Below are 121,896 nucleotides of genomic sequence, written 5' to 3' on the forward strand. Positions count from 1 at the left end.
TTTCCCTTGACTGGATAAAGTCACACCAAGATATTTTATATTATTTGGGACTATTGTGAAGGGTGTCATTTCCCTAATTTCTTTCTCAGCATGTTTACCCTTTGAGTAGAAGAAGGCTACTGATTTGTTTGAGTTAATTTTGTACCATGATACTTTGCTAAAGTTGTTGATGAGGTTAAGTAGTTCTCTGGTGGAACTTCTGGGGTGACTTAAGTACACTATCATAGTATCTGCACAGAGTGATATTTTGATTTCTTCCCTTACAGATTGTATCCCTTTGACCTCCTTTCACTGTCTAATTGCTCTGGCTAGGAATTCAAGTACTATATTGAATAAGGAGGGAGAGAGTGGGCAGCCTTGTCAAGTTCCTGATTTTAGTGGGATCGCTTCCATTTTCTCTCCATTTAGTTTGATGCTGGCTCCTTGTTTGCTGTATATTGCTTTTACTATGTTTAGATATGGGCCTTGAATTGCTGATCATTCCAGGACTTTTATCATGTAGGGATGTTGAATTTTGTCAAATGCTTTCTCAGCATCTATTAAAATGATCATGTGGTGCTTATCTTTGAGTTTGTTTATATAGTGGATTACATTGATGGATTTTTGTATGTTAAACCATTACTGCATCTCTGGGATTAAGCCTACTTGACCATGATGGATGATCATTTTGATGTGTTCTTGGATTCGGTTTGCAAGAATTTTATTGAGTATCTTTATGTCAATATTCATAAAGGAAATTTGTCTGAAGTTCTCTTTCTTTGTTGGGTCTTTCTGTGGTTTCGTTATAAGAGTAATTGTGGTTTCATAGAAGGAATTTGATAGTGTTTTCTCTGTTTCTATTTTGTGGAATTGTTTGGGCAGTATTGGTATGGGGTCTTCTATGAAGGTTTGGTAGAATTCTGCACTGAACCCATCTGGACCTGGTTTCTTTTTGGTGGAGACTTTTAATAACTACTTCTATTTCTTTAGGAGTTATGGGGTTGTTTAGATTTTTTTCCTGATTTGACTTTGGTACTCAGTATGTGTCTAGAAAATTGTCCATTTCCTCCAGATTTTCCAGTTTTGTTGAATATAGGCTTTTGTATTAGGATTTGATGGTTTTTTTTAATTTCTTCAGATTCTGTTGTGATGTCTCCCTTTCCCTTTCTGATTTTGCTAATTTGGAATCACTCTCTGTGACCTCTCTTTACTCTGGCTAAGGGTTTATCTATCCTGTTGATTTTCTCAAACAAGCAACTGCTGGTTTTGTTGATTCTTTGTATAGTCCTTTTCGTTTCTATTTGGTTGATTTCAGTCTTGAGTTTGATTTTTTTCCTGCCTTCTACTGCTCTTGGGTTTATTTATTTCTTTTTGTTCCAGAGCTTTTAGATGTGCTGTCAAGCTGCTGACATATGCTCTCTCCTGTTTCTTTTGGCAGGCACTCAGAGCTATGCGTTTTCCTCTTAGTACCGCTTTCATTGTGTCCCAGGAGTGTGGGAATGTTGTATCTTCATTTTCATTAAATTCTAAGAAGTCTTTAATTTCTTTCTTTATTTCTTCCTTTTCCAAGTTGTCATTCAGTAGAGCATTGTTCAACTTCCATGTATACGTTGGCTTTCTGTCATTATTGTTGTTATTGAAGACCAGTCTTGTGTGGTGATCTGAAAGGGTGCTTGGGATTATTTCTATCTTCTTGTATCTCTTGAGGCCTGTTTTGTGACCCATTATATGCTCAGTTTTGGAGAAGGTACCATGAGGTGCTGAGAAGAAGGTATATCCTTTTGATTTAGCATGGAATGTTCTACAAATATCTGTTAAATCCATGTGGTTCATAACTTCTGTTAGTTTCTCTATGTCTGTTTAATTTCTGTTTCCCTGATCTGTCCATTGATGAGAGTGCGGTGTTGAAATTTACTACTAGTATTGTGTGAGGTGCAATACGTGCTTTGAGCTTTAGTAAGGTTTCTTTTATGAATGTTGGTGCCCTTGCATTTGGATCATAGATATTTAGGACTGAGAATTCATCTTGGTGGATTTTTCCTCTGATGAGTGGGAAGAGTCCTTCCTTCCCTCTTTTAATGATTTTTGGTTGGAAGTCAATTTTATTTGTTATTAGAATGTCAACTCCAGCTTGTTTATTTGGGCCATTGCTTGGAAAGTTGTTTTTCAACCATTTACTCTGAGGTAGTGTCTGTCTTTGTCACTGAGGTGTGTTTCCTGCATGCAGCAAAATGCTGGGTCCTCTTTATGTATCCAGTCTCTTAGTCTATGTCTTTTTATTGGCTAATTGAGTTTGTTGATGTTGAGAGATATTAAAGAACAGTGATTGTCACTTCCTGTTATTTTTGTTGTTAGAAATGGAATTATGTTTGTGTGTGTGTCTTTTGGTTTCATTGCAAGGAAATTATATTCTTGCTTTCTGTACAGTGTAGTTTCTCTTCTTCTGTATTTATTTTAGGGATTTTTCTGTTTTCTCTTTAAGTGCTTCTACTTTTTTTAACCTATATTTCTGTATTTCTTTTCTGGAGTTATTTATGGAGTTCTTTAACATCATCATGAAACGTGATTTTAATTCCAAGTCTTTCTTTTCTGTTGTGTTTGCATATCCAGTATTTGCTTTGGTAGAAGAACTGTGCTCTGATGATGCCAAGTAGTATTGGTTTCTGGTGCTTAGGCTCCTGTGCTTGCCTCTCACTATCTGATTTTCTCTGGTGTTAGCTCATCTTGCTATCTCTGACAGTGGCTTGACCCTCCTGTATTCCTGTATGTCAGCACTCTTGGACACTGGCTTTCTTTCAGCTAGATCTTGGTACAGATAGTTGTGTCACAAGGTCAGTTCTGGGCCCAGGTAGAAACCAGAAGGATCTTATCCCAGACTTCTCCTCGGTTCCTGTGTCCAGGGTTCTCCTGGCAACTTCCTCTGCTCTTAGGTGTGTCAGCACTCCTGGTTACTGACTTTCAGCTCTGGGCACAGGCAGATATTGGAAGGGTCCTGTCCCAGATTGCTCCTTAGTTCCTGTGTCCAGAGTTTTCCAGGTGTATTTCTCTTGGGCCAGCAATGTGAGCTGAAGTGGTGGTCTCCCCCTTAGCTCTCAGGTTTGTCTGAACTTCTGAGAATCCAGCTCTCTCCTCCATCAGATTTGGGTACAGAGAGCTGTGGGACCGGATCAGCTCTGGGCACAGGCAGAAACTGGAAGGATCGTTTCCCAGACTTGGTTCAGGCTTCTTAACCAAAAATCAACTGTTTATAGATATACGGGTTTATTTGATTTGATTAGGTTGATCAATACGTTTGTTACTGTGCCAATATCATGCCAAGAAAACTGTCAACAAAACAACACCTCACAGCTTGGTAAAAGATCCTCACCATCCCTACATCTGGCAGAGGGTTAGTAGACAAAATATATAATGAAATCAAGAAATTAGAAACTAAGTACCCAAACAACCCAGAAAAAAATTGTTGTACAGGATACAGTGTTAAACAGAATTCTCAGTGGAGGAATCATGACTGGTCAAGAAATACTCAAATCAATAGTTTACAGTTCTTAGTCATTAGGGAAATACAAATCAAAGAATCCTGATATACCATATTATATCCAGTCAAATGTCTGAGATCAAAATGTCAAGTGATAGAAAATGCTGGTGAGGATGTAGTGCAAGAGCACTCCTCTAGTGCTGGTTGGAAGTCAAACTTGTACATACCCTCTGGAAAACAATTTGGGGTTTTCTCACAAAATTGGAAATGATCTACCTAAAGACTCAGCTATACCACTATTGGGCATGTCCCAAAAAGTGTGTCATTATACCACAGGGTCACTTCCTCAATTATATTCATAGCAGCCTTATTTTTAATAGCCAGAAATTAGAAAGAAGCAATATTTGTTCATCAAGTGAAGAACACAGAATAAAAATGTAGTATATTTAAACAATGGAATATATTTCAGCCACTAAAAACAAAGATATCTTTAATTTTGCAGTAAAATGTATGAAACTTGAGAATATCATCCTGAATGAGGTAATCCAGATCCAAAAGGACATGCATGGTATGTATTCACTTACAGGTGGATATTAGCCATAAAGTACAGGATACCCACACTACATTCCATTAACTCAAAGAATCTAAACAAAAGGGAAGGCCCAAGGGAGGATGCCTGAATATCCTTTTGAAGGGGAAATAAAATAGTCATATGAAACAGATGGTGGGAGGAAACGAGGTGTAAGAGGGAAGGGCTGGATATGGAGGGGTTTATAATCAGGTATGGGAGAGAAAGTACAGAGGAGCAGAGGGCAAGGAGAACGAATGAAATCTCCAGATGGTGGGGATAGTGGAGTAATGGGCATCTTACAACTTGCCAGAGACCTTGCAGGGGTAAGGCTCCAAGAAATCAATTGTGGTGAACTTCACTGTGACTCATAGCAGTGGGGAAATATATCCTGCCAAAGCCAACTACTGTGACTGCAAAGAAACCCCATTGGACTGATAGGGACACCAATACACCCTTAAAACAAGAACACAAAATTTACTGTGTCTATAAGAAGTATAATGGTGGGGAATGTATCAGAAATTGGGGGAATAGACAACCAATAACCAGCCAAAATTGAGACCCATCACATGGGCAATCACCAATTCCTGACACTATTTTTTATCTTTATTAATGTGAGTATTTCTTATTTACATTTCGTTTGTTATTCCCCTTCCCTGTTTCTGGGCCAACATCCCCCTAACACCTCCACTTCCCCTTCTATATTAGTGTTCCCCTGCCCACCGTTTCCCCATTACGGCCCTCCCCCCAACAATCAAATTCACTGTGGGTTCAGTCTTGGCAGGACCAAGGGCTTCCCCTTCCACTGGTGCTCTTTACTAGGATATTCATTGCTACCTATGAGGTCAGAGTCCAGGGTCAGTCCATGTATAGTCTTTGGGTAGTGGCTTAGTCCCTGGAAGCTCTGGTTGCTTGGCATTGTTGTTCATATGGGGATGCAAAGCCCTTAAAGCTCTTCCAGTCCTTTCTCTCATACCATCAACTGCCCATTCTCAGTTCAGTGGTTGGCTGCTGGCATTCGCCTCTGTATTTGCTGTATTCTGGCTGTGTCTCTTAGGAGAGATCTACATCTGGTTCCTGTCAGCCTGCACTTCTTTGCTTCATCCACCTTGTCTAATTGGGTGGCTGTATAAGTATGGGCCACATGTGGGGCAGGCTCTGAATGAGTCTTCCTTCTGCCTCTGTTTTAAATTTTGCCGCCCTATTCCCTGCCAAGGGTGCTCTTGTTCCTCTTTTAAAGAAGGAGTGAAAAATTCACATTTGGGCCATCCCTCTTGAGTTTTATGTGTTCTGTGCATCTAGGGCAATTTAAGCATTTAGGCTAATAGCCATTTATAAATGAGTGCATGCCATGACTGTTTTTCTGTGATTGGGTTACCTCACTCAGGATGATATTCTCCAGTTCCATCCATTTGCCTATGAATTTTATAAAGTCATTGTTTTTGATAGCTGAGTAATATTCCATTGTGTAGATGGACCACATTTTCTGTATCCATTCCTCTGTTGAAGAGCACCTGGGTTCTTTCCAGCTTCTGTCTATTATAAATAAGGCTGCTATAAAAATAGTGGAGCATGTGTCTTTGTTATATGTTGAGTCATCTTTTGGGTATAAGCCCAAGAGAAGTATAGCTGGGTCCTCAGGTTGTGTAATGTCCAATTATCTGAGGAACCTCCAGACTGATTTCCAGAATGGTTGGACCAGGCTGCAATCCCACCAAGAATGGAGGAGTTTTCCTCTTTCTCGACATCCTTGCCAGCATTTGCTGTCACCTGAGTTTTTGATCTTAGCCATTCTCACTGGTGTGAGGTGAAATCTCAGGGTTGTTTTGATTTGCATTTCCCTTATGACTAAAGATGTTGAACAATTCTTTAGGTGTTTCTCAGCCATTCGGCATTCCTCAGCTGTGAATTCTTTGTTTAGTTCTGAACTCCATTTTTTAATAGGGTTATTTGTCTCCCTGGGGTCTAACTTCTTGACTTCTTTGTATATTTTGGATAAAAGGCCTCTATCTGTTATAGGATTGGTAAAGATTTGTCCCAACCTCTTGGTTGTCGTTTTGTCCTAACCACAGTGTACTTTACCTTACAGAAGCTTTGCAGTTTTATGAGATCGCATTTGTCGATTCTTGATATTAGAGCATAAACCATTGGTGTTTTGTTCAGGAAAGTTTCTCCAGTGCCCATGTGTTCCAGATGCTTCCCCACATTTTCTTCTATTAGTTTGGGTGTACCTGGTTTGATGTGGAGGTCCTTGATCCACTTGGACTTAAGCTTTGTACAGGGTGAAAAGCATGGATCAATCTGCATTCTTCTACATGTTGACCTCCAGTAGAACCAGGACCATTTGCTGAAAATGCTATCTTTTTTCCATTGGATGGTTTTGGCTCCTTTGTCAAAAGTCAAGTGCCCATAGGTGTGTGGGTTCATTTCTGGGTCTTCAATTCTGTTCCATTGGTCTATCTGTCTGTCTCTGTAGCAATACCATGCAGTTTTTATAACTATTGCTCTGTAATACTGCTTGAGTTCAGGGATAGTGATTCCCCCTGAACTCCTTTTATTGTTGAGGATAGTTTTAGCTATCCTGGGTTTTTTGTTATTCCAGATGAATTTGCAAATTGTTCTAACTCTTTGAAGAATTGGATTGGTATTTTGATGGGGATTGCATTGAACCTGTAGATCGCTTTTGGTAAAATGGCGATTTTTACTATATTAATCCTGCCAATCCATGAGCATGGGAGATCTTTCCATCTTCTGAGATCTTCTTCAATTTCTTTCTTCAGAGTCTTGAAGTTCTTATTGTACAGATCTTTTACTTGCTTGGTTAAAGTCACACCGAGGTATTTTGTATAATTTGGGACTATTATGAAGGGTGTCATTTCCCTAATTTCTTTCTCAGCTTGTTTCTCTTTTGTGTAGAGGAAGGCAACTGATTTATTTGAGTTAATTTTATACCCAGCCACTTTGCTGAAGTTGTTTATCAGCTTTAGTAGTACTCTGGTGGAACTTTTGGGATCACTTAAATATACTATCACATCATCTGCAAATAGTGATATTTTGACTTCTTCTTTTCCAATCTGTTTCACCTTGATCTCCTTTTGTTGTCTGATTGCTCTGGCTAGAACTTCGAGAACTATATTGAATAAGTAGGGAGAGAGTGGGCAGCCTTGTCTAGTCCCTGATTTTAGTGGGATTGCTTCAAGTTTCTCTCCATTGAGTTTAATGTTAGCTACGGGTTTGCTGTATATGACTTTTACTATGTGTAGGTATGAGCCTGGCATTCCTATTCATTCCAGGACTTTTATCATGAAGGGGTGTTGAATTTTGTCAAATGCTTTCTCAGCATCTAATGAAATGATCATGTGGGGGTTGGGGATTTAGCTCAGTGGTAGAGCGCTTGCCTAGGAAGCGCAAGGCCCTGGGTTCGGTCCCCAGCTCCGAAAAAAAGAACCAAAAAAAAAAAAAAAAAAAGAAAGAAATGATCATGTGGCATTATTCTTTCAGTTTGTTTATATAATGGAACATGTTGATGGTTTTCCGTATATTAAACCATCCCTGCATGTTTGGGATGAAGGCTACTTGATCATGGTGGATGATTGTTTTGATGTGCTCTTGGATTCGGTTTCCCAGAATTTTATTGAGTATTTTTGGGTCAATGTTCATAAGGGAAACTTGTCTGAAGTTCTCTTTCTTTGTTGGGTCTTTGTGTGGTTTAGGTATAAGAGTAATTGTGGCTTCATAGATGGAATTCTGTAGTGCTCCATCTGTTTCAATTTTGTGGAATAGTTTGGATAGTTTTGGTATGAGGTCTTCTATGAAGGTCTGATAGAATTCTGCACTAAAGCCATCTGGACCTGGGCTCTTTTTGGTTGAGAAACATTTAATGACTGCTTCTATTTCCTTAGGAGTTATGGGGTTGTTTAACTGGTTTATCTGTTCCTGATTTAACTTCGGTACCTGGTATCTGTCTAGGAAACTGTCCATTTTCTCCAAATTTTCAAGTTTTGTTAAATATAGACTTTTGTAGTAGTATCTGATGAGTTTTTTAATTTCCTCTGAATCTGTAGTTATGTCTCCCTTTTCATTTCTGATTTTAATTTGGACATATTCTCTGTGTCCTCTCATTAGTCTGGCTAAGGGTTTATCTATCTTGTTGATTTTCTCAAAGAACCAACTTTTGGTTCTGTTGATTCTTTCTATGGTCCTTTTTGTTTCTACTTGGCAGATTTCAGCTCTGAGTTTGATTATTTCCTGGCTTCTACTCCTCCTGGGTGTATTTGCTTCTTTTTGTTCTAGAGCTTTTGGGTGTGCTGTCAAGCTGCTGACATATGCTCTCTCCTGTTTCTTTCTGCAGGCACTCAGAGCTATGAGTTTTCCTCTTAGCACAGCTTTCATTGTGTCCCATAAGTTTGGGTATGTTGTACCTTCATTTTCATTAAATTCTAAGAAGTCTTTAATTTCTTTCTTTAGTTCTTCCTTGACCTGGTTATCATTGAGTAGAGCATTGTTCAACTTCCACATATATGTGGGCGTTCTTCCTTTATTGTTATTGAAGACCAGCTTTAGCCCGTGGTGGTCTGATAGGACAGATGGGATTTTTTCTATCTTTCTATATCTGTTGAGGGCTGTTTTATGACCAATTATATGGTCAGTTTTTGAGAAAGTACCATGAGGTGACGAGAAGAATGTATATCCTTTTGCTTCAGGATAGAATGTTCTATAAATATCTGTTAAGTCCATTTGGTTCATGACTTCTCTTAGTCTGTCTATGTCTCTGTTTAATTTCTGTTTGCATGACCTGTCGATTGATGATAGTGGGGTGTTGAAATCTCCTACTATTATTGTGTGAGGTGCAATGTGTGTTTTGAGCTTTAGTAAGGTTTCTTTTACGTATGTAGATGCCCTTGTATTTGGAACATAGATATTTAAGATTGAGAGTTCATCTTGGTGGATTTTTCCTTTGATGAATATGAAGTGTCCTTCCTTATCATTTTTGATGACTTCAATTGAAAATCGATTTTATTCCATATTAGAATGGCTACTCTAGCTTTTTCTTCAGACCATTTGCTTGGAAAGTTGTTTTCCAGCCTTTCACTCTGAGGTAGTGTCTGTCTTTGTCTCTGAGGTGTGTTTCCTGAAGACAGCAGAATTCAGGGTCCTCATTGCATATCCAGTTTGTTAATCTGTATCTTTTTATTGGGGAGTTGAGACCATTGATGTTGAGAGATATTAATGACTAGTGATTATTGCTTCCTGTTATATTCATATTTGCATGTGAGGTTATGTTTGTGTTCTTTTCTTCTCTTTGTTTTGTTGCCAAGACGATTAGTTTCTTGCTTTTCCTAGGGTGTAGCTTGCCTCCTTATGTTGGGCTTTACCATTTATTATCCTTTATAGCACTGGATTTGTAGAATAATATTGTGTAAATTTTGTTTTGTCATGGAATATCTTTCTTTGTCCATCTATGTTAATTGAGAGTTTTGCATGATACAGTAACCTGGGCTGGCATTTGTGTTCTCTTGGGGTCTGTATGACATCTGTCCAGGATCTTCTTGCTTTCCTAGTTCCTGGGAAGAAGTCTGGTGTGGTTGTGATAGGTCTGCCTTTATATGTTACTTGATCTTTTTCCCTTACTGCTTTTAATTTTCTTTCTTTATTTTGTGCATTTGGTGTTTTGACTATTATGTGACAGGAGGAGTTTCTTTTCTGGTCCAATTTATTTGGAGTTCTATAGGCTTCTTGTATGTTTATGGACATATCTTTCTTTAGGTTAGGGAAGTTTTCTTCTATGATTTTGTTGAAGATATTTACTGGTCCTTTGAGCTGGGAGTCTTCACTCTCTTCTATACCTATTATCCTTAGGTTTGATCTTCTCATTGAGTCCTGGATTTCCTGTCTGTTTTGGACCAGTAGCTTTTTTCCGTTTTACATAATCTTTGACAGTTGTGTCGATGATTTCTATGGAGTCTTCTGCTCCTGAGATTCTCTCCTGTATCTCTTGTATTCTGCTGGTGATGCTTTTGTCTATGGCTCCTTGTCCCTTCCTTTGGTTTTCTATATCCAGGGTTGTTTCCCTGTGTTCTTTCTTCATTGCTTCTATTTCCATTTTTAATTCTTTCAACTGTTTGATTGTATTTTACTGGAATTCTTTCAGGGATTTTTGTGATTCCTCTCTATAGGCTTCTACTTGTTTATTTATGTTTTCCTGTGTTTCTCTAAGGGAGTTCTCTTTATGTCTTTCTTGAAGTCCTCCAGCATCATTATCAAATATGATTTTAAATCTAGATCTTCTTTTTCTGGTGTGTTTGCACAGTGTTTGCTTTGGTGGGAGAATTGGGCTCTGATGATGCCATGTAGTCTTGGTTTCTGTTGCTTGGATTCCTGCACTTGCCTCTCGCCATCAGATTGTCTCTGGTGTTACTTTGTTCTGCTATTTCTGACAGTGGCTAGACCTTCCTATAGGCCTGTGCATCAGGAGTGCTGTAGACCTGTTTTCCTGTTTTCTTTCAGCCAGTTATGGGAGCAGAGTGTTCTGCTTTCGGGCATGTAGTCTTTCCTGTCTACTGGTCTTCAGCTGTTCCTGTGGGCCTGTGTCCTGAGTCGACAAGGGAGGTCACTTGGAGCAGAAAAGTTGGTTTTACCTGTGGTCCCACGGCTCGCGGTCCTACTGGGGGAGTTCTTTTGAGCATTCTGTGAGGGCAGCAACCAGGAGGTCCTATGCCACCTTTTCTGGGAGTCCCTGTGCAGCAGCATCCCAGATGGTGCTAGGTGTTTTCCTCTGGAGTTAAAAATGTGGGCAGAGTGTAGTCTCTTCTGGCTTCCCAGGTGTGTCTACCCCTGTGAAATTTTAGCTCTTCCTCCCACGGGATTTGGGTGCAGAGAACTATTGATCAGGTCCCTTCAGGTCCGGGCGGTGTCTGAAGCACAGGGGACCTGCAGCTCCAGTGCCCCTATCTTCTGGGTCCCAGAGGCCATATACAGTTTCCTCTTGGGCCAGGGATGTGGGCAGGTGTGGGCAGTATAGGTGGTCTCTCCCTCTCTTCAGTCTCAGGAGTGCCCACCTGCCTGGGCGGTGAGCTCTCTCTCCCAAGGGGTTTGGGAGCAGTGAGCTGCGGGCTGGGATCAGCGAGATTGCGGCTTCAGCTAAAAGCTGGAAGTGTCTAGTCCCAGAGGAATTTTGCCTCTGTGTGTCCTTAGACCACCAGAAAGGTCGCTTGGAGCAGAAAAGTTGGTCTTACCTGTGGTCGCACGGCTCAAGTTTGCTTGTGGGTGGTTGGTTTTGAGCTCTCAGTGATGGAGGCAACCAGGAGGGCCTGAGCCGCCTTTTCCGGGAGACCCCGTCCACTGGGGTCCCAGGTGGTGTTAGGTGTTTTCCTCTAGAGTCAGAAATGTGAGCAGAGTGTAGTCTCTTCTGGCTTCCCAGGCTTGTCTGCCCCTCTGAAGGTTTAGCTCTCCCTCCCTCAGGATTTGGGTGCAGAGAACTATTGATCTTGTCCCTTCAGGTCCAGGCGGTGTCTGGAGCACAGGGAACCTGCAGCTCCAGTCTTAAAACAACTCTTATCCATTTCTGACACTATTAATGACACTTCGTTGTACTTACAGACAGGAATCTAACATAACTGTACTTTGAAAGGCTCCATCTAGCATCTGACAAAAACTGATGCAGACACTCACAACCAAACATTGGATGGAACTCCAGGAATGTTATGGAAGAGTTGGGAATAGAAATGAGGGCCTTGAAGGAGATAGAAAGTTCACAAAAAGACCAACAGTGTCAACTAACCTCTACCTTTGGGGACTGTCAGAGACTGAAACACTAATCAAAGAGCATACATGAGCTAGACTTAGGCCTCCTGCATGTATGCAGCAAAAGAACAGTTCAACATTCATGTGTGCTTCCCAACAACTGGAGCAGAGGCCATCTTTAATCCTGCTGCCTGTTTGTGGAATATGCTTCCTGAACAAGGACTGCCTTGTCTGACCTCAGTGGAGGATGCACATATCTCTACAGAGACTTGATGACCTAGGGTCAGGGGGCTGCTGTCTTATCAATGGAGGGGGGCACATAAGGGGAGAGACTGTGTGAGGGGGCTGGGGAAGGGGGATAGTAGTTGGGATGTAAAGTAAATTTAAACAGTACTTATTCACTACAGTGTTGGACTCACAAGTCATCCTGAAACAAAAGGCACTAATATCATTCTACTTCAAGGGAGAGAGTAAAGAGATTATGACCTGCTTGAAGTTGAACAGTATTGATACCCTCTCATCTTTAATGGATGCTAGTGACATTCCTCTAAGAAACTTGAGTGCCTGGAACATTGAGATAGAATCTGCAGTGTCAGATGAGGATCTTTGTTCAGAAGAGAAATGTTGAAAAAGAAGAATGGTGAGTTTTAGATGCAGATTGTTAAGGGAGAGGGGTTGACTCTTCTAGCAATGAGGAAGTCAGAAACTAATATAACAAGCAATCAATGAATGACCCTAAGCTTCCTTCAATGAGTCAACTAGTGCTTTGAACATTTCCCTCAACCTCATTCTTCTGGGGCCTTCTGTCTTGAAATTGTCCTATTCACTTTCTAGCTAATCCAGGAAAAGTATGGTTCTCTGTATGTCTTATTTCTCCACTCTTATTTCTGACATTAACTTCAAAAACTTTTGTCCTAAGGTGTTCCCATTGCTGTCCCCTGGCAGCTGTGCTGCCTGGAAAGTAGACTCTTCAACATCTTGAGCTACATACAGGTTTCTCAGTGTCCACCAGGCTTCCAGTTTTTGTGAGCTGTCACCTATTCTGAGGTTGAATATGGTGAGTCAGATCTCATTAGGTGATTTTTTCCTGTAAACAACTACTAATCTCCATTTCTTTATGTAATGTCATAAAACTCCATGCTAAGACTCTTTGGGGGCCCTGACAGTACCCCACCCACCATGGTGGAGGAAGTCTCTATGAAGTGATCCTTCATGACACTATGTTCAGGGACTGGACAGTGTTAGACACTTTTCTTGAACATGGATTCTTCTGCATTTTGAGAAATATTTTGCATCTCTCTTTCAGCTCCAGATTTTGCTAACCTGTGCAATTTAGACCAAATACATGAACCATCTAGAAATTATGATGGCAGAAAAGGACCCTTCTGTGATAATATTTAAAGACCCTAACTTCTTGCATCCCAAGTTATTATAAAACAATCCGAAAGTTAACCAGTCTTTGCAGCTTGAAGTCACAAGTACTCCTGAACCCATATCTATTGTGAGAATTAAGGCTCATATTAGAAAATCTGGATGATGCTAAGGCTCATAACAAAGATGATAACAACATTTAAGCTGGAATGTGCATTTGATGATGAACAAGCATTAAATCAAAATCAACCTTCATAAAATCCAGAAGAATTTTGAACAAAAAATAGTAGGAAGTACAAAGCACTAAGTGTCCTAAGATTGGTTGTATAAAAATGGCATGTGTTGGTTTAAAAAGGTCAATACATATATAGAGGATTGTTTAGCAGAGTGATATCAAATCCAGAGCCAAGATTTTTTTCCCATCTCCTTCCATGTGTCCTCTTTGCTCATCCAGGAGAACTGAAGGATCAGCTTCTCAGCATGTCTCCTGTGTTATGAATCCTCCTAGCAGCATCAACATGATCTTCCCTTTGTGGAACCTTTCATTACTCCTGCCATATTGAAGTCTCAGTAGCTGTGATTACAGACATGTGACCTACCTGTACAAGATAGGTCCCATCATTATTCCTTCATAGTTTAAAGTTCCTAAGGCAACTGTTCTACCATAAGAATTGTAGCTATTTAAGAGACACAGGACAAAGCTTTTATACAGTGATGTAACCATTGAAAGATTGCCAATATTATTTTGCATGATGAGTTATCTCAACCCTTGGCAATCAGTGGCTGGTTGGTGGATCTTTATGAGTTCAAGCCAGCCAGACCTATATAGTGAGTTCCAGGAGATCAAAAGGTACAGATTCTCTCCATCAAAGCACAAAAATCCCCAAACATTTACCACATACTTCTAAGCAGAACAAATATTGGTTCATTGGCTGAATTTGTGTGAGGTCTTGTTTTTCCTTCTATCACTGGTGTCTCATCTTGGGTGAGTAGGCATTCATATCTACTGAAGATTTGTACATCCAACATTCCCTAAATATTTCAAGAGTCAGGATTCCAACTGGCCATTAGTGTAGTCTGGTTGAAGGAATATAGGAGAACCAAGAAGTTCTGAGAAAAAAAGACCAACCAGGTGAAAGTGCAGGTTCAGAATGATACCAAGTTTCTTTTATGTTCAGTCTATAATGATTGAGCCTATTCAAACTGATGTAGACACATACAGTGGAAACTGTCTGCATGAAGAGACCACAGTTATATTTGGTATTGTAATGACAACAGAAGTCAGCTGAGGGAGTAGGATGTTAAGTTTGAGATTGTTCAGGAGATTCGACATATTCTGTCTCAGAAACTAAAACCAAAACTAAGGAACTAAAAGGAGACAGAAGCCACATATTCTGGAGCCAAACCCAGAATAGAATAAGGGAAACAGGGGCTATGTTCCCACCAGTTCAGTTCCTCTTCCCTATGGCTGATAGTACCCCATCCAGATGACACAAAGAAGAACGGAGAATGTTTAGACCATATGTTTGTGTCTGTCCATTTTTGCAAGAAGGCAAATTATCTGCATACTTGTGGCAACTGGAAGATGACATAAGCCCCACTCTCACAGTCCTGCTGTATCTTGGTGAGATATGAAGATTGGGAAGGAGAATTATTTCCTGAGAGGAAAGCCACTTTACAACCATGCCTTAGCCTATCAGGGTTTCTCAGAAGCCATTTGTACATGGAGAACCTACTCAGACTTTAGTGCAAACACTCATGGATTACTCTCTTGCAGGATTGATTTTGGACCCCAGGAACTCTGTGCTGGTAGGTGAGCATCTTTCCAAGTGTCACACATTGTATATACTCTGTGAGAATCAGGTTATCCCTGTTTCTCAGGATGAAAAACAAATCTTGAGCCAGTAAGCTAGTATTTGAGGGTGTTGTTCTCATACCTACCTGCTGATTTCTTTTGCAGAGGCCTTATTTAAATCCACACTCAGGGTGGTGCCAACAAGTTTGGTAACCATAGGGAACCAGGTGACCATCTTCTGTGGACGGTTTTACATGTCACAAAATAACTACATACAAAGGAAGTCCAGGGGTTGGGGATTTAGCTCAGTGGTAGAGCACTTGCCTAGCAAGCACAAGGCCCTGGGTTCAGTCCCCAGCTCCGAAAAAAAGAAAAAAGAAAAAAGAAAAAAACAAAAACAAAAAGGAAGTCCAGATTACCTGATACCAACAACCATTGTAGAAAATGAGAGTAAAACCAGGTACTCTATCTCCTTGGTTCAATGTCACAATGCAGGTCAATATTGGTGTTCCTATATATGCCACTTCACCACATCAGAAGGAAAAAGTGACATCATGGTGCTGGTAATGGCAGGTGAGTAAACCTTTCCAATACTCTAGATCTTCTTGAGCAAAGAAATATGAACATGTGGACTCCCTTTCTCAAATCTGATTTGAATAGCATAATGCTTCTCATATGAGTGCACTAAAATGGGTTGTCTTCTCTCTTTGGAGTTTACCCAAAGTGTCACACCATCAACTTTACCCAGCTCTGTTGTGACCTCAGGGGTAAATGTGAGCCTTCAGTGTGTATTACAATAGGTATGTGAAAGGTTCGTTCTAATAGAGGAATACAAAAAGTTCTCCAAACTGACCCCTCCCAGAATAAGTACACATGAGATATTCCAGGTCATGTTCACAATGGGTCCTGTGACTCACAACCAAAGGTGACTGTTCACATGCTATGGATATTACTCAAGAATCACCCAGGTGTGGTCAGAGATAAGTAGCAACCTAGAATTCCTGGTCTCAGGTAAAGAAGCCCTAGCATTTCCTTTGAATGATATTACAACTGACACAAGATCCCAGGGAAGGACATGATGTGTGGTGGGTGATTGAGCGCCAAGGCTACTGAACCCAATGTCACAGGATGTGTGATACAGCTGGACATGCAGTGCAGAAATCATTTTAACAATGTAACCTAAGATTCCAAGATAACATGGAGGCCTTTTATGTCCTTCTGCTATTGTAGATCAGCTTGAATGTCATTTCCAACTGTGATCCTCTTTGAACAACAATCCTAACAGACACACCTCTTGTTTCTCTACATCTTTGCAGAGACTCTTCACATACCCACATTCTGGGCTCATCCAGGTTCCATAAGGACCTCAGGGAACCTGGTGAGTGTAAACATAAAACCCAAACATATGTGATACATAGAGAGGGAAGCCAAGAATCCTGGGATAGAGAGACCTAAAAGGACCACAGAAAATAAGGGAAAATCCATCATCCCATCTGTTTCACAATGGAATGCACAGCTATATTAATATTACATTTTCACCTTTGTAGAGTGCTGATACCCTGTGATACCATGGAGCTAGCAGTTACCCATAGAGTGTTCTCTGGAGACTTAGATCCAGATGTTACTCTCATGGAAATACTGATCTTACCATATCTTTTCTAACAGGTTAACTATGGGAGGATTATTGACTATTTGTAAGGATTTAATATTCCCTATGTGTCTTTTCTAGGTGTATATGAAAAACTCACCTTTTGGCCCTGAAAAACACTGAAAACACTGTTGTAAAATTAGGAGTATCTGTGACTGTCTCATGTATCTCAAATCAGAGATAAGCTGGTTCATTTTAAGGAATAATGATCAGAAAATCTACAGATTCATTGGCTCACACTACCTATACACTGGGGCGTATCCCAAGTGGGTCCAACAACTTCTGTCCAACGGTGGATATTCACATCTTAGGGCTATCACACAAGTAATCCTCAGGGGTGGTTAGAAACCAGTGATCTCTTGGAATTCTTGGTCTTAGGAGAGGAAGCCTGAGAATCTCTGTGGAGTAATATTGCACCTGACACAAGTTACCAGTGGAGACTGTTGTGTGTTGTGTTTGAGGACTTAAGAATCCTGAGCCAATTGACTCAGCATGCAGATATGGGAGTCCACATTCAGTAAATGCAGTTGTGGGCAGAATTGTGACAGTGGAAGCATAAAGGGTCAGGAGAATGATAGGTCACTTACTTCTTTTGAAGGGACCTCCTGGAAACACATCCTGTGGACTGAGCTAGGTTCTGTGATTCCCCTCATGGAATTCCAGAACAATTTTGTGTGAGGATACTATGAAAACCCAAATATATATCTTGTATCAAAATGGAATCCCTGGAACTGGAACTGTAGCACCTCATTCACTTTTCTCTTCTCTAGGACATCGTCATATCACACCTAATCTCTCAGTACATTGAGGTTTCATTGTGTCCTCAGGAGACTATGTGACCATTCTCTGTCAATCATCAGTCCCAATGGACACTTTCTTTCTGTTCAAGGAAGTAGATGACTATCCCTACAAGAATTAAAGATTAAAGCCCCCAAGATCTACATTGGGAGGCAGAATTCTCCCTGAATGCTGTGACCCAGCCCCTTGGAAGTATTTTCCTTTGCTTACATTTTAAATATTACTCCCCTTCACTGTTTTCCCTCCAGAACACCCTATACCATTCTCCATCCCCCTGACCACATGAATGTGCACCCCCAGCTACACATACACTCCTTCTTCCCTCCCTGCCCTGGCATTCAGCTACAGTGGGGCATCCACCCTTCACAGGACCAAAGGCCTCTACTCCCACTGATACTCAACAAGACCATCCTCTGCTATATATGTGGCTGGAGCCATGGGTCACTCTATGTGTACTCTTGGATTGGTGGTTTAGTCCCTGGAAGCTCTGGTTGATATTGTTGTTCTTCATCTGGGGTTGCAAAGCCCCTCAGCTACCTCAGTCCTTTCTCTCATTTTGCATTTTTCTAAATGCTGACCTCCAGATTAGGGAACCTAATAACATGATAGCCATTTATACTATATTAATCCTGCCAATTCATGAGTATGGCCATCTTGCCAAATGAAATCTACAGATTCAATACAATCCCCATATAAATTCCAACTCAATTATTCATAGATTTAGAAAAAGCAACTTGCATATTCATTTGGAATGACAAAAAACAAAAACCAACCAAACAAAGAAAAAAATAGAATAAGCAAAACCTTGTCTCAGTGAGAAATGAACTTCTGGAGGAATCACTGTCTCTGACCTCAAGGTGTATTACAGAGCAATAGTGATAAAAACTTTACAGTATTGGTACAGATACAGGCAAGTAGATCAAAAGAATAGAACTGAAGATCCAGAAATGAAAACGCATCTATGGTCACTTGATTTTTGACAAAGGAGTTAGTTAAAAACCATCTAGTGGGAAAAAGCCACCATTTTCAACAAATGGTGCTGGTTCAACTGGAGGTTAGCATTTTGAAAAATGCAAAAAGATCCATTCTTTTTTATTATTATTATTAACTTGAGTATTTGTTATTTACATTTCGAGTGTTACTCCCTTTCCCGGTTTCTGGGCCAACATCCCCCTAACCCCTCCCCCTCCACTTCTTTATGGGTGTTCCCCTCCCCACCCTCCCCCCATTGCCGCCCCACCCAAAAATCATATTCACTGGGGGTTCAGTCTTAGCAGGACCAAGGGCTTCCCCTTCCACTGGTGATCTTACTAGGCTATTCATTGCTACCTATGAGGTTGGAGTGGGGGATAAGTCCATGTATAGTCTTTAGGTAGTAGCTTAGTCCCTGGAAGCTCTGGTTGCTTGGCATTGTTGTTCATGTGGGGTCTCGAGCCCCTTCAAGCTCTTCCAGTTCTTTCTCTGATTCCTTCAATGGGGGACCTGTTCTCAGTTCAGTGATTTGCTGCTGGCATTCGCCTCTGTATTTGCTGTATTCTGGCTGTGTCTCTCAGGAGAAATCTACATCCGGCTCCTGTTGGCCTGCACTTCTTTGCTTCATTCATTTTGTCTAATTGGGTGGCTGTATATGTATGGGCCACATGTGGGGCAGGCTCTGAATGGGTGTTCCTTCTGTCTCTGTTTTAATCTTTGCCTCTCTATCCCTGCCAAAGGTATTCTTGTTTCCCTTTTAAAGAAGGAGTGAAGCATTCACATTTTGATCATCCATCTTCAGTTTCCTGTGTTCTATGCATCCAGGGTAATACAAGCATTTGGGCTAATAGCCACTTATCAATGAGTGCATACCATGTGTGTTTTTCTGTGATTCGGTTACCTCACTCAGGATGATATTTTCCAGTTCCAACCATTTGCCTATGAATTTCATAAAGGCATTGTTTTTGATAGCTGAGTAATATTCCGTTGTGTAGATGTACCACATTTTCTGTATCCATTCCTCTGTTTAAGGGCATCTGGGTTCTTTCCAGCTTCTGGATATTATAAATAAGGCTGCTATGAACATAGTGGATCATGTGTCTTTTTATATGTTGGGGCATCTTTTGGGTATATGCCCAAGAGAGGTATAGCTGATCCTCAGGTAGTTCAATGTCCAATTTTGCGAGGAACCTCCAGACTGATTTCCAGAATGGTTTTACCACTCTGCAATCCCACCAACAATGGAGGAGTGTTCCTCTTTCCCCACATCTTTGCCAGCATTTGTTGTCCCCTGAGATTTTGATCTTAGCCATTCTCACTGTTCTGAGGTGAAATGTCAGGGTTGTTTTGATTTGAATTTCCCTTATGACTAAAGATATTGAACATTTCTTTAGGTGTTTCTTGGCCATTTGGCATTCCTCAGCTGTGAATTCTTTGTTTAGCTCTGAACCCCATTTTTAATAGGGTTATTTGTCTCCCTGTGGGCTAATGTCTTGAGTTCTTTGTATATTTTGGATATAAGCCCTCTATCTGTTGTAGGATTGGTAATGAGCTTTTCCCAATCTGTTGGTTGCCGTTTTGTCCTAACCACAGTGCCCTTTGCCTTGCAGAAGCTTTGCAGTTTTATGAAATCCCATTTGTTGATTCTTGATCTTAGAGCATAAGCCATTGGTGTTTTGTTCAGGAAATTTTTTCCAGTGCCCATGTGTTCGAGATGCTGCCCTAGTTTTTCTTCTATTAGTTTGAGTGTGTCTGGTTTGATGTGGAGGTCCTTGATCCACTTGGACTTAAGTTTTGTACAGGGTAATAAGCATGGATCGATTTGCATTCTTCTACATGTTGACCTCCAGTTGAACCAGCACCATTGGCTGAAAATGCTATCTTTTTCCCATTGGATGGTTTTGGCTCCTTTGTCAAAAATCAAGTGCCCATAGGTGTGTGGGTTCATTTCTGGGTCTTCAATTCTGTTCCATTGGTCTATCTGTCTGTCTCTGTAGCAATACCATGCAGTTTTTATCACTATTGCTCTGTAATACTGCTTGAGTTCAGGGATAGTGATTCCCCCTGAAGTCCTTTTATTGTTGAGGATAGTTTTAGCTATCCTGAGTTTTTTGTTATTCCAGATGAATTTCCAAATTGTTCTAACTCTTTGAAGAATTGGATTGGTATTTTGATGGGGATTGCATTGAGTCTGTAGATCGCTTTTGGTAAAATGGCCATTTTTACTATATTAATCCTGCCAATCCATGAGCATGGGAGATCTTTCCATCTTCTGAGATCTTCTTCAATTTCTTTCTTCAGAGTCTTGAAGTTCTTATTGTACAGATCTTTTACTTGCTTGGTTAAAGGCACACCGAGGTACTTTACATTATTTGGGTCTATTATGAAGGGTGTCATTTCCCTAATTTCTTTCTCAGCTTGTTTCTCTTTTTTGTAGAGGAAGGCTACTGATTTATTTGAGTTAATTTTATACCCAGCCACTTTGCTGAAGTTATTTATCAGCTTTAGTAGTTCTCTGGTGGAACTTTTGGGATCACTTAAATATACTATCATATCATCTGCAAATAGTGATATTTTGACTTCTTCTTTTCCAATCTGTATCCCTTTGATCTCCTTTTGTTGTCTGATTGCTCTGGCTAGAACTTCAAGAACTATATTGAATAAGTAGGAAGAGAGTGGGCAGCCTTGTCTCGTCCCTGATTTTGGTGGGATTGCTTCAAGTTTCTCTCCATTTAGTTTAATGTTAGCAACTGGTTTGCTGTATATGGCTTTTACTATGTTTAGGTATGGACCTTGAATTCCTATTCTTTCCAGGACTTTTATCATGAAGGGGTGTTGAATTTTGTCAAATGCTTTCTCAGCATCTAATGAAATGATCATGTGGTTTTGTTCTTTCAGTTTGTTTATATAATGGATCATGTTGATGGTTTTCTGTATATTAAACTATCCCTGCATGCCTGGGATGAAGCCTACTTGATCATGGTGGATGATTGTTTCAATGTGGTCTTGGGTTCGGTTTGCCAGAATTTTATTGAGTATTTTTGCGTCGATATTCATAAGGGAAACTGGTCTGAAGTTTTCTTTCTTTGTTGGGTCTTTGTGTGGTTTAGGTATAAGAGTAATTGTGGCTACATAGAAGTAATTCTGTAGTGCTCCATCTGTTTCAATTTTGTGGAATAGTTTGGATAGTTTTGGTATGAGGTCTTCTATGAAGGTCTGATAGAATTCTGCACTAAAGCCATCTGGACCTGGGCTCTTTTTGGTTGAGAGACCTTTAATGACTGCTTCTATTTCCTTGGGAGTTCTGGGGTTGTTTAACTGGTTTATCTGTTCCTGATTTAACTTCGGTACCTGGTATCTGTCTAGGAAATTGTCCATTTCCTGCAGATTTTCAAGTTTTGTTGAATATAGGCTTTTATAGTAAGATCTGATGATTTTTTTGAATTTCCTCTGAATCTGTAGTTATGTCTCCCTTTTTATTTCTGATTTTGTTAATTTGGACACATTCTCTGTGTCCTCTCATTAGTCTGGCTAAGGGTTTATCTATCTTGTTGATTTTCTCAAAGAACCAACTTTTGGTTCTGTTGAATCTTTCTATGATCCTTTTTGTTTCTACTTGGTTGATTTCAGCTCTGAGTTTGATTATTTCCTGCTTTCTACTCCTCCTGGGTGTATTTGCTTCTTTTTGTTCTAGAGCTTTTAGGTGTGCTGTCAAGCTGCTGACATGTCCCACGCTATCATCTCGCCAGCAAGAACACGCGCGGACACCAGGATCCTTCTGCAGCAAAGCGTTTATTACATCTTGAAGAGGAGAGAGCAAGCCCCAGAATGGCGCTGCTTATATATACCCTAATGTGGCATGTTCATGCCTGATTGGCTGCTTACCCATGATCTCATAAGGCACGCCCCAGAGTGGGCAAAGACCTGGCACGAAGGCACTCTTGCACATGCGCACACAGATAACTTCCTGAAAGGGAGTCGACTGGCGTGGCGAAGGCCAGCGCCACCTTGTAATGGCGGAGGCTATTCTGGCCTTCCACGTGGGGCACAGTGGAAACCAGCGCCATCTAGTGGTGGTGAATGTTATTGCGGCCCTCTACATCTCCCCCTTATTATTTTATTAATTAATAACAATAAATTATTGTCTAGGCTGTTCTAGGTCCCTGCAGTTACGTCCATCTGCTGTGGCTCCTGTCTTAGGTCGTTCCTCTATGTCACAGCCTTATCGAAGGGTAACCTTATCGCCACCGGGCCCCGTGTACTGTGCATGAGGAAAGTTGGATACCACAGTGCTGTGTGACAGTTAACGACCTAGGGAGAACTCTACAAAGAGGCCAGCCAGAAAATGAGTTAGTGGAGAAATCATGATCACCCTATCGCGTGCAATGAGGAAACCTCAGCGATGTGGAAGGGCTGATCAAAGAATCATTGAGTCTCTCTCATCCCAGTGCAATGGATCCACAGATCCATGGGGTGCAAGAGCAGAGAACTCAGATACCGACTAATTTTTGAGGATAGATAACCAAATTTTAGGGAAGGCCCCTTGTACAATGGCCACAAGTGCTTGAGTCATAACGGCCTTGTCACGTTTCTGTTGAGATCTGAGTTTGCAAACCAACCATAGCATGAACACTAATCCACAGCATAGGGCTGTACCAAACAGAGCCACTCCTGATAAGTAGTGGGCACCTCATTTGGTCCTCCTCAGCTGTTACCAACAAGGGCCGTAGTCAAGTCGCTCCTAATAATAAAATTTAGAATTCCCAGTTGTTAGCAACTACTCCAGAAAGTTCACCCACTGTGCTTGCCTAACAATAGATTGGGGGAGGGTAACTCCAGACACTGCAGACACAATGGTAGCAGCAGTAATGGCTGCTACAATAGCAGCGAAAATGTCAAGGTCTTTTCTAGGACAGTTTAGGATCAGCCATTCTTCTCTGGAACAACCAGCAGGCAATGGAACCATTTCTGAGATCTGTACAACCAGGACAGAGTTCCCCAGTCCACAGCAGCTTTACGCAGGTGGCTTTCTTGTGAAGCTACAGTCTGTAAAATGACAACACCAGTTACCAGTTAAGGCACCAAGAGTCACCAGGGAAATGAAGGGGGCAGCAACGGCTGGAGTCCAGTCTTCTCCAGCAAGCAGCAGTGTACAGGGAGTCAGAGAGAAGGCCACAGTGGGACAGGACACACGCAGCGGTAACACTGACTGCAGCAACGGCAAAATCTCTGTGATGACAAAAGGTGAAGGGGAATCTTCTATCTTCCTCTCAGGGCAGAGGAATGACTCCAGGGACCAGAACCAGGAAAGCTGAATCTTTATGCAACCAGGATCAGCAAGTCTCAGCAACCACTCAGGCAGCTGGCACACTCTTGTAGCATCCTGTAGAAAAAACATAAACATTCCCTCTTCCCCATATAAAATATCTGGACAGGATCATGTCAATATGTGGATCTCTCTATTTCACCTAGGCAGAAGTATGCCTAGTTGTAGGGTGCCATAAATTTGTCATCCAAAATTTTAAAATTGAAATAAAAGGAGCATTATTTAGCATACAGGGATAACTCCCCCTTTTTATTTATTAAGATATAGTAAAGATATTATTTATTAAGGTAAGTCCTCGAGGATTAGATTGAGGACACTGAGCACTTGTATTTATAAATTGACTTGTATACCAAATTATTGTCTCCAGCATTATTGTTTTGGATATATAAAGAATGAGATTTTTTGACTAATTGTTCCTATGTAAGGCCTATAATCTGTCTGGTATCATTGTCCTCCCTTGTTAAGGAGCCAAGGCAATCCAGTTTGAGTTCTTAAATGTCCTATAAAGGAACAGTACTTAGTGTTCTTAACCACTAAGCCATTTCTCTAGCACTTCACAAACTTTATTTACCTAAACATAAGCATTAATTAGAAATGTCAAATCCTGTAAACAAGGTCCAGATTTAGCCTCATTTAGAAATACCTGAGTTGGCAGAGTGAGGCTGGGCGTTTAAAGTAAGCAAATGGAGTCTTCCTCCTTTCGTGAGGGTGTGTTATCAACTCCATTGCCATTTTCAAAGAGCTGGGTCTATGGTTTTGTTTAGTTGTCTGAGCCAGAGCACTGAAAGGACAGTGAGTTGTCAGACATTCACACTGAAATCACTCACTGATTTCATGTAGAAAACCTGCCTCTAATAAAGCATTAAGTAATTGAAATCAATTGTAAACCACAAGCCACACATTGGCTATCAGTATATGAATTGAAGGCTTGATTTAAAAACAGTGGCTAAACTACGGAATTTAATAATCTGTGTTGAAGTAATAAAAACTCAAGAGAATAAACAAGTGATGTTATCATACATGTAGCCTTTTCATTAGATGAACCACCTATAAATACACTAAGCGCATTTCCTATGGGTTGTATGCACAAATATACAGGAAGTACAAAAGCATGTAAAGAGTAAAATTATCAATTTTGTCTGAAAAATTTGTATATGTAATAGGCCAAATATCAGTATTTTGTAATAACCAATTAACTGTTGTTTGGAATAAGATATGTTTTACCAGGTTTCTTTTTAAAATACTTCCCTGACTCTAGCCTACAATTTTGTATTAACACAACTGAAGCTTTACCTCCAGTGTGGGTCACAAAGGCTCAAGTCCTCTGGTAAGGTGAGGTACTTAGCCAATTAACATATCCTTAGAAGCTTAAAATTAGTTTCAAATATTCTTTTCTGGAGTAGTGTAACAGCCACTCCCCAAATATTAAAGCTCATTTTGAGAGCAAAGATTTGTAGTAAAAATTTCCATATACATTGAAAGATTTAAGTTCTAACTTCTTATACTGAAGAAGCAACAAAATTACCTAATATGAGGCTGTTAGCAATCCTCTAAATCTATCCTGAAATGGCAGTTGGAGTAAGTAAACTGGCTGTAATGTTCTCACAAGTTCCAAAACCTCATCAATCCTTCGTAAATCTTGTAACAATCTCTACCTGTATGATTTTTCCTTAATTAAAAATAAGTTTGAGTTAGTCAATGTAACACTGGCAATCCTTAATCACAATCTTTAAGTTCTCTTTGTAACACCAGAACACAGCCACAAGGTCACCTGAGTTCTGAGTACGTGACTAGGCAGCTGTCCTTAGGGCAGTGGAAATTAGCATAAAAATACCAATAGCTTTAGGGTAAACCACAACTTTGGAAAGCAAAACTCGCTAGGCAACTGTTCTTGGGGCTGTGGAATTAGCATTAAAATACAGATACAAAGTTTGACTGCCAATTCTTATATATGAACGCAAGATGGTGCGGTCTCCAATACCTCAACAAAGAGACAATGTCCTAAATTCTTTTAGAAGCCTGGTTTCTAGGATAATAATTCCATAAAAATATTATTTCAATTTAGACCTGTTTCCCTAGGTTGGCTCATGCTACATGTTGTCTAGAAATGACTCCATCCAAATTACCAGCTTTATGTCAACTTTCTGTTACCAATATTATACCTTTTTAACCATATCCAATAACTAAAAAAGCCAACAATCTATGACCAAGGCAAGTAGAGCATATTTACACATTTAAAACAATCAGAAACAAATTGAAGTGGCTACACATATCTTTAATATTTAGACCAAACACCATTTTTACCTTTTTAGCTATGAATTTAAGAGAAGCACCTTGTCACCTGTTGAGTCACATAATAAGTCAGGGATTTCTCTAAGAGAAACAGCTGTCAGCTCTTGTATCAAAGAAGCTGAGAAGCTGCTGGCGCCTTTAAGATCAGCTCGTGCAGACGCTTAGCTTCTGGGCAGCTTCTCCAGCTGACCTATGTTACTAGCTACAGGTGCAGGGCTCTAAAGGCCTGATTGCAACTGTTTTTTATTCATTTGTTCCTTTTTGAAATGAGTTAAAACCAAATCAAGGTGTGAACGAACAGCAGATAAAGCTTTTATCATTTTTTCTTTTGAACATGAAACATAAAACATTTAAACAACGAGAAGCAAGAACCACAGACATAAACTGACAGACATGGGGACATCCTGGTGCACCAGGGACAGACAATAGACAAAGAGGGAAAAAACCAGATGGTGTTCACGGTGACTATCCACTCGAGTGGAGTCGATATGGACGATGGATTGTCTCAATTCCTGGACTAGCCCATCAACGTGTTGAAACCCAATTCCTGTAAGATACTGAGATATATTAACTGAGCAGCACGACTGACAATCGCCAATGGTATGGAAGTGAAACACAGTCCTGAATATTTTTACTCACAACCCAATTACATTAACTTCATCAAGCTGTGCATAGGCATTGAGATGTCCTTTTGTTTGATTCTCCTGAATAAATTTTCAGGCGGTCTGCCTCTATCAAGCCTAATCAGTATGACTCTGCAAATCTTATAGAGACTGATCACACCTTTTACCAGCACAAAGACAAAATTTTTCTCCCAAAGTACTGTGTTCCTTTTATCTCCTTTTCTTTTCGTTTTTTCTTTAGAGACCTTTTCTCCCTCCGACATACTTTCTTGTTGTTCTGTAAGGACCCTCTGACCTGTACTAACGGCTGTAACAGCTTCCCACACAAAGAAAAAAATAAACAAAATTACCAGCCTTGTCCACGAAGGATCCATAACTTTCGGTTTCTTCACAGTGGCTTTCCACCTAGGCCCATATCTTTCTTCTTCATAGCGAGCTGCCTCATCTTCTAAATCCTCTTCCTCAGAGGGGCTAAGCTCATCTGTTTCTGAACTATCGAGCCCCAAAGCCTCTAACTCCTTTACCGGATAAAGGTTTTTCCTTTTCGGGGCTTTCTCCTCCTCTCCCTGTTTCTCTCCCGGGGCGTCCTTTCCCCTATCTCTCGCTTCCTCGGATCTAATGTCCTTGGAAGGGTCTTTTTTCTTAGGTACACCTTTCCTTCTTAAAGCTTTCACCTTGCTCTGTTTCTGACATGCTGTATCAAGACCAAACATGCCTCTCAGAGCTTACCTCTCGACCTGCAGTTCTGGACCCTCTCCGCGAGTGGAGGCTCTCCTCGGTGCCAGCGATGGTGAGGTGTTTTTGCCAGGTTTCAGCACCAAATGTCCCGCGCTATCGTCTCATCAGCAAGAACACGCGCGGACACCAGGATCCTTCTGCAGCAAAGCGTTTATTACATCTTGAAGAGGAGAGAGCGAGCCCCAGAATGGCGCTGCTTATATACACCCTAATGTGGCATGTCCACGCCTGATTGGCTGCTTACCCACGATCTCATACGGCACGCCCCACAGCGGGCAAAGACCTGGCACGAAGGCACTCTTGCACATGCGCACACAGATAACTTCCTGAAAGGGAGTCGACTGGCTCAGCAAAGGCTAGCGCCATCTTGTAATGGCAGAGGCTATCCTGGCCTTCCACGTGGGGCGCAGTGGAAGCCAGCACCATCTAGTGGTGGCGAATGTTATTGCGGCCCTCTACACTGACATATGCTCTCTCCTGTTTCTTTCTGCAGGCAGTCAGAGGTATGAGTTTTCCTCTTAGCACAGCTTTCATTGTGTCCCATAAGTTTGGGTATGTTGTACCTTCATTTTCATTAAATTCTAAAAACTCTTTAATTTCTTTATTTCTTCCTTGACCAGGTTATCGTTGAGTAGAGCATTGTTCAATTTCCACGGATATGTGGGCATTCTTCCCTTATTATTATTGAAGACCAGCTTTAGCCCGTGGTGGTCTGAGAGCACGCATGGGATTATTTCTATCTTTCTGTATCTGTTGAGGCGCGTTTTTTGACGTATATTATTGTCAATTTTGAAGAAAGTACCATGAGGAGCTGAGAAGAAGGTATATCCTTTTGCTTTAGGATAGAATGTTCTATAAATATCTGTTAAGTCCATTTGGTTCATGACTTCTCTTAGTCTGTCTACATCTCTGTTTAATTTTGGTTTCCATGGTCTGTCCACTGATGAGAGTGTGGTGTTGAAATCTCCTACTATTATTGTGTGAGGTGCAATGTGTGTTTTGAGCTTTAGTAAGGTTTCTTTTACATATGTAGGTGCCCTTGTATTTTGGGCATAGGTATTTAGGATAGAGAGTTCATCTTGGTGGATTTTTGCTTTGATGAATATGAAGCGTCCTTCCTTATCTTTTTTGATAACTTTTAGTTGAAAATTGATTTTATTTGATATTAGAATGGCTACTCCAGCTTACTTCTTCTGACCATTTGCTTGGAAAGTTGTTTTCCAGCCTTTCACTCTGAGGTAGTGTCTGTCTTTGTCTCTGAGGTGTGTTTCCTGTAGGCAGCCGAATGCAGGGTCCTCATTGTGTATCCAGTTTGTTAATCTATGTCTTTTTATTGGGGATTTGAGACCATTGATTTTGAGAGATATTAAGGAATAGTCATAATTGCTTCCTGTTATATTCATATTGGATGTGAGGTTATGTTTGTGTGCTTTTCTTCTCTTTGTTTTGTTGCCAAGATGATTAGTTTCTTGCTTTTTCTAGGGAGTAGCTTGCCTCCTTATGTTGGGCTTTACCATTTATTATCCTTTTTAGTGCTGGATTTGTAGAAAGATATTGTGAAAATTTGGTTTTGTCGTGGAATATCTTTGTTTGTCCATCTATGTTAATTGAGAGTTTTGCAGGATACAGTAACCTGGGCTGGCATTTGTGTTCTCTTAGGGTTTGTATGACATCTGTCCAGCATCTTCTGGCTTTCATAGTCTCTGGCAAAAAGTCTGGTGTGATTCTGATAGGTCTGCCTTTATATGTCACTTGACCTTTTTCCCTTACTGCTTTTAATATTCTTTCTTTATTTTGTGCGTTTGGTGTTTTGACTATTATGTGACAGGAGGTGTTTCTTTTCTGGTCCAATCTATTTGGAGTTCTGTAGGCTTCTTGCATGCTTATGGGCATCTCTTTCTTTAGGTTAGGGAAGTTTTCTTCTATGATTTTGTTGAAGATATTTACTAGTCCTTTGAGCTGGGAGTCTTCACTCTCTTCTGTACCGATTATCCTTAGGTTTGATCTTCTCATTGAGTCCTGGATTTCCTGTATGTTTTGGACCAGTAGCTTTTTCCGCTTTACATTATCTTTGACATTTGAGTCGATGATTTCTATGGAATCTTCTACTCCTGAGCTTCTCTATTCTATCCCTTGTATTCTTTTGGTGATGCTAGTATCTACGGCTCCTTGTCTCTTCCTTTGGTTTTCTATATCCAGGGTTGTTTCCACGTGTTCTTTCTTGATTGCTTCTATTTCCATTTTTAATTCCTTCAACTGTTTTATTGTGCTTTCCTAGAATTCTTTCACGGATTTTTGTGATTCCTGTCTGTAGACTTCTACTTGTTTATTTATGTTTTCCTGCATTTCTCTAAGGGAGTTCTTCATTTCTTTCTTGAAGTCCTCCAACATCATGATCAAATATGATTTTGAAACTAGATCTTGCTTTTCTGGTGTGTTTGGGTATTCCATGTTTGCTTTGGTAGGAGAATTGGGCTCTGATGATGCCATGTAGTCTTGGTTTCTATTGCTTGGGTTCCTGCGCTTGCCTCTCGCCATCAGATTATCTCTAGTGTTACTTTGTTCTGCTATTTCTGACAGTGGCTAGACTGTCCTATATACCTGTTTGTCAGGAGTGCTGTAGACATGTTTTCCTGTTTTCTTTCAGTGAGTTATGGGAACAGGGTGTTCTGCTTTCGGGCGTGTAGTTTTTCCTGTCTACAAGTCTTCAGCTGTTCCTGTGGGCCTGTGCCCTGAGTTCACCAGACACGTTGCTTGGAGCAGAAAAGTTGGTCTTACCTGTGGTCTCAAGGCTCAAGTTTCCTTTTGGGGTGTTGCTTATGAGCTCTCCTCGGGGGCAGTAACCAGGAGGACTGGCACAGCCCTCTCTGGGAGCCCCCGTGCACCAGAGTCCCAGATGGCGTTTGGTATTTTCCTTTGGAGTCAGAGATGTGGGCAGAGTGTAGTCTCTTCTGGTTTCCCAGGTGTGTCTGCATCTCTGAAGGTTTATCTCTCCCTCCCACGGGTTTTGGGTGCAGAGAAGTGTTTATCTGGTCGGTCCCTTCAGGTTCCGGTGGTGTCCATTAGGTTTATTTTTAATCAAAATACTTGTTGGACTGATGTATCTCTTTTAAGTTCAAAGCATTTAAGTCTACACTGTGAGATCCAGGACATCCAGAAGTACGTGGTGAGACCATGTCTCAAGAGACTCTCAGGACTCAAAAGGTCCTGAGATGATTGACCCTTCAGTGGGGAGAAGGAACTTATTAACTCGACCTCCAGCAGAAAGATGGGGCATCAAGTTAGGGATAGGTTGCTATCCCACAGTTAAAGCTCTGATCCATAATTGTTCCTGTCTGAAAGAAATGCTGGGATGGAAATGGAGAAGAGCCTAAGGAAAAGAAGGTCCAGAGATAGGCCCAAAGTGGGTTCCAGCTCCAGGGGAGGCCCCAAGACCTGATACTATTACTGAAGCTATGGGACATTCACAAAATGGACCTACTCTGACTGCTCTCCAAAAGAACCAACATGCACCTGAAAGAGTGAGATGTAGATGTGTACATCCAACCAATGAACAGAAGCTACTGATGCCTCTGGTTGAATTAGGGAAAAGCTGGAGGAAGCTAAAGAGGAGGGCAAATCTATAGGAAGACCATTAGTCTCAAATAACCTGGACCCTTGAGATCTCTTAGACTCTGGATCACCAACCAGGCAGCATACACCAGCTGAGACGAGGCCTCCAAAACATATTCAGCAGAAGACTCCCAGGTCTGGGATCAGTCAGAGAAGATGTTCCTAACCTTTAAGAGACTGGAGGACTCAGGAAGTTTAGAGGTCTGGAGGGGTGGCTGGGGTAGGGACATCCTTGGGGAGAATAGGGGGAGTACTAAGAGGGCAGGAGGAATGGGATGTGGAATCCTTGGGGTTGGACCAGGAGGGGAATAAAATCTGGAGTATAAAAATACATAGATCAATCAATCAATCAATCAATCAATCAAGAGCTAAAAGAAAATTTTGACCATACATTTTAAGGAATCTTAATGTAACTCATTGTTTCATCAGCTGGAATAGTGTAGGGACTTGTTTTTGTTTCTGCCACTGATATTTCATCTGAGTGAATAGCTCTTGTTCGTGTATAACCAGGAAAAGTTCATACAATACCACAAAGCATCTCAAGAGCTGGGTAGTCAACTGGCCATTGATTTGCTCAGGTTGAAGGAGTGAATGAGAACCAAGAAGAGGCTCTGAATAGAAAAACAAATAGCCCTTTCTGAGCTTCCGTAAGTGAAGGTGCTTACTAAGGAATGCACAATAAGTATTTGGAGTTAAGTACTGGTCCCTGGTGATTGAGACCATTCAGGCAGATATGAAAGAGTACAATGGAGATGATGTGCATGAAGAGATCGCAGTCATATTTGGGTTATAGTGTCAGCACAGAGGCAGCTAAGGGTGTAGAATGAGATTTAGAACTGTATGATATTCAAGCAGTTTGGTCTCAGAAACCAAACCCAAAAGTAATGAATCACAAAGTGACAGAAGCCATATATTCTGGAGCATATCCTACTACAGATCAGAGGAAACAAGAGTCAGATGCCCAGATCAGTTCTTCTTCCCCAGTCACTGTAGGGCATATACAATATGTCTGTTCATTTGGCACATTTGTGGCAACTGAAAGATGACATGATGCCCATTCTTACAGCACTGCTGGATCTTTGTGAGATGTAAAGATTGGAAGAAAGAATTCTAATCTGAGAGGAAATCTAAATCACAACCATTTTGTGCCTCATCAAGATGTCTCATCAGCTGAGAAGTCATCTGAAAATGGAGGGCCTGCTCAGGTTTCAGTCCGAGTACTCATAGGTATCTCTCTTTCAGGATTGATCCTGGGCCCTGAGAAGCCAGTACTGTCAGATAAGTGTCATCTTATCTGTCCCAGATTGGACATACTGGATGGGGACTATAGGTCACTCCTGAAAAAAAAAAGGAAATGGGGAACAGTAGGTGTGGGCTCATGCTAGCAATGCCTGAAATATACTGGGTCTGGTCACCTGGATCTGAAGAAGATATACTTGAACACAGATGCTGACACTTGAAGGGTCCTTTCTCTAAACTCACAATCAAGGTGGTGCCAAGCAATGTGGTAACCATTGGGAAATAGGTGACCATTTTCTGTGAAGGGTCCTTACATGCCAAAGAATACAGTCTCCACAAAGAAGGAAATCCAGATTACCTGACAACAACAACCCTTCTAGAAACTGAGAACACAGTCAAGTCCTCTGTCTCACCAATTCAATAGAATAATGCAGGTCATAACTGATGTTCCTATAAAAGTCTGACTAATATATCACGACAAAGTGACATCATGGAGCTGGTGATGACCTGTGAGAAGATCTAACCTATACCATGGGATCTTTCTTGAGAAAAGGATTGTGTTTACTGGGGACTCCCTTTCTCAAATCTGAGAAGAGGGTAACAATGTAGTTCACTTAACAGCCTTCTTCGTCTCTCTTCTGCCCTTCCCAGCTATGTTGTGACTTCAGGGAGAAATGTGAGCCTTCAGTGTGCATCACAAGTGATAAATGATAGGTTAATTCTATTGAAGGAAGATGAGATGTTCTTCATTGTGATGCCCTCGTGAAAAAAATTCCCTGTACTGTGGGGAGACCTTTTCACATTAGGTCCTGTGACATCCAACCAGAGGTGGAGATTCACATGCTATGGTTATTACTTGAGTAGCTTTCAGATGTGGTCAAAGCCAAGTAACCATTTAGAGCTATTGGTCTCAGGTAAGGAAGCCATTGGTTTCTCTTGAATAATATTACATCTCACAAAGGATCCCAGAGAAGGATGTGATGTGTGGTGGGTGATTGAGAACCAGGGCTATTGAACCCAATGTGTGATACAGCTGGATGTAAGGTACAGAAATCAGAGTTGAAATTAACAGTGGAACCCAAGATTTTCAGGAAATGTGGAGGTGTTATATGTTCCTCTGCTATTGTAGATCAGCTTATGTATCATTAAAAAGTATGACCTTGTTTGAGCAACTTTCCTATCAGAAATACCTCATGTTCTGCTTCCTTACAGGGACTCTTCACAAACCCACACTCTGGGCTCATCCAGGTTCCATGGTAACATCAGGGAGTCCTGTGACCATCTGGTATGAGGGGGACCACAAATTCCAAACATACATTCTATATAGACAGGGAAGCCTAGAATCCTGGGACAGACAGACCAAAAGGACTACAACAATGAAGCAGAGTTCACCATCTCATCTGTGACACATCTGAATTCAGGGTGATATTCCTGTTACTCTTACACTTCTGTTGCATGTTCAGAACCCAGTGACACCCTGGAGCTGGTAGTTACAGGTGATCATTCTCTCAGGAGTCTAAGATTCAGATGTTAGAAAACGCTGTTCTAGCAGTACCTCTTAACACAGGCCTGCTATGGAGGAAAATGTTGGTTGTTTGTGGTGATTTAATATTTCATATGTATCTTTCCTAGGAGTGTATTAAAAACCCAACTTTTGGAGCCTACAAAACCTTGTCGTAAACTTAGGTATGCTTATGACCATCTTATGTATCTCAAGTCAGAGATTTAACTGTTTCATTTTTAGAAATGATGATCAGATAATCTTCGGATCTCAATATATACATACATACATACATGTATGTATGTATGTATGTATGTATGTATGTATGTATGTATGTATGTATGTATACACTCTGGGGTGTCTCTGGCCAGTTTTCAAGAGGGCCCAATAACCTCCAGGAAAGGTGGAGGTGGAGGTTCAGATACTATGGCTCAAATTATTCTCAAGTGTGATCAGAAGCCAGTGACCTCCTCGAGCTTCTGTAGCATGGAGATTAAGGTTGATGAATATTTACAATGTGGGTAAAGCAAGTTCCATACTATATAATCTCAATTACCTAAGTGTATGTACACTTGCAGGATCTAGAACAACACACTAAGCTGAGCTGCAGGTGACGGGGTGACTTTGTTCTTGCCCTTTTGTGTTTTGTGTCCTGTAATGCATATATTAAAAAATAAACAAAAGCTTCTTTTAAAAACTTTAAAAATGTCAGGGAGCTGAAAGGGGGTTGGTTGGTGGTGGGGAACACCCTTATAGAAGAAGTGGAAGGGTTTATGATGAGGGCTTATGGCTGGGAAACTGGGAAAGGGAATAGCATTTGAAATGAAAATAAAAAATATCCAATTAAAAAAAGAAATAAAAAGTAAAAGCAATAGTTGAATGAGGAAGTCTTGCATAAGTTTATGCCTTATGACAAGCAAATTAGGCATAACTTATGGTTATTTCATCATTCAATTTTCAGCTTTATTAAGATACAATTGACAAAAGGTATATATTGAGATTAAAAGGTTTTGCAATTTTGTATATACATATGTATATGTATGTACATATACATATTGTATATGTAGATGTGAGAAAAATTGATGAAAAAAGAAACCATAAATGTGTAAGAGAGTGAAGAGTCTTTGAGCATATTTAGAGAGAGGGAAGGAAGAGAGAATGTAATTACACAACAATCTGAAAATATATCAAAACAAAAGAAAAACCACAGAACAAAAACTTCCTTCAGTCCTATTTTCTTTCTTCATTTTATGCATTGGTTACTAACAAAACATTTGCCCTATTTAAAACATGCAGGCATATTTCTTATCTCAGACTACATAATCAGGTGAGTCCCTGAAGATCTCAGAATACACTAGACACCAGATATTTTTGCACAATGACAGTGTGCCTGTGACAGATCTCATTTTCTGACATGGCTGAGTCCTTCCTCTCCCACGGAATGTAGATTCTAGATCTCTCTGGACTGGTTGACAACAGAGAAGGGTCTCAATTCAGCATATTCTTCCCGGAAAGAGGGAAGTTTGCCTGCCCTGTCTTGGTGTCATGATGTGCAGCTGGGCATAAATCACAGCATGAGAATCCTGAGATGTATCAGCCTGAAGTAGAAAAAAGTAGAAGGTTTGTGTTGGCCACTGGAAACCTGGGGATCTGGAGAAGTCAAAACACACCTGCTGATCTATGACTTGGTCTCTGTTTTTCTGTCTGTGTTTAGAGTGCTGTAATTCCTTTGGAAACAGGGAAGAAGAGGTAGTCTGTGCCCTTCTGAGTCTAGCAGGTTTCACCTGGGCATACAAGTGTATGGAGGGGTCATCCTGATGTTGGCTCTGCAGCACAGAAACAAAGAAACAAAAGGAGTGGATCTTAGTTTCCCCGAAGGTTCTTTAACCACCCTTAAACAGGATGGGAGAGTGATACTTCAGACATTTATATCAAAATAAACAATTGCTGATTGGGTCTTTGGTGACTTCCTTGGTACTTATAGCACCTATTTGTTTTTTTCCTGTGTTTCTGACATATAATTCAGAAACTTGCCTCCAGCTTTTGGAAAAAGAACAGTTTTGCTCTTAGGACACTTAAAACTACCATGTCCTGTACCTAGATATACCAGTTCATAACAGACCTGTAGGAGCTTCTTAGGCTTTTCCTCAAATTTCCTTTAAATTCATACTGACCATCTATGTCTCACCCAACCTCAACCCACCTCCTCTAATTCATTTCCCTCACACTTTGCGCTGCTCATTCTCTGTGTTGGTCTATACATCATCTCAACCCCCAATCTTATCTCAGTGGATAGAGAATTATGTTTGCTTTGGGTGCAGTCAATAGCAAAATCCATGAACTGGGGATGAACATAGTGGTTGCTATGGAAACAGTAACTTATGATGATTGCCCAGTGCCCATGTTTTAAAAAAGTCTAAGCAATAAAACACACGCCTGGAACCCAAGTGCTGGTGAGGTAGATACAGATACCCAGGAGTCAATGGCACCAATCCCCCTAAGTAATTAACTCCAGGGTCACTGACAGACCCTGTTTCAGAAGATAAGGTGGAAAAATAGAAGAAAACATTAAATGTTGACTTCTGTCCATGGCCTTGTGCTTACATACATGAGCACACACATACTCAGGAATGTGGTTCTCATGTACTAAAGTTTCCTGTTCATTTACTTGGTAGCTTTCTTCCAAGAGATTAAAACCAAGGCCGAATACATCCAATTTAATCAAATCACTTTACCATTGAGCTACAACTTCGGACCCTCATATTGTCTTCTGAGTCTCAGGAAGCATGCTAGTAACCAGACAGATACTGAGGAGTCAGAAAATAGGAGGCCGTGTGGTCACAAGTAAACAAAGCAAGAATGAGATTACATAGAAAACAGGTGCTTCCAGAAACAAGAAGCCAGCTTTGGATGACGCTGAGGTTCAGAAGAATGGAGAACAGAGGTTCTTTCTGTGGTATCCTAGGTCATAAGTTCTTAGTATTATGGTCAAAAATAATCTCACCAGTATGCCTAGCTCCACATTGTCTGCAGACCTTGTGACCTTCACAGTAGCATCTGTAAAAACAAAGCATACATAGTTTCCCCATACATATTCACAGGACCTGATTCATGCAATTTTTCTGATTGGAAAAGAGAAGAGGCCATGATGGTAATGGTATATAGTGAGAATTCAGAGTCCCTGATACTCTACCAGATGCTGAGACCTCAGTTATCTCCCTCCCAGGCCATCTTTTCTCACACAAGATTTCTTCCTGGATGGCAGGAGCTGGTCTGGAACTGAAGAGAAGAAGGTGTCGCGTAGCAGTGTTGGGTCAGGCATGTGGTGTCTAGGTTGTTGGACATGAGTTTTACCTCTTCTGCAGGTGTCCAACAATGCTCTTTGGCTCTACAGCTCCTTCTGGATGTTGCAAGTCAATCTTTGTCTGTACTGAAAAAAAAGAAAGAGCCTCAGCCTGGAGGTGGAGTCTCCTTACTCAACAACACCTCAGAAAGAAGGGACATTTAAAATTAATTACATATGTGTTCAAATATTCTAAGAGATAGAAAGGCTGATATAATACCTGACATTTCACATGTTTCTGAATTACATCTTCTGATCTGAGATTCTGTAGAAATATTCTAAATTTCTCTACTCCAGGCTGCAATTTCCCTTGGGCTCATTTCCTGAGCCCCTACATGGAGATCCCATAGTGGGACCCAGTGCCCACTGAGACCCAGGCATCCCACGTCCTACTCACCTCCTTTCCTGTGCTTGTTCTGATGCCAGAGTCTGAGGAAAAAGAAGAGGGTGAGGACAAAGAACAGTAGGAAGAAGACTACGGAGACCCATATCAAAGACTTCTGGTACTTTGCCAGTCCTAGAACACAAATGATATCGTGAGTGACAGATTGTAAAACAGAACCTACTATGTGAGTCTAAAGAGGACATCACAGAGCCTGCAAGGTTCTATACTAGGTCCTCTGCTATACTATGGTTGTTTGATTGGTGGTTATGGAAAGGAGACTCCTGACTTGTGAATGCGGTTGTCTCTGAATCCTTTGACAGCTCTTAGAACTCTATTCTTCCTACTGGGTTGCATCAGTTAACCTTGTTGTGAGAGTTTGTTGTATGTCTTATTGTGTCATGTTGTTATGTGTTGAACTGATAGCCCTATGTGGCCTGCTTTTTTCTGATGGATGCATGTTGGAGAGTATATCTGGGGGAGATAGAAGGTTGGGGCATCTGGGAGGAGTGCAGTAAGGGAAAGCTGCATCAAAATGTATTGTATAAGAGAAGAATGGCTATCTCTCAATCTGATAGCATGCAACATGGAACTATATCCCAACAGTTCCAGTCAATTTACCTGCCCTAGGTCACCTAGAAGAAAGGCATGTTGCTAAGGATTGATCTCAAGGTACCTGGCCTACCATCTTGTTCCCCACACTGGAGCTAAATATTACAAACTTGAAGAAAAGATCCTCGATGCTCTTCCCTAGCCTTGTACCACACCCCTACTCAATGTCACCATCCCAGCACCAAATAGGATAGGACTATTGAAGAAGTGGGTTCTAGAGCCTTTCTCTGTAAGTAGATGACACATAATATGAGCAATAACAAGAACTTGCTGTCTGAGAGAGCTCTCAAATTTCAACTTGTGGAAACTGAAAAACACATGGTAGAGTGGTTTTTTTCCATGTCAACCCCTCCAAAAGAAAATTCACCAATCCCATAAATAGCATGATCCATATCCCCTCCCTGAAACAGAGTTCTTGCTTAGTCCTCTGTGGTCAGACACAATGTAAATTTCAGTACCTGAAATTGAATGAAACAATCAGGGGGAATTGACACCCTCTCTCATTTATGTGCTCCTCTCAATATCAGTGTTCATCAGAATCCTTGTATTGTAGTCTAGCCTATGAGATTCTGGGTTTCTGGGGATGATGCTAAATTCTGTGCTTCATACCCAGCACATTGATCATCATCCAAGCTGATATAGGAATGAAGACTCATGGGGAGATAGTGTTTCCCATTATTCTGGATGGAAAGTCTTCCTGGATAGGAAAATCTAAGACCTTTGTTGGAATGGGAATCTTTTGGAGTACCAAAAGATTGTGGCAAATAGATTGTGAGAATGATGTATGGAAGGCTACTCGAATATTTTCATCTCTTTTCTGTCTTACAGCTATACTGCAGCCTCTCCAGAACCTTTCACTTCCTACATAGAATTTTCTCAATTCCAATGGAGATGGTAGAGTGTTCATTAATTTTAAAACATTAAATTATTTCTTAATCTCTTCTTATGACCATCCCTGTGTTAAACTTCTTCCTATGCCAGGCAAAAGCTTTCTTGATCATGAATAGTGGGTTACTTTCTGAACTTACACAAGCCAGAATCACCTCACCTGAAACTTTGATCTCCACAGGAACACTGGGGTGTGACAACAGGTAAGGAGATGAGCTTTGAGAACCAAAGCACGTAAAGATACCCCCAATGTTTGGGGTCACAGCACTCAGGGAGAATTCTGCCTTACATTGTGGACCTTGGAACTTTAATCTTTGGTGCATGTAGGGATAGGCATCACCTTTCTTGAACAGAAAGAAAGTGTCCATTGGTATTGATGATTGACAGAGAAGGGTCACATTCTCTCCTGAGGACACAATGGTGCCTGGATTCACTGAGAGGCTTGGTGTAATAGGAGGATGTCCTGGCGAAGAAAAACATGAGTGAGGAACTTCAGTCACAGTTCTGAGGTTCTATTTCAGTATCTAGTCTATATATTCACAAACAGTCCTTCACCCACTCCTTTGTCTATAGATAGATTTATGAGATCTCTGAGACAATTAACCTCACCCTGATATTTTCATCATTATCTTGATGATCAATCCAAGGTCTCCTCCCAGTTGAGCCAGTGCCAAATTGATTCCCTACTAAATTCATGGCTTTTCCTCACCTGTGACCAGAATGTCTTGAGGAACACTGGGGGCTGACCACTCAGAAGAAAATCTGGATGCACCATAGCATCTATATTGGCCAGCAATAGAGAAATCCACAGAATATAAAAAGAAGTTGGCATAATACTCTCCAGTCTGTGACTGGCTGACAGAGAGCTGTGGGAGGTCACTTCTACCCTCTTTGGATAGAGAAAATCTGTCATAACTGAGCTCAGAGGAACACCGGAGTGTCAGGTTCTCTCCAGGGGCCAGAACAGGGCCTTGTTGGTTCAGCAGAGAGGGCTTCCTTGAAACCCCTAGAAAAATGAGATAGCAAGTCATCCAGCTAGATCTTGCAATGCATTTCACCTCTCATTCTGCTGTTACTATGACATGGTCTCTAATACTTTGGGCCATAGTAGTCAAGACCTTTCTACAGCCATTCATTTCCCAGAAACCTCCTGGTTATGGCAAAGCTAATAACAAAGTATTTGGGGGTATCAAAATACAGTTAAATAAAAGACAAGATTTCCTCACCTGAAACATGTATCTCCAGAGGATTACTGGCCTCTGACCACAGATGTGGAGTACTTTCATTGAATCCATAACATCTAAATGGCCCTTTCTTTCTAGATGCCACAGAGATCTCAGAGAACAGAGCCTGGGACATCTCGGTGGGTATGAACTGTGCCCTCTGGAATCTGGAGAACTTCAAATCTTGCCCAGTCACAATGTACCAATCATATATTGTTGATGAGGCACAATAGAGGGTCACATTTCCACCTGAGGTCACCATAGGACTGGGAAAGGCTGAAAGAGTAGGTTTGCCATGGTGAACACCTAGAAAAGGAAGAGGCAGGATATTATATGAGACAAAGGTCTTATTGCCTCCTGCACATCGACTGTGGATGAGCAAATTTGAAACAGTATTTCCTGGAGAAAAAGGAAAGGATTATGAACCTTGGTGAATTGTCATCTGTCAATGCTTGCTCCAGGTTGTGACTTAGCTCTGTCTACCCAGCAAAGTTGTAAGAGTAACAATTATATTGCCCTGCATCTAGGCTTGTCAAAGAAGGGATGGTGGATTTTTTTTCTTATTATTTTCTATTTAGGACCCTCTGTCCCAGGTTCGGGGCTTCCCTGTTTAGGTATCACATACTTATAGGTTCCTAGGGTCCCCACACACCAAATGGTTGCAGGACTCCCTGAGGGGATCACAGAGGCTGAATGAGCCAAGAGGGAGGGTTTTTGAAGGGACCTGCAAAGTAGAGGAAGCGATATATATCTTAGGACTGCTGCACAGAAGTCACAGTTACAAATCACATTTAAACTGATATAAAGTAGCAGAAAGACACATAGTATCCCATATTTCCCTGAACTCTTTATATCTACTGTTATTATCCACCTAGACTTTCATACATAGGTCCAACTGTATCACACATTCTGTGATATTAGGTTCAGGAGCCTTGATTCACTAGCTCAACACATATCATCTTTGCCAGGGATCCTGTATCTGTGGTGATATCATTCATGAAAGGCGAGGGTTTTCTAACCTGAGATGAAGAGCTCTAGCTGGTTACTTGGCACTGACCACAACTGGGAGCTATTGAAGTAATAGCCATAGAATGTGAACCTCTATCTCTGGTTGGGGCTAACAGGACCCAATGTGAACTGCACCCAGGATGACTTTGGATATGTATTCTGTATATATGCAACCCTGGAGAGCTTCTCTTCTTTTTTAATTAGCAAGAACCTGTTATATGCTTGTTGTGAGTCACACTGAATAGTCACATGCCTTCCTGAGGTCACCATAGGGCTGGGAATGGCTGACAGGGTAACTTTGCTGTGGTAAACTCCTAGAAGGAAATAGTAAGCCTGTTTGGAGGAATATATAGTAAACATTGTCTGGGTCTTCTGGAAATTGAGGAAGAGGAAATTCCCAAGGATTTGGAAGTGACTTCTCACCTGTCATCACCAGCTCCAGTGTGTCACTGTGCTGTGACCACCCACCAAAATTGTAACAGTAACAGCGATATTGCCCTGCATTATGCTTTTCCATGAATGCAATGAAGAACATGGCCTTGTTACCAGGCTCCTTTGGAGTTTGTCTGAGCCAGGATGATGGGCTTCCTTCTTTATACAGGAAATATATTTGAGTTTCCATGGTCCCTTCACACCAAATGGTCACAGAATTTCCTGATTCAATCACTGAACCTGGCTCAGCCCACAAGGTGGGTTTCTGGAGGTTCCCTGCAAGAAAGTAGGTGAGCAAGAGGTGGGGCTTTGCACAGTTTTACAGTAAAGATCAATCATACTGTGCTGACTCTTGTCTTTATCCATGAATGGCCAAAGGCCTGGAAATGTAATGGGAGGACCCACCACTCACATGACCATCCAGGTTCCATTATCCCATTTACTGAATGATAACAGTCACAGTCTGCATGCTGTGTATTGGCTCAGGAGCCTTGGATCCTCAGACAAATGGCATACCAGGGTATCTACTGGGAACCTGTGTCAGGTTCAGTATTATTCTACAGATACTCTCCAGCTCCCTCACCTGAGACCAGGAAATCCAATGGATCGCTGGCTTCTGACCACACCTGAGGATTATCTGTATAATAGCCATAGCATCTGAATCTCCACCTTTGTCTAGAGGTTATTGGACCCACTTGAAATCGGGCTAGAGATTCTCCAGAATATGAGTATTGTAAGTCAAAGAATCGGTAGATTTTCTGATCATCATCCATTAAAAGGAAACAGTTAAAACTCTGATTTGAGGTACATGAGATGGTCACAGTCACTCCTAAGTTTACAATAGGGTTTTTCAGGGCCAAAAAGATGGGTTTTTTGTAGACTCCTAGGAAAGATACATATGAAATATTAAATCGGCATTAATAATCAACATTGTCTTCCATAGCTGGCCTGTTGGAGGAGGTAGTGTTAGGTATGTATTTCCTTGGTAATAATATCTGGATCTTAGACTCCTGAGAACACTCTCACCTGTAACCACCAGCTCCAGGGTGTCACTGTGTTCTGACCACCCAGCAGAGGTGTAAGAGTAACAGAAATAATGCCCTGCATTCAAATATGTCACAGATGGGATGGTGAATTCTGCTTTATTGTTATAGTCCTTTTGGGTCTGTCTGTTCCAGGACTCTAGGCTTCCCTGTCTATATAGCACATATGTTTGTGTTTCTTGGTCCCCCTCACACCAGATGGTCACAGGGCTCCCTGATGTTACCATGGAACCTGGATGAGCCCAGAGTATGGGTTTGTGAAGGGTCCCTGTAAGGAAGCAGAACATGAGATTTCTATTAGCAAAGTTGCTCAAAGAAGGTCATACTTTTTAATGATACATAAGCTGATCTACAATAGCAGAGGGACATATAATGTTTTCACACTTCACAAAACTCTTGAGCTCCACTGTTAACATCACCCTTGATTTCTGCACTTTACATACAGCTATACCACATATTGGGTACAATAGCCCTAGTTCTCAATCACCCACCACACATCACATCCTTCTCTAGGATCCTTTGTCAGTTATAATATCATTAAAGAGAAAGCAATGGTTTCCTTACCCGAGACCAATAGCTCTAAATGGTTACTTGGCTTTGACCATATCAGAGAGCTACTCAAGTAATATCCATAGCATGTGAACCTCCATCTCTGGTTTGAGGTCACAGGACCTAATGTGAAAATGGCTCCCCATAGTACAGGGTATATTTTCCATGAGGGCATTGCAGTGGAGAACTTCTCATCTTCCTTCATTAGAATGAACCTATCATATACTACTTGTGATGCACACTGAAGAGTCACATTTCTCCCTGAAGTCACAACATAGCTGGGAAGGGCAGACAGTGTGACTTCACCAAGGATAACTCCTAAGATGGATGAGAAAGCCTGTTAAGTTAACTCCCATGGGAAGCATTGGTACCCTCTTCTCGGATTTGAGAAAGGGAGTTCCCAGTGAACATAGTCCACTTCTCAAGAAAGATCCCACAGTATAGGTAAGATCTTCTCACCTGTCACCACCAGCTCCATGATGTCACTTTGTCGTAATTTGTTAGTCAGGCTTCTATACGAACACCAGTATTGTCCTGCATTATTCCATTGAATTGGTGAGATTGAGAACTTGGCCTTGTTCTCAGTTTCCAGAAAGGTTGTTGGTGTCAGGTAATCGGGACTTCCTTCTTTGTGGAGACGGTATTCTTTGGCATGTGAGGACCCTTCACAGAAGATGGTCACCTGTTTCCCAGTAGTTACCACATTGCTTGGCACCATCTTTATTGTAGGTTTAGTGAAGGCACCTGCAAGTATCAGTATCTGTGTTCAAGGATATCTCCTTCAGATACCAGTGTTCAGACCCAGCATGTTTCAGACATCCCCAGCATCAGCCCACACCTACTGTTCTGCATCTCCTTTTTTCAGAAGTGACCTGTAGTCCCCATCAAGTATGTCCAAACTGGGAAAGCTAAGAAGACACTCACCTGACAGGACTGGGTTCTCGGAGCCCAGGATCAATCCTGAAAGAGAGATACCTGTGAGTATTTTCATTGAACCCTGAGCAGACCCTCCACTTTCAGATGTCTTCTGAGCTGAAGAGACATCCTGATAAATAAAGGCATGGTTGTAAGGTAGATTTCCTCTCAGACAAGACTTCTTCCTCCCAATCTTTACATCTCACCAAGATAAGCAAGGGCTGTGAGAGTAGAAACCATGGCATCTTCCAGTTGCTGCAGGTTTTCAGAGCTTGTCTTCTTGCCAAATGTACAGACACAAAGTGTATGGTCTACACAGGCTGGTTTCTTCTTTGTGTCATGAGGATGTCATATTATGAGGCTCTGAGGAAGAGGAACTGATCTGGGGCATCTGACTCTCTTTTTTATCCAGATCTGTAGTAGGTTGGGCTCCAGAATATGTGGCTTCTGTCTTTTTGTGGTTCTTTAGTTTTGGTTTCTGAGACAGAAACCCTTGAATCTCATACAGTTTAAAAAAACTCATCCTATTCCCTCAGCTACCTCTATACTGGCACTACAACCCAAATCTGACTGTGTTCTCTTCATGCACAGCACCTCCATTGTACCCATATGTATCTGCCTGGATGGTCCCAATCAAAAGAGACTAGGACCTAACACAAAATATGTCTGGTTGTTTCCTGAGTCTGCATATTCACATATAAAAGCTCAGAGTCGGATGATCTTTTTCTCTCAGAGCATCTTCTTGGTTATCATTCATTCTTTCAGCCATACCAAACTAACGGTCAGTTGACTACTCAGCCTTTGAGATACTTTGGGGATATTATATGAAATATTCCTGTGGATACATAAACAATGCATATTCACACAAGACGAGACAGCAGTGTCAGAAAACTTCATTTCTGTCAAGACTGGATACAAATTCATCTGATGAACCAATGTGTTAAGATTCATTAGAAGTGTGTGATCAAATTTTCAAGGCTTTCTGATTTTTTGAGACAGAGTCTCACTATATAGCTCAGGATGGCCTGATTCTCACTATGTAGACCAAAATGCCTTGAACTCAAAGAGATACACCAACCAGACATTGACTACTAAGTGTTGAGATAACAATATGCTCCACTGTGCAAAGAAACATTGCCAACTTTCAGTGTTTATATCACTGCAAAAAATTAAAAAGCTTTACTCTTAATATTTTAATTGTCTAATGTTCCACATGGAGAGCAGTAGCCCAGGAGTCTCTACACCATGAAGGAATTCTGATGGGACCAATCTCTGTGTAATCATAGTGGCTGAGATGTCAAAGGGCAAAAGTCATGTCATGTCCAGAGCTCAGTGTTGGACAGCAAGGGAAGATGCAGGTCAGTGCTGCTGGGAGGATGCATAATGGAAGAGACACTCTGAGAAGCTGATTTTTCAGTTACTGTGGTTTGTGCAGAGGAAACTTGCAGAGATATCTGGAAGAAAATATGATATTTTCATGAGTCTTGTTGATTTGACTCCACTCTGTTGAAAAACTGCTATAGATATATTGCCATTTTCTTAGCAACATATATCATTCCTGTAGAAACAACCCAATCAACACGCTTATGTCTTTGGTATTCCTATTTATCTGTTCAGAATTCTTCCTAGTTTTGAGTTAATTCATGTACATACCCAAATGCCCATTCCAGCTTAAATGTTGCTAGTGTCTTAACTATGAGCCTTAGCATCATCCTATCTACTATCAGTCTCACTTTTAACCATGGTTATGGGGTCAGAATCCTTGTGACTATGAGGTGCACATGATTCACTAACTTTCTGACTTTTTACAACATAGTTGTAAACATAGTTGGGGTATAAGAGATTTTTAGTCATGTAAATGTTGCAATCAAATGGTTACTGTATGCTCTCCTGATATACAGATGGTTCATATTTCAAATCTAATTTGTAAAGGTCAGCAAATGTATGGGTTAAAAACAGAACTGAAAATTAGTTTCCAAATAGAGAAGATTCTGTATTCAAGAAAAAAGGCTAACACTGCACAGTCCCTGAACAGAGTGTCATGAAGGATCACTTTAAGGAGACTACGTCCACCATGTTGGGTGAGGTATGTTCAGAACCACTCACTTAGTAAGTGCTAAGAAAGTATGTGCCCTGTGTTCTTGTTGCAGATGGGTACTCTGATGCCTCCTCTTACTGTCCGGTGTCCACAGTGACAGTAAAATTGACTAGTTTCTACTTTCATCCATTGGCATCTGTCTCATGTGTACAGTTTAAGTTTGCAAGCCACATTGTATCCATCCCATGAAAGAATAGCAATCAATAACCCATGCATTTAATCGAAGGCATTATCCCCTTCTCAAAGTGAACTGATTGACAACAGAAGTGTTTATCTCAAGCTGCATTCTCCCTTTCCTTATGTATCAGTTCAGTTTCTGTTTCTATAACTTAGTATTTGACCCTGTTTCATTGTAAGGAAATCTGGTTAGATTAACTGTTAATTTTCAAATATAAAAATCTAACCTCCAGCAACCACGCATGAGCATCCTCAGGGTAAGGATGCTGTTTGCTGTGGCACTGTATGCTAGAGAAAGGAAATAGTTAACCTGATGAGAGTTGCTCCCTCCCCTGCTGGCCTGGATTGTGCTTTCCTTGCTTTTTATTTTGTTCCCCTAACTTCCTCATTGCTAGACAAGGCATCCCCTCCTCCTCAACATTCTATATTTAAACCTCATCATTTCTCCTTCCTCAATCTTTCTCTTCCTTTTTCTTTTTTTTATTGGAGAGTTTTTTATTTACATTTCAAAAGTAATTCCCTTTCTCGATTTCCCATCCATAAACCCCTTAACCCATTCCATCTCCCCCTTCTTTTATGAGGGTATTCCCCCTGCTCAACCAGCCACCCCTTACTGCCTCCCCACCCTGACATTCTCCTACACTGGGGTGATCCATCCTTGGCAGGACCAAGGGAATCTCCTCTTATTGGTGGTCAACAAGGCCATCCTCTGCTACATATGCAGCTGGAGCCATGGGTCTATCCATGTGTACTCTTTGGGTAGTGGTTTAGTCCCTGAGAGCTCTGGTTGGTTGGCATTGTTGTTCTTAGGGGGTTGGAAGCCCCTCCAACTCCTTCAATCATTTCTCTAACTCTTTATCTTATGACCACAGCTCTTTACCTGCCACTGCAGATTCTGTCTCAATGTTCCAAGTATTCATGCTCACTGCAGGAATGTTGCTATCTTCCATTTAAGACAGAAGAGTAATACTTTAGCACTGTACAACCTCATCAAGGCATATCTCCTGGCTCAGAACACTGCTCTGAGTTGTCATAACTACCCCTACAAAAATTATTTTTGATCTCCCATCAAATAAAACTCCTTTGTTGAAAATACCACACACTTTGATTGTAAAACATGAAGAAATAAAACTGAAAATGAGCTGATATTTTCTCCTTTTCAAAGAATCATAATCTCAAATATGTTGTGTAGACTGTTAAGAAAGAAAAGTCTACAGTCCTACCTAACCCTATGTCCTATAATACCTACCTGCAAGGCATCTACCGACTTGTACACTAAGCATGATCTTTAAGGAAATTGTTTTCTTATCATATATTATGTCCGTTTCACAAGAGAGAATGCATACATTATAATGTATATTGGGTCAAAAATTTACTGATGGAGATGGGAGCCTATGTAACTGTCCTTTGAGAGGTTCTGCCCAGCAGCAAATGGAAACATTTGCAAAGACCCACAACCAAACATTAGGTGGAGCATGGGGAATCTTATGGAAGAGTTGGTGGAAGGATTGAGGGACCCAAAGAGCACAGAAACTCTACAGGAAGACCAACAGAGTCAACTACCCTGAACCCAAGAAGGTTCCCAGAGACTGATCCACACCCACTTGACTACCCATCCTGTACATATGTAGCAAATGTGCAGCTTGGTCTTCATGTGGGTTCCCAACAACTGGATTGGGGCTGTCCCTGAATCTGCTACTTGTCTACAGATCCCATTCCCCTAACTGAACCACCTTGTCTGGCCTTAGTGGGAGAGGATTGCCTAGCCCTGCAGTAACTTGAAATGCCTGGGTGGTGATATCCAAAGAGGGGTTGGGAGTGTTCACAATTGACTTTAACAAAGCAGCTGAGGAGAAGGTGAGGGGAAAATGAAGGGAGGATCTGTGTGAAGGGGTACTGGGAGGAGAGGGGAGCTGATATTGGCATGTGAAGTGAATTAATTAATTAATTATAAAGAGAAATCACCAGCTTGTCTGCTCCTCTAAAGACACCACAACCTGAAGACCTTCCAAGAGGTTTGCAGCACTCAGAGCAATAGATAAGGGACCCAACCACCCAAAAAGACACAGTCACTAAGAATCCTGAAGTGCCCAGTCATCTCAGGACTCATCACCCCACAAGTGCCCTGCCCTCAAATTCCACTCCCCTCTGGCCAGCACCTTCTGCCAAGCAGATCACCAGATTGTCTGCTTCTCTAAAGCCACCCAGGATGAAGGCCTCCAAGGAGTTCTGCTGCATGCAGAGGAACTGGGCAGTGACCCAACAGTGTGAAAGTCTCAATGGAGTTCTGTTGCACACAGGGCAATAGACCCAACAGTCTGAAGGCCTATCAGGAGAGCCACTGCAGCCAGGGCAACAGGTCATCAGTATACATGCCCCTCTGAAGACCCCACAGAAAGAAGGCCTCACAGGAGATTTGCTACAACCAGAACCAACGGCCTACCAGGAGACCTGCAGCAATCAAGAGACACAAGAGGCAGACAGCAGACAAAGACAGACAGACTAGCTAACAACATGGATAACCAGATAGTGAGAGACAAGCAAAAAACCGTAAGCATCAGAAGTCAATATACTTTGGCATCATCAGAACCCTATTCTCCCAACACAGCAAGCCCTGATATACAAACAAACATAAAAATCAGAAAGTTGACCTAAAATCCTATCTTGTGAAGATAATAGAGACATTTTAAAGAGGATATAAATAACTCACTGAAAGAAATACCAGGAAAGGCAGGTAAACAGAAATACTTACAGATAACACGGATAAATCCCTTAAAGAAATACAGGAAAACACAATCAAGCAGGTGAAAGAATTGAACAATTCTGTCCAAGAACTAAATGGAAGTATAAACAATAAGAAAAACACAAATAGGGGCAAATCTTGAAATGGAAAACCTAGGAAAGAGATCAGGAATTACATATGTTAATTATCACCAACAGAATACAAGAGATAGAAGAGAGACTCTCGGGTATAGAAGATATCTTAGAAGATATTGACATAGCTCTCAAAGAAAATACAAAACATAAAAACATTCTAAGCCAAAACATCACACATGAAAAGACCAAATCTAAGAAAAATAGGAATAGAAGAGAGCGAATATTCCCAGTTCAAAGGACCTGAAAATATCTTCAACACAATCATAGAAGGAAACTTCCCCAACCTAAAGAAAGAGATGGACATAAAGGTACAAGAAGCCTATAGAACACCAAAACAAATGGACCAGAAAAGAAAGTCCTCTCTTCACATAATAATCAAAACACTAAATGCACAGAACAAAGAAAGTATATTAAAGCTGCAAGGGAAAAGGACCAAGTAACATACAAGGGTAGACCTATCAGAATTACACTAGACTTCTCAACAGAGGTTATGGAAGACATAAGAGCCTGGTCAGAGGCAGACTCTAAGAGAACGCAAATGTCAGCCCGGGCTGTTATACCTAGCAAAATTCTCAATCAACATAGATGGAGAAAACAAAATAATTCAGGAAAAAAAAAACAAGTTCAAACAATATCTATCTGGCAATCCAGCCCTACAGAGGATTCTAAAAGGAAAACTCCAACACAAGGAGGGTACCTACACCAAAAAAAAAAACAAAAAACAAAAAACAAAAAACAAAAAACAAAAAACAAAAAAAAAACCCCAAAAAACAAAAACAAAACCAAAAACAACAAAAACAAACAAAATAAAACCCAAGATATTAATCATCTCACAACAAAGCCAAAATGAAAGAATCACATACACATAATGCCACCTATAACAACAAAAATAACAGGAACTAGCAATCATCTGTATTTAATATCTATGAATATCAACAGAATCAATTCCCTTATAAAAAGACATAGGTTAACAGACTGGATACTCAAACAGAATCCAGCATTTTGCTGCATAAAAGAAACACACCTCAATAACAAAGATAGGCACTATCTCAGAGTGAAAGTCTGGAAAAAGTCTTCCAAGCAAATGGTCCCAAGAAACAAGCTGGAGTTGCCACCTTAATATCGAATAAAATAGACTTTCATTTTTTTATTGGTTATTTTTATTTACATTGCAAATATTATCCACCTTCTCAATTTCCCCTGAGCAAACCCCCTATCCCATCCTCCCTCCACACTGCTTCTATGAAGGAGCTCACCCACCCAACTACCTACTCCTGCCTCACTGCCCTAGTATTTGCCTACACTGAGGCATCGAGTCTCCATAGGACCAAGGGCCTCCCCTCCCATTGATCCCAGATAAGGCAATCCTCTGCTCATAAACAGCTCAAGCCATGGGTCCCTCCATGTGTACTATTTAGTTGACTGTTTAGTCCCTGGGAGTTCTGGAGTGGGGGTCTGGTTGGTTGATATTGTCTTTCTTCCTATGGTGTTGAAAACTTCTTCAGCTCCTTCAGAGTTGATATCTGCTCAGACTTGTTGTTTGCTACAAGCATCTGCATCTGTATTGGTCAGGCTCTAGCAGAGCCTCTCAGGGGACAGCCATCCCAGGCTCCTGTCAGCAAGTATTTCTTGGCATCAGTAATAGAGTATGGGTTTGGTGGGGCAGTCTCTGGATGGACTTTCCTTCTGTCTCTGCTCCATTATTTGTCCCTGCATTTCATTTAGACAGGAACAATTCTGTGTTAATATATTTCAAACAAGTGAGTGACCCAATCCCTCATGCCTAACCTCTGTATATGGTCTCTACTGCTTCTCTCTACCTTTTGTTGAGTATTTCAGCAAAAAATACTCCACTTAGGTCCTGGAAGTCTCTTGCTTTCCTGGAATCTGGGACTTTCTAGTGAATATCCCAATTCCCCATCCCCCACTGCCTCCTTTCAATTTCCTTCCTCTGTCCATTCCTACATGTGAACCTGTCCCCCCTTTTCCTCATCCCCTTCTCTCCCTCCAAGGTCCTTTCCTACCTCTACCTTCTGTAATAATTGTGTCTCCCCTTCTAAGCACGACTTAAACATCTACAATGGGTCTTGCTTTTTCTTGAACTTCATATGGTCTGTGAATCATACCATTTTGATTCATTTTGGGTATTTTGAGATTTTTCCTCCTTAATATCCATTTATCATTGAGTATATACCATGTGTGTTCTTGTGTGACTGGGTTACCTCACTAGTATATTTTTCAGTCCTATCCATTTGCCTGCAAATTTTATAAAGTCACTCTTTTTAATAGGTGAGTAGTACTACATTGTGTAAATGTACCACATTTTCTGTATCTATCTCTCGATGGAGGGACATCTGGATTGTGTATAGCTCCTGGCTACTAAAAAAGGCAGCTATGAACATAGTTAACCATGTGTCATTGTTATATGTGGAAACATCTTTTGGGTATATACCCAGGAGTGGCATAACTGAATCCTCAGGCAGTACTATGTCTAATTTTATGAGGAGTCACCAGACTGATTTTCAGAGTGGTGGAGCCAGCTTGCAGTTCCACCGACAATGAAAGAATGTTCCTCTTTCTTCATATCCTCACCAGCATCTGCTGTTACCTGAGTTTTTGATCTTAGCCATTATTATTGGTGTGAGGGGGAATCTAAGAGTCACTTTGATTTGCATTTCCCTGATGGCTGGAGATAGTGAACATTTCTTTAGGTGCTTCTTAGCCAACTGAGATTGCTCAATTGAGAATTCTTTCTTTAGCTCTGTTCCCATTTCTAGTAGGGTTATTTGGTTCTCTAGAGTCTAACGTCTTGAATTCTTTGTACATTTTGGATGTTAGCCTTTTATTAGATGTAGGGTTGGAAAAGATCTTTTGCAAATCTGTAGGTTGCCATTTTGTCCTGTTCAGAGGATCAATTAGCCTACAGAAGCCTCTCAATTTTATGAGATCCAATTTGTCTATAGTTGGTCATAGAGCCTGAGTTATTGGTGTTCTGTTCAGGAAATTTTCCCCTGTGCTGATGTGCTCAAGGCTCCTTCCCATTTTCTCTTCTTTTAGATTTAGTGTATCTGCTTTTATGTTGAGGCCCTTGATTCACTTGGACTTGAGATTTGTACAAGGAGATAAGAATGGACCAATTTGCATTCTTCAACATGCCATCTGCCACTTTAGCGCCTGCTATTTGGTGAATATGCTGTCTTTTTGTCACCGGACGGATTTGGCTTCCTTTGTCAAAGATCACATGATCATGGTTGTGTAGTTTTAATTCTGGATCTCTTCAGTTCTATTTCATTAATCTACCTGTCTTTGTACAAATGTCGTGCTATTTCATCACTATTGCTCTGTCATCCTGAGGTCAGGGATTGTGATTCCCCCAGAAGGTTTTATTGTTGAGAATAGTTTTTGCTAACCTGCATTTTTGTTATTCCAGATGATGTTGACAATTGTTCTTTCTATCTCTCTGAAGAACTGAGTTGGAATACTAATGGGGATTGCAATGCCTCTGTAGATTTCTTTTGGTAAAACGGCCATTTTTAATCCTGTCCATCCATGATCATGGGAGATCTTTCCATCTTCTGAGGTCTTCATGAGTTTCTTCCTTTATAGAGTAGAAGTTCTTGTTATGAAGATCTTTTACTTACTTGGTTAGAGTCAGACCAAAATATTTTTATTGACTTTTTTATTTACATTTCAAATGTTATCCCTTTTCCCAGTTTCCCATCCATTAGCCCCCTATCATATCCCCTGCTTCTATGAGGTGTTCCCCCACCCAACCACCCACCCCTTCTCGCCTCCCCGCCCTGATAGTCTCCTACAATGGGGGATCCAGTCTTGACAGGACCAAGGGATTCACCTCCCATTGGTGCCTGAGGCCATCCTGTGCTACATATGCAGCTGCAGCCATGGGTTTATACATGTGTACCCTTTGGATGGTGGTTTAGTACCTGGAAGCTCTGGTTGGTTGGTATTTTTGTTCTTATAGGGTTGCAAAACCCTTCAGCTCCTTCGATCCTTTCTCTATTTCCTCCAGTGGGGACCCTGTTCGCAGTTCAATGGTTAGCTGCAAGCATTGGCCTCCATATTTTATATTACTTATGATTATTGTGAAGGGTGTCATCTGCCTAGTTTGATTCTCAGCCAATTTAACCTTTGTGTATAGGAACGCTACTGATTTGTTTGAATTAATTTTATTCCAGCCACCTTACTGAAGTTGTTTATCAACTGTAGGAGTTATCTGGTGGAAGTTTTAGTGTCACTCAGGTATGCTGTCATATGGCAAAAAGTGATAACTTGCCTTTTTCCTTTCCAATTTGAATACCGCCATTGACTTCTCTTTGTTGTCTAATTGCTCTGGCTAGAACTTGGAGTACTTTATTTAATATATAATGGAAAGCCTTGTCTGGTCCCTGATTTTACTGAGATTTCTTAAAGTTTCTCTTCATTTACTTTGATGTTGGCTATTGATTTACTATATATTGCATTTATCATTTTAGGTATCATTTTAAATACTAATCTTTCCAAGACCTTTCAAATGAAGGGGTAGTGTATTTTTGTCAAACAATTTTTCAGCATCAAATGAGATGGTCATAGACTTTCAACCAAAAGTGAAATGACTCAACTTATCAAATGAGATGAGGAAGGACAATTCGTGTTCATCAAAGGAAAAAATCCATTAAAATAAAGTCTCAATTCTGAACATTTATGCCCCAAATGCAAGGGCAGCCACATTCATAAAAGAAACTTTACTAAAGCTCAAAATACAACTGAACCCCACTCAATAATAGTGGGAGACTTCAGCACCCCGCTCTCACTAATGTACAGGTTATTGAAACAGAAACTAAGCAGAGACAATGTGACACTAAGAGAAGCTATGAACCAAATGGTTTTAAGAGATATCTACAGAACATTTCAACCTAAAACAAAAGAATATACCATCTTCTCAGGACTTCATGGTACCTTCACCAAATTGATCATACAATCAGTCACAAAACAAGTCTCAACTGATACAAAAAGATTAAAATAATCCAATGCACCTATCTGATCACCATGGAATAAGGCTGGTCTTCAATAACAACAAAATTGATGAAAACCCACATACCTTTGGAAAGTGAACAGCTCATTATTCAATGATAACTTGCTCAGGGAAGAAATAAAGAAATTAAGGACTCTCTGGAATTCAATGAAAATGATGACACTGCATACCCAAAATTATGAAACAAAATAAAAGTGGTGCTAAGAGGAAAATTCATAGCATTAAGTGCCCTTTTAACGAAATAAGTCTGGAGGTTCCTCAGAAAATTGAACGTTGCACTACCTGAGAACACAGCTATGCCTTTCCTGGGCATATACCCAAAAGATGCTCCAACATACAACAAAGACACATGTTCTACTGTGTTTACAGCAGCCTTATTTATATTAGCCAGAAGTTGGAAAGAACCCAGATGCCCTTAGACAAAGGAATGGATGTGGAAAATGTGGTTCATCCACACAATGAAGTACTACTCAGCTATCAAAAACAATGACTTCATGAAATTCATAGGCAAATGGATTGAACTTTAAAATATCATTCTGAGTGAGGTAACCCAATCACAGAGAAAAACACATGCCATGCACTCACTAATAAGTGGATATTAGCCCAAAAGGTCGAATTATCCAAGATGTAATCAAGATGAAACTCAAGAAGAAGGATGACCAAAATGTAGATGCTTTACTCCTTCTTAAAAAGGGGAAACAAAAGTATCCATAGGAGGGGATAGGGAGACAAAGTTTAGAGAAGAAACTGAAGAAATAGCCAGTCAGAGCCTGCCCCACATGTGGCCCATATATATAAGGACACCAAAACTAAATAAGATTGATGAAGCCAAGAAGTGCATGCTGACAGGAGCATGATATAGCTGTCTCCTGAGAGGTACAGCCAGAGCATGTCAAATACAAAGGTGAATGATAACAATAAACCATTGAACTGAGAATGGGATCCCCTTTGGAGAAATTAGAGAAAGAATTGAAAGAGCTGAAGGGGCTTGCAACCCCATGAGAACAACAATGCCAACCAACAAGAGCTCCCAGAGACCACTACCCAAAGACTATATATAGACTGGTCCATGGCTCAAATTCATATGTAACAGAGGATGGCACCAATGGAAGGAGAAGCCCTTGGTCCTGCCAAGGCTGGACCCCCCATTGTAGGGGAATGTTGGGAGGACAGTTGGAGAGGGGAACACTCTTATAGAAGATGGGGAGGGGGGATGGGATAAGGGGTTCTGTCCAGGAAACAGGAAAGGGAATAACATTTGATATGTAAATAAAAAATTCAATAAAAAAGAAATTGGAGGGCTGCAGAGATGGCTCAGCAGTTAAGAGCACCCGACTGCTCTTCCAGAGGTCCTGAGTTCAATTCCCAGCAACCACATGGTGGCTCACAACCATCTGTAAAGAGATCCGATGCCCTCTTCTGGTGTATCTGAAGACAGCTACAGTGTACTCATATATAATAAATGAATAAATAAATCTTTAAAAAAATAAATTGGAGAGACCCTACACTAGCAATTTAACAGCAGACCTGAGAGCTCTAAAACAAAAACAAACAAACACACCCAAGAGGAATAGACAGCAGGAAATAGTCAAACAAAGGGTGGAAATCAAACAAATAGGAAAAAAGAGAATGTTGAAAAGCATCAACAAAACTAAAACCTGCTATTTTGAGAAAATCAACAAAATAGATAAACCCTTAGCCAGACTAACCAGAGGGAACAGAGGCAGTATCCAAATTAACAAACTCAGAAATTAAAAGGAGACATACCTACAAAAAGGGAGGAAATTCAAAAAAAATCATCAGATCTCACTACAAAAGCTTATAGTTAACAAAACTGGCCCCTTCAGCCTTGCCCTTTCTGCTGGGACTGACTGCTAACTAGTCTGCTCCCAGGAAGGGTATATCCTGAGACATACCAGAGGATCCACTGAACTTTGCCTCCCCCCAAGTCCCACAGCTGCCGCTGCGGGCCAGTCAATTCAGGGACTCAACATCTCCCCAAACCCCCACCTGCCTAATACCAATCCCATTCTGCCTGGTCCTTTCTGCTGGTATGGTGCAGACTGCTAGCTAATATCTAAGAGAACACCAAAGCCAGCCCAAGCTACCATACCCATCAAAACTCTCAATCAACATAGCTGGAAAAATCAAAATATTCCAGGACAAAACCAAATTCCCACAGTATCTATCTACCAATCCGGACCTATGGAGGATCCTAAAAGGAAAGTTCCAATAGAAGGAAGATATCTATACCACAGAAAAGTCAGGATATTAAACATCTCACAAAAAAAAGTTGAAAGGAGAAAACCATAAGCACATAAAGTTACCTAAAAAGAAAAAAAAACCCAAATATAACAGGAACCAATAGTCATCTGTCTTTAATATCTTTCAACAATAATAGACTCCACTCATCTATAGAAAGACATAAGCTAAGAGATTGATATGTGAATAAGATACAACATTTTGCTGCATAGAAGAAGCAAGCGTCAATAGCAAAGACATTATCTCGGAGTAAAAGGATGGGAAAAGGTCTTTCAAGCAAATGATCCCCAGAAACAAGCTGGAGTTGCCATCCTAATATCCAAGACTTTCTCCAAAGTTATCAAGTGTGATGAGGAAGGGCACTTCATATTCATCAAAGGGAAAATCTACCAAGAGAAATTCTCAATTCTGAACATCTATGCCCCAAATGCAAGAGCACCCACATTATTAAAGAAACTTTACTAAAGCTCAAAACACACATTGAAAACCACATAATAATAGTGGAAGACTTCAGCACCCCACTCTCACCACTGGACAGGTCATTGAAACAGAAACTAAACAGAGACACAGTGAAACTAATAGAGGTTATGAACCAAATGAATTTAACAGATATTGAGAGAACATTTCATCCTAAAACAACAGAATACACATTCTTTTCAGTACCTCATGGTACTTTCTTCAAAATTGACCATTTAATTGGTCACAAAACAACCCTCAACCAATACAAGAAGATTGAAATAATTGCATCCATCCTTTAAAGCCACCATGGCTTAAAGCTGGCCTTCAATAACAGCAAAACCAACAAAAAGCCCACATACGTGTGAAAAATGAACAACTCTCTACTCAATGATAATTTGGTCAGGGATGAAATAAAAAAAGAAATTAAAGACTTCCTGAAATTTAATGAAAATGTTGATATATCATACCCAAACTTATGGGACACAGTGAAAGCAGTCCTAAGAGGAAAATTCATAGTACTAAGTGCACTGATAAAGAAACTGGAGAGATCATACACTGGCAATGTAACAACACACCTGGGTGCTCTAGAACAAAAAGAAGCAAACTAACCCAAGAGGAATAGAGACCAGGAAATTGTAAAATTCAGGGTTGAAATCAACCAAATAGAAACAAAGAGAACAATACAAAGAACTAGCAAAACTAAAAGATGGATTTCTGAGAGAATCAACAAGATAGATGAATCCCTAGCCAATCTAAAAGGCCCAGAGGCAGTGCCCAAAGTAACAAAATCAGAAATGAAAAAGGAGTCATTCAGAATTCTACCAGACCTTCAAAAAGGCCTATTGCCAATATCGCTCAAAGTTCTCCAAAAACATAAAAACAGAAGTAACAATACATAATTCATTTTATGAAGCCACAATTACTCTGATACCTAAACCACATAAGGACCCTACCAAAAAAAAAAAAAAAAAAAAGAAAGAGAATTTCAGCCCAAACTTGCTTATGAATATCAATGCAAAAATGCTCAATAAAATTCTTGTAAGGTGAATCCAAGAACACATCAAAACCAACATCTACCATGATCAAGTAGGTTTCATCCCAGGGGTGCAAGGTTGGTTCAATATATAAAATTTCATTAACATAATCTACCACATAAACAAAATCAAAGAAAAATTCACATAATCATCTCCTTAGGTGAATAAAAATATCTGAAAAATACAATACCATTCATGTTAAAAGTATTGAACAGATCAGGAATTCAAGGCTTATACCTAAACATAACAAAGGCAATTTACTGGAAACCAACAGCCAATATCAAATTCAATGGAGAAACACTTGAAGCAATCACACTAAAATCAGGGACAAGGATGCCCCTTCCCCTATCTATTCAATGTAGTACTTGAAGTGCTAGCTAGAACAATAAGATAACAAAAAAGAGATCAAGGGGATACAAAGAAGAATTGAAGTTATCACTATTTGCAGATGATACATTAGAAATCCCAAAAATTCTAGCAGAGAACTCCTACAGCTGATAAACAACTTCAGCAAAGTTATTGGATATAAAATTTATTCAAATAACTCAGTAGCATTCATTTATACAAATGATAAACAGGCCGAGAAAGAAAATAGGAAAACAACTCCCTTCACAATAGCAAAGATAATATAAAATACCTTGGGGTAACTCTAACCAAACAATTGAAAGATCGTTATGATAAGAACTTAAGTCTCGGGGCTGGAGAGGTGGCTCAGTGGTTAAGAGCACTGGCTGCTCTTCCAGAGGTCCTGAGTTCAATTCCCAGCAACCACATGGTGCCTCACAACCATCTGTAATGAGATCTGATGCCCTCGCTGGTGTGTCTGAAGACAGCTACAGTGTACTTATATAAAATAAATAAATAAATCTTTTTAAAAAAAAGAACTTAAGTCTCACAATCTTAAGAATTGAAGACCTCAGAAAATGGAAAGATCTCCAACGCTCATGGATAGGTACAATTAAAATAGTAAAAATGGCCATCTACCAAAGGTGATCTACAGATTCAGAGCAATCGCCATCAAAGTCCCAAAACAATTCTTCAAAGACATGGAAAGAGCAATGCTCAAATTCATCTGGAAAGGCAAAAAAATTGAAAACAATACTTAACAATAAAAGAACAACTGAGGGAATGACCAACCCTGACCTTGAGCTTTACTACAGAATAATAGTGATAAAATCTGTATGGTATTAATACAGAGACAGACAGGTTGATCAGTAGGATAGAATTGAAGATCCAGAAATAAAACATACACTTATGCATACTTGAACTTTGACAAAGAAGCCAAAAATATACAATAGAAAAAAGAAAGCATTTTCAATAAATGGTGCAAGCCTAAACTGGCTGTCTGTATGTAGAAAAATGAAAATAGACACATATTTCTCACCTCACACAAAACTCAAGTCCAAGTGGGTCAAGGACTCCAACATAAAACCAGATATGTTGAATCTAATAGAAGAGAAAATGGAAAGAGTCTTGAACTCATTGGTACAGGGAGAAATTTCCTAAACAGAACTCCAATGGCTCATGCTCTAAGATCAAGAATTGATAAATGGAACCTCATAAAACTGGAAAACTTCCTTAAGCCAAAGGACACAGTCAATAAGACAAATAGACATCCTACAGATTGGGGAAAAAAATCTTCATTAACCCCACATCTGACAGAGGGCTAATATCCAAAATAAATATAGAACTCAAGAAGCTAACCAACAAAAACCAAACAACCGAATCAAAAAATGGGGTATAGAGCTAAAACAAGAATTCACAACAGAAGAATCTAGAATGAATAAGAAACACCTAAAGACATGTTCAAAGTTCTTAGTGATCAGGAAAATGCAAATTAAAATGACTCTGAGACTCCACCTTACAGCAGTCATAATAGCTAAGATCAAAACTCAGGTGACAACAAATGTTGGCAAGGATGTGGAGAAAGAACATTCCTCCATTGCTAGTGGCAAGCAAACTGGTACAACCACTCTGGAAATCAATTCGGAGGTTCCTAAGAAAATTAGAAACAGACCTACCTAAAGACCCATAAATACCACTCTTGGGAATATACACAAAAGATGTTCCACCATACCACAAGGGCACATGTTCCACTATGTTCATAGTGGCCTTATTTGTGATAGCCAGAAGCAGGAAACAACCCAGAGGTCCCAGGACAGAAGAATGGTTACAGAAAATGTGGTTCATTTACACAATGGAATACTACTAAGCTATTAAGAGTAAGAACAAGTTCCCTGCACCCAATATCCATAGGGAAAAGAGTGGACCACCCAGGAGTGCAGAAATCCTGAGTCTGCAGGAAAGACTGCCACCTCTGCACACCTTGGCCCACATCCCCGGTCAAAGGGGAAACTGCATGGTGCCCCGGGACAGAGGGATACACGAACAGACAGCCACCAGTACCTGTGGTTCTGGTTTGTGCCCAGGACCGAACTGAACAGGCCAAACTGCTCCCTGAATCCAAATCCAGAGGGAGAGAGAGCTGGAACCTCTGAAGTGTGGATACTCCTGAGAAGTCAGAGGAGAGTACCCTCTGCACACAGCCTAGACCCAAGAGGGAATCGCAGAGTGCCAACTGTGCCCATTGGTTGCAAGGACCTACAAGAGCAATCAGGGGCAGGACCCTTTGATTCCTGCCCACACCTAGAATTGGAAGACAGTCTCCAGGAGTGCCACCACAGCTGAGAGCAGAGCACCTGTTTTCAGGAAAGTCTGAAAGAAAACAGAAAAAGAGTTCTACAGGAGTGCTGACAGAGAGTCCTATAGCATGGCAAAGTCACTCCAGGAGCAGCAAGACAAGCAAACACCAGAGACAACCAAATGGTTAGAGGCAAGTGCAGGAACCTAATCAACAGAAACCAAGACTACTTCGCATAATGAGAGCCCAGTAATTCCATCAAAGAAAATACTGGATATCCAAACACGACAGAAAAGCAAGATTAAGATTTGAAATCACTAGCTGGGGCTGGGGATTTAGCTCAGTGGTAGAGCGCTTACCTAGGAAGCGCAAGGCCCTGGGTTCGGTCCCCAGCTCCGAAAAAAAGAACCAAAAAAAAAAAAAGATTTGAAATCACTGCAGACTGGTACAACCATTCTGGAAATCAGTCTGGAGGTCCCTTAGAAAATTGGACATTGAACTGCCTGAGGATCCAGCCATACCTCTCCTGGGCATATACCTAAAAGATGCCCCAACATATAAAAAGACATGTGCTCCACTATGTTCATAGCAGCCTTATTTATAATAGCCAGAAGCTGGAAAGAACCCAGATGCCCTTCAACAGAGGAATGGATACAGAAAGTGTGGTACATCTACACAATGGAATATTACTCAGCTATCAAAAACAATGACTTTATGAAATTCATAGGCAAATGGATTGAAGTGGAGAATATCATCCTGAGTGAGGTAACCCAATCACAGAAAAACCCACATGGTATGCACTCATTGATAAGTGGCTATTAGCCCAAATGCTTGAATTGCCCTAGATGCACAGAACACATGAAACTCAAGAAGGATGACCAAAATGTGAATGCTTCACTCCTTCTTTAAAAGGGGAACATGAATAACCTTGGCAGGGAATAGGGAGGCAAAGTTTAGAGCAGAGGCTGAAGGAACACCCTTTCAGAGCCTGCCCCACATGTGGCCCATACATATACAGACACCAAAGTAGATAAGATGGATGAAGCAAAGAAGTGCAGGCCAACAGGAAACAGATGTAGATCTCTCCTGACAGAGCCAGAATGTGGCAAATACATAGGCGAATGCCAGCAGCCAACCACTGAACTGAGAATGGGACCCCTGTTGAAGGAATCTTAGAAAGGACTGAAAGAGCTTGAAGGGGCTTTAGACCCCATATGAACCACAATGCCAAGCAACCAGAGCTTCCAGGGATTGAGACACTACCCAAAGACTATACATGGACTTACCCTGGGCTCCAACCTCATAGGTAGCAATGAATAGCTTAGTAAGAGCACTAGTGTAAGGGGAAGCCCTTGGTCCTGCCAAGACTTTACCCCCAGTGAACGTGATTGTTGGGGGAGAGCAGCAATGGGGGGAGGATGGGGAGGGAATCACCCATATAGAAGGGGAGTGGAAGGGGTTGGAGGATGTTGGTCTGGAAATCCGGAAAGGGAATAACAATTTAAATGTAAATAAGAAATACCCAATTTACTGAAGATGGAGGAAAAAACAAACAAAACAAAACAAAACAAAAAACCCAATGCCAACCAACTAGAGCTTCCAGGGCATGAACCACTACTGAAAGTCTATACATGGACTTACCCAGAACTCCAACTGCATATGTAGCAGAGAATAGTCTTCTTGGGGCACTAGTGGAAGGGGATGCCCTTGGTCCTGCCAAGGTTGGACCTCCAGTGCAGGGGAATATGGGAGGCAGTAAGGAAAATGTATCGGGGAATTCCCATATGGGGGAGGAGGAGAGGAGTGGATGGTGGCTTATAGACAGGAAAATGAGAAGGGGAATTACATTTGAAATATAAGTAAAGAAATATGTCTAAAAATTTTTAAAAAAATAAGAATGCAATTTTGTCTACTCTTATCTCCTTGTACACAGCTCAAGTCCAAGCAAATCAAGGACCTTCACATAAAATCTGATACACTGAAACTAATAGAAGAAAAAGTCTGGATATGCCTGGAACACATGGGTGCAGGGGAAATTTTCCTGAACATAACGCCAATGATATGCTCTAAAATCAAGAATTTACAAACAGGACCGCATTAAATTGCAAAGCTTCTGTAATGCCATAAGACAAAACAGATTTGGAAAAGATCTTTACCAATCCTGCACCCGATAGAGGGATAATTTCCAATATATGCAAAGAACACAAGAACTTGGACTCCAGAAAATTAAATAACCCTATTTAAAAATGGGGTAGAGAGCTAAAGAAAGAATTCTCAACTGAGGAATAGCAAATGGATGAGAAGCACCTAAAAAATGTACAACATCATTAGTCACCAGGAAATGCAAATCAAAACATCTGTGAGATTCTACCTACTCCGTGTCAGAATGGCTGAGATCAAAAACTCAAGAGACAGCAGATGTTGGTGAGAATGTGGAGAGAGAGGAACACTCCTCCATTGTTGGTGCGATTGCAAGCTGGTACAACCACTGTGGAAATCTTTCTGGAGGTTCTCAGAAAATTGGACATAGTATTGTCTGTAGACCCAGCTATATCACTGCTGGGCATATACCCAAATGATGCTCCAACGTGTAACAAGGACACCTACTCCACTATGTTCATAACACCCTTATTTTTATAGCCAGAAGCTGTAAGGAACGCAGATGTCCTTCAACAGAGGAACTGAAACAGAAAATGTGGTACATTTACACAACTCAACTATTAAAACCAATGACTTCATGAAATTCTTAGCCAAATGAATAGAACTAGAAGATATCAGCCTGTGTGAGGTAACCCCAATTACAAAAGAACACATATGATATGTATTCACTGATAAGTCAATATTTGTGCAAAAGCTTGCAATACCCAACATACAATTTACAGACCACATGAAGCTCAAGAAGAAGGAAGACAAAAGTGTGAATGCTTCAGTACTTCTTAGAGAGGAGAACAAAATATTCACAGGAGAAAATATGGAAACAAAGTGTGGAGCAGAGACTGAAGGAAAGGCCATCCAGAGACTGCCACTCATCGGCATCCATCCCATATGCAATCAGCAAACCCAGTCACTATTGGGGATGCCAACAAGTGCATGCTGACAGGAGCTTGATATAGCTGTCTCCTGAAAGGCTCTGCCAGAGGTAGTTGCTCCCAGCTATCCATTGGACTGAGAACAGGCCCCCCAATGTAGGAGTTAGAAAAAGGACCAAGGTAACTGAGGGGCTTGGCAACTCCATAAGAAGAACAACAATATCAACCAACTAGACACCCTAGACCTCCCAGCTAAATTTGCTATCATAGTAGGAATATGTAAGGCTTTGTTACTGATAGTAACTTGAACTATTCTGACCTGACCCAAGAAGCTTCAATGAAAATTTTCAGTATGTGGCTTACATGGGTTTTGTGGTATTTTGGGGGGAAATGTGTCTGCCTTTTGCCATTTCCAATGAGTCTGCCTGAGGCTAAGGTGAAGAGATTTAGACTGATTTTTTTTTTTTGAAAAAGAAGTCTCAAAATAACCTGGCGTAAATTCTGTTGTGTGTTTCCTAAAGTTCACTTTTTTTTTACATTGGAACATTATCTCTTTTATTTCCCTACCACATGGGAAGTCTTTTTTCTTAAATTTAGAGAATACTTTATTAGTTTTTGTAATCAAACCCACGTAGATAAGATCTTACATATTTAATACAGTGTGTTACCCCTGTACAAATGGAAAAAACTTAAGTTCAACATTTCTAGACCAATATGGCTGTTAATTTCTGTACAGTGCCAACTCAACACAGTAAACGGGGATACTTTTTTCCAAAGTTGACAGCACAGCTAAAGTTTCAAAAAATTCAAATTATATATCTGTATATATATATTTATATTTATATAAAAAGACCAATAATAGCAGTGTGTTATGCATCAACAGCAGCAACAGCTTTTCCAGGTTCTGCAGTCATCTGAACAAAACTGTAGAGACATCCAGCACACTCCATTAAAAAAAAAAAAGTAAAAAAACAAAACCCGAGAAAACAGCACAGTTCTGTTACTCTTGTGGTACCTGGCACCATTTTTTTTTAAATTAGCTTCTCAATCATCATCTGGAAAGAAAACATTCTGAGCAACATCATTAAAACAGCTCTGATAAAGCACGGTCACTACTACGTATCATAAAGCAGGTACAAGCTATTTTACATCCACAGAGGTATGATACAGTACTGTCCTACATCTATAATACTAGAGGATACAATTTAAAAGGCATTATTTGAGACTTGATTCTACTTTTCCAGCAGAGGGCCCAAAGGATGGTGTGACACAGCTTTGTAAAGAAACATACTCTAGACAGGATTTCCTTTCACTAGTGGCACAGTTCTAAGAATTCATTCTCTCCATGAATGTCAGCTAAAACCGTTATTAAAAAAATGAAATATCCCTAGAACAAAACCGTATAACCACCGGATTCACATGAAGATGACCTAGTGGAGACAAGCTGGACCTCACCTTACCAACAAGCTATCAAATCTGTTATGTTTAAACAGTGAGACCTCCAAGGAAGGAGATGCCAAGTAGTGCTTCAAAGCTTTGGACCACAATCAAACACAGCATCCTTTTCAACAGAAGCAGAAGCTCATCTGAATATGCTCAAGGATGCTGACATCAACATTTAATCATCTCCTCACTCATCCAGGAAGAAGGGGAGATCAGTTACTACTGTACTTTATTGTGTTCAACCAAATCACCATGTTACAAAAATAGTAAGCTGCCATAATAAAAAATAAGGCTCCTCTATCCAGCACCAGATAGCATCATTTTACTTTCAAGCCTAGAAATTGCACACTTGTATATAAACCAACCGAAGATGAGGATTGAGAGTTCATCTTGGTGGATTTTTCCTTTGATGAATATGAAGTGTCCTTCCTTATCTTTTTTGATGACTTTTAATTGAAAATTGATTTTATTTGATATTAGAATGGCTACTCCAGCTTGCTTCTTCTGACCATTTGCTTGGAAAGTTGTTTTCCAGCCTTTCACTCTGAGGTAGCGTCTGTCTTTGTCTCTGAGATGTGTTTCCTGTAGGCAGCAGAATGCAGGGTCCTCATTGCGTATCCAGTTTGTTAATCTATGTCTTTTTATTGGGGAGTTGAGGCCATTGATGTTGAGAGATATTAAGGAATAGTGATTATTGCTTCCTGTTATATTCATATTTGGATGTGAGGTTATGTTTCTGTGCTTTTCTTCTCTTTGTTTTGTTGCCAAGATGATAAGTTTCTTGCTTCTTCTAGGGTATAGCTTGCCTCCTTATGTTGGGCTTTACCATTTATTATCCTTTGTAGTGCTGGATTTGTAGAAAGATATTGTGTAAATTTGGTTTTGTCATGGAATATCTTGGTTTCTCCATCTATGTTAATTGAGAGTTTTGCAGGATACAGTAACCTGGGCTGGCATTTGTGTTCTCTTAGGGTCTGTATGACATCTGTCCAGGATCTTCTGGCCTTCATAGTTTCTGGCGAAAAGTCTGGTGTGATTCTGATAGGTCTGCCTTTATATGTTACTTGACATTTTTCCCTTACTGCTTTTAATATTCTTTCTTTATTTTGTGCGTTTGGTGTTTTGACAATTATGTGATGGGAGGTGTTTCTTTTCTGGTCCAATCTATTTGGAGTTCTGTAGGCTTCTTGTATGCCTATGGGTATCTCTTTTTTTAGGTTAGGGAAGTTTTCTTCTATGATTTTGTTGAAGATATTTACTGGTCCTTTGAGCTGGGAGTCTTCACTCTCTTCTATACCTATTATCCTTAGGTTTGATCTTCTCATTGAGTCCTGGATTTCCTGTATGTTTTGGACCAGTAGCTTTTTCTGCTTTACATTATCTTTGACAGTTGAGTCAATGATTTCTATGGAATCTTCTGCTCCCGAGATTCTCTCTTCCATCTCTTGTATTCTGTTGGTGAAGCTTGTATATACAGCTCCTTGTCTTTTCTTTTGATTTTCTATGTCCAGGGTTGTTTCCATGTGTTCTTTCTTGATTGCTTCTATTTCCATTTTTAATTCCTTCAACTGTTTGATTGTGTTTTCCTGGAATTCTTTCAGGGATTTTTGCGATTCCTCTCGGTAGGCTTCTACTTGTTCTCTAAGGGAGTTCTTTATGTCTTTCTTGAAGTCTTCCAGCATCATGATCAAATATGATTTTGAAACTAGATCTTGCTTTTCTGGTGTGTTTGGATATTCCGTGTTTGCTTTGGTGGGAGAATTGGGCTCCGATGATGCCATGTAGTCTTGGTCTCTGTTGCTTGGGTTCCTGCGCTTGCCTCTCGCCATCAGATTATCTCTAGTGTTACTTTGTTCTGCTATTTCTGACAGTGGCTAGACTGTCCTATAAGCCTGTGTGTCAGGAATGCTGTAGACCTGTTTTCCTGTTTTCTTTCAGCCAGTTATGGGGACAGAGTGTTCTGCTTTCGGGCGTGTAGTTTTTCCTCTCTACAGGTCTTCAGCTGTTCCTGTGGGCCTGTGTCTTGAGTTCACCAGACAGGTTTCTTGCAGGGGAAAAGTTGGTCCTACCTGCGGTTCCAAGGCTCAAGTTTGCTCGTGGGGTACTGCCTAAGTCCTCTCCGCGGCGGCAGCAACCGGGAAGATCTGCGCCGCTCTTTCCGGGAGCCTCCGTGCACCAGGGTTCCAGATGGCATTTGGTGTTTTCCTCTGGCGTCTGGATGTGCACAGAGTGCAGTCTCTTCTGGTTTCCCAGGCGTGTCCGCCTCTCTGAAGGTTTAGCTCTCCCTCCCACAGGATTTGGGTGCAGAGAACTGTTTATCCGGTCTGTTTCCTTCAGGTTCCGGCGGTGTCTCAGGCGCAGGGGTCCTGCCGCTCCTGGGCCCTCCCCTACGGGAACCCAGAGGCCTTATACAGTTGCCTCTTGGGCCAGGGATGTGGGCAGGGGTGGGCAGTGTTGGTGGTCTCCTCCGCTCTGTAGCCTCAGGAGTGCCCACCTGATCAGGCGGTGAGGTCTCTCTCCCACGGGGTTTGGGAGCAGAGAGCTGCTGCGGGCCGGGATCCGAGGGTCTAAAGTTCACTTTTATGACGAGCATTTTAATGAAAAGGAGCAAGTTGAGAAAGGAAAAATACAAATTTTTGGTTCAAGTATTAAAGGGACACCAGGAAGTGAAATGGAACTACACCTATGTTCAAGGATATAAAATTGAATCAAAGGAATAATGACCTTGGGGCCAGATCCCACCTATCCCCACCAGCGGGGACCCAGTTATTCAGGGTCCCGAAGGGGCGCTACCCTTGGGCCTAAATGGGGGGCGAAAGAAGAAGGAGACCAAGCAAGATTCTGTTGTCAAGGTCTCGTTTATTGGGATGAACGTTACAGCTTTTAAGGCTTTCAGGTAGGGGGAGTGACCTTTGTGAAATATGAAGGAGGGGGAGATGAGGGTATAGGCAGTGATAGCTGGAGGCAAAGAGGTCAGGCGATGAGGTCAGGTGGTGGAGACACTGGGTGTTGACTGAGGAGATAACTGGTATCTGCTCGAGCTGAGGCATCCCTTGAATGTTATCTTCCTGTGCCGTAAATTCATGGGAGAGGCTTTGTCCAACAATCTTAAGACTTATGGCAGTCATCTTAGGGGTGAGTCTCTGTGGCCAAAAAGCCCAGAGTCACCTAGTCACTTTGAGCCATGCAGTTCAAAAAGCGGCTAGGCCCAAATCCAATATGGCTCCGTGCACCCACCCATCTAAGTTTAGCCCCAGGCAATTTAGTACAAATCTTTAATCCCAGGAGGCAAAAACAAACAGATTTCTGAGTTCAAGGCAAGCCTAGTACAGAGCAAGTTCTAGGTAAAAACTTAAATCTAGGCTTGGTGGATCACAACTTTAATCCCAGTGTTTAGGAGACAGGCAGGCAGATCTCTGAGATCAAAATCAGTCTACAAATCAAGTTCCAGAACAGTCAAGCTTAGGCAGTGAAGGAGTTGGAAAACAGAAAGCTGGTGATAGTGAAATAGAACAAGGGAGCCATGTTTCAAGCAGCAAGCAGCTTTGGCCATGTGGCTCTGTCTTTAGAATTCAGAATAAAAGAACTACTGGGAAAATGATGCCGGTTAGCTGGAGCTAATAAATAGTGGTAAGTAAGAAGAGAACAGCATCGTTGAGGCGAAATCTTCTGGGAAGTGTTTTCTGAGAGTACAAAGAAGCTGTGTTCCAGAGATAGTCATGGTTGTACCCTGTGCTACAGCTGTACTTGTTAGTGTGTTATAGTCTCCCAGGTGGTACTGGTTTTTTGAAGGGTCATGAAGAGCATCTGAGGCTCACTGTGACAGGACATGAAAGGTCTTTGGTGAAGGTGCAACTTCAGTTGCAGTTGATGGCCTAGGACTGAAGGGGTCATGCAAAGAAGTAGAAGATTGGCACCATAAAGAGGGTCTATGAGAGACTATTCGTGAAGCCTAGTTGCAGCAGAAGACCCCAGTGCATTGGAGATGCCAGTACCATGGGATGAACACCAAGAAGAGGAGCTACAGTGGAATTAATCAACGTGAGCTTAGAGTGCTAAAGAGGGAGGAGCTGGAGAAGTGGCACAAGATCTTTGGAGAAGCCCAGAAGACCATGTGTAGATCCTAGATATTGAAACAACAATTTGTAACATTGACATTGCCTTGGAGATGCTAAGATGCTTAAGATGCCATAGCCATAGGCTATGTACTGAGGAAAACTGCTAACAAGGAGTGGAATAAAATCAAGAGGAAGAAGTTTCTTATGGTCAACAAAAAAAAAATGGAGTTGCAGATATGAAGACTGCTTTGACATCGGACTTGAAGATGCAGAGTTTGAAGTTTGCCAAACTGATTTCCTGACTCATTTTAGGGATTGCAGTTAAGTGATTGGATACATCTCAGAAGAGACTTTGAACTTTGGAATTTTAATATTGTTGAGACTGCTATAGACTGTGGAGACTATTGAAGTTGGGCAAAATGTATTTTTGCATTATGTAATGTTTAAGTCTGGCCCCCATAGACACATAGGTTTGGACAGGCCTATGGGGGGCCAGGTAGTGGAATGTGATGGTTTGTATATGGCTGGCCTAGAGAGTGGTACTATTTGGAGATATGGCCTTGTCAGTGTAGGAGTGTCACTGTGGGCTTGGGTGGGCTTTAAGATCCTACTCTTGCTGTCTGGAATCCAGTCTTCCACTAACAGCCATCACATGAAGATGTAGAACTCTCATCTCTGCCTGTACCATGCCTGCATGGATGCTGCCATGTTACTGCCTTGATAATAGTGGACAGAACCTCTGAACCTATAAGTCAATCCCAATTAAATGTCCTTATAAGATATGCCTTGGTCATGGTACCTGTTCACAACAGTAAAAACCTAACTAAGACACAGTGTATCTGGTTTTATGTAGAGATCCTTGTTCCATTTGGCGTTGAGCTTTGAACAAGTAGATAAAAATGGTTGGATGGTTTTAATAGCTGAATAGTACTCCACTGTGCACATGTACCATATTTTCTATATCCATTCCTCTGCTAAAAGACATCTGGGTTCCTTCCAGGTTCTTGCTATTATAAAAGAAACTACTATAAACATAGTAGAGCATATGTCCCTGTAATATATTGAAGGGTCTTTTGGGTGGATGCCCAGGAGTGGTGTAGCTTGGCCCTCAGGTAGTACTATGTCCAATTTTCCGAGGAACCTCCAGACTGATTTCCAGAACGGTTGTACAAGTTTGCAATCCCACCAGAAATGGAGGAGTGTTCCTCTTTCTTCACATCCTCACCAGCATCTGCTGTCACCTGAGTTTTTGATCTTAGTCATTCTGACTGGTGTAAGGTGGAATCTCAGGGTTGTTTTGATTTCCATTTCCCTGATGATTAAGGATGTTGAACATTTCTTTAGGTACTTCTTAGTAATTTGATATTCCTCACCTAAGAATTCTTTGTTTAGCTTTGTATCCCATTTGTAAATAGGGTTATTTGACTCTTCTTGAGTTCTAACTTCTTGAATTTTTTGGATATATTGGACACTAGCCCTCTATCAGATATAGGATAGGTAAAGATCTTTTCCCAATCTGTTGGTTGCCTTCTGTTCTAATAACAGGGTCCTTTGCCTTACAGAGGCTTTGCAGTCTTTGTCAATCCTTTTTTTTTTTTCATCTTTATTAAATTGGGTATTTCTTATTTACATTTCAAATGTTATTCCCTTTCTCAGTTTCCAGGCCAACAACCCCCTAACCACTCCACCTCTGTTTCTATATGGGTGTTCCTCTCCCAATCCTCCCGCCAGTACTGCCCTTCCCACAAGAATCCCGCTCACTGGGGGTTCAGCGTTGGCAGGACCAAGGGCTTCCATTTCCATTGGTGCCCTTACTGGGGTATTCATTGCTACCTATGCAGCTGGAGCCCAGGGTCAGCCCCATTTGTCAATTCTTGATTTTAGAGTATAAGCCATTGGTGTTTTGTTCAGGAAATTTTCCCCAGTGCCCATGTGTTCAAGATTCTTCTCCACTTTTACTTCTATTAGTTTGAGTGTATCTGGTTTTATGTGGAGGTGCTTGATCCACTTGGACTTGAGCTTTTTATAGGACAATAAGAGTAGATCAATTTGCATTCTACTACATGCTGACATCCACTTGAACCAGCACCATTTGTTGAAAATACTATCTTTTGTCCACTGGATGGTTTTAGCTCCTTTGTCAAAGTTTAAGTGGCCATATGTGTGAAGGTTCATTTCTGGGTCTTCATTTCTATTTCATTGATCAACCTGTCTGTCTCTGTACCAATATCATACAGTTTTTATCACTATTGCTCTGTAATACTGCTTGCGGTCAGGGATGGTGATTCCTCCATAAGTTCTTTAATTGTTGAGGATAGTTTTTGCTATCCTGGTTTTTCTGTTATTTTAAATGAACTTCAAATGGCTCTTTCTAACTCAGTGAAGAATTAAATTGGGATTTTGATGGGGATTGCATTGAATCTATATATTGCTTTGGGCAAGATGGTCATTTTTACTATATGAATCCTACCAATCCATGAGCATGGGAGCTCTTCCCATCTTCTGAGATCTTCTTCAATTTCTTTCTTCACAGACTTGAAGTTCTTGTCATACAGATTTTTTTCACTTGCTTGGTTAAAGTCACACCGATGTATTTTATATTGTTTGTTACTATTGTGAAGGGTGTCATTTCTCTAATTTTTTCTCTGACTGTTTATCCTTGAGTAGAGGAATGCAACTGATTTGTCTGAGTTAATTTTATATCCAGCCACTTTGCTAAAGTTGTTTATGAGGCTTAACAGTTCTGTGGTGGAACTGGTGTTTGCCCATTAGATGGGTCTCAAGTTGGTTATTGGTTGGCCATTCCCTCAGCCTATGCTCCCTCCCCCATGCCTGCATTACTTGTAGACAGGATAAATTTGGGGTTAAAAATATTCAGCATGGGATGGTGTCTCTATCACACCACTGGGATTCCTGTCTGGATACAGGAAGTGACCTCTTCAGGTTCCATATCCCAAGTATAGTGAGTCATTGCTAAGGTCACCCCCACTGATTCTTCAGTGATTCTCTTGTCCCAGGACATGACTCATCCTGGAGACACTCCCTACCTCCTCACCCCTATCAGTTGCAGATTTCCATTCATTTTCATGGTCATCTAACCATCTCTCCTGTCCTTCCCAACACCTGGTCCTGAATCCCCCATTCCCTTTCCCATTCCCCCTCCCTTCCAGTTCTCTCCCTTCAGCTATTTCTTATGACTATTTTATTCCTTCTCCTAAGTGAGTTTCAAGTTTTCTTACTTGAGCCTTCCTAATTGTGTAGCTTTTTTGGGGTCTGTGGAGTGTAACATGGAACCTGTAGGTTTATGTTTAATATCCACTTATTAGTGAGTACATACCAAGCATGTCCTTTTAAGACTGGGTTACATCACTCAAGATGGTATTCTCAAGATCCATCCATTTGCCTGTAAAATTCATTATGTCTTTGTCTTTAATAGCTGAATAGTACTCCATTGTGTAGCTGTATATTTTATCTACTCTTCAGGTGAGGAATATCTAGGTTATTTCCAGTTTCTGGCTATTATGAAAAAATGCTATGAATATAGTTGAGCAATTGTCTCTGTAAGATGCTGGATAATCATTTGGGTGTATGCCCAGAAGTGGTATAGCTATATCTTGATATAGAAATATTCCCAGTTTTCTGAGAAAACACAAAATTGAGTTCTGAAGTGGTTGTGCAAATTTGTACTCCCATGAGCAATGGAGGATGTTCCTCTTCCTCCACATCCTTGACAGCATGTACTCTCTCTTGAGTCTTTGCTCTTAACCATTATGATGAGTGTGAGATGGAACCTCAGAGTTGTTTTGATTTGCATTTCCCTGTTGACTAAGTACTTTGAACATTTCTTTTTTATTGGATTTTTATTTACATTTCAAATGTTATCCCCTTTCCCAGTTTCCCATCCATAAACACCCTATCCCAACCCCTCCCCATTCTTCTACGAGGATGTTCCCCCTCCCCAACCACCTACCTCTTCCTGCCTTCATGCCCTGACATTCCCCTACACTGGGGGGTCCAGCTTTGCCAAAACCAAGGAGTTCACCTCCCATTGGTGCCCAACAAGGCCATCCTCTACTACATATGCAGCTGAAGCCATGGATCTGTCCGTGTGTACTCTTTGGGTAGTGGTTTAGTCCCTGGGAGCACTGATTGATGGGTATTGTTGTTCTTATGGGGTTGCAAGCCCCTTCAGCTCCTTTAATCCTTTCTCTAACTCCTCCAATGGAGAACCTATTCTCAGTCAATAGTTGGCTTCTAGCATTAGTCTCTGTATGTGTCATGCTCTGGCACAGCCTCTCAGGAAACAACTATATCAGGCTCCTGTCAGCATGCATATCTTGTCATCAGCAATATTGTCTGGGTTTTGTATATTGGCTGTATCCCCAGGTGGGGGCAGGCTCTGGATGGCCTTTGCTTCAGTCTCTGCTTCAAACTTTTTGTCTCCATATCTCCTCCTATGAATATTTTTGTTCCCCCTTTTAAGAAGGACTGAAGTATCCACACTTTGATCATCCTTCTTCAGCATCCTGTGGTCTGTGGATTGTATCTTGGGTAATTCAAGCTTTTGAGCTAATATCCACTTATCAGTAAGTGCATAGCATGTGTGTGGTTTTGTTTGTGATTGGGTTACCTCACTCAGGATGATGTTTTCAAGTTCCATCCATTTGCCTATGAATTTCATGATCTCATTGTTTTTGATAGCTGAGTAGTACTCCATTGTGTAGATGCACCACATTTTCTGTATCCATTCCTCTGTTGAAGGGCATCTGGGTTCTTTCCAGCTTCTGGCTATTATATATAAGCCTGCTATGAACATAGTGGGGCATGTATCATTATGTGTTGGAGCATATAATATATGCCCAGGAGTGGATATAGCTGGGTCCTCATTTTCTGAGGAACCTCCAGATTGATTTCCAGCTTGCAATCCCACCAACAATGGAGGAGCATTCCTCTTTCTCCACATCTTTGCTATCACCTGAGGTTTTAATCTTAGCCATTCCAACTGGTGGAGGGTGGAATCTCAGGGTTGTTTTGATTTGCATTTCCCTGATGACTAAGAATATCGAACATTTTTTTAGGTGCTTCTCAGCCATTTGGCATTCCTCAGTGAGTTTTTTTTTTCTTTAGCTCTCTACCCCATTTTTTAATAGGGTTATTTGTTTTTCTGGGGACTAAATTCCTGTGTTCTTTGTATATATTGGAAATTATCCCTCTATTGGATGCAGGATTGGTAAAGATCTCTTCCCAATCTGTTGGTTGTTGTTTTTTCCTTTGCATTACAGAAACTTTGTAATTTTATAAAGTCCCATTTGTCAATTCTGGATGATTCTAGCTCATTTATTAAAGATCAAGTGACCATAGGCCTGGGTCTTCAATTCTGTTTCATTGATGTACCTTCCTGTCTCTGTATCAATACCATACATTTTTTATCACTATTATTGTGTCAAGTTCAATGTGTTTTAGTAAACTTTCTTTTATGAATGTGGGTGCTCTTGCATTTGGGGCATAGATGTTCAGAATTGACCCTTGCACTTGGTGGATTTATCCTTTGATAAATATGTAGTGTCCTTTCTCATCTTACTTCATAACTTTTGGTTGAAAATTTATTTTATTGGATATTAAGATGGCAACTCCAGCTTGTTTCTTGGGACCATTTGCTTGGAAAACTTTTTTCTAGCCTCTTCCTCTGAGGTACTGCTGTCTTTGTTATTGAGATTTGTTTCTTGTATGCAGCAAAGTGCTGGATCCTGTTTGTGTATCCAGTCTGTTAGCTTATGTCTTTTATAGGTGAGTTGAGTCCATTAAAATTGAGAGCTATTAAAGACAGATGATGTTTAATTCCTGTTACATTTTGTTTTTGTAGTTGATATTATGTTCATGTGATTCTCTTTTTTTGACTTTGTTGTGAGAACAGGAAGTCAAGGCTGGACCCCCCGCCCCCACCCATTGTAGGGGAATGTCAGGGCAGGTAGGGGAGAAAGGGAGGGATGATGGGTGAGGGAACACCCTTATAGAAGAGGGGGTTGGCGGATGGCATAGGAGGTTATGGGTGTGAAACCAGGAAAGGGGATAATACTTGAAATATAAATAAAAACATATCCAATAAAAGAACTATACAAAGGGGGAAAAAGAAACAAAGAGAACAATACAAAGAATCAGCAAAACCAAAAGCTGTTTCTTTGAGAGAATCAACAAGATAGATAAAGCCCTAGCCAAACTAACTAAAGGGCCCAGAGGTAGTATCCAAACTAACAAAGTCAGAGATGAAAAGGGAGACATAACAACAGAAACTGAGGAAATTCAAAAAAATCATCAGATCCTACCTATAATAGCCTATACTCAACAAAACTGGAAAATCTAGATGAAATGGTTTGTTTTCAAGATAGATACCATAAACCAAGCTTAAATCAAGAGTAGGTAAACTTTCTAAACATGCTCATATCCCATAAAGAAATAGAAGTCATTAAAAAAAATCTTCCAACAACAACAACAACAACCACGCCCAGGGCCAGATGGATTTAGTTCAAAATTCTACCAGACCTTCAAAGAAGACCTGATACCAATATTCCTCAAACTATTCCATAATATAGAAACTGAGGGAACACTACCTAATTCAGCCTATGAAGCCACAATCACTCTGATACCTAACTACACAAGGATCCTACCAAAAAAGAGAACTTCAGACCAATCTCGCTCATGAATATTGATTCAAAAATACTCAATAAAATTCTTGCAAATGGAATCCAAGAACACATCAAAACCATCATTCAGCATGACTAAGTAGGCTTCATCTCAGGGAGGCAAGGTTGGTTCAATATACAAAAATCTATTAAAATAATCCACCGTAAAAACAAAGTCAAAGAAAATAGATGCAGAAAAAGCATTTGCCAAAATACAACACCCTTTCATGTTAAAAACATTGGCGAGATCAAGAATTCAGGGCCAATACCTAAACATAATAATGGCAATATTCAGAAAATCAACAGTCAATATCAACTTAAATGGAGAGATATTGAAGCAATTCCACTAAAATTAGGAGCAAGACAAGGATGCCCTCTCTCCCTGTATCTATTCAATCTAGTACTTGAAGTTCTAGCTAGAGCAATAAGACAACAAAAGTAGATCAAAGGGATACAAATTGGCAAAGTGAAAGTCAAGATATCACTATTTGCAGACAAAATAATATTGAATCTATAGTGTGATTGTTATTATTGACTCTTAGGTAGGTCTAAGTGGGAAAAAGGAGTCGTACTCCTCCAAGGTTTTTGCTTCAGTTCCAGCCTCCTGTTCTGTCCTGCTTTAGTTCCTGCCTTCCTTTCAGGTTGAACAGTGACCTGGGAGCTATAAGATGACATAACCTGTTCCTCTCCCTTAATGCTTTTGATCCTGATGCCTTATCACAGAAGTAGAAAGTTAACTAGGGCAGGGTGTTACAACAGTCAGCATGCACCTTATACATGAGACTGACATGTATGAGAATATATTTTATTGTTAGTAATGCAAAGATATATTATCAAATTTGATCCAATGTATAGACCATGAACAAGGCATTTATACATACTTGTAAGTCTGAGTCATTGATGAAGTAATTAATATCATCTATTAATTAATATCAACAAGGGAAAACAAAAGCATACATAATGAAGGCATTTGTGTAGATAAATAGTATTTGTCACTTTCTTTTTTATAATTTTATTTAATCTTTTTTTACAGTCCAGATTTTTATCCCTGTCCTGGTCTACCCTCTGACTGTTCCACATCCCATAACTCCTCTGCCCACCCTGCCTCCAAGAGGATGTCCCCACCCTCCCAAACCCTCTCCTCTCACCCAACCTGACCTCTCCACTCCCTAGGGCCACCAATCTCTTGAGGGTTAGGTGCATCTTCTTTGACTGAGTTCAGGCCCTGCAGTCCTCTGTGTATATGTGATGGGGACATTATATTAGCTTGTGTGTGCTACCTGTTTGGTGGTTCAGTATCTGAGAGATCTCGGGGTCTAGTTTAGTTGAGACTGCTGGTCCTTCTACAGGTTTGCCCTCCTCCTCAGCTTCTTGCAGCTTTTCCCTAATTCAACCACAGGGATCAGCAGCTTCTGTCCATTGATTGGGTGTAAACATCTGCATCTGACTCTTTCAGCTGCTCTGCTTGGTGGGTCTTTCGAGGGCAGTCATGATAGGCCCCTGTTTTGTGAGCACACTATGCACAATTAAAGAGAACTGGAAACAGATAAATTTTCCATCTGAATAAGATAATAAATATACTGAATTTAACATTATATAACATAAGTCAAATTTTAAATCAGGAAGAAGACAACAATATCCCTTCTTTCTATAGAATGTTCAGGTTTCTATGTAAAACCCTAACGATTGCAGTAAGGCCAGTAGGTAAATTAAATTCTCTCACATTAGGAAGAATTGTAAGTGGCATTGAGGATAACATAAAAAAGTAATCACTCAAAACTGTCTTCATTGAACTAATCAAAATTTACAGCAAAATGGTTCAAGATTATTGATTCATTTACATGCCAGCTGCTTTTATAAATACATGCAATAAACACTGAAATTTTCAATTTAAAAATATACTTCAATTCTAAACTCCTCATAAATGGCATTCTACTTGGGTGATGGAGTTGCTTGTGATGTGATTATGTACTGTAATTAAGGATAGCCAACCACACCAGAATGTATGGGAAAGATTAATATTTTTCTGAATTTACTATATAAGTGCTGTATTTACATCATTTCTAACTCTCCCTTTTTTTCTCCAATTCTTCCCATGCCTCCTCATACTCCTTCCAAAATTCATAACCTCTTCTTTTCCTCTTTTTTCTTTTCTTTTATTGGATATTTTCTTTATTTGCATTTCAAATGTTATCCCCTTTCGAAGTTTCCCCACTAGAAACCTTCCATCCCACCCCCACCTCCTACCTCATAAGGGTGCTCCCCTATCCACCCAGTACCCCCTGCCTCCCTGTCCTGTCATTCTCCTACACTGGGGCATCAAGCCTTCACAGGGCCAAGGGACTCTCCTCCCACTGATGCCCTACAAAGCCATCCTCTACTACATATACAGCTAGTGCCATGGGTCCCTCCATGTGTACACTTTGGTTGGTGGTTTAGTTCCAGGAAGATCTGGGGAGTCTAGTTGGTTGATACTGTTGTTTTTCCTATGGGGTTGCCAACCCCCTCAGTTACCTCAGTCCTTTCTCTAACTCCTCCACTGGGGATCCTGTTCTCAGTCCAATGGTTGGCTAGGAGCATCTGCCTCTGTATTAAAAGCCATGTCAGCAGTAACCCTACCAAAGAGTTCCTTCAAATGCAAGTATGTTGATTGCAAGTCTTCTATTTCAAGAAAACTACATTAAAAAACGTGTGTTAAAAACTGAGGGTTCCAGTGAACGTGATTGTTTGGGGGAGGGCGGTAATGGGGGGAGGATGGAGAGGAGAACAACCATATAGAAGGGGAGGGGGGAGGGGTTAGGGGAATGTTGGCCCGGAAACCGGGAAAGGGAATAACATTAGAAATGTAAATAAGAAATACTCAAGTTAATAAAAAAATAAATAAATAAAAAACTGAGGGTCCAAGAGACAATGCTGTGTCATCCTTTACACTAGGATCTTGTTTTGCATTTAGAAAACTGATTTTTGAGCATTATTTTTACTATTTAAGCTAGCTTCCTTGTTTTAAGTAGAGATGAAGAAGGCTCATGAGGCAAGTGGGGAATGTGGTAGCATATAATAAAGGAAAAGAGGGAAGGCAGAAGATACACAAAATTAGGACCCAAACCTGACTGATGAAACAAGACTGTTCCTTCTTCTTTATTGGAGGTGGAAAGAGAGAGAAGACTGTCAGCTAACATACACATCAAGGTGAAGAGATAGCCAAATGATTGGCTATAGAAGACCTTTCCACCAGACTACCCAGGTGCTTCCCTACACTCAAACCACTTTTCCTCCCTTGTATGTTCTCTGAAAATGGTTCCCTACTATAGTCCCAGATTTTTCTTACAGAACCACCTGAGATCCTTGGACTTATCCCCAGGTCTCTGCCACCATGAAAAATGTACTGCTTTCTCTTCCTGCTGCATGTTGTGTCCGTCTTTGGCTATGCTGAGCTTCAAACAGCAGAATGCCAAGAATCACAAGAATGAAGACTGACACCCCCATCCTGATGAGATTCTCCATCGTGTAATCCTGGTGCTGTGAGACTGGAGATTATAGAAAAAGAGGTCACAGAGGTTCGGGCAGAAGAAAGTCAGTCTAGTAGTCTGCTTCCCCTGGACAGGATTTTTATCTTCTGTATTGAATCCTATGGCTAAGAATTCTGTTTACCTACCTGTCTTGGGGTGTGATATGTTTGGTGATAGCCCGAGGGGCTGAGCTGCTTCTAAGAACCAAAGGAAAAACATAGGATGTGTGAAATACTTGAAACCCAAATGTTTTCTCCTAGGTCCTATGTTTTTATTTTCTTCCTTCTTCCTTCACCCTCAACATTATTTTAACAGAAATGACATTTAAAGAAAAAGCCAAGTCAGGTATGGTGGCCCACACCTTTAACCCCAGAACTTGGGAGGGCAGAGGCAGACAGATCTCTGTGAGTTGGAGACCAGCCTGATCTATATAGTGGGTTCCCAGCTAATCAGGACTAGTTAGACCCCCTCTCAAAAACTTCTCTCTCTCTCTCTCTCTCTCTCTCTCTCTCTCTCTCTCTCTCTCTCTCTCTCTCTCTCTTCCCTCTTTCTCCTTTTCTCTCTCATCTCTCCCCTCTTTTTTCTCTTTCCTCTCTCTCCTCTCTCTTTTCTCTCCTCTCTCTTCTCTCTCCTCCCTCCTCTCTGCCCCTCCCTCTACCTCTACCTCTACTCCCTCTTGCACAGAATATGGAGACCATCACAGAAATCTGGTCAAAATACAGAGAACAACTAAGCATGAGGGAGGTGCCCAACCCTAACTGATACAGTTACAATACAACCCCTACAGCTAAACTCAGGATATATATCATAAGAGAATTCAGAAATATTATAAGAACCTGAGGACCAGAACATCTGCTGTAAGATAGTGTGTTCTATGTCAATGAGTCTTACCCATGAACTTATATATGTGTATGTGTATGTATATGTATATATGCACTTGTCTAGACAAGACCTTCATGGTAACATCAGATGACATACCAGTGTGGATAAGTGAAATGTTATAGGATCCTACCCTTAGTTGAGGAAGCTACAGACAATGGATTGCTGCTGTGAGAGGAAAATTCAGTCTTTTCCAGGTATGCGCCCCTGGTAAGTTATCCAATCCCAAGTTGTGAGCCCTAAACACACATACTTTTAAGCAACACTAAATGTCTCATTGCATATACATACAGCAAGTTGTATTTATATATACATACATATAACAAGATTAATGAAAAAGTAATGATTTGAGAGAGAGTGAAGGATACATAGAATCTGGAAGAAGAAAGGAAGGAGCATAAATAATGCAAATACAGTTCTTATCTCTAAAATTATTTTTAAAATTAAAATAAATGTAAAGAATTAAAACAAAAAGAATGGGAAATTTTATTTATACTGATTTTACTGTAAATTTTCATAGGAAAATTTTTATAAATATTCCAAGCATCTTAGTTTTTTGTTGTTTGTTTGTTTGTTTGTTTGTTTGAGACAAAAATCTTTTGTAACTTTGGCTGTCCTGAAACTTGCTAGGTAGACAAGGCTGGCATGAGATCTGTTTGTCTCTGTCTCTTGAATCCTGGGATTAAAAGTGTGTACTACCATGCTTGTCAAGTCCAAATTTCTTAATTTAATTTCTTACTCTGTTTCTTTCTCAGACACTTCATCTGTCTCTTCCTCATTCATTTCTTAATATCTTTCTGTCATTCATTTTCTTATTTCCTTCCTCCCTTCCAGTTTTCCTGTCTTCTTTTCCTCCTTTCTTTTCTTTGGGATAGTGTCTTACATAGCCCAAACTAGCCTTCAACTCACTATATCACTTAGAATGACTTTGAATTTCTGATTCTCCTGCTTTTACTTTCTGAGTGCTGTAGTTACAAGTACCAATCATGGTTCCCAGTGTACTTAGTGCCAGGGCCTCCTGCATGCTAGACAATTATTCTGCCAACTGAGCTACAACTCTGGCCCTGGATTTCAATAAAACTTATCATTAGAAGCAAGAGTTCTCCTTCGACAGGAAATGAGTGAAATCTTAAGCTCAGACAGAACAGGTGGAGGTCCTCTTATCTAAGACCTTGAATTCCACAGGCAGTCTAACAGATAGGGTTATTATGAGTTTCAACAGCTACACTTTTAGGTGTCCCTAAGAGGGGAAGCTTCAGCACTCCTAGAGAATTCTGCCTGATACTGCTGATCTAGGAGCCATTGATCTTAGACACACAGAAAGGAAGGAGCTACTCTCCCCTTGGTCAGAAAAAAAGGAGGGTATATTATTTTCAGTGATACTTCTGGGTCACTTAGTCTCCATAGGATGCCATGGAGCCTCACTTCAGTGAGAAGGGGAGTGCGACAGGGAGTTATCCTAGAGGAAGAGAGATGGGGGAAGTGTTGACTATTTCTGAACCTGACTCTGATAATGTGGACCTCTTCCTGCTTTCACAGACTCTGCTCCTACCCCACTTCCTGGTCTGTTGCTCCTAAGATCCTCATTCTTCATCCTGGTCACCAACTCTTCTTCCTCAGTTGGTCTGTGCAGTTTTGAGACTCTGAGTGGACCCACTGGACTCCCCAACTATAATCAGGGTTTTCACAGAGTCACTAGGTACTGACTTCTAAGAGATGTTGTGTACACCCTAGCATCTGTAACCAGACCCTGTAGGAGTACTTGCAGAGCACAAAGGGAAGTTGGCCTTCAGAGCCCTGCTTGGTAAATAACAGGCCAGGGTTACAGATGAGGTCACTTCCCTATCCTTTGGACAAAGAAAACTTTTCAAAACCTATGTATAAACAATAGTCAAGTTCTCTCTAGGAGAAAGATTGAGAGTTTTGCCAAGTCAGCAGTGAGTGCTTTTGAGGCAGCCCTAGGGAGAAAATGACCTGGGGGATTGAAAACTGGCACCTGCAAACCACCTGTCCTCTCATATTCTACATGCAAGTGCCACTTCTCTGAATTTGGGGCTTCAGTTCAGTTTCCCTCATCCTCTTACTTCCTGGGACTCCCTTAGCAATAAACTTATGTTGTCAACCACTGATTGAGTCAATGATGGAGCTTCCTCACCTGACACATGTATTTCCAAGAGATCGCTGGGTTCTGACCACACTTGGGGGCTGTTGACATAATAGCCATAACATCTGAACATCCACCTCTGGCTGAGGATCACAGGGCCCATAGGAAACAGGCCCTGGAATTGCCCAGTAGAGTTTATAAACTCTGAGTCCCGGATCAAGGACGGCTTCTGTTCTCCTTCCTTAGTCAGAACAAACCTGTTAAATCCCAGTTGTGAGACACACTGAAGTGTCACAGTCTCCCCTGAGGTCACCACAGTGCTGGACTGGATGGATAGGCTGGGTTTACTATAGAGTCCTAAAAGAGAAAGTTGTAGCATGTTAAGTGGACTTAACCAACCTACAATGCCTTCCAATGTTGATCTGTGATACAAGACACTCTTGATAGTAGACCCATTTCCTGAGGGCAGAACTTGGGACTGGGTATTCTCTCACCTGTCACTACAAGCTCTAGAGGATCACTGTGCTCTGACCACCCTGAAGGGGTCTTATAGTAACAGCGGTATATCCCTCCATGTTGTTGTTCAATTGATGAGATCAAGAACTGAGCCTTGTTTGTGGCCTTTGGAGTGTTCTTTGTGCGCCAAGGATGTGGACCCCCCTCTTTAAAAAGACGGTATTCCTGGGCCCCTGTCGTCACTTCACATAAGATGGTCACCTGCTTCCCTCTGGCAACCAATGATCCTGGCTGAACACTGAGGGTTGGCTTGTGGGGATTCCCTGCAAAGAAATGAGAGACACAGTCAGAGGACATGCCCCCTCAGATTTCAGCCTTCAGCTCTAGCACCCCTTCCCTGGTATCACCTGATGCTCTTGAGCCCCATTGAGCAAGGGTAGCTTCAGATCCCCAGTGAGGAATGATCTGGAACAGTTAGACATGTACTCACCTTCCAACCCCGAGGTCTCTTGGCCCAGATTCAGCCCTAGAAGAGAATCCCCTATGAAAACTTTGCCCTTAGCACCTACCTCAGTGCTCCTTCCCTTCACTGAAATCTCTTAAGCACCCTGGAGTTTCCTGATTGGCTAGAACCTGGCTGTATGGCCATTATTACCCTTCTCCTCTTCAAATTTTACCCAGATAGAGCACGGCTGTGAAGATGAAGGTCATGGCACCGTCTCTTGGTGGCTGCAATTGTACTTGTGGGAGAGACCACAGTGTCTGGCTAGATAGACGAATATCACTAAGTATGAGATCTTTAGAGAGGCGGGATTTCTAGAATCACATGATTACACAGAGGAACCTTCAGAATACACACAAGAAGGGGAAACAGCCCTCCCTAGGCGACTACCTCATATTTCTCCAGAGCTGTGACTTGGCTGGGCTCCAGAAATTCTTACAGATATGGTCATCTTGCTTAACCTCACTTATTAAAAATGCAGCAGCAAATAGCTTTGTTACCTTCCTTTGCTGGCTCCTTCCACTCTTTCAGCACATCCATCCACAGCCGTGGGGTTTCCTTACATGGATCAGTTATCTTGTAGCCATAAAAATTTGGGGATGATGCAGATTGATATTGCTGGGTGGGTGCCAAGTAGCAGGCACACTGAGCATTCAACTGTGTCTGTCACATGGAGCTTCACTCTGAGCGTGGAGGAGAACACACAGAGATGAGGAAGGAAATAGGTGTTCTTGTGATTCTGAGAGTGAGTGTCGCTGTGGCCTGAAGAACCCCTCCCAACATAGACCTCCCTTTATTTTCTTAGTGATGTCATCTGCCCCCTTATCTCTGAGAACAGTATTCAGAGATGTTCTTGTCCTCCTCACTGTTTATGTTTTTCCTGGGGCTGTGCTATCCTTGCTGGAATAAGGTTTGTTTTCTCCCTAGGACCTCCATGTTACTCATTGTTTGTGCCAGTTTGAAGACTAGTTTTTCATTGCTGAGGTTCCTCATTTGGAACCTGTTTGCAAGCACTTCACTACTTAGATTGAGTATTGAATTGTGTCATGATATCTGGGACATTCATGAGTTCAGCAGTTTTCATTACCACTTTAAAATGTTATCCCTTTTCAGTTTTTCCCCTATGCAATTCCCCCACCCCATGGTTCAATGGGGATGCTCCCCCACCCACCCACCCCCTCTTGCTTCCCCACCCTGGCATTCTCCTATACTGGGACATCAAACCTTCACAGGACCAAGGGACTCTTCTCCTATTGATGCCCCATAAGGCCATCCTCTGCTACATATTCGACTGGAGCCATGGGTCCCTCCATGTGTACACTTTGGTTGGTGGTTTAGTCCCTGGGAGCTCCAGTTTGTCTGGTTGGTTGATATTGTTCTTCCTATAGCATTGCAAACCACTTCGCCTACTTCAGTCCATTCTCTAACTCCTCCATTGGAGACCCCGTTCTCAGTCCTATTGTTGGCTGTGAGCATTTGTATTTGTCAGGCTCTGGCAGAGCTTTTCTGGAGAGCTATGTAAGGCACTTGTCAGCATGCACTTCCTGGCATCTGCCTGAGTTTAATGACTACATGTGGGATGGATATCAAGGGGTGGCAGTATCTGGATGGCCTTTCCTTCAGTTTCTGCTCCACTCTGTCTCTGTATTTCCTCCTCTGAGTATTTTGCTCCTCCTTCTAAGCAGGACAAAAGCATCCAAACTTTAGTCTTCCTTCTTCTTGAGCTTCATGCAGTTTGTAAATTGTGTCTTGGATACTTCAAGCTTTTGGGTTAATATCCACTTATCAGTGAATGCCTATATGGTTTCTTTTGCGATTGGCTTACCTTACTCAGGGTGATACTTTCTAGTTCCATCCATGTGCCTAAGAATTTCATGAAGTCATTGTTTTTAATAGCTGAGTATTATTCATTGTGTAAATGCACCATATTTTCTATATCCATTCCTCTGTTGAAGGACATTTGGGTTCTTTCTAGCTTCTGGCTACTATAAATAAGGCTGCTATGAACATAGCAGAACATGTGTTGGTGCATCTTTTAGGTATATGCCCAGAGTGGTATAGCCAGGTCTCAGGTAGTACTCTGTTTGATTTTCTGAGGAACAGTCAGACTGGTTTCCAGAGTGGTTGTACCAGCTTGCAATACCACCCACAATGGAGGAGTGTTCCTCTTTTACCACATCCTCATCAGCATCTGCTGTCAACTGAGTTTTTGATCTTAGCCATTCTGACTGGTATGAGGTATTACAGAGTTGTTTTTGATTTGCATTTTCCTGATGACTAAAGATGTTAAACATTTCTTTAAATGCTTCTTAGTCATTCAGTATACTGCAGTGAGAATTCTTTGTTTAGCTCCATATCCCATTTTAATAGGGTTATTTGATTCTCTGGAGTCTAACTTCCTAAGTTATTTCTATGTATTGGATTAGCCCTCTATTGGATGGAGGATAGGTAAAAGTCTTTTCCCAATCTGTTGGTTACCATTTTGTCCTAATGACAGTGGCCTTTGCCTTACAAAACCTTTGCATATGAGATCCCATTTGTCAATTCTTGATGTTAGAGCATAAGCTATTGTTCGGTTCTGAAAATCCTCTCCTGTGCCAATGTCTTTGAAGCTTTTCCCCACTTTCTCTTCTATTAGATTCAGGATATATGCTATTATGTGGAGGTCCTTGATCCAAATTGGACTTGAGTTTTATATAAGGTGATAAGAATTGATTAATTTGCATTTTTCTACATGCTGACCAACAGTTGAAACAGCACCATTTGTTGAAAATCTTTTTTCCCCTGGGTGGTTTTAGCTCCTTTGTCAAAGATTAAGTGACCATAGGTGTGTAGGTTCATTTCTGGGTCTTCAATTCTATTCCACTGATCTTTCTGCCTGTCTCTATACAATAACATACAGGTTTTTTGTCACTATTGCTCTATAATACAGTGATGGTGACTCCCCCAGAAGTTCTTTTATTGTTTAAAGTAGTTTTTGCTACCCTGGGTTGTTTTGCTATTATAAATGACTCTGAAAATTGCTCTAAGTCTATAAAGAATTGAGTTGGAATTTTGATGGGGATTCTATGAATCTGTAGATCGCTTTTAGCAAGATGGCTATTTTAACTATATTAATAATGCCAATCCAGGAGCATGGGAAATCTTTCCATCTTCTGAGATCTTCAATTTCTTTCTTCAGAGACTTGAAGTTCTTGTCATAAGATCTTTGACTTGCTTGGTTAGAGACCCAAAAATGTATTTGATATTATTTGTGACTATTGGGAAGGGTATCATCTCCCTAGTTTCTTTCTCAGCCTGTTTATCATTTGATTACAGGAAGGCTACTGATTTGTTTGAGTTAATTTTATATCCAGTCACTATGCTGCAGTTGTTTTTCAGGATAAGGAGTTCTCTGGTAGAACTTTTGTGGTCACTTAAGTATACTATTATATCATCTGCAAATAGTGATATTTTGACTTCTTCCTTCCAAATTTGTATTCCTTTGACCTCTTTTTGTTGTCTAATTGCTCTGTCTAGGTCTTCAAGTACTATATTGAATATGTAGGGAGAGAGTGAACAGCCATGTCTAGTGCCTGATTTTAGTGGGATTGCTTCAAGTTTCTCTCCATTTAGTTTGATGTTGACTACTGGTTTACTATATATTGCTTTTACTTTGTTTGCGTATGAGCCTTGAATTCCTGATATTTCCAAGAGTTTTATCATGAAGGGGTGTTAAATTTTGTCAAATGCTTTCTCAGCATCTAATGAGATGATCATGTGTTTTTTTTTCCTTTGAGCTTGTTTACATAGTGAATTATATTGATAGATTTCCATATATTGAACCATCCCTGCATACCTGGGAAAAGCTTACTTGATTGTGGTAAGTGATGCTTTTGATATGTTCTGGGAATTGGTTTGCAAGAATTTTATTGAGTGTTTGAGGGAAATTGGTCTGTAGTACTTTTTCTTTGTTGGGTCTTTTTGTAGTTTACTTACAAGCTTAATTGTGGCTTTATCAAATGAATTGGGTAGTATTCCTTCTGTTTCTATTTTGTGGAATAGTTTGAAGGGTATTGGTACTAGGTCTTCTTTGAATTTTGCACTAAAGTCATATGGTCCTGGGCTTTTTTTTTTTTTTTTGATTGGGAGACTTTTAATAACTGCTTTTAATAACTGTCCCATAAGTTTGGATATGTTGTGTGTTCATTTTAATTAAACTCTAAAAAGTTTTTTTTCTTTATTTTATCCTTGACCTAGTTAACATTTAGTAGAGAGTTGTTTAGCTTCCATGTGTATGTGGCCTTTCTGTTGTTTTTGTTGTAATTGAAGACCAGGCTTAGTCTGTGGTGATCTGCTAGAATGCATGGGATTATTTCAATCTTCTTGTATTAGTTGAGGTCTGTTTTGAGACCCATTATATGGTGAATTTTGTAAATGTTACCATGAGATTCTGAGAAGAAGGTATATTCTTTTGTTTTAGGATGAAATGTTCTATAGATACCTGTTAAATCCATTTGGTTCAAAACTTGTGTTAGTTTCATTGTGCTTTGTTTAGGTTCTGTACCCATGATCTGTCTGTTGATAAGAGTGGGGTGTTGAAGTCTCGCACTATTATTGAGTGAGGTGCAATGTGTACTTTGAGATTTTGTAGGGGTTGGGGACTTAGCTCAGTGGTAGAGCGCTTGCCTAGCAAGCACAAGGCCCTGGGTTCAGTCCCCAGCTCCAAAAAAAGAAAAAAAAAAGAAAAAAGAAAAAAGAAAAAAGAGATTTTGTAAAGTTTCTTTTATGAATGTAGGTCCCCTTGCATTTGGAACACAGATGTTCAAAATTGAGAATTCATCTTAGTAGATTTTCCCTCTGAGGAATATGGGGAGCAAGATTTCTTATCTTGTTTGGATTCAATTTCCTTTAAAGAATGGCCACTGCAAGATTGTCCAGGCCCTAGTAGATGACCCTATACCATTGCACTAATTAGACTCCAGTAAGTTAATTATGAATTATATTATTGTAGCATGAAATTGGGAGGAAACTGTGATGAAAGGTTCAGGGATGGAGTCCATGTAGAAGTATATAAGTGAAGGGTGGATATACAATCAATATAATTTTTATACATACATGAAATTTTCAAAGAATATATTAGAGGAAACTGAAATTAATAGCTAGAACAATTTTCCCATGATATCTTGATGTTAAAATAATTAGTACTTTCAAGTTGACTGTATATCTATACACAAGTATGTGTACACACATGTGCACATGTAGCAATTATCAAAGAGAAAGAAACTATCAATTTGAAATTGGAGAACATGGAAGGGATTGGAAAGAGGAAGTAGAAGTGGTAATAATATAATTACATTGTAATAAAAATTTTATTAAAATGAATAAATCAGAAAACCATGGCAATCAAGCTGCAGGAACCCTGCAGTCCAGACTGCGCCAGGATCTGAAGGGAACCGGTCAAACAGCTTCCTGCACACAAATCCCGTGGGAGGGAGAGCTATAACTTCAGAGGGGCAGACACACCTGGGAAACCAGAAGGTACTGCTCTCTGCCCACATTTCTGACTAGAGGAAAACACCTAGTGCCATTAGGGGCCCCTGTGCACAGGGATCCAAAAGTAGGGGCAGGCATTTCTGGTTGCTGCCCTCACGGAGAGCTGAAACCTAGCCCTGAGGAGCGACTTCAGGCCCAAGGCCAGAGGTAAGACCAACTTTTCTGCTCCAAGTGACCTGCCTGGTAGACTCAGGACACACACCCAAAGGAACAGCTGAGAGCCAGTAGACAGGAATGACTACACGTCTGAAGGTAGAACACTCATTCCCATAAATGGCTGAAAGAAAACAGGAAAAAAGGTCTACAGACTCCTGACACACAGGTCAACAGGACCGGCAAGCCACAGCCAGAAACAGAAGAACAAGGTAACACTAGAGACAAACTGATGGCAAGAGGCAAGCACAGGAACCCAAGCAACAGAAACCAAGAATACATGGCAACATAGGAGCCCAATTCTCCCACCAAAGCAAACACTGAATATCCAAACACACCAGAGAAGCAAGATCTAGATTTCAAATCACATTTGATCATGATGATGGAGGATGTCAACAAAGACATAAAGAACTCCCTTAGAGAAATGCAGGAAAACAAAAGAAAACAAGTAGAAGCTCATACAGAGGAAACACAAAAATTCCTGAAAGAATTACAGGACAATACAATCAAACAGGTGAAGGAATTGGAAATGGAAATAGAAACAATAAAGAAAGCACAAAGGGAGACAACCCTGGATATAGAAAACCAAAGGAAGAGACAGGGAGCCACAGACACAAGCATCACCAACAGAATACAAGAGATAGAAGAGAGAATCTCAGGAGCAGAAGATCCCATACAAATCATTGAAACAACTGTCAAAGATAATGTAAAATGGAAAAAGCTACTGGCCAGAAACATACAGGAAATCCAGGACACAATGAGAAGAAGAAACATAAGGATAATAGGTAGAGAAGAGAGTGAAGACTCCCAAATCAAAGGGCCAGTAAATATCTTCAACAAAATCATAGAAGAAAACTTCCCTAACATAAAGAAAGAGATGCCCATAAAAATACAAAAAGCCTACAGAACTGCAAATGGATTGGACCAGAAAGGAAACTCCTCTCATCACATAATAGTCAAAACACCAAATACACAAAACAAGGAAAGAATATTAAAAGCAATAAGGGAAAAAGATCAAGTAACACATAAAGGCAGATCCATCAGAATTACACCAGACTTCTCACCAGAGACTATGAAAGCCAGAAGATCCTGGACAGATGTCGTACAAACCCTAAGAGAACAGAAATGGCAGCCCAGGTTACTCTATCTAGCAAAACTCTCAATTAACATAGATGGAGAAACCAAGATATTCCATGACAAAACAAAATTTTCACGATATCTTTCTACAAATCCAGCCCAACAAAGGATAATAAATTGTAAAGACCAACTAAAGGAGTCAAACACCCTAGAAAAAGCAAGAAATTAATCATTTTCCAACAAAACAAAGACAAGCACAGAAACATAATCTCATCTCCAAATATGAAGACAAGAGGAAACAACAATAAGTATTCCTTAATATCTCTCAACATCAATGGACTCAGTTCCCCAATAAAAAGACACAGATTGGGCCGGAGAGATGGCTCAGTGGTTAAGAGCACCGACTGCTCTTCCAGAGGTCCTGAGTTCAAATCCCAGCAACCACATGGTGGCTCACAACCATTTGTAATGGAATCTGATGCCCTGTCCTGGCGTGTCAGTGACAGTGTGTTCATATACATAAAATAAATAAATAAATCATTTAAAAAAAAGACACAGATTAACAAACTGGATAGGCAATGAGGACCCAGCATTTTGCTGCCTGCAGGAAACATACCTCAGACGCAAAGACAGACACTACCTCAGAGTAAAAGGCTGGAAAACAACTTTCCAAGCAAATGGTCTGAAGAAGCAAGCTGGAGTAGCCATTCTGATATTGAATATAATCAATTTTCAACTAAAAGTCATCAAAAAAGATAAGGAAAAACACTTGCTATGCATCAAAAGAAAAATCCACCAAGATGAACTCTCAATCTTAATATCTATGCACAAAATACAAGGGCACCTACATACATGAAAGAAACATTATTAAGCTCAAAGATCACATTGCACCTCACACAGTAATAGTAGGAGATTTAAATACCCCACTCTCATCGATGGACAGATCATGGAAACAGAAATTAAACAGAGACATAGACAGACTAAGAGAAGTCATGAACCAAATAGATTTAACAGATATTTATAGAAGATTCTATCCTAAAACAAAAGGATATACCTTCTTCTCACCACCTCATGGTACGTTCTACTAAATTGACCATAAAATCAGTCATAAAACAGGCCTCAACATATACAGAAAGATAGAAGTAATCCCATGTGTCCAATCAGACCACTACTGGATAAAGCTGGTCATCAATAACAATAAGCAAAGAACGTCCACATATACATGGAAGGTGACAATGCTCTACTGAATGATAAGCTGGTCAAGGAAGAAAGAAAGCAGGAAATTAGAGACTTCTAAGAATGTAATGAAAATGAAGGTACAACATACCCAAATTTATGGGACACAATGAAAGCTGTGCTAAGAGGAAATCTCATACCTAAGAGTGCCTGAAGAAAGAAACAGGAAAGAGCATATATCAACAACTTAACAGCACAAAAAAAAAAGCTCTAGAACAAAAAGAAGCAAATAACCTAGGAGGAGTAGAAGGCAGGAAATCAACCAAGTAGAAACAAAAAGGACTATACAAAGAATCAGCAGAACCAAAAGTTGGTTCTTTGAGAAAATCAACAAGATAGATAAACCCTTAGCCAGACTAACGAGAGGACACAGAGAGTGTGTCCAAATTAACAAAATCAGAAATGAAAAGGGAGACAGAACTACAGAATCAGAGGAAATTAAAAAAATCAAGAGATCCTACAACAAAAGCCTATGTTCAACAAAACTTGAAAATCTGCAGGAAATGGAAAATTTCAAACACTAACACCAGGTACCGAAGTTAAATCAGGAACAGATAAAACATTTAAACCACCCCATAACTCCTACCGAAATAGAAGCAGTCATTAAAGGTCTCCCAACCAAAAAGAACCCAGGTCTAGAGGGGTTCAGTGCAGAATTCTATCAGACCTTCATAGAAGACCTCATACCAACACTCTCCAAACTATTCCACAAAATTGAAACAGATGGAGCGCTACCGAATTCCTTCTATGAAGCCACAATTACTCTTATACCTAAACCACACAAACACCCAACAAAGAAAGAGAACTTTAGACCAATTTCCCTTATGAATATAGACCCCAAAATACTCAATAAAATTCTGGCAAACCGAATCCAAGAGCACATCAAAACAATCATCCATCAAGAACAAGTAGGCTTCATCCCAGGCATGCAGGCATGGTTTAATATATGGAAAACCATCAACGTGATCATTATATAAACAAATTGAAAGAACAAAACCACATGATCATTTCATTAGATGCTGAGAAAGCATTTGACAAAATTCAACACCCCTTCATAATAAAAGTCCTGGAAAGAATAGGAATTCAATGCCCATAACTAAACATAGTAAAAGCCATATATGGCAAACCAGTCACTAACATTAAACTAAATGGAGAGAAACTTGAAGCAATCCCAATATAATAAGGGACTAGACAAGGCTGCCCACTCTCTCCCTACTTATTCAATATAGTTCTTGAAGTTCTAGCCAGAGCAATCGGACAACAAAAGGAGATCAAGGGAATACAGATTGGAAAAGAAGAAGTCAAAATATCACTATTTGCAGATGATATGATAATATATTTAAGTGATCCCAAAAGTTCCACCAGAGAAGTACTAAAGCTGATTAACACCTTCAGCAAAGTGGCTGGGAATACAATTAACTCAAATAAATCATTAGCCTTCCTCGACACAAAAGAGAAACAAGCTGAGAAAGAAATTAGGGAAAGGACACCCTTCATAATAGTCCCAAATAATATAAAATACCTCGGCGTGACCTTAACCAAGCAAGTAAGAGATCCGTACAATAAGGACTCAAGCATCTGAAGAAAGAAATTGAAGAAGACCTCAGAAGATGGAAAGATCTCTCATGCTCATGGATTGGCAGGATTAATATAGTAAAAATGGCCATTTTACCTAAAGCGATCTACAGATTCAATGTGATCCCCATCAAAATACCAATCCAATTCTTCAGAGAGTTAGACAGAACAATTTGCAAATTCATCTGGAATAACAAAAAACCCAGGATAGCTAAAACTATCCTCAACAATAAAAGGACTTCTGGGGGAATCACTATCCCTGAACTCAAGCAATAATACAGAGCAATAGTGATAAAAACTGCATGGTAATGTTACAGAGACAAACAGATAGACCAGTGGAATAGAACTGAAGACCCAGAAATGAACCCACACACCTATGGTCACTTGATTTTTGACAAAGGAGCCAAAACCATCAAATGGAAAAAAGATAGCATTTTCAGCAAATGGTGCTAGTTCAACTGGAAGTCAGCATGTGGAAGAATGCAGATCGATCCATGCTTACCACCCTGTACAAAGCTTAAGTCCAAGTGGATCAAGGACCTCCACATCAAACCAGATACACTCAAACTAATAGAAGAAAAGGTGGGGAAGCATCTCGAACACATGGGCACTGGATAAAATTTCCTGAACAAAACACCAATGGCTTATGCTCTAAGATCATGAATAGACAAATGGGATCTCCTAAAACTGCAAAGCTTCTGTAAGGCAAAGGACATTGTTGTTAGGACAAAACGGCAACCAATAGATCCGGAAAAGGTCTTTACCAATCCTACAACAGATAGAGGGCTTATATCCAAAATATACAATGAACTCAAGAAGTTAGACTGCACAAAGACAAATAACCCTATTAAAAATGGGGTTCAGAGCTAAACAAAGAATTCACAGTTGAGCAATGCTGAATGGCTGAGAAACACCTAAAGTAATGTTCAACATCTTTAGTCACAAGCAAAATGTAAATCAAAACAACCCTGATATTTTACCTCACACCAGTGAGAATGGCTAAGATCAAAAACTCAGGTGACAGCAGATGCTGGCAAGGATGTGGAGAAAAAGGAACACTCCTCCATTGTTGGTGGGGTTGCAGACTGGTACAACCATTCTAGAAATCAGTCTGGAGGTTCCTCAGAAAATAGGACATTGAACTACCTGAGGACCCAGCTATACCTCTCTTGACCATATACCCAAACATATATGCCCTAACATATAACAAAGGCACATGCTCCACTATGTTCATAGCAGCCTTATTTATAAAAGCCAGAATCTTGAAAGAACCCAGATGCCCTTCAACAGAGGAATGGATACAGAAAATGTGGTACATTTACACAATGGTATATTACTCAGCTATCAAAAACAATGACTTTATGAAATTCATAGGCAAATGGATGGAACAGGAAAATATCATCCTGAGTGAGGTAACCCAATCACAGAAAAACACACATGGTATGCTGCACGGAGCCATATTGGATTTGGGCCTAGTCGCTTTTTGACTGCATGGTTCAAAGTGACTCTGGGCTGTTTGGCCACAGAGACTCACCCCGAAGATGACTGCCATAAATCTTAAGATTGTTGGATAAAGCCTCTCCCATGAATTTACGGCACAGGAGTATAACATTCAAGGGATGCCTCAGCTCGAGCAGATACCAGTTATCTCCTCAGTCAACACCCAGTGTCTCCACCACCTGACCTCATCGCCTGACTTCTTTGCCTCCAGCTATCACTGCCTATACCCTCATCTCCCCCTCCTTCATATTTCACAAAGGTCACTCCCCCTACCTGAAAGCCTTAAAAGCTGCAATGTTCATCCCAATAAACGAGACCTTGACAACAGAACTTTTGCTTGGTCTCCTTCTTCTCTTCACCCCCATTTTGGCCCACAGGTAGAAAGCCTCTTCGGGACCCTGAATAACTGGGTCCCCGCTGGCGGGGACAAGTGGCGCCCGAACAGGGACCCCAAAGCAAGGCCGACTACAGGACGATGGAGATAAGAGAGCTGCAGCGGGAATCAAGGACTCTTCAGGCCGCATCGCTCGTGCGTCGCTGGAGAAGGAGGTAAGGACCGGTCGAATAATTGTCGTCTAATTGCCATGGGGAAGGTATGGATTTAGGAGGCTTGTTTCATAGGAGAGATCAAGCGCTCACTCAGGGAGAGAGGATTAAGAGTTAAGAAAAAGGATTTAATCAAGTTTTTTTGTTTTATTGATAAAAGGTGTCCCTGGTTAATTTTAAGCAGTGTGGGGCTAGCTTAAGTAAAACTTGTAATAAAAAAGGGACAAGGTAATGGTAAAGTGTTTTTGCATATGCGTTCTTTTAGAGTTATATTTTAGTCTTTGGATCCTGACTAGAGATAGTTTACACCCTAGACTTGAAAGAGAATGGGTTTGGGAAAAACAGTCCTCCCGGACTCTCCACGGATGCTTTGGAGAAAGAGAAAAACTTTTCAGGGCTCTCCTGGGAACAGAAGAAAGGCAGGAGACTGCCTCTCTGCTGGCTCCTATTGGAGAAATGCTTATTTCTAGTTCTGGGTTCCATAGGTAGGATATGTGGGTCCCTATCGTGGGACACCATCTAGTTTTTTCCCTCTATGTCTATTGTGTGTCCTTGGTGCACCAAGCTATCCATGTCTGTCAGTTTATGTCTGTGGTCTTTGTTTCTCGTTGTTTAAATGTTTTATGTTTCGTGTTCAAAAGAAAAAAATGATAAAAACTTTATCTGCCAGTCGTTCACACCTTGACTTGGTTTTAACTCGTTTCAAGAAGGGAACAATGCATAAAAAACAGTTTCAATTGGCTTTTGGAGCCTACATCTGTAGCTAGAAGCCTAAGTCTGCTGGACAAGCTCCCCAGGGGCTGGCTAAATGTTTATACTAGCTGATCCTAAAGACACCAGGAGCTTCACAGCTTAAAAGGTGTAACATTGGTAACAGAAAGTTGGCTTAAAACTGTAATTTGGATATGAGCCAACCTAGGGAAACAGGTCCAAATTGAGGTAATATTTTTATGGAACTCTTATCCTAGAAACCAGGCTTCTAAAAGATTTTAGGGCAATGTCTCTTTGTTGAGGTATTGGAGACCGCACCATCGTGCGTTCACATGTAGGAATTGGCAATCATAGCCAAAGGTGTGGTTTGCCCTAAAGTTACTGTATTTTGATGCTAATTCCACTGTCCCAAGAACAGCTGCCTAGTCACATACTCAGAATTCAGGTGACTTTCCAAAGTTGTGGCTGTGCTCTGGTGTTACAAAGAGATCTTAAAGATTGTGATTAAAGATTGTCAGTGTTACATTGACTAACTCAAACTTATTTATAATTAAGAAAAAAATCAAACAGGTAGAGATTGTTACAGGATTTAAAAAGGATTGATGAGGTTTTAGAACTTGTGAGAGCATTACAGCTTGTTTGCTTATCCAACTGCCATTTCAAGATAGATTTAGAGGATTATTTTTATACAATTTGTTTACGTCCTGGCGATTGTGAGTTTTCATTTTGTGAGCTTGCTTATAATTTTAGAGAGCCCATAAAGTGATATCATTAAAATTTTTACTAAAGAATGGCTAATAGCCTTATATTATGTAATTTTGTTGCTTCTTCAATGTAAGAAGTTAGAACTTTAAATCTTTAAGTGTATATAGAAATTTTTACTACAAACTTTTGCTCTCTAAATGAGCTTTAATATTTGGGGAGTAGCTGTTAGACTACTCCAGAAAAGAGTATTTAAAACTAATTTTAAGCTACTAAGGATATGTTAGTTGGCTAAGTACCTCACCTTACCAGAGGACTTAGGTCTTTGTTTGTTATCCTCATTGGAGATAAAGCTTCAGTTGTGTTAATACAGAATTGTAGGCTAGAGTCATGGAAGTATTTTAAAAAGCCAAACAACAGTTAATTGGTTATTACAAAATACTGATATTTGGCCTATTACATATACAAATTTTTCAGGCAAAATTGATAATTTTACTCTTTACATGTTTTTGTATTTCCTGTATATTTGTGCACACAACCCATAGGAAATGCGCTTACTGTATTTATAGGTGGTTCATCTAATGAAAAGGCTACATGTATGATTGGATCACTTGTTTATTCTCTTGAGTTTCTGCTGCTTCAGCACAGATTATTAAATTCCTGGCTTTAGCCACTGTTTTTATAATGTTAAAAAAATCAAGCTTTCAATTCACATACTGATAGCCAATGTGTGGCTTGTGGTTTACGATTGATTTCAATTACTTAATGCTTTATTAGAGACAAGTTTTCTACATGAAATCAGTGAGTGATTTCAGCGTAAATTGTCTGACAACTCACTGTCCTTTCAGTGCTCTGGCTCAGACAACTAAACAAAACCATAGACCCAGCTCTTTGAAAATGATAATGGAGTTGATAACACTCCCTCACAAATAGAGGAAGACTCCATTTGCTTACTTTCAACTCCCAGCCTCACCTTGCCGGCTCAGGGATTTCTAGTACAGTATTTATAGGATTTGGCATCTCTAATTAATGCTTATGTTTAGGTAAATAAAGCTGGTAAGGGGCTGGAGAGATGGCTTAGTGGTTAAGAGCACTAAGTACTGTTCCTTTATAGGCCATTTAAGAACTCAAACTGGATTGCCTGGACACCTTACTTAGCAAGGGAGGACAATGATACCAGGCAGATTATAGGCCTTATATAGAAACAGTTAGTCAAAAAATCTCATTCTTTATATATCCAAAACAATAATGCTGGAGACAATAATTTGGTATAAAAGTCAATTTATAAATACAAGTGCTCAGTGTCCTCAATTTAATCCTTAAGGACTTATCTTAATAAATAATATTTTAACAATATTTTAATAAATAAAAAAGGGGAGTTATCCCTGTATGCTAAAATATGCTCCTTTTATTTCAATTTTAAAATTTGGATGCCAAGGAACACTCTGAGTTTATGGCACCCTACAACTAGGCATACTTCTGCCAAGGTGAAATAGAAAGATCCACATATTGGCATGATCCTGTTCAGATATTTTATATGGGGAAGAGGGAATCTTTGTGTTTTTTCTACAGGATGCTACAGGGTGTGCCAGCTGCCTGAGTGTCTGGTGAGACATGCTGATCCTGGGAGCATGAAGATTCAGCTCTCCTGGTTCGGGTCCCTGGAGTCATTCCTGTGTCCTTGGAGGAATATGGAGGATTCCCACTCATCTTTTGTCATCACAGAAATTCTGGCGTTGCTGCAGTCATTGTGTCCCGTCCCACCACGGCCTGCGCTCCGACCCTCTGTGCACTGTTGCTTGGTGGAAGCTGCTGTGGACTGGGGAACTCTGCCCTGTTTTGCAGATCTCAGACATGTCCCATTGCCTGCTGGTTGTTCCAGAGAAGAATGACCGATCCTGAACTGTCCTGGGAAAGACCTTGGCATTTTCGCTGCTATTGTAGCAGCCATTACTGCTGCAGCCATTGTGTCTGCAGTGTCTGGAGTTACCCTCCCCCAATCTATTGTTAGGCAAGCACAGTGGGTGAACTTTCTGGAGTAGTTGCTAACAATTGGGAATTCTAAATTTTATTACAGGAGAGGCTTGACTAGGTCCTTGGTGGTATGGCCATAGCAGCTGAGGAGAACCAGATGAGGTGCCCACTACTTATTGGGAGAGGCTCAATTTCTTATATTAATGCCATCTGGCCCCTGCTCCTTCGCCCCTGGGCTCAAGTAAGAGGAATGAGAAGATGATCCAATGTAGCTTTCCTCAGTGACGGGCAACTTCCTCTGACCCTTGACCAATCTAGACATGGAGCCTTGAGGGCGACAAGGTGGTCCTATGACAGAGAGGCTGGGGTTTGAGAGGTCGATCCTAAGACAGAGGTGGCTACACCCCGTTTAAACGTGCGGGCCGGTCAAATGCTCCTCTGCCCAGTTTCTCCCCCAATAACACACACGTATAGCCCAGAACGTTGTGTTACAGCATAAGTTCATTCCTAGCCATTGGGGTGCAGTCCTAACTGCAAGAGTGGCTTGCCATGGCCGAGCTGGGCACTCTGTGAGGCATGTCTGATCTCTCTCAGACCACTACTTCCACCTAATGGTTTTTTTTTTTTAAAGAAAAATGGGGGAGATGCACGGAGCCATATTGGATTTGGGCCTAGTCGCTTTTTGACTGCATGGTTCAAAGTGACTCTGGGCTGTTTGGCCACAGAGACTCACCCCGAAGATGACTGCCATAAATCTTAAGATTGTTGGATAAAGCCTCTCCCATGAATTTACGGCACAGGAGTATAACATTCAAGGGATGCCTCAGCTCGAGCAGATACCAGTTATCTCCTCAGTCAACACCCAGTGTCTCCACCACCTGACCTCATCGCCTGACTTCTTTGCCTCCAGCTATCACTGCCTATACCCTCATCTCCCCCTCCTTCATATTTCACAAAGGTCACTCCCCCTACCTGAAAGCCTTAAAAGCTGCAATGTTCATCCCAATAAACGAGACCTTGACAACAGAACTTTTGCTTGGTCTCCTTCTTCTCTTCACCCCCATTTTGGCCCACAGGTAGAAAGCCTCTTCGGGACCCTGAATAACTGGGTCCCCGCTGGCGGGGACAAGTGCACTCATTGGTAAGTGGCTATGAGCCCAAATGCTCAAATTACCCTACATGCACAGAATACATGAAACTCAAGAAGGATGACCAAAATGTGAATGCTTCACTCCTTCTTTCAAAGGGAAACAAGAGTACCCTTGGCAGGGAATAGGGAAGCAGAGTTTAGAACAGAGGCAGAAGGAATACCCATTCAGAGCCTGCCCCACATGTGGCCCATACATATACAGCCACCCAATTAGATAAGATGGATGAAGCAAAGAAGTGCAAGCTAACAGGATCTGGGTGTTGATCTCTCCTGAGAGACACAGCCAGAATACAGCAAATACATAGGCGAATACCATCATGAAACCACTGAACTGAGCACGGGACTCCTGTTGAATGAATCTTAGAAAGGACTGAAAGAGCTTGAAGGGGCTTGAGACCCCATATGAACAACAATGCCAACCAACCAGAGCTTCCAGGGACTAAGACACTACCCAAAGACTATACATGGAATGACCCTGGGCTCCAACCTCATAGGTAGGAATGAAGAGCATAGTTAGAGCACCAGTGGAAGAAGCCCTTGGTCCTCCCAAGACTGAACCCCCAGTGAACCTGATTGTGTGCAGGAGGTAATGGGGCAAGGATGTGGAGGGGACACCCATATAGAAGGGGATGGGGAGGGGCTAGGGGAATGTTGGCCGGGAAACCAGGAAGGGGAATAGCAATTGCAATGTTAATAAGGAATACTCAAGTTAATAAAGATTAAAAAAAAAGAGCAATAGTGAGAAAAACTGTATGGTATTTGTACAGAGACAGACAGAAAGACTAGTGGAATAGAATTGAAGACCCAGAAATGAACCCACACACAACTATGGTCACTTGATTTTTGACAAAGGAGCCAAAACCATCAAATGGAAAAAAGATAGCATTTTCAGCAAATGGTGCTGGTTCAACTGGAGGTCAACATGTAGAAGAATGCAGATCGATCCATGCTTATCACCCTGTACAAAGCTTAAGTCCAAGTGGATCAAGGACCTCCACATCAAACCAGATAGACTCAAACTAACAGAAGAAAAAGTGGGGAAGCATCTCGAACACATGGGCACTGGAGAAAATTTCCTGTACAAAACATCAATGGCTTATGCTCTAAGAACAAGAATCGACAAATGGGATCTCATAAAACTGCAAAGCTTCTGTAAGGCAGAGAACATTGTTGTTAGGACAAAACGGCAACCAATAGATTGGGAAAAGGTCTTTACTAATCCTACAACAGATAGAGGGCTTATATCCAAAATATCCAATGAACTCAAGAAGTTAGACCGCAGGGAGACAAATAACAATATTAAAAAATGGGGTTCAGAGCTAAACAAAGAATTCCCAGCTGAGCAATGCCGATTGGCTGAATATTCAACATCTTTAGTCATAAGGAAAACGCAAATCAAAACAACCCTGAGATCCCACCTCACAACAGTCAGAATGGATAAGATCAACATCTCTGGTGACAGCAGATGCTAGCAAGGATGTGGAGAAAGAAGAACACTCCTCTGTTGTTGGTGGGATTGCAGACTGGTACAACCATTCTGGAAATCAGTCTGGAGGTTCCTCAAAAAATTGGACATTGCATACCTGAGGACCCAGCTACACCTCTCTTGGGCATATACCCAAAAGATGCTCTACTATATCAAAAGGACACATGCTCCACTATGTTCATAGCAGTCTTATTTGTAATTTCTAAATGCTAGAAACCATCCAGATGTCTCTTAATGAAGAGTGGATACAGAAAATATGGTTCATTTACAAAACCAAATATCAATCAGCTATTAAAAATTAGGATATCATGAATTTTACAGGCTAATTCATGGAACTAGAATACATAATCCTGAGCAAGGTAACCTATACCCAAATGCACATGCATGGCATGGTATGTCCATCACCCTACTTTTGGGTATTTTGGCTAAGGTCATTACCAATGAGTCTTGGGAGCCTCTCATCTCCCAGGTCTCTAGGACTTTCTAGAAGTTCCCCCTGCACCCCAACCCCCACAAGCTGCATATTTCCATTTATCCTCCTCGCCCTCTGGGCATCTTTCCTGTCTCCCCCATACTGGATCCTTCCATCTTTCCCCTCCCTCTCCTCTTGACAACCCAGGTCCATCACTCACTCTACCTCCCATGATTATTTTGTTTCCCTTTCTAACTGGGACTGAAGCAACCTCACTTGGCCTTCATTCTTGTTAAACTTCATGTGGTCTGTGAGTTGTATCATGTGTATTTTGTACTTTTGGCTAATATCCACTTATCAGTGAGACCATGCCAGGCATGTACGTTCGGGTATGGGTTAACTTGCTCAGGATTATATATTCTAGTTCCATGCGTTAGCCTGCAAAATTTATGATATCCTTATTTAAAAGAAATGCAGCAACAAAAATGGAGCAGAGACTGAAGAAAAGGCCATCATTCAGTGGCTGAACTTGGGATCCATCCCATGCTTAACCACTAAACCCTAACACTATTACTGATGTCATGTTGTGCTTTCATACAGGAGCCTAGGGTGGCAGTGTTCTGGGAGGCTCTATCAGCAGTTGACTGAGATAGATGCAGATACAGTCTACCCTTGGACTGTGATCAGGAACTCCTATGGAAGAGTTATGGGAAGGATTTAAGGAGCTGAGTGGGATGGCAACCACATAGGAAGACCTCTGGGAGCTCCCAGACACTAAGAAGACTAAGAAGACTGCTGTTTCATTTCCCCTGGGACACATGTAGCAAAGGACTGCTTTGTCTGATCTCAGTGGGAGAGTATGCACCTAATCCTCTAAAGACTTGTTGCCAGGGCAGAGGGTGGGTTGGTGTGTGTGTTTGTGTGTTTGTGTGTGTGTGTGTGTGTGTGTGTGTGTGTGTGTGTGTTGGTGGGTGCACCCTTTCAGAGATAAAGGGGGGGAAAATGAGGCGAAGAACTCTGACCCAAGAAGGGGGGACAACATTTAAAATGTAAATGAATAAAATAATTAATTAAAAAAGAAATTAAGGGGGGTTGGGGATTTAGCTCAGCGGTAGAGCGCTGCCTAGGAAGCGCAAGGCCCTGGGTTCGGTCCCCAGCTCCAAAAAAGAAAAAGAAAAAAAAAAAGAAATTAAGTTTTGTTATATCTATCCAACAGATATCACCAGCCTTATCCAGATATGAGAAAGGAAATATTTTTGGATGGCCAGAACTTAGTGGAATGGGGTAATAATTACCTGTACACGAGCCTGGGAAGAGATTCTAAATCTGGGAGAGTATTCTAACCCTGTTAGTGGGAAAATCAAGCACACTTGTGGTACTTATACTACTTATGCAGGATTTAAGGTCTTCAGGTGGAATTGTCTTGGTTGCCTAGCAACAGGAAATGCTCCTTACCACAATGAGCAGTGTGCAGGTGATCCACTATGTTGCAGATGTAATGATAGAATTCTTAGGAGTTGGGAAAGAGATGGTCTTTGGGCAGAGATAAGTGTCCTTATTCTTTCACATCTGGGGAATGTAAAGCAGTGTAGCTCATCTGGGATTTATTGTATTCTTCTGGTCAGTTATTGTCCTGGATCCAGAAGGCAAGTTCCTTATCTTATACTACCCAAACCAAACGACATTAGATTGAGAAACACTGTTCTGTGAACATTTGACAACCCTTTATCCAGGCTAGAAAGATCAGCCATGGGGCCACATTCACATTTTGTTTGTTGAGACAATGTTGCTCTGTGTAACACAGCTCTGATTGTCCTGGACTCACTTTGCAGACCAGGCTGGCCTCAAACTCACAGATATCCACCTGCCTCTGTCTGCTGAGTGCTGGGATTAAAGGCAATAGCCACTACACCTGGCCCCTGCCACTTCAATCTTAATGAAGTCAGCCCCACTCCCTGGCAACTACAGTGGAACATAGACACCAAAGACATTCTTCTTTCTCCTTACCCAAGGAAAGTACCATAGGGAGGACACTCCCAGCAACTATCTGCCAAACTCTGTTCTTTGTGCTAGACTTTCCTTAGTATAGGTATCTCATTCTGGCTCCAAGGTCATAACTTCTGTCTCAATGCACACCAACTCCTCTAAGGTTCTCTGCCTGTTATGAATTAATTAATTTTACCATTGAAAAGAAAGTTCTACATCAAGGGCTGCCCCTTCCTAGCCATTTAGGACTTAGATGCTGAGATGGTGGGCTGAGGGTATATATTGATTGAGGTTTAGATGTTCTGGTCATTTGGGTCACACTTGATCGTAACTTTCAGCCCCACTTCACTTTTGGAGGTTTCAGAGGCTTCAACTGCCTTCTCCAGAGGGATTCCAGATGGTAACTACGGTCTTTACATTCAAACTCTTCGATGCAAGCATGGAAATCAACATCAGCCACATGCTGCAGTATCTAAACACATTTTGGATATTCATCTCCCACACTTTCATTACCAGGGACCGGTTCTCAGCCTTAGCTGGAACTTCCATGTCATTTTCTTGCTTCAAGATGCCAGCTGGACCCAAAAGGGAGAGGCCGGTTTTCTTTTCTTTTTCTTTTCCCCTATCTTTATTAAATTAGGTATTTCTTATTTACATTTCAATTGTTATTCCCTTTCCTGGTTTCCATGACAAAATTCCCCTAACACCTCCCCATCCAATTCTATATGGGGGTTCCCTCCCAATGCTTCCCCCATTACAGCCCTCCCCTTAAGAATCACCTTCGCTGGGGGTTCAGTCTTGGCATAACCAAGGGCTTCCCCTTCCACTGCTGCTCTTACTAGGCTGTTCATTGCTACCTATGAGGTTGGAGCCCAGGGTCAGTCCATGTATAGTCTTTGGGTAGTGGCTTAGTCCCTGGAAGCTCTGGTTGGTTGGCATTGTTGTTCATATAGGGTCTCGAGCCCCTTCAAGCTCTTTCAGTCCTTTCTCTGATTCCTTCAACGGGGATCCCGTTCTCAGTTCAGTGGTTTGCTGCTGTCATTCGCCTATGTATTTGCTGTATTCTGGCTCTGTCTCTCAGGAGAGATCTACATCCAGCTCCTGTCAGCTTGAACTTATTTGCTTCATCCATCCTATCTAGTTTGGTGGCTGTATATGTATGGGCCACATGTGGGGCAGGTGTTGAATGGGCATTCTTTCAGCGTCTGTTCTAAACTTTGCCCCCCTATACCCTCCCAAGGGTATTGTTATTCCCCTTTGAAAGAAGGAGTGAAGTATTCACATTTTGGTCATCCTTCTTGAGTTTCATGTCTTCTGTTTGTCTAGGGTAATTCGAGCATTTGGGCTAATATCCACTTATCAATGAGTGGATACCATGTGTGTTTTTCTGTGATTGGGTTACCCATTCAGGATATTTTCCAGTTCCATCCATTTGCCTATGAATTTCATAAAGTCATTGATTTAATAGCTGAGTGTATTCCATTGTGTAGATGTACCATATTTTCTGTATCCATTACTCTGTTGAAGGGCATCTGGGTTCTTTCCAGCTTCTGGTTATTATAAATAAGGCTGCTATGAACATAGTGGAGCATGTGTCCCATATATGTATATGCCTATGAGCAGTATAGCTGGGTCTTATAGATAGAATTATTTCCAATTTTCTGAGCAACCTCTAGATTGATTTCCAGAGTAGTTTTACCAGTTTGCAATCCCACCAGCTATGAAGGAGTGTTTCTCTTTCTGCAAATTCTTGCTAGAATGTGCTGTCATTCACTTTTTGATCTTAGCCATTCTGATTGGTGTAAGGTGGGATCTCAGGGTCATTTCGATTTGCATTTCCCTGATGACTAAAACTTTGAACATTTCTTTATGTGCTTCTCAGATATTTGAGATTCCTCTACTGTGAAATATCTGTTTTGCCTGTACCCCATTTTTAATCGGGGCTATTTGGGATTTTTTGTTTCTCTTTGGTTTTGTAGGATGAGCATGGGTTCAATGAGGCCTGACTACTCCAAAGAGAGGAGATATGTACCACAGCATCTATAGTGACTCCTAAGGAAATTATTCACAGGACCTCGGGGTGAGTCAGGATACTGCAGAGAATCATACCCTCCTCCATCAACAAAGTATAGCTGAGGACAGGGTGTCTCTGTGTGGTTAGATTCTTTCCAGGGTTCAGACCCTGATGGGTTAGCAGGGATGGCTTCCTGGACATCACCAGAGAGAAGATAGGAAAAAAGAAGATACAGGGCACACTTAGTTCCTTCCTATCCTGTCCTGAAGGTGGCACTGCCTCTCAAACTTTGTCTCCACCCAGCTTGGGGACCCCACATTTCTCTTAGCCATACCCCATTTTATTTCTCCTGAAAGTAAGACTCAGAAATATATAGGTAAACCTCAAAATTATTATGTCAATGATGGAGCTTTCTCACCTGACACCAGGAGCTTCAAGGGGTCACTGGATTCTGACCACACATATCTATTGAGCCTGTAATTGCCATAGCATCTGCATGTTCTTTTCTGGCCAAGTGATATAGGATCCACATGGAATAGGGCCTGGAACTCCCCATTGGGTACATACTGTGCATAGTATAGTGTCCTGGATAGCTTGTGTTCTTCCTTAGTCAAAATGAATCTATCATATCTCAGGGAAGAAGCACATTGAACAGTCATCTTTCCTCCTCAAGTTTCTGCAGAAATAGGTGAGATTGAGAGGGTGGGCTTTCTGTAGAATCCTACAAGAGAAGATTGCAGCTAGGTGTGGTGGTGCATGCCTTTTATCCCAGCGAGGCAGAGGCTGGTAGATCTGTGAGTTCATGGCCAAGCTAGTATATAGAGCAAATTCCTGAACAGCAGAATTGCATTAGAAAACTTGTCTCAAAAAGACCAAATGAAGAAAAGGAGGAGGAGGAGGAGGCTATAATGGACATGAGCACGTGCACACACACACATACACATGCATGTGCATGCACATATACACACACTGTCTATAGCAGTCTCAACAATGTTAAAAGTCCAAAGTTCAAAGTCTCTTCTGAGATCCACCCAATCACTTAACTCTAATCCCCAAAGAAAGACAGGAAACCTGCTGGGCAAACTTCAAACTCTGGGGTTGGGGATTTAGCTCAGTGGTAGAGGGCTTGCCTAGCAAGCACAAGGCCCTGGGTTCGGTCCCCAGCTCCGAAAAAAAGAAAAAACAAAACAAAACTTCAAACTCTGCATCTCCATGTCTGACGTCAAAGCAGTCTTCAGGAGAGAGAAAGAGAGAGAGAGAGAGAGAGAGAGAGAGAGAGAGAGAGAGAGAGAGAGAGAGAAGGACTGAGATCCCTGAAGGTCCCCTTACCTGTTACCATGAGCTCCACTGGGTTACTGTGCTCTGACCAGCCATCAGGGCTCAGATACTAACACCAATAGTGTCCTGCATAAAAATCTGATAGGACTGAGATGGTGAAATTGACCTTGTTTTTGGGCTCCAGTAAAGTCTGTCTGTACAAGGGTGACTGGCTTCCATCTTTATGCAGATGGTACTCCAGAGCCTCAAAGATTCGCTGACACCAGATGCTCATAGTTGTCCCCCAGGAGCAGAAAGCATTCCTGAAAAGAAACCAGAGGCCACTTCCCAGAATGACAAAGCAGTCTTCCCATATTCCTGTTACCAGTCCCAGGACCCTCCAGCCATCCCCAGCATCAGACCACGTTTATTGTTTAACATCCCCACTGCCTGGATGTGACATGTTTTCCCAAGTAAGGTGGAGATACCTGGGACACCTGGGAGTACACTCACCTGACAGTACTGCTTTCCTGTAGCCAAGACTCAGTCGTGCAAGAGATTGTCTTGTGAAGTTTGTCCTGAAAGTTTGTCTTTTTCTACCCAGAACTTCCTGGGCCCTTGAAGTCACCTCATGGGGTGGGGTCTTTCCCAGACTTGGTGATTTTTTTCCCTTTTCCACATCTCACCAAGGATAAACAGGAATGTGAGAGAAAGAATCATTGTGTCTTCTCTCACCAGCTACTGTTCTGCTTGCCATTTGATGAACAGACAGGCAGGGTGTGGTCTTTGTTGGTCTGAGTTACCAGAGACAAAGTTAGCATATCAACAGCCCCAAGGAAGAGGAACTGACCAACTCTGGAGCTCAGTCTTTGTCTTGACTGCAAGGTGACAGTCCCATTCTTCTGGGCACAAGACACGGGGAGAGTGCCAACATCCTGCTCCTCCATTTCCAGTGGGAAACCATGGCTCTGGATCTGCTTCATGAGTTGCCACATTGGCCATGACATTACATAGTAGATGTTTGGCTTCTGGAACCTATTGAAAGTAGAAGCAGCAGCAGCAGTGTATGCATCCAGCTTCCCAAGCAGCACTCAATCACCAACATGCGTTTCAGGGAGGTTAGAGTGCTTGACGATCCAAACAAGGCCATCACATTTTAGTCCCCAGATGCTGGATAAGTAATACTGCTCATCTGCCTTGGGTCTGTTTTGCAGCAGGGCCTTCATATGTGCATGATCATACAGAATGCAGTTAAATGATGCATACACTCCATAATTCACATAATACATGAAGATTTGCTCATTTGACTCATCTTTATAGTCAGAGCCAGTCTGCTCCTTCCACGAGTTTGTTGTTGTTGTTGTTGTTGTTGTTGTTACTGTTGTTATTTTGGGGTATGTTGGCAGTGATATTCACTGCAAATGTAAAAGCTAATGAACATAATATCTGCCTGGCTCAGCTATGATTCTCACGTCCAAGTCTGATGGGAAGTACTTGTCCAGAACTGCATTGATTACACTGGTGATCTCTTCAAATTTAAGCTTTAGATCCAGGAAATCCACTACCAATATCAAGCAGATACTGAAAGACCCCCAGAGCGGGGAGACCCTCACTCAAGTCTCAGGATGACGTGACCCCCCCACAAGAACTCACACAAGACCATCCTTGCTGTAATCACATGAGGTTTATCGATAGGAACCAGTGCACTGGGGTCGAGACTCATATCCCATGCAGGGGCAGTGGAGTTTGACCCCGAGAGGCTGGGAGAAAGGGTATTTAAAGGGAGAAACGACAACCCGAGGGAGCAGTGATGGCGTCATTGGAAAGTGTCAAGAATACCAGTGAAAAATCACAAGGAGGAGCTTCCTGTTTCTCAAGATTGTTTAACTTTATGGTCCGCTAGTTCCTGGGAGAAGCTTTCTGTTATCTTTACTAGGTTGGGAATCGCATATCTAAGGGCCTTATCTTAAGTCCTTTTATCTAGTTCCTAGGAGAGCAGGCTCAGGAAATGTGACCTTTTACATACTTACAGGTAGAGGGCAGGGTCTGGAATTTGAGGTATTTAGGGCTTCTTAGGGGTGAGATAGCATTTTTAAACTTCTGACTTCTTGGCTACATTTTTTATTCTTTCAATACATGCTGAAACCAACTCTGTTCCCATGTCAAAGACACAGTGTGTGTCTGACACTGCCTGCACAAAGGTCTCAGGGTCAGTATATCCACTGTCTACATGGAAGCTGATGCTAATGACGTCAATATTTAGCTCTTTTGCCTGTTCCATGAGAAGCCTGCTGGTTTTGAGTGTGGCACCAAGCTTATCCTTGAGGCAACAAACTGCTTTGGAATCATCAGTGGCAATCCGAAAAACCAACTTTGCCTTTGAATGTGCTCTGGCAACTTTCATCAATTCAATTTCACTGTCAAAAGTCATCATCTGGACTCCAGTACTGGCAGCATACTTGATTTGAAACACTTGTTTTCAAGAATTTGCATAGACAATCCTCTCTGGAGCTACCCCAAGCCCCTATACCAACTGTATTTCAGTCTTGCTTGCGCAGTCAAATCCTGTCCCAATGGTACCTAGAGTGCTCACTATGGCTCTGGTTATATTACACTTAACTGGGTAAAAGGGAGTAACACAGGGAAGAGCTTTCAACCACCTCTGATGCTTCTTTACAAGGTTTCGAGGTCCACGATGTAGAAAGCATCCTTATTGACAGAGGAAGAAACTTCATTAATTTTTTTGGTCCAGAATGTCCTTAGCAGTAAAGCCTTCATTGAGGATATGACAGTCAAACTTTTCCTTAGTAAAACTGATCATGGTTCTCAATGTGTCTACAGAAAACCTAAAGATGGAATTAAATTATCAACAGCTCTCACTAGACCAACTTATCCAAGAGCTCTGAATGCTGTTTTCTCGGAGTGGTGGAAACACTCACAGCACAGGGACATGACTGGTGGGACCTGTGGAGAAGCCACCAAACCCTGAAGTGTGCCTGGTGGTCTGCCCACCGCCTCCCTGTCAGGCTCCTTGTAGAGCCTGCTACAGATGCTTACCTGAGGTGTCCCCAAGCTGCTGGCTCAGGACAGCCAGAGACAGCAGCTGCAGGGACTGACCTAAGGACAATATTTAATTGGGGCTGGTTATAGATTCAGAGTTTCAGTCAATAATCATCAAGGCAGAAACACAGCAGCATCCAGGCAGGAAAGGTGCAGGAGGAGCTGAGAGTTCTACATCTTTATCTGAAGGCTGCTAGTGGAAGACCAACTCCAGGCAGCTAGTGTGAGAGTCTAAAAACCCATGCTCACACTGACACACCCATTCCAACAAGGCCACACCTCCAAATAGTGCCATTCCCTAGGTCAAGCATATACAAACCATCACATTCCCATAGGCTTTTTTAAACACATGAGTCTATGGGGGCCATACCTAAACATACCATAATGCAGAATACATGTTGTGCAACTTCTGAAGTCCCCATAGTCTATAGCAGTCTCAACAATGTTAAAAGTCCAAAGTTCAGAGTCCTTTCTGAAATTCATCCAATTACTTCACTGTAATCCCCAGGGCAAGACAGGAAACCAGTTTGGCAAACTCCAAACTCTGCATCTCCGTGTCTGATGTCAAAGCTGTCTTCAGATCTTCAACTCCTTTTTCATCTTTGTTGTCTGCAGCCAACTTCTTTCTCCTGGTCTGATTCCACTCCCTATTAGTGGCTTTCCTCCACAGAGAGCCCACAGCTCTCGCATTCAGAACATCTTGGGGTCTCCAAGGCATCTTCAATGTTACAGGTTCTTGTTTCAATGTCTGGGATCCACAAACGATCTTCTGGGCTCCTCCAAAGGACCCATGTTACTACTCCAGCTCTGCTCTCTGTAGCAGTCTAAGCTCAGGTTGATCCACTCCACTACTGCTGCTGTTCCAACTCATTCACTGCCTAAGCTTGAATGTCCTGGAACTTGCTCTGTCGACTGACTTTGAACTCAGAGATCTATGTGCCTGTCTCCTAAGCACTAGGATTAAAGGTGTAGTCCACCAAACCTGGATTTAAGATTTTCTTCACATAAAACCTGCTCTGTATTAGGCTGGCCTTGAACTCAGGAATCTACTTGTCTTTGCCTCCTGGTATTAAATAAAAGCTTGTATTACCACGCCTGGGCATAAATTTAGCTCATTGGGATCTTGTCCCAAGGTCACTATTCCCTTAATTCAATTTAGTATCCTTGAAATTCTGCTCCATTTCACTTCCTCGGGCACCATTATTACTCAAACCATATATTTTATATTTTTCTTTTTCTCAGCATGCTATCTTTGTTTAAAATGCTCTTCAGGAGACCTAAACAGAGAACAAACTGCATGATTGGCCTTTCTGAGACTTCCTTTGTCAATGCAATTACTTTGAGTCTCTTCACCATAGCCTCAGGCAGATTCTTCAGACTACTTTTTGCCCTTCTCCATTGAAATCTCTTAGGCCAGGTCTGCACAATTCAAATCACTCTTAGTAACAAAGTTCATATTCCTGCTAGGATGTCCCATTAAGCCCCATTTAAAGCATCCCACTGCTTTCCAAATCCAAAATTCCATAGTCCACATTCTTCCAAACAAATGCATGGTCAGGCCTATCACAGCAGTACCCCAGTCCCTGGTACCAACTTCTGTCTTAGGGTTTTACTGCTGTGAACAACATCATGACCAAGGCAACTCTTATAAGACAACATTTAATTGGGGCTGGCTACAGGTTCAGAGATTCAGTCCATAATTACCAAGGCAGGAACATGACAATGAAAGAATAAAAAATACAGCCAAAAAGTCAGAAGTTTAGGAATGCTGTCCCACCCTTAAGTAGCCCTAAATACCTCAAATTCCGGACCCTGCCCTCTACCTGTAAGTAAGTAAAGGGTCACATTTCTTGAGCCTGCTCTCCCAGGATCCAGATAAAAGGGTTTAAGATAAGGTCCTTAGATAGGCGATCCTGACCTAGTAAAGATAAGAGGAAGTTTCTCCCAGGAACTAGCTGACCATAAAGTTAGATTAGAATTTTAGAGAACAACTTTAAGAAGCAGGAAGCTTCTCCTGGGAACTAGTGGACCATAAAGTTAAGCAATCTTGAGAGACAGGAAGCTTCTTGTGATTTTCCAATGATACTACCCCTGCCCCCTTGGGTTGTGGTTTCTCCCTTTAACCTTTCTCCCAGCCTCTCGGAATCGACACCTCTGTCTCCTGCGTGGGATACATGTCAGCCCAGAGATCTCCATAATAGATCTCCGTAATAAACCTCACCTTTGCTTATTATATCCAAAATGGTCTCTCTGTGTCTGGGGTCCACGACTTCCCAAGACTTGAGTAAGGGTCTCCCTTCGGGGATCTTTCAACAATATCCAGGCAGGCATGGTGCAGGAGAAGCTGAAAGTTCTACAAAGGTTGCTAGTGGAAGATTGACTTCCAGGTAGCTAGGATGAGGTGAAAGACCACCAGGGTGAGGAAGAACCCCATTCAAATCTCGAGACAACACAACCCCCAAGAACTCACGAGAAACCAGTCTTGATGTAATAAACAAGAGGTGTATTTGAGGAACCAGAGCTCTGGGGACGACACGTATCTCACACAGGAGACAGAGGAGTCGACCCCGAGCCCAATTAGGGGAAGGGATTTATAGGGAAAATTACATAGGTAGTTGGCAACAGTCACACAAAGCAATTTCATTGGTTTGTAACTTGGGCTCAGTTCAACTCTAGGCCACCCTCCTTCTGGGGCAAGCTGACCCTAATTCTCGTTTTTCTCAGGACTGTTGAGTCAGGCCTTATCGAGGCCAGATGGCTTGTGGTGGCTATAGCCAGGCTACATCCCCAAAATATGTTGTGTTATTCTTTGCTGTGAGGTGCACTTGTCCTCACAGCAGGGTCAGTGGGGGATAGTTTAAAATCTTTATTCTTTCAGAGGGTCTTAAAGCCCATGTTCACAGTGAGACACATATTCAACAAGGCCACACCTCCAAATAGTGCCATTCCCTGAGCCAAGTATATTTAAACCATGACCAATACTCTCTTTATTTGGGGGATGAACACACAGGGATACAGAGGTATAAGAAAGAAACAGTTCTATTATCAGGACTCTGTGTGGTGGTGGTTGGGGGTTGTTAGGCAACAAATCCTTTCTCATTTACTTTCTTTTCTTACCAAATTACCAGAGTTGTTGGGCTTATAGTCTGGACCCCAAAAGCCTTCCCAATCCAGGCTCAAGCACTCGTCCTCTGTAGAAGAAACAGATACTCAAGAGTAGTGAAAATCAAAATGGGAGAATTTATTGAATGTGACCATATTGATACTATATAACTGGTTAGCAAAAGTACACCAGTTTCCTTCCTGGAATGAGGCTGTGGTTTTATTGCCCCAAACTTCCTCCTTCTGACTTCTTCATTTCTGTAAAACGTTATAGTTCCTCCTCACCCTTCTCTACGGACTGGCCATGTCATTTCTTCTTTCATATCCCCGCCCTTTTGTTCCTTCCTCACCTTCTCTTCTCTCCTGACCACAGATCCTCACTTGATAATGTCTGCATGCCTGGATACTAACATTCACTGAAAGAAATGTGCTTATTTCTCCTTAAGACATTGGAGAAATATTTACCCATTGTCTCAATATCATACTCTTTAATGTTAGATGATTATGACATCAAAATCCCCTCTCAGTTTGTGAGGATCATGGAGTAAAGAGGCATTCTCATTTTCAGAATATGACATGGGATACAGGAGTGTGTGTAGCAGGAGTGACTCATCAACCTACACTTGCTCTCCTACTGTACAAGAACATAAGATGCCATACTGCATCCTGAATAGAAAGGAAGATGGCTATAAAGATGTAAAAACACCATTGTACTACATTAACTATGTGCTCAGGCAAATTATTAATCAAATCTTTTCTTAGGAATTTTACCAAGGAAGCTGGAGAAGGCTCAGGAGTTAGGAGCAATGCCTCCTCTCCCAAAGGACCCACATTTGATTCTCAGCATGTACAATTGAGTGGCCCACAACTGGCTGTAGCTCCAACACCAGGAGAGAGCTGGTACTATATTCCAGCTTCTGTGTACAGACAGGCAGACAGGCAGGCAGGCAGGCAGGCACGCACGCACGCACGCACGCACGCACGCACACACACACACACACACACACACACACACACACACACACACAATGCATTCCCATAGATAGGCACACAAATAAAATGTTATTTTTTCAAAAGTTTCATTAAGGAGGCAATGTTTGATTGTTGTGACTGCTGAAGCACCATGCACTTCTCTGGTGGTTTCAATGAGAACCACCATAGACTTGTATATTTGAATACTTGGTTTCCAGTGTGTGGCATTGGCTGGTCATATTATGGACATTTCAGGACATGGAGGCTTGCTGGGGGAAGTAGGTCATTGAACATAGGCTTCGATGATTTATAATCTTGACCTATATCCAGTTCACTCTCTCTTCTTGTTGGTGAACTGATAAAATATGATCAGCAAGCATCCTACTCCTGCAGACTGCTGCCATGCTATCTTTTCAATTGTAGATTCTCTAACCCTTTGTGACTGTAAGTGAAAACAAACCTTCCACAAATTGCTTCTATCTTATCACACCGTAACTAATGCAAAACCCCTTCTGCCATAAGGATTCTACGTTGTAGTCGGGTTTTCTCCTTATTGAACATGTTCATACAACAATTCATGTTCATAAAACATGAATTTAACAATAAATATTTCAAAGTATGTAATTCAATAGCATTGAGTAAATTCTCAATGATATACAGCCACCACCAGTATCTAGTTCCTAGACATTGTCACCATCCCAAAAGAGAACCTCATGTCCACAAAGCAGTCACTGCCTTTGTCTGCTGCAGCATGACAATGCAAAGTAAGGTGTGACATGGTTTCTACCCCTGGAACAGAGCCAACAGGATGTGGGTCTCCTCAAATACTGATGGTTGCTGTATGTGTAAGGCTTGTTTGCATAATAATGTACATATTTTACTTTGTATTCCTCCTTCAGAGAAAGTTCTCCCTGCCAAGGTTATTGGGGAATGTTCTCCTTGCTGAAGTTAATGACTCCATGATAATCAGAAACAGCTCATTTCTGAGAGGTAAGGCTGTGTCTGATAATCCTCCAGTAAAGTGGTGATGCTGGGACCTTCAGGATAGCCCTCAAGGCTGTGGGAAAGAACTCTGAAAACATGAGTTCAAGAATACATAAATCAGTAATAAAAACTGTTCCTCACAGGATTTCTTAATTATGCAAAATATAAAGATACAATATGAATTGTATGAAGGGCTTCATGAACCTGAAAAAAACAGAGGTAGCTGCACTAATGAGTCAACTTAGTCAGAAAGATAATAAAGGAGACATGATTTGGTCAACAGAGGAAAAAACCTAGATCACGAAAGAATAAGGAATAATTAACAAATAAGGCTCAGAAAGATGGTTATATAATATTATGGTAAAATGGTGGTCTTCTCCTTGGAAGCCATCAACAACTAAATTTAATCTAGATATTCTACTCCCTAAAGAGGGTAGTTTTATGTATGATCCAAATAGAGGTTGGGGACAGCAAAAGTCTGCTATCAAGAAAAGAGGTGAAGGCTTAATGATAGTCCTACTTTCTGGGATCACTTAATACTTTCCAATAATAAGCCTTGGAGTTGCTGAAATTAAAAAATATCCAAAGATTAAAGTAATATATTGAGGTAGCTAAGAACTATAAAAAATCAGCTTCAATGCTGCTTGCATCAGCAAAAGCAAGAGTTTGTTAAATTACCCAAAAATTTTTTAAACTATTATACTTAAGCTAACTTTCTCACATAAAAATAGCCTTTATGTCTAGACTCAGAAATCACAAGGGTTTTAAAGTCATAAAATACTGATTCGTGGAATGATCAAAAGAAATCCTGGGGTAAATGATTAAACAGATATGCAATTCCTAAGGAAGTAGCTTAAACAAATAAAAGACTGTGCTTTGGTCTGCCAGAGGAAGAGAGGGAGAGAGAAAGAAAAAGAGAGATAGAAGGGGGAAGAGGGACAGAGGGAGAGAGGGAGAGAGAGAGAGAGATCTATCTTGAGGTGATTACAGAGCTGTCAGCTTGCATCCTTCATTGACTCTGAGTCATTCTTAGGCCATGCCCATTCAGTCAAGCTGAGGCAGGACCTTGGCATTTGTCCACTACTCAACTTGTGATTCCCACAACTGTGGAATAGGTGCATCTTTCTCAAAGTACTGTACAAAGCAAGTCTGTTTTTAAAATATTAATTTTTATTATTTAAATTACATGTGTGCAGGTGGGGGAGTAGGGGGAAAGTTTGCACATGAGTGCTGTGCCCTTGGAGGCCAAAAAGGATAAAGGATTTCTTCAAGCTGGAGTTACAAGTGGTTATGAGTCACTCAATGTGGATGCTGGACACTGAACTCTAGTTCTCTGCAAAATCAGTACATATTATTAACCCCTGAGCCATCCCCCCATACTCTGTCCATATTTGTCCTTCTCCCAATGCCCCTTTCCAATCCTCTTATTCTCATGATGTTCAATTTCTTTCTCCCCAAACCTCCCCCTTCTGTGGATGTGTCTTATGAATGAAATGAAGACAGAGTAAATGACACTATTTATCATACTCTATCATTTAACCTATTTCAGCCATCTCATATTTTCTTATAGGATACATCACAATCTAATTCCCCATAGAATGATTGTAATGTACACTATATTGGTAAATTGTCATGTGTTATTTAAGTTTGGCAAAACTGAACTCTGGTAGTGTAGAAAGCTCTTCTATGTCAAACACTAGCATGTTTACTTGAAGTGTTCTCATGTATTTCTATTTTCTAACCAATATAAATTAGTTTTGTATCTTTGTGTGTCTCTAGTTATAACATACATGATAATAACATACATGTAACGCATGTTTATAAATAAAATAATTTATATGTTTTATCTTCTTTATTTTTTTATTATTATCTTTCATTTCATTTAGTTACCTGTCTCATTGTTACAATAAAATAACCTGTCAAAAGCAACTTAATGGAGCTGAAGAGATGCTTAGTGGTTAAGAGCAGTTGCTGTTTTTGCAAAGGACCCAAGATAAGTTTTTAGCACCCATATGGTGACTTACAATTATTTATAACTCTAGTTCTAGAGAAAACAATGTCCCCTTCTGACATCCAAGGACACCAGCCACACATATGATGTACATACATAAATTCAGGCAAAGCTCTCATAGAACAAAATAAAATAAATCTTTTTTGAGACACTTAAGGAAGGAAAACATTGCTCTTGCTGTCTTAGTTATAGAACAAAATAAAATAAATCTTTTTTTGAGACACTTAAGGAAGGAAAACATTGCTCTGGCTGTCTTAGTTATGGTGTTCTGGATGTGAAGAGACACCATGACCAAGACAACTCTTATAAAGGCAAATATTTAATTGGGACTGGCTTAGAGTTTCAGAGGGTCAATCCCTCATCATCATGGTGAAAAGCATGGTATCATGACATAGTGCTGGAGAAGACAAGAGTTCTAAATCTTGATCCAAAGGCAGGCAGAAGGAAGCTGTCTTCCACAATGTGCAGAGCTACAACATAGGTCTTCAGAGCCCACTGCCACAGTGATGAACTTCTTCCAGCAAGGCCACATCTACTCCAACAAGGTCACACCTCTAACAGTGCCACTTCTCATGGACCAAGAATATTCAGATCACCACACTGGAACACTATCCCAGGCTACAGTCTATCTTGGTGGGAAAATCATAGTGGCAGAAGCATGAAGCAGCTGCTTACATGGCTTCCATTCAGAAAGCAAAGAGAGATAAATGCTGGTGCTTGGCTCACTTTTGCTTTGTTATAAAGTGAGAGACTCTAGCCCATAGAATGTTGCTACATATATTTAAGATGGGTCTTCCCATCCTCATGAACCTAAGCTGGATAATCCTCACAGAGATGGCCAGAGGTATGAATCTATGGTAACTCTAGATATTATCAAGTTGACCATCAGTAGTAATCATAAGCCAGAAGGAACAAAATGTTGTAAATTTAGAGTACAGTTTTTCAAAACTGTCAACTTTATTTCATGGGACTTAAATTACAAAATATTAAGAACATGGATAGTATACGGACACCATTACTTGGATTCCATAGTGTGTGTGTGTGTGTGTGTGTGTGTGTGTGTGTGTGTGTGTGTGTGTCTGTGTGTCTGTGTGTGTGTGTGTGTGTGTGCAATTATAGAATAAATTAGAGACATGATTATGAATCTGAGTTGGACATGTCAGGGAAAGACATGAAGTTGAAGGAGGAGATTATGGATAAAATACATCCTACTCATGTACACATTTCCAAAAATGTAAATGTCACTCAAAATATTTTAATTCTCTTCTAGTGAGTTTTATATACAGTTTTATTAACTCCTTTCCATTGTGTGTTAAAGACCTTGACTAGAAGGAAATTGGGAGAAAAAAAGATGCATTTAACTAACACTTCCAGGTCACAATCTATCCCTGAGGGAAGTCAAGGCAGAAACCCAAGGAATTAGAGACAAGAACTGAAGCAAAGACCATGCATGACTGCAGCTTACTGGCTTATTCCCTGTGGCTTGCTCAGTCTGCTTTTTGATATACCTCAAAACCATCTGCCCAGGAATGATACCAGCCACAATGATACCTTCCACATCAACCACTAATTAAGAAAATGTTCAAAAGACTTGCCTGAAAGCCAATCTTCTGGAGGCATTTTCTCTTCTCAAATGACTCTGGGTTGAGTTGACATAAAACTAACTAAAAAAGTTGAGACTTTCTCAACCTGACAATCACATTACTATTAAACTATAACTTTCCCTTTTTTGTTTATCCCCAAGATAAGAAATTAGCACTAATATTACAATATAAAACATCTCAATGTGAAAAAGTCCTTTAAAACTTCTAAAAATTAAAAGTTCAGTCTCAATTTCTCCACATATTGGACAGCATCTGCTGTCATCTGAGCTTTTGATCTTAGACAATTTGACTGACATGAGGTAAAATCTCAGGAAATTTGCATTTCCCTGATGACTAAAGATGTTGAACATTCTTGAAGTGCTTCTCAGCCATGCAAGATTCCTCAAAATGACGCTGAGATTCCACCTCACACCAATCAGAATGACTAAGATCAAACATGCAGGTGACAGCATGCAGCATGAGAGTGGGCTTTGGGATTTCAAAAGCATATTTCTCTCTCTCTCTCTCTCTCTCTCTCTCTCTCTCTCTCTTTCTCTCCCTCTCTTCTCTCCCACTTCCTCCCTCTTTCTCTCTCTCCAAACCCCACCTCTGCCTTCAACTTTTAAATCAAACGTGAACTCTCCATCATCTTGCCTGCCTGTTGTCACGGTCCCTGCCATGATGACCATGAACCCCTCTGAAACTGTAAACGAACCCCTAACTAAATGATTTCTTTTATAAGATCTGCCTTATCCATTCTATCCCTTCATAGCAACAGAACAGTAACTAAGACAATAGTCAAGAGCAAGTTGGGAAGGACAGACTTTATTTTATCTTAAGGATTGTAGTTCATCTTCCATGAAAGTCAAGACAGTGACTCAAGCAGAGCCTAAAGGCAAGAACTAATGCAGAGACCATGGCAGAGAGTGTTGACTACTGGCTTTCTCTTTATACCTTGCTCAGCACACTGTCTGATACCACTTGCCCATACCACCACTCACAATGGGTTGACCCCTCCCATACCAGTCACCAATCAAGAAAATATCTCATAGACCTGCCTACAGGCCAATCTAATGGAGACAATTCTTCAATTAACAGTCTTCCCGACAGGTGACTTTAGCTGTGTCAGGTTGTCACAAAACCAACCAGCACACCTGTCTCTCCTCAATACTCTTGACCTCTAGTACTTCTGAAAATGTCTGTGTATGGGAAGTTACCAACTGAGTCTACACCTCTCGAAGTAAAAGCAGAAGGTCAAGTCTCCTTCAGGAAAGGTACAGATGGACAGCCACAGGTCAGATGTATCCCTGTAAGATGTCAGTTTTTGGAGTTGGTGATGTAGCACGTTAGACTGGGTGAGGGAATCCCCTGTGTGAGAAGAGCATACATACATACATACGTTTTCCTAAAGCCTCTGTGGCAGTACACACCAGCTCTGCAAAATGATGTGGTCTGAGATGCCACACAGTGGAAAAAAGAAGAGACTATTACTTTTTTAGCCCAGTTGGGGGCAGCATTGATATCTAGGATACCAGTTAGTCCTATGTTGCCAACTGGGTGTGATCTTCACAAAAACTCCTCCAGTTTTCAGTCTCTGGTCCATAAGGATGCTGGAGAGTCCTACAATTATTTCAAACATTTATTGTCCAACTCAAAAGAAAAGAAAAGAAAAACATGAATACCGGTTGGCGAGGGGGTAGAGAGGTCAGAACGCTAAATTGCATGTGGTGGCAAATGCCTGTAATCTCAGCACAAGGGAGGCAAGTGACAGACATACTTGTGAGTTTGAGGACAGCCTGGTCTACATAGTGAGTTCCAGCATGGCCACAGGAACATATGGAGACCCTGTCTCTCTCTGACACACATACACAGACACACAGAGACACACAGACACACACACACACACACACACACACACACACACACACACACACACGGAGAGAGGGAGAGAGGAGAGAGAGAGAGAGAGAGAGAGAGAGAGAGAGAGAGAGAGAGAGAGAGAGAGCAGGCTAGTGGGAGGAAAAGAAAAAAATCTAGTGTTCTTCTGGTGAGAATTCAAAAGATCTTCAGAAATTAAGAATTGAACAAACCAGATGTAGTGACATATGCATTTAATCAGAACTAAGGAGGCAAAGACAGACAGCTCTATATAAGTTTGAGGCCAGCCTGGTCTACATAGTGAGTTCCAGAACAACTAGAGCTATGTAGAGAGACTGTCCCAAAAAAGAAATTGAATTGCTTTATGATCCAGTCATTTTATAGAAGAATGCAATATTGTTTACAAATGCTAAAAAGATAATAGCGATCCATCGATGGGTGGGTAAAGAAAGCTGTGATTATATATGTATAATGGAATATTAGTCAGTCCTTAAGAAGAAGATGCTGAGCTGGGCAGTGCTGGTGCACAGCTTTAATCCCAGCACTGGAAAAGCAGAGGCAGATGAATCTCTGTGAATTTGAGGTCAGCTTGGTCTACAGAATGAGTTCCAGGACAGCCAGTGCTATACAGAGAGACCCTGTCTTGAAAAACAAAACAAAATGAAAAAAAAAATCCTGTTATGCATTCTAATGCAGAAACCTTAAGGACATTGTGCTAAGAGAAAACCAGCCAGCTCTGTTCCCTCCCCTCAACAAAGTAAATATTTAAATGAGTTAAAACTATAGAGATAGCCAGCTTGTCATAATCCCCAGGTGCCCAGACTACTGAAGCAAAAGTTATTACCAAGAATTTAAGGGCTGCTTGAAGTGAAGTAAATATTGAGTTCAGTGGCAGCCTGGGCTTTGTAGGGAGATGTTTTCTCAAGAAGAAAAAAAAATCGCTGAGGCAAAAAGTTGAGGTTATTATCAAGGATCAGGGAGATGGAAGGGTCAGGGTTAGTAAAAGTGACTGAAATGGTCAATACTGCCTTTAACCACAATTTTTTTTAAGTTTGTTTTCTACTTAACTGAGAAACACAGATATTTGTGTGGGGTGGAGTCAGGAGTCACAACCCAGCCACTCTACACACAGACATGCAGGGGTAGGGCTCTTGCCATAATCCTATCCACTTGGATTTAGAATCAGGAAAGAAGGGAGAATGGCAAACCTCACAAAAAAAAAAAAAAAAAAACTTTTAAGGATTGTAGCCATCATCTCTGGATCCTTTCCTACTTCCTCAGATTTCCTACTTACTACCCAAGTATCCAGTTCTTCCTATGCCCTCAGTGGGCTTTCATGAAATCTTCCCGGTGTGAAAGGGTGGAGAGGGAGGAACTTCAGGAACTTAGGCTGTCCACACCTTGGCACAGAGGTAGTAACAGAAACCTCAGCAAGAATGGGAAAGCACCTCCTCTAGAATAGCGTACTCCACACATAGATTACTCTCCCCACCCCACCCCCTCCGTTACCTTTTTCCTCCTTTCCTTCCTTCCCCCTCCATCCATCCACTCTGAACCTAGACAGTGTTCTAATAAAGTCCTTTTGCTACTGTGCACCCCAACCTTGAGCTATGCTGGCTGTGCAGGCAGCCTGCACCTAACTGAGCTGTACACATTCCCGAAGCCCTAGGTGCGGTT

The 121,896-nt window shown here is 41.0% G+C and overlaps 2 protein-coding genes and 1 pseudogene across 30 annotated transcripts; all 3 read right to left on the minus strand.

The window, feature by feature from the left end:
* Nucleotides 1–34,899: 34,899 nt before the first annotated feature.
* On the minus strand, nucleotides 34,900–44,471 carry Lilrb3 (leukocyte immunoglobulin like receptor B3). Of its 21 annotated transcripts, none has more exons than XM_063277267.1 (16): nucleotides 44,282–44,471; nucleotides 44,085–44,120; nucleotides 43,620–43,904; nucleotides 43,176–43,478; nucleotides 42,595–42,879; nucleotides 42,152–42,451; nucleotides 41,560–41,844; nucleotides 40,132–40,434; nucleotides 39,615–39,911; nucleotides 39,066–39,368; nucleotides 37,421–37,452; nucleotides 37,035–37,105; nucleotides 36,874–36,959; nucleotides 36,685–36,737; nucleotides 35,351–35,506; nucleotides 34,900–35,278 (listed from the first exon to the last, which is right to left on the minus strand). In XM_063277267.1, the coding sequence occupies exons 1-16, from the start codon at nucleotides 44,313–44,315 to the stop codon at nucleotides 35,174–35,176; spliced, it is 2,934 nt and encodes a 977-aa protein (XP_063133337.1). In that variant the 5' UTR covers nucleotides 44,316–44,471; the 3' UTR covers nucleotides 34,900–35,173. The 21 variants fall into 21 exon arrangements, 18 of the variants coding, with proteins under 18 accessions (XP_063133337.1, XP_038956577.1, XP_063133348.1 ...); XM_039100649.2 differs by having other exon boundaries at nucleotides 37,035–37,110; nucleotides 37,421–37,540; XM_063277278.1 differs by lacking the exon at nucleotides 43,176–43,478 and having other exon boundaries at nucleotides 37,035–37,110; nucleotides 37,421–37,540.
* An 810-nt stretch (nucleotides 44,472–45,281) lies between these two features.
* Nucleotides 45,282–107,277, minus strand: Lilra5 (leukocyte immunoglobulin like receptor A5). Of its 9 annotated transcripts, none has more exons than XM_063274891.1 (7): nucleotides 107,143–107,277; nucleotides 83,816–83,998; nucleotides 83,304–83,339; nucleotides 82,852–83,136; nucleotides 82,409–82,714; nucleotides 79,521–79,571; nucleotides 76,657–79,392 (listed from the first exon to the last, which is right to left on the minus strand). In XM_063274891.1, the coding sequence occupies exons 2-7, from the start codon at nucleotides 83,853–83,855 to the stop codon at nucleotides 79,217–79,219; spliced, it is 894 nt and encodes a 297-aa protein (XP_063130961.1). In that variant the 5' UTR covers nucleotides 83,856–83,998; nucleotides 107,143–107,277; the 3' UTR covers nucleotides 76,657–79,216. The 9 variants fall into 9 exon arrangements, with proteins under 9 accessions (XP_063130970.1, XP_063130961.1, XP_008757210.1 ...); XM_008758988.4 differs by lacking the exon at nucleotides 107,143–107,277 and adding an exon at nucleotides 106,702–106,840; XM_063274900.1 differs by lacking the exons at nucleotides 76,657–79,392; nucleotides 79,521–79,571; nucleotides 107,143–107,277 and adding exons at nucleotides 45,282–45,529; nucleotides 106,702–106,840.
* Nucleotides 106,040–121,696, minus strand: Odc1-ps7 (ornithine decarboxylase 1, pseudogene 7; annotated as a pseudogene).
* Between the last annotated feature and the right edge of the window lie 200 nt (nucleotides 121,697–121,896).

This window comes from Rattus norvegicus, chromosome 1 (assembly GCF_036323735.1).
Source record: "Rattus norvegicus strain BN/NHsdMcwi chromosome 1, GRCr8, whole genome shotgun sequence".
NCBI classification, from domain to species: Eukaryota; Metazoa; Chordata; class Mammalia; order Rodentia; family Muridae; genus Rattus; species Rattus norvegicus.

Bases quoted from the DNA above. Each gene is read 5' to 3' on its own strand.
- Lilrb3 (XM_039100647.2), bottom strand. From the start codon at position 44,315: ATGGTTTCTACTCTCACAGCCCTTGCTTATCTTG. The intron at 43,479-43,619 runs GTGAGAAGATCT...CATCCATCTTAG, and splicing joins CATGGAGCTGGTGGTGACAG to GAGTTATCCTTGGTGAAGTC. The intron at 39,912-40,131 runs GTGAGGAAATCT...TCATTTTTCTAG, and splicing joins TCTGGAGATACATGTTTCAG to GGGTTTCAAGGAAGCCCTCT.
- Lilra5 (XM_063274891.1), bottom strand. From the start codon at position 83,855: ATGGATGTGCTGAAAGAGTGGAAGGAGCCAGCAAAGGAAG. The intron at 83,340-83,815 runs GTAACAAAGCTA...ATTCTCTTCTAG, and splicing joins GAAGGAGCCAGCAAAGGAAG to GGCTGAATCTGGGCCAAGAG. The intron at 82,715-82,851 runs GTGAGAGAATAC...TTTCTCTTTTAG, and splicing joins TCTAGAGCTTGTAGTGACAG to GACTCTATAGTAAACCCAGC.